At 43.2% G+C, this 144,179-nt stretch overlaps 2 protein-coding genes and 1 long non-coding RNA gene across 4 annotated transcripts; 1 reads left to right on the top strand and 2 right to left on the bottom strand.

The window, feature by feature from the left end:
• Positions 1 to 16,287: 16,287 nt before the first annotated feature.
• Positions 16,288 to 59,642, top strand: ERICH6B (glutamate rich 6B). The gene is made up of 9 exons (XM_007187058.1): positions 16,288 to 16,600; positions 39,370 to 39,437; positions 40,151 to 40,287; positions 42,545 to 42,606; positions 47,157 to 47,323; positions 51,092 to 51,177; positions 51,322 to 51,474; positions 58,461 to 58,686; positions 59,334 to 59,642. The coding sequence occupies exons 1-9, from the start codon at positions 16,288 to 16,290 to the stop codon at positions 59,640 to 59,642; spliced, it is 1,521 nt and encodes a 506-aa protein (XP_007187120.1).
• A 12,950-nt stretch (positions 59,643 to 72,592) lies between these two features.
• Positions 72,593 to 131,965, bottom strand: COG3 (component of oligomeric golgi complex 3). 2 transcript variants are annotated; one of them, XM_007186825.3, is made up of 23 exons: positions 131,288 to 131,965; positions 122,551 to 122,697; positions 120,267 to 120,328; positions 119,047 to 119,212; positions 118,189 to 118,263; positions 116,973 to 117,065; positions 116,183 to 116,308; positions 114,831 to 114,911; positions 113,070 to 113,113; positions 112,477 to 112,603; positions 111,789 to 111,880; positions 110,561 to 110,700; positions 108,968 to 109,128; positions 106,250 to 106,361; positions 101,837 to 101,961; positions 98,789 to 98,878; positions 95,027 to 95,147; positions 92,113 to 92,201; positions 91,869 to 92,003; positions 85,612 to 85,687; positions 80,639 to 80,766; positions 79,723 to 79,821; positions 72,593 to 74,559 (listed from the first exon to the last, which is right to left on the bottom strand). In XM_007186825.3, exons 1-23 carry the CDS (start codon positions 131,459 to 131,461, stop codon positions 74,530 to 74,532), a joined length of 2,493 nt encoding a protein of 830 aa, XP_007186887.2. In that variant the 5' UTR covers positions 131,462 to 131,965; the 3' UTR covers positions 72,593 to 74,529. The 2 variants fall into 2 exon arrangements, with proteins under 2 accessions (XP_007186887.2, XP_057388493.1); XM_057532510.1 differs by lacking the exons at positions 120,267 to 120,328; positions 122,551 to 122,697 and having other exon boundaries at positions 131,288 to 131,427.
• A 3,118-nt stretch (positions 131,966 to 135,083) lies between these two features.
• Positions 135,084 to 141,523, bottom strand: LOC130705583 (uncharacterized). Its single transcript, XR_009005855.1, has 3 exons — positions 141,384 to 141,523; positions 135,701 to 135,993; positions 135,084 to 135,227 (listed from the first exon to the last, which is right to left on the bottom strand). It is a non-coding gene; the product is annotated as an uncharacterized LOC130705583 (long non-coding RNA).
• Positions 141,524 to 144,179: the final 2,656 nt, after the last annotated feature.

The raw sequence follows: 144,179 nt of genomic DNA, 5'->3' as shown, positions 1-144,179 counted from the left end.
AGAAATGACACTTCTCCCAGAGCCCCAGCTAGGGTTTCCAAGCCTGCGCTGGCAGCACCCGAGCTACACCCAAGGGTCCTGTCCTCTTCATCAGCTACATCTTTGCTGTCTGAGCCCTCCCACAACCCACGTCTTGGGTTTTTCCTCCATAACACAAAAGAAAGATAAGTGGATGGGGGCCTGAAAAGTCCAAATCAGAAATTTGATATGCAGTCTCCTGTGCGCCTTTCTTCCTATGGATCATCCACTCGGTCCACAGGCTCCAGCTGAACTCCTGCTACATGCCAGGCACTGTGCTAGACATGCAAACACACACGCACGGTGCGGGAAAAGAAGAATTGAAAGAGCTGTGGGAGAAAGAGGACAGACTCTTTCCAGAAAAGCCTGCACGTCCTCACGGAGGAGGTGACTTGGAGTTAGGTTTTAAAGGATGAATAGACTCGCTTTCAAGTGATAAGAAAATTCAAAAGCAAGGCCGGCATCCCAAAAAGAAATCCCCCTCTGGAAGGGCTGGTGAAAATGTATACAACATTCTCCAGAAAATAAAGCAGGGCTGTGACTAGAAAACCAAGAAGGGGCTCGAAACACGGGCCAGGAGGAAGTCCAGGCAGGAGGGCTGCTCAGTAGACACATCCTTGGCCTTAGCTCTGAGAGAGGCCTGCAGCACCTGAGCTGACCAGCTACTCCATGACTAGCCCAAAGGTCTGGCCTCTTTGTAAACTGACTCCTAATGTTAAGCAATGTAACTGTTAACAGGGCCTCCTCCTGGGCACATGAAGGATTGACAGGAAAGACATGAGTCCTACAGGTAGAGTTTTGAATACACTGGCCTGTTCTAGAATCAAACTTCTCTCCAGTCTCTTATTGGAAGGAAACTATCTCTCTGCTGTCTACCAAATCTCCAGACTTCTCTTGAACCATGACACAGTGGAGCCCTGCCGTCTCATCTTTGCTGATGTGCTTTGGGGCTAATGGATACTGTTAGGTGGGGCTTCAGCAGCAAATTGCTCACCCTTCCCAGCCCTCAGCCAACGACTGCATCCACTGGTCCTCCACCCAGCACCTGCTGGTCTCCTCCTGGATCTTAGGGCTTTACCTGGCCTCTTCACTTTGGGCTCACGTAGCTCACAATCTCTTGGTCTAGAAATATTTGCCTATGCTCTTCCTGTCCCGCCCATAATAGGAGGTGCTAGTTTAATAACACAGTTTATGCGCTTTTCATATTTAATCCCGCCAAACTCCAAATGTGGGGCCAGGCACCTGTGCCATTTTAGACTGATGTCTTAGCCTTTTAGAAGAAAGGGGGGTTTAGGCAGCACGCCCCAAGTCCTGAGCCTGCCTCTCAGCTCCAAATCATTGAAGACCAGTCCTGCTTCCATCAGTGGCTGTGATCAACTCCAGCTTTATGTCGGTTCCCAGCTATGAGCCGTGCTTTTGGAGCTCAGCTGTATGTGTGTGGTTTGCACCCACTCATGGCCACGCACTCAGTGCCCCGGGGGCTACCCCTGACCACGTTCATGGTCACGCTCTGTAAGGAAATAAACACGATCAGCACTCCTCACCCAGATCATGATTTTCTGAACTCGCGGCAACAGGTGGAGCCCAGCAGCCCTAATCAAATCAGTGTGTGCAAGAGGCTTTCTACCGCCTTGCAGGGATTCTAGGAAGCCCGAGGAGAGGTGCAGGGCCAGTTCCCAGGCGGCGGGTAGCACGGGCCCAGAACCCACTCATTCCCAGGACTCTGTCGCCTCTTGGCTATAGAGGTTTCTTCCCTTAGGAGGGGCTCATTGCCTCGAGGTATCCCTCTTTGAACAAGGACGCGGGTGCAACATGGGATGACGGGTCTACCAAGGTCACCTATTCTCTGTCCTACAAAATTCCTAACACCTGGGAACCTGCACGCTCCCAGCACCATCCTGGGGTCTGCAACGTGGGCAGATGAGCCCTTCTGCCTGGACTCCTGAGGATTCCAGTCTTCACATGGAGGTCGGCCTCTAAACGACAGGAGAATTCCTCTTGGAAGAACCCCACAAGTGGTTGTAACAAAAAGTCCCTTTGCTCTTGGTCTTATGAGCCTTCCCAGTGAGTAACTGGGCATTTTCAGATCACAAGTGACCCCCTTCCTCTCTCATTTTGTCCCCGCCTGGTCTCTCATTGAAATCCAAAATGCCCCCTGAGAACTCTGCTCAATATTATGTAACAACCTTAATGGGAAAAGAATTTGCAAAAGAATAGATACATGTATATGTATAACTGAATCACTTTGCTGTACACCTGAAACTATCACAACATTGTTAATCAACTACATACTCCAATATAAAATAAAAAGTTAAGGGGCTTCCCTGGTGGCGCAGTGGTTAAGAATCCGCCTGCCAATGCAGGGGACATGGGTTCGAGCCCCAGTCCGGGAAGATCCCACATGCCATGGAGCAACTAAAGACCATGCGCCACAGCTACTGAGCCTACGCTCTAGAACCCGCGAGCCACAACTACTGAGCCCACATGCTGCAACTACTGAAGCCCACACGCCTAGAGGCCATGCTCCACAACAAGAAGCCACTGCAATGAGAAGCCCACGCACCACAATGAAGAGTAGCCCCAGCTCGCCACAATTAGAGAAAGCCCGCGAGCAGCAACGAAGACCCAACACGGCCAAAAATAAAATAAATAAATAAAAAGGTAAAAATAAATAAATAAAATGCCCCCTGATTCTCTAGCCTGCCATGTGAAAACTTAGCCCCGCTAGCCAAGGCAGCTGAACTTGATTCTTTAGGGAGGCCCGCGGGGGCGGGGGGGAGGAGCCCCACTGGGCAGGCAGGTAGCAGAGAGGAGCAAAGGCTGTAACACCGGGCAGTAATAGCCCAGTCCCCTCTGTAAGTAGGCGTCCCTCACCTCCATCCTCTTTCCATTCCTTTCCATTTCAATTCTCTTTCCAGCTCCTCATGGTGGCTAAAGCCTCCCCCCCTCCCCCAGCCCTGGGACATCCTCTGGCTAGCTTTGAATTACATGGGGACGGTCTCTGTCCCTGATGGGTCCCACACCCCAGAAGCCAGAGGTGGTGCTGGCATCTTCCTAGCTTCCTACTTTCCCCCCTTACCGATGATTACTCTTCCGACTCCTGCTAAAATTCCCTCCCCCTCTTTCATTCATGACATAAGCACACTATACTGTACCGTAATTTATTTTTCTGTCTGCCTGCTTAAGCAAGCAGCTTTCTTGAGGTCTATAGGTGTGCCTTCTGCAAAGTTGCAGCCCCCGTGCCCGACAGTGTCTGGCACATAGAAAGTCCTCAACAAATGTCTGCAGAAAGAAAGAGGAAAAGAAGAAAGGGAAAAGGATAGGAGGGAGCCTTGGAAGCTTATCCTTTCCAGCAGCAAATTTTATAAGGTCTGGCTAATGCACGGAATGACAGAATCAGATTCACAAATATTTGAGCAGCCTGGAAGGGGGAGGCAAAGGCAGCAAGCTGAAATGTAATACTGATCCATATAAATTCCTGCATCGGGTTCCAAAACTAAACCTAAGTTTAGCACTAAAAAAAAAAAAAAAAAAAAGTAAAGAACATAAAAGCTACCTTCAAATATTTGCAGCCGCTGTGGAGCAAATCTGTTGTGTGTAGCTCCAGACAGCAGACCTGGGGGTGCTGGTTAAAATCCCGAAGGAGGAAGATTTAGCAGCAGAAGTCTGTGTAATTTGTTACGTGCTAAATACAGTGCCTGGCATGTAGAAATGGTGGCTGAATAATTCCACACTTATTGTGGTGATCTTTCTTATCATTAATTATTACCAGCATCATCATCATTATTTATTATTTATAAGAGCTGTCCAACCGTCTGCCTCAAGAAGCACTGATCTGTCTTCCATGGAAATCCAAGGTTATCACTGGGTAGCCACCTGTCCGGGGAGCTTGTCGACCTGATTCCTAACCCCTGGCCTCGCCTTCTCCGTAATCCTGTGATTCGAAGAACAGTATGTCCTGGGTAGATACAATTCCTGGCTGAGCAAACTGTCTTTTATACAAAGAAGCTTTTGCAGTGCCTGCATTTGTTGCAGTGTGCCTCCTTCCAGCAATCCCTCGGAGCAGCTCTTTGATGTTGAAAAATAAAATTGCTTTGTGTGAAAGCTCCTTTAATCTTATATAGATACAAATGGCTTGTATCTTTGGGGATATGCCAAATCGCTCATAGTGTTTCAGAATTAATCTTATTAAAGAAAGCTCTGTTTAATCCCTATTGCTGTTTGCCGGAGATGCTGAATAATTCCACACCTATTGCCGCTTTGCCACGCCCCCTTCCAGGATTTAGTGTTGTCCAAGAGAACACATCTGCGAGTTTAGGCTGGACAATGGCATTCCCACTTTGAGTTTAGTGCTGTAGTTGTAGAAATGTTCCTTTATACAACTTTATCTCGATTTCTTAATGAAAGAAAAGGAAGGGGTCAGAGGACTTGCCTGTTGTGAAGAATAACAAATGGAACAATGAGATGCCTCATTGACCAACTCAATATAATTACATATGATAAACCAGTGCTGCTAATATTGCTAAGAAAAATGGAGTTCATATAAGGTTACTATCTGTTGTCTCTTCCCAAAGAATACAGGACACCACTGATTAGACTACCTAGTTTGTACAACGTATATTTCCATATAAATGTATATTTTATATACCTATATATTAGTATGTATATATATATATGTATATATATACACACATACACACACACATATGTATCAGTCAAATGAAATTACAACTTCCTCCCTCCCAACAGACTTCTGGATCTTCTGCATTAGGAGCCATCAGTGAGTGATCCAAACATGTAACCATATGAAATAATTATGCATTTATTAATTTCAACACATATTTATGACCTCCTACTATGTGCCAGGCATTATTCTAGGTGGCAGGAATACAATGGCAAACAAGAGAGCAAAGTTCCTATTCTCAGATACACAGATCAATGAATGTGATACAAATGTTATGAAGAAAATAAAACAACATAATGAAAGATATAGTGCCTGGGGGGTGAGGGGCTATTTTAGATCAATTAGGGCCTCACAGAGGAGGTGACATTTGAACTAACACTTGAGGAAGAGGAGCCAGGCATCTGAAGATCCAGATGAAGAACTTTGCAGACAACGGGAAGGACTAACAGAAGAGCCCTGAGGCGGGAACAGGCTGTAGTTTGGCACTCAAGGGGAGGAGTGGGATTCCAGGAGGGCCAGAAAGGAAACGGGAGCCAACATGGCAGGCCTTGGAGGCCTTTCAAAGTGAAGTGGAAACCACTGGAGGGTTTCATGCAAGGTCATTAAGACACGATCTAATTTATGTGTTAAAAAAGATCACCTCTGAAGAATGATTAGAAAGCAAGAGCCAAAGCAGGGGAGGCTATTGCAGAAGATGGTAGATTAGACAAGAGTGATCACAGTGGTGATAGAAAGAAGAATGGATTCAGGACAATTTTTGGAGGATAGCGTGGAGTGGACTTATTGATTAGCAGGCTTGGGAGGATGAAAGAGAGAGGAATCAAGGATGGCTCCAAGTTTCTACATCTGAGCAACTTCATGAATTATACTAGAGGGTCCCAAACTTTCTAGAGTTCACGGCACTCTCAGTATCTCAGAGAATTTTTCATGGTGCCCCCTAAGCGAAAAGAAATCCGCAATGGTTTTCATTTATTAGTTATATCCAAATAACTTAATAAACACTTGTTGCATCCTTATGTCATATATTTATGTCACAACTTAATACATAAAAATTGAAAGAAAAAAAATAATGCTTTTACTTCATTCTTAAATAGCCACAGTTAGTTACTAATGGAATGTGTGTGTCCATTGGGCATTGCACGACTTCAGTCTTGGAATCAGATTGCACACAGCCACCTTTGTTTCCTGTTCCACACTGATTTTTGCATGGGACTTGCTTTTTATCTCAACAATTGCCAAAAATCCAACTTTGCAAAATATGCCATCTGTTGAAAGGAATGCAGTGTAATCTAAATTAGTAGTTCATACAATATCCAACAGATGTTGAGTATGGCTGTTTTCCTCAAAAATTTTAAGTCCGCTGCGGCATCCCTGTGGGTTCTCTGCAGTACCCGGAGAGCCACAGTGCTCAGATTGGTCAGACCATTTAGTGACAGGACAGGGGTGGGGAATGGCAGGAGAGGTATATAAGCGAGGGCTGCTTGGGTTGGATTTCCATGGTGGATGTTCAGGGAGACCTATTGACCGAGGAAGGTTAAGGAAGAAACATGTACTACAAAAACAAATTCCATTTAATCTTAGCCTAGAAAAAATATCCATTATCCAGTATTCTCAGGAAATGAGTTCTCTGGCTAATTTCCTGGGTCACTAAGAGCTAACCAGGAAACTTTTTTTTTTTCAGCTGTTACTGTTGAAGAATCTCGTGGCTTGGACTCCGTTCACTCCCTGACATTGTAAGTATTGCCCATGAGCGTAACTGGGCGTAACTGCTGCTGCACCTTCCAGGTCTTGAAGGCTGCACAGTCATGACTGCAAATAATCCTTACTGCCCTCCCTGTGAGCCACACTGAGATCCCAGAAACAGCAATGGCAAAATGGATCTCCATGAAATGAACTTTATTTTAAATGCATTGCTGCCCATCAAGAGCATAACATTAGATAAATACTAGATGTGACCACCAAAAGGGCATCCAGAGAAACACAGACATAGGATTACAATCCCTGATGCACAAAATCTGTAATCCACAAAGTCCTAAAAACTGAAAGTCTTCATGAGAAGTTTGTGGCAAACTCATTTGGACACAAAACCTGACCTGCTAGAACTCAGCTGGAAGCAAAATCCGGCCTAAGCGGATGGAGGCTATTTAAAGTTTCTCTTTATCCCACTTATTGCAAACAGTTACGTGTTTTGCTGCAGAAATACTAATAAGATTCACTACAGGGTGCTGCCCCAGACCCCTCTAGGGTTGTTATATATCTATGATATATTCACCATAAGGCCAGTCTAAATCAGGAAAAAATCTGAAATCCGCAACACTGGCCCCAGGCGTTTTGAATAAGTGATAAGTTCATCTTTAGAAACACAGTTCAGGAAGGAATCCGGATCTCTTCTAGGTCAATCCATTAATATTAGAAGTGAGAAAAGAAGCCTAGACACATGTGTGGGAGGAGCTGGGAACGTGTTCCAAATCACATATTCAGTTTGGAGCTCAGCCAAGACCTATTTCTCCTGCCACCTGCTGCTCCGGAAGGCAGCCTGTGCGTGTGCTCATACGTGTTGAGAACACAGGTGCCTCAGCGCACCGTTAGTGTCGACAGGCACACCCAAGATACACGCTTCTATTGAAATGCTCACCTGAGCCATCTGAAAATGAATATGTCATCGGTTGTAACAGTTACCTGCTTTGTTGCAGACAATATTGAAGGTTTGAAGGAGGTTAATTCCAAGCCATTCTATATGACTCTTGAAAATTAGTGCAGTTGGGCTTCCCTGGTGGCACAGTGGTTGAGAATCTGCCTGCCAATGCAGGGGACACGGGTTCGAGGCCTGGTCTGGGAAGATCCCACATGCCGCGGAGCAACTGGGCCCGTGAGCCACAACTACTGAGCCTGCGCGTCTGGAGCCTGTGCTCCGCAACAAGAGAGGCCGCGATAATGAGAGGCCTGCGCACCGCGATGAAGAGTGGCCCCCACTTGCCGCAACTGGAGAAAGCCCTCGCACAGAAACGAAGACCCAACACAGCCATAAATAAATAAAAATTTAAAAAAAAAAAAAAAAAAAAAAAAAAAAGAAAATTAGTGCAGTAAACTTTTAACTAGCGATGTCTTTTCATCTGAACGAATTTCCTTTTAGCAATTAGAAACGCTAAATATTATTTCTTTGTTCTTTTAAATAGTTTCTTTGTTCGTGGAATATTTGAAGGAATCACTAAGAACCTGAGTTGTAAAGGCTGGAAGGATGACATCTCTTGCTCGTCCCTTCTGTTACAGGGTGGTCTAGACTTGGAACTGGAACAGTCCTGGTCTGAATCCCAAATATGGTGCTTAGTAGCCATTGCCTAAGGCCAGTTATCCAATTTCTATGAGCCCTGGTTTTCTTCATTGAAAAAGAGGATAATAATACTTTACCAGACTTTTGTGAATCTTTAAAGTTTAAAAAAAAAAAGTAACATGCTTTGTTCTAGGTACATAGTAAATGCTCAGTAAATGACAGAAGCCCAACTTTCCCCTCCCTCCCTCCCTCTCCTCACCCTCCTTCCTTCATCATGGAGAAGGCATGTTTAACTAGAGTGCAAGGAAGAGGCTAGTGCCCTAAGAGCTCCCCTCCAAACAATGCCAGCCTCAGCCCACCCTCTCAGTAGCCGGTGTTTGAGGACAGCAGACCTGGGTCCAAGTCCTAGCTTGGCCGCTCAGTAACTGTCTGACTTTAACCAAGACATTTGATTTCTCTGAGCCTCAGTGCTGCCATCTGTAAATTGAAGTGAACAGTGTTTGCTGCACAAGACGGCTGTGATGCATACATTCAATAGGGCACGTTTAATTGCTTTACAACTCGAAGTCTTATACAAATCGCTGAAGCCTAGATAAGACTGAGAGTTGGACCCCAAATCTGGAAACAGGAGAACATTTTCCTCATTTAAATAAAAGGAGAAGAGAAGGCAGATGTGGAAACTTATAACCCAGCGAGTTTGATATTGGTGCCGGGCAGAATTCCAGGACATTTCCTGTGATGGTTTGGGAGTACTTGCGAGAGGTGACAGGCTGCGTGGATTCCTGGAAGGGCAGGTCATATAGGGTGGGACTTCTCCATCCACCCCTTAGAGCAGCGGTCCCCAGCCTTTTCGGCACCAGGGACTGCTTTGGCGGAAGACGATTTTTGGGGGGCGGGGAATGGTCGAGGCGGTAATGCGAGCCATGCGGGGGGATGCAGAGCCGCAGATGGAGCTTCGCTGGCTACCCGCTGCCCACCTCCTGCTGTGCGGCCCGGTTCCTAACAGGCATCAAACCGGTGTGGGGTGGGGGAACCCCTGCCTTAGAGAAGGGGGTAAACCTTGAGGGGGGCATAAGTCTCAGGCAGCCAAAGAAGAGGGGCCGCAGAAAAGTGAGGGGGGAGGGGCCTCAGCGAGCAGAGGGGGAGGGGCCTCATGTGTCAAGGGGGCGGGGCTCTGTGAGCCAAGTAGGAGGAGCCTCAGGGAGCTGAGAGGGAGGGTCTCGCCGAGCAGAGGGGAGGGGTCTCAGGGCCATGTCCTCAGGGCTCTCTGGCTTGACATTTATATCTATGATTTGGATGAGGACCCAGTTAATCGGCAATGGCTGGCTGTCCGATCAAAACTTACTGGGAGGAGCTGGAGAAAATGTGAAGTCCCAGTTAGAGGGGAAAGGAACGACGTGGCCCTTTGGACTGGGTGCTCAGAAAGCCTTAACAGAGCCCACAGGGTTGAGTGTTCTCAGACCCGACACACGGTGCCGGGAAGATGGCCGCACGCTCAGGCCGGGCCTCGGGCTCTGGGCTAAGCCATGCGTCTTAGGGGGCTCTTGACACCCTACAGCACTTCAGAGAAGAACCTAGAAACCACACCACCTACTGAGTGGTGGAAGGAACCGCAAAACGGAGGGGCCATGATTCACTCCTTCATTCAATAAATATGTATCATTACCTACTATGGTAATTGTTCTAGGCACTTGGGCTAATCAGTGAATAAAACAAAGATCCCTGCCCTCGGGGAACTTACATTCTAGTGAGAGGAGACAGACAACACATTAACAAATGAACAAAGCATTCAGTATCTTAGTAAAGTGATAAATGCTCTGGATAAAAAGGGAAAGTGGAGAAGCTTAAGGGAGATAGGAAATGCCATGATTGGGCAGGTGACAGTAAACAGCTTAGTGGGGACAGGACTCATTGAGGTGGTGGTGGGAAGGAGGTGAGGGAGTGAGCCAGGCGGATACCTGCGGAGCAGGCCCACGGGACGGGGAGAGCAAAGGCCTCAGGTGGGACATGCCTGGCATGTTAGGAACAGCACTGAGACCAGTGTGGCAGAAGTAGAGGGAGGGAGGGGGAGAGAGCAGTGGGAAGGAGGTGGAAGAGGTGATGGGGGCCGATCAGGAAGGACCTTGTAGGTCTTGGCCTTTAATCTGAGAGATGGGAGCCCTCGTAGGGTTTGCCTGGGGGAGTGAGGTGACTTGTGTTTTGAAAGCTGGCTACCCTGTGAAGAACAGATGTGCTAGGAGGCCTCCGCAGTAACCCAGGCAAGATGTTATGGTGGCTCGGACCAGGAGGGGAAGTGATGGGATGTGGAGAGGGTGAGAAGTGAGGAGGTCCTTTGAACCAGCCAGATTTGCCGGTGGACTGATGTAAGGTGAGAAGGACAGAGGAGTGTCACATGACTTCAAGGGCTTTGTCATCAGCCGAGAGGCCCGGGGAGGAAGAGCAGGATCTCATTTTGGGCACAGTGAGTAGATGTCTGAGCGGAGATGCTGAGAAGGCAGTTGGAGAGCTGAGCCTGTAGTCCTGGGAAAAGGCCTGATCGCTACCTTCAGACAATAAAGCAGCTGTCAAGTGGAAGAGGAGTGAGAGCTCGTCACTGAGGTTCCCCCAGGGCTGAAGAGGGCCGACGAGGGGGTGGGAGTCAAAGTGAGGAAGGCTGTGATTCAGTGCGAGGACTTCTGAACCATTCAGAGACTGAACAAGCAGCGTCACCCAGGCTGTCTCACAAGAACTGACAGCAGCTTCCGGAAATCAGGGCTGAGAGCCAGGAAACAGACTGACCCACTGTGAGAGAGGCTCTGTCCCAGCCAGAAAGCATCACCACAGAATTCCCTTGGGCCAGGCAGCTTCCCAAGGAGGGGTCTGGCATCCTGAGGATACGGGCGCTCACTCACCTTGGGCACTCCCTGTGGGCCATCACCTCCACCGGGGCCCAGCCACCAGGAGCTGGACCGAAGGACACTCAGGCCTGAATATCTAAACCTCGCACCTAGGCTGCCGTTGGTACCAGGGAGCAATCTTTTTCTTTCCCTCATCCAGGCTGTCTTACACTCACTCTTCAGTCTAGTCATCAAATCAGCCCTTTACAGAGGGAGTGCTCTGTCTGTTTGTTTGCTTTAGTTGCTTGTGTCTTCCTCTTTATTTCAAGTAAGAATATTTCAGGGATCCTGGCCTCAGCCCCTCAGAATGACAAGTGGGATCCAAAGAAAACCTCACTGTAGGGAACTCAGTCAGCCTCTCACTCACAGCACCATGCGGAAGGAGTCATGCAGATAGAAATCTACAAGACTAGGGTAGATTTCTGTGTTGACCTCTGGCATAAAGTGTTACCCCTCTTCACTAAATAAGCACATCCTCAGTAAGTATACTTGGCAAAGCACTTAGCACATTATTAAAGCTCTTCTTCGCTCATCCATGTATTCATTCAGCGGGTATTACTGAGTGCCTATCACGTGCCAAACGCCATGCTGGCTGCGGGTGCGCAGTGGTGAACTGGGCAAACGCGGTACCAGCCGCCACCAAACAGCCTCCATCAAAGGCCCCACCCTCCACAGGGGCCAGAAAGATCAAGCCAAGGCACGAGGAGGCCAGGTGGCAAGAGCACACCTCTCGGGGTAGCTTTTGTTTTCCTGCTTTGGGCAGAGACCTGGCTCTGTTTTCTGATAGAGACAGAGAACGGTGGCTTTCCTACAAGAAAACAACAGGACACGTGTGATGATAAGCCAGCCTGGGAATCAAGCAGGTTCCAGCTAGTGGTGCGGAGAGAAGCAGCAATGGAGAGAGCGGTCCCATTCAGAGAGGGCAGCCTGCACTCAGCGTCACTGTTCCCAGGTGCGGAAACCAGCCCAGGGTCCCCGAGACCCCTATTTCCAAGAGAAGCCAGAACTCTTGATTTTTTTGTGTGAATTCTGCCAATTCTAAATATTCACTCTAATTTTTTATTTTTTTAATTTTTTTAATAGAAGTTTTTTTTAATTATTTATTTATTTTGGGCTGCACCACACAGCATGTGGGATCGAACACGCGCCCCCTGCGCTGGAAGCGTGGAGTCTTAACCACTGGACCGCCAGGGAAGTCCCCACGCTAATTTTTCTTTTTAATTATTTAATTTGAATAAAATACATCTGGCAGCCTGCTTTGATTGAGGCAGCCATTTCGTGAAGCTAGTCTAGGGATGAATGAGCTATAATCGGCTGATTATAATCAGCTCTTATAAAGTTGATGTTTCCTGTGTGACCACAGAAATTAACCTGCAATCTCTCAGAAACCAGGGTCAAAATGAGTCAAGATCTGAATCACAAGTCAAAACGGAGACGTTTGCCTCAGGCACTGGGTATCAGGTTGCCATTACCCTTTATTTCTGCCTGACAGCTTTTCTTATAAATTTCTAGGAGAATTAAAGGGACAGTGTCTAGAATGCAGTTTCTTTTCTGACCTTTGGAATGAGAATGCAAGCTGCCTGGAGCCTTTTTACAAGGCCCGATGAGAAAACAGACAGAAAGACTCTTAACCCTGAGTGACAGCATGCCACGGATAAACGCCTTCTGGGCTGTCCAGGGGACCAGCTGATTTTGATCTTTTATCTTGAGCAGCTAAAAACTATGGAAGGCAGGGGGTCTCTGAAGTGCAAGCAGACCTTGGACGGAGTGGCTGGTGTCTGGCTGTGCGCCTTCACCGCTCCCAGGGCACGGCTGGACACACACCCCTCTCCTCGGGCTCTCCCCATCCCCGACCTCTTCCTCTGCCTCAAGCATCAGGAGCAAGCGGGGGCTCGACACGGACAGCTATAGTAGGTAGTGTGTTTAGGTTTTAAATCAAAATAAGGTTGGAGAGGTTACTTTAAAACAGACGAGGCTCCCAAAGACATATATATAAGCCCCAAAGCTTTCCCACAGGCTCACGCTTTGCCGCAAAGGCAATGTCCTCCACGCTCATCTCATGTATGATCTACACTTCACCTCCTCCAAAAAGCACTCGAGGTAGCCTATATGTAAGGACTTGCGTAAACCACAGAGCTGTAGAGTGATGGAGACAGAGCAAGTCAACTGCAGGCCGAGCTCCCAGGCTCTACTTCCTAACTGTTCGTGAGCGGCCACAGGAATCCTCCCGCTCCGGAGTTACTTCAATCATACCGCCTTCCTGGTCACCACCCAACACAAGATGCTCCATATCGGGCCCCTAGCTCTGTCTTTACTTCTACTGCCTTGTCATCCCTCTGCCAGGTCAGTTTTCCCTGCCCCGGCAGGTCTAGTTACTCCTCACCCTCCCACCCTCTAAACCATCAAGCTGCCCACCAGGTCCTTCCCCTTCTCTTTCCCGGATCTCGCAATCTTTTTTTATTTTTAATTTATTTTTGGCTGCGTTGGGTCTTCATTGCTGCATGTGGGCTTTCTCTAGTTGTGTCAGGCGGGGGCTTCTCATTGCGGTGGCTTCTCTTGTTGTGGAGCACGGGCTCTAGGCACGCAGGCTTCAGTAGTTGCGGTGCATGGGCTCAGTAGTTGTGGCTTGCGGGTTCTAGAACGCAAGCTCAGTAGTTGTGGCGCACGGGCTTAAGTTGCTCCGCGGCACGTGGGATCTTCCCGGACCAGGGCTCGAGCCCGTGTCCCCTGCACTGACAGGCGGGTTCTTAACCACTGCGCCACCAGGGAAGCCCTCAATTCTTTTCCAAATTTACATTTTGTGAAGCTGCCTGTCAGGAGCTGGGTTCTCTGCAAATAGACTCTAAGATGCAAACTGTTGAGAGGCAACCTGTTGAGACGTAAAATGTGTATTAGGGACAAACCCCTGAGAAAGGAAGGGCAAGGATGCAGGACAGGCCGAGGGAGACGGTGCAGCGGAGCAGGCTTGGTGAGCCCGGCCCGCCTGGAGGAGGCTCGTGGGTGACTACGACCTCTCAGAGGGGTCCTGCCTGGGCTCGGCTGGACTTTTACACCCCCATCTTGCTTTGCCACCAGATGTGGGTGCCCCAAGGAGGGCGTGGCTTCCAGAAGGCGGCTCCCGGCAGATGAGGCAGACCCTGAGGGCGCTGGGGCCCGGGGCCCGGGCCCGGGACGCCCCACCGCTGGGCAGCTAGCCGTTCTCGGAAAAGAGCTCTGGGCAGCACACCTCTATGTTCACCACACCGACCCAGGCTAATCCTATGGGAATCCGGGAATCCAAGGGCCCTATTAACCCTGCAGGTGCACAAATACAGTCCATTATTGATACCGACCCATGTTCTTGGACTCTTTAATCAGTAGAAATTGAGACGAGGCCAGACGAGAAATTCAGGCAAGACCTTACTGGGACTCGTGCTGCAGCGTGAGGAGCCAAAACAAGTAAGAGGGGCCCCCGCTCGCCCCCCGAGGCAGGGGTGAGCTGGTCCCTTGAATGGAGTGAGGGTCGGGTGGGAGGGGTGGCTTACATCGTCTGTCCACCCCTTGGTGGTGCTGGGTGTAGGGATCATTTGTGGTTCCCTCCTTTCATTCCCGGCACCTCAGCAGTGGCAGCTGGGTTTTGACATTTTTGTAGCTTTACTGTTCATAATTTGCCCCAACTGCACATGCGTGCAATTATTTTTAGTCCCTTATAGTTTCTTTGTATTCTGTTGCTTGAGGAGACGTTTGTCCAGGTGTAAGCACTGCAGTAAAGGGTCCCAGGTCCCAGTCTGTCTCATTATGAATGTCTTTGACCTCACACCCGTCATCTCAGGCATCATGTTGCACATATGCTAGAGAGTGATCCTCATGATCTCATCTGGCTGGTTCCCTAGAACAGAGCTTCCCAATCAGAGATCTGGGAAGAGGCAGGCCAAGAGATTTACCTCTTAAGCCCTCAGAGCAAACAGGAGGACTCTGGGCCAGTTATCTGCAGTTTATCCCATTGTGCAGAATAACTATTATGATTTTTAAAACTTTGGGATGCCCTGCTCTAGAGCCATCTATTCTTGGTCCTTCATTCAGTCGCTGATCGTTTACTTTGGGTGTCTTTATGATGCCTCAGGCACTGTGCCAACCATGGGAGAGCGAGCGGGGAACAGGCCACATAAGGTCACTGTCACTGAGACACGTAGATATAGTGGAAAAGAAATATTGAACAAGTAAACATGGAAACAGAACCATAAATAGAAACAGGGTAAGTGCTCTAGGAGAGAATAACAGAGTGGGAGAATAGAGAAGGAACAATAAGAGAGGAAGTCAGAGAGACTGGCAGGTGCCAGATCTCCAGGGCCCTGGGAGCCCTGGAGTGGGGTTCACATTTTATTCTCCGTGCCAGAGAAAGCCATTGGGGGATTGTTAAGCAATGCATATCCTGATGTGATTTCTATTTTCCCAAGAACGCTCCTCGTGGAGAACGACTACAGGACAGCAGCAGTGGTGACAGGAAGGCCAGTTAAGAGCATGTGGCAATAATCCAGACTAGAGATGGTACAGTTCACTGCGGGCAGTCACAGTAGAGCAGAGAAGAGAGGAAGGATTTGAAACAGATTTGCAAACGAGAAGCAATCCTTCCCGCCCTCGAGACGTTCACACCCTGTTGGAAAGGCAGATGTGCAAACAAACTATGTAATATAGCAAAATCGTTACTTTAACGAAAATATAGAAGGTACAGATGGAGCATAGGGTGGAACATGGAAGACGCCCCGGGGGGGGGGGGATGTAGGTGCTCACAGCTGTGCTAAATCTGGAGAGTAAAAATAGGTGTTTGCTGAGTGAACTAACACTTTGCCGAGTGGGTGGTGCTTCCAGCAGGGGGCGTGGCCAGGAGCACGTGCCTGGCAAACATCCAACCACAGGGACCTTCACTGACCAAGGCCCCACACGCTGTGTCTGTACCACCCTGCCTGGACCTCTTCCATTGTGCTTGCCACTCTGTGTACAGAAATCTGTTCGAATGTCTGTTTCTCTCCCCACTTTGAAGCTCCTGGAAGACAGCCTATGTCCTGATTACTGTAGCGATAAATATTTCTTGATGAGTAAGTAAAAGTCTTCTCTAAGGATTGCACCACTAAACACCGATGGCTCCTTCACTTTCCAGCTCTCCTCGCTGACTTCATATTGTGCAGTCATTTCAAAGGTGCTGCCTTCAGATGTGGTCTCTCCAACCAGCTCCCGGAGGGTAAAACCTCTGCCTTCTCTTTTTGTCCCTTTTCACAGGCCACCGTGTACTGATACGCATACTCAAAGGGCCATCCCAAGACCACAGAATGCAATGAGTGAACAACATGCAGTAGGTAACTCCTGACTAACGGGGTCTTATTCCTTTCTCGGTTACCAGGGTGATGAAGTGGTGACGCTGCCTGCTGCAGAAAGCTCTCCTCTGCTGAGTGCCTCCCAGCATGTCTGCTAGAAAGCTTCAGCCATCGGGGACATCGCCTCCTCACCCTTCCAGAACTTTCCACCACTCCACGCAGACCTTATCTTCAGAGGAAGAAGGTACTGAGGGAGATGAGGAGAGTTCAATGGAAGAATTTTTATTTCCTCAAGAGGAAGAGAGCCTGGAGGAAGACCAGTACCTGGAGGAGGAGGAAAATTATCTGAAAGGAAAGGAGTATCTGTATGAAAAGGAGTATCTGAAGGAGGAAAAGTATCTACAGAAGAAAGAGCTGCTGGAAGGAAAAATGTTTCTGTATGAAAAGTTTCTGGAAGAGGGTGAGTATCTGGGGAGAACGTTCCCATAGATGGTAGTTCTAGTCCATCACGATGTCCGGGAAAAAAGAACAGGCTTGAGATACAGCCAAAGCGCAAATGATCGACCCTACGCACCACGCTGGCAGACTCATGAATCATTTCTGACCAAGTTCTACTCACAACTTCAAGAGCTGTGCCCCTTGGTTACATAGATGTGTCTGCTTTGTTAAAATTCAACAAATTGTACACTTACCACTTAAAGTCCTTTTGTCCTTTTCTATATGAATACTGTACTTCCTGAAAAGGTTTTTTGACTTGCAAAATTAAAAGTAAAAATGAGTAAAAAAAAAAAAAAAAGAGCTGTGCCCCCAAGCACTGAACTTACGAAGCAGACAGGGAGACCTGATGAACGGGAAGCACCTGTTCGTAAAAAACAAAATAAGACAAACAGAAAACACCCCCTAACTTGTATCTTTTCTTTTTCCTTGTTGCACAAGTAATACATGTGCATGGTGGATGTGTGAGAAACTGTATATTCGTAAAAAGAAGAAAGCAAAAATCACTCCCATCCAGAGATGATAATCGCTTTTACACTTTGGTTATGTCCTCCCCAGACACTATATAGTGCTTGCAACCTGCCCTTTCAGGTATATTTATTTCTATATTTCTGTATTATAATTACATATAAATATTACATACTTATAGGAATATCATTTCATGCTTTCAATTTTCTACAAATCGTTTTAATGGCTGCATCACATTGTATTATATTTTCAAACCATAATATTTTAATTGATTTCCTATTATTGATCATTTATTGCTTCTGATTTTTTTTGTTACTTTTTAAAACAGCACTTTGATAAACACCCTTAGAGCTAAATTTTATTAATGAGCTCTAATTATTTCCTAGAATACATTTCCACAATCTGTTACTAAGTCAGCAGAGACTAGTACGCTTCCCAGGGTGCCCGTTCAGCCCCTGGAAGGCATCATCTTACCCTGCTGGAGGGTATTTAACTTTGGAGTGATTTCTCTCATCCTAGAGCTGACATTTTTCCAATACTGTTTCTGCAATTGGCGACTTTTCCTTAAGTTGGGTTTTATTATTTGGCAGTGGTCTCCTTGCGCTGTTGCTGCAAGTGGCTAATATGCACTTATTCACAGGCCCACACAGTGTCTTCCCTCGATGTTATGACTGAATGGACATATCCAACCAGGAACGGAAAGTTAAAAATCCAGGTCATCTGCATCATCTTAATGTTGACCTAGAAACAGAACTAAACTATTTTTTTCTGGATCCCGTTCTGTTACCAACCGCAAGCATCTCAGGGAGCTTGAATTTTTAAATCCCAGTCTGATTGCACACTACCTACATCCTAAAAGCTGGTTGGTTTTGGCAGCTACACAGGTGTTTTACCTTTACCTCCTCTCCACCAAATCAGATGTATCATCCTACGTTCCTACTGCCCTCACAAAAGTTAGTACGTTGGAGAGCTCATTCCTCTGTTGCTGGGAAATTCTCTTTTCTATGTGCCTCTACCACTGAGCTCCCTCTCAGGTTCCTAATAACCCTGCTGTTCAAGTACCCAGTGTAATTCTAATACTGAAAAATAGCATTCAAGCCATTTCTTTTGCACAGTATGAATCAAGCATCCTTAACAGGTCCCTGCTATGTGTCGGACCTTTGTAAATATACTACCCACTAGAATAGGACAAATACAGTGCTGTCAAGTGAATGGAACTGTGTATAAAGCAAAAGCTTTGAAAATAAATGCCCTGCTAGCAAAAATTGGAGAGGCACTGAAAAACCTGTAGGGGAATACTAAAACGCCTTTGAAGGCACATGGAAGCATGTCTTAGTCTACGAAAACCCAGGGTACCAAGCCAGACTGTACAAAACAGATTAAGTTAAGAAGGGGTTTACAAGAGGATCTTAAATCTTCAAAAGAATTTACATCACGATTTCTTTATGTATAATTTCTCCCCAATACCTTTATGATGTAACTTTGTTTATCTCTTGTTTTGAACCTCAGAGCCTGACAAGAGTGCTTTCCTGACTCAGATCCTCAGTTAATGCAAACTCAATCAAATTCAATTTCATTCATTTCACAAAGCCAGGCATATATATAGACACACACATGCACACACACACACACCTTTTTTCTTGTTTTTTGTTTTCGTTTTCTGTTTTTGTTTTTTTTTTTTAATTTTTATTGGAGTATAGTTGATTTACAACATTGTGTTAGTTTCAGGTGTACCACAAAGTGAATCAGTTATACATACACATATGTCCACTCTTTTTTAGATTCTTTTCCCATATAGGCCATTACAGAGTACTGAGTAGAGTTCCCTGTGCTATACAGTAGGTCCTTATTAGTTATCTATTTTATATATAGTAGTGTGCATATGTCAATCCCAATCACCCATACTTATTTTTAAAAACAGCATTATGAGTTAATCGGCGCCTATAAAATGAGCCCAAGAAATGGCAAATGGGCTTCCATCTCGCATGCTGATGGATTAATTATCAGAGGTTAGTGGTGAAGCACTGTAATGAGAAGGGTTCTGAGACCTCGTTTGGGCTCAGCAGGAAGGTGTGCCACGATCCACCAGTGATGTCTGCCACAGGATCAGGAGGGGAGAAAGGAGCATGCACGCTACTTACTTGTCTATTTGGTGGCAGATATGAACCTGTCACAAAGAACACTTTTTTCTTCCTCTCTCAAGACCTTGACTGCATAGGTCTGAACACCAGCTCTCTCCCACTTATAAGCTGCATGAGCTTGGGCAAGTCACTTAACCTCTCTGTGTCTTAGTTTTCTTAGCTGTAAATTAGGAATAACAGTAGGCCTACCTTATAGGATGTTTGTGAGGATGAAAGGGGTTAAATTATGTAAAGCATTTTGAGCTATGCCAGGCATATAGCATTTTAAGACTATGTAAGTGTTAGCTATTATTGTTGTTATTATTATTATTATTATTATATTTTATTATTTCCTTACCATTGACTTGTGAAGGGTAAATTACATCCCCTGGCCACATTTTCCTCTTTTGTGAAATGGACAGAACAAAAACACAAGAGAGGATGCAACGAACTAGGGTGTGGGAGGAATCTATGGCCCCCACCCAGCTACTCTGCAGGAAGGTCAGAGTCTCCCATTGCCCTGGACCAATCAGGGTACGTCAGACTAACAACCCTCACCCCCGCTCTTCTTTAAAAGAAGGGATGGGGCTTCCCTGGTGGCGCAGTGGTTGAGAATCTGCCTGCTAATGCAGGGGACACGGGTTCGAGCCCTGGTCTGGGAAGATCCCACATGCCGCGGAGCAGCTGGGCCCGTGAGCCACAACTACTGAGCCTGCGCGTCTGGAGCCTGTGCCCCGCAACGGGAGGGGCCGCGATAGTGAGAGGCCCGCGCACCGCGATGAAGAGTGGGCCCCGCACCACGATGAAGAGTGGCCCCCGCTTGCCACAACTAGAGAAAGCCCTCGCACGAAACGAAGACCCAACACAGCTAAAAATAAATAAATAAATAAATAAATAAATAGAGTAGCTATTAATTTAAAAAAAAAAAAAACAGGGATGATCTTCTCCATGATTTGTGAGAAAACCCAATAAAATTAGATGAGCAACTTGAATGTAAATACGGCATTGACTGTCACTGAATAATCAATAGCCACATGTGACTGATCTCCCCGGATTTGAACTGGGAGGTTCCAAATCATTTCTGTGAAACATGGGTGTAAACCCTGTGGTGTCAGAGTCAGAAGATCCAGCACAAGGGTGGGCCTTTGGCCTTGGGCATGTCAATTACCTGCTCCAAGTTTCCCTTTCCCCACGTGAAAAAATTCCTTGTGATTGTGGCAATTAAATGAAAGAACATTCTGAAAATGCTTTGAAAGCTCTCCCACCCCATACAACTGTCAGGTGTAAAAATGCTTCTCACAAGGTGCAGGAAGGCTCTAGAAGGAAGAAGTACGATCTACATTTCTGTCATGCTGTCATAGAACAGGAAACCACCCCACAATGAGGCCCCTTTTGTTTATTTAGAACCCAAGACCTTCCTAAAGATGAATTCTGCTCTGTGGCAAATCATGCCGTAGAGGTGTCACAGTATATTCATTTTGATTCGTAATGCTTTTACCTAAGGGTATTTTGATACATATAATCCGCTGGATTTCATTTCCTTTCCCCTTGCTAGCTCCTCTTTGGCGGCTCCGAATGCTGTTTGGCCTAAATGCTATAATTTGGTCGCTATTTCCAGTTGAGAGGTGGTGCCCCGAGGACCATTTCCAAATGGGGAACCTAGCGATTCTGTGTATTTAATAAGAAAGGTTTGAGATACCCCGATAAGGCGGAGATGGGAGAGCCAGACAACCTGTCAAGCAGGAAAGTTCACAGATAGTGGCAGGGCTTCCGCATCAGGGTGCCATGAGTTGGCCACTACTGGGGGGAGAGGCTGAGCCCCGAGACCAGTCGCCCCAGCCTCCACTCTGCTCCTGTACAAACGGTATCATTTTCCGTGTGTGTCTTGCCCTGAAGGTCCGGAGCACAGTCCAGTGGCATAGGGTGTATAGTGTATATTTCGCAATCTGTTTCCTTCAATTTTCCAGCCACTCTTTACCCCCTGCCCCCTTCACAAATGAGGATCCTGGAGTTTGAGAGAGGGTATGTGACTTCTCCAAGGTCATGGAAAATAATCAGAGGAGCCAAGACAGGCTCCCAAGCCTTCTCTTCTTTCTCTTCTAGTCACTTCTCTTTCTTTTTTCCTTTCTTCCCTCCTTTCATCCTTTGTTTCTGCTTTTTAATAAATTACATGCATATTTTAATTTGAGAAGAGTAACAGAAAAAGAAGCAAAATCTACTTTTGTTCATTTTTTTAGTGGAAAATTTGAAAAGTAGAAAAATAACACCCAACCTACCAACATCCAAATATAAGTAAAGCTGATTCACGTTTTATCATTTTTATTCTGTTCCTCCTGCCCTCGTTTTTTGCATGTTTGGCGGTTGTGGTCCTTGTTTTGTCCTGTTTTTACCACTTTAAATATGCTGTGTATAAAATAAGTTTGTATTTTACTTTTGTAACTTAGTATTGTGACTTCCATATTTGCCCATATTGCTTAATTTTTGTAGACCTCATTTTAATAGCCAAGTAATATTCCTCGATAATAGTCTGTCTCATGGGTAAACTATGGATAAGTGTTGAACTTTCAAGTTTCAAGTTCAAATTTTCTGATTGTCATTTCTTTACTACTTCCACTGTGCCATTCTCTAGAATCGATACTCTATTTTATCCCAATTGGACCTGAAATTCTTGATGTCATATCATTCAAAGCCAATGGTCAGGTGATTAAATGACACAAATAGAGTCTTTACAAGCAGCTCGTGCAGCTCAGTATCAAAAAAACAAACAACCCAATCCAAAAATGGGCAGAAGACCTAAACAGACATTTCTCCAAAGAAGATATACAGACTGCCAACAAACACATGAAAAATAATTTTTTAAATATTTATATCCTCTGAACCTCAGCCACGTCTCCTGTATAGATAGATGTCCGTCATCCTGTGACAGAGGGAGGCCTCTGTAATAACTCAAAAGATCAACAAAGCAAACCTAAATGTCCCAAATCCATGATTTCATGAAAATTACCTTCTTGACTTCTCTCTAACTTTATCAAATCTCAACCTCATAATTTCTAAAGGAAACCATTAAGAGAGACAACACTAACGAAAAGCAAAAATAGAAAAATTCTGTAAATCAGGGCCTCTCCACCCCAATCCCAGCATCACATACTTAACAACAGATTTTTTAATAGAAAGAAAAAGATTCTTTTTTTTTTCCAACATTGTCTTTCTGTTGTTTTTTCCAACAGAATTCAAGGCTCGTTCATCGCAAACCCTGCCTAGTCTTAAAGCAAGGTAAAAGTTTTTGATTTTTTTTTTTTCTGATAAGTCAGGTGGAGATTCATGCTTAGGGATGATGCTTCAGGAGCCTCTGCAGTCCCAAAGGAGGGAAGTGGGGGTGAGAGTGGGGTGGGCTGCAGGGAGCAGGACCCCCGAGGAAGGTGCAGTGCAGGCGGGGGTCTCCTAGAAGTCACACACAAAGGACCTCCCGATACTGCTCCCCTCTGCTGTTCAGCCACTCACAAGCTGAGGGACGGGTCCCAGGATCAGCATCCTGGGCGCCCAGAACTACGGAGAGGAAAGGGCAGGGGACAGCTGAGTCTGGAGAGAAGGTTGAGTTGGGGAGAAATGGCCAAGGGCCCTGGGCAGCGCTCGCGGTGAAGAGATGAGTGAACACCCACAAGGAAGTTGCCATCTTCCTCGCTCACGCATATTCCAAGCTCTAAGTAATCACGCAGTGAGTATTCATGAAACTCCCGCCACAGGGCTTGGCCCACGCTAGACGGTCACTGACACAGCCGTGGACAGAAGCTTCCGTGTGCTCAGCTCTGTGGAAACCCATGTGGGGCAGGGGACACAAGACCTCTGATTCACAGTCCTCGTCCCCTACATCTGCCCCAAAGGATGACTGGGGGAAGGCGGTCATTGACCTCCACTGGTGAAGTGGGTTGACACTAGCTACAAAGAAAGCCCAAGGCCAGCTGGGTTACGTTGAGAAGCAGGAACGAGACCCCAGCTCTTCTGTGCAGGAAAGACACAGGCTACAATTTGAGGGCACAGTACTCTGCACGGGGCTCCCCTCCACCTGCTGAGGCCAGCTCCCCACTCCCGCCCTCTACCGGCCCCTCCGTTCCACGCTTCCCACTTCCAGAGGCTCAGCACCATGTATCCGCCAGGTCCACCCCTACTAAGGCAATCCCTAAGAGGGAGTGCTTTCCCGAGGCCCCTCCACCTCAGCTACTGATACTCACAGAGGAGCAAGCAACGTGGCACTGAAGGGGCCTGATGGGGAAGTGACCCTCTGGAAGGCTGTGATGGAGAACAGGGACCCTGGAGCCAGGGATCCACACCTGCCTGGGTGTGTGAATCGCAGCTGCCCCACCCAGCCAGCTGTGTGCCACAGGGCAGCCACTTAATCTTCTGCCTCAGTTTTCCCATCTGTAAAATGGGGACAGGAAGAGTTTCCGACTCCCGGGGCCGTGGTGAGGATTAAACGTACTAACTGACAGGGCGCACGTGCAGCAGAGGTTAGCACACGGGGCACGTGCAGTAAGGGCTGTGGATCACTGTTATCCTTCGTTCTGCTCCCACGAGCCACCACGTGGAAAACTTAGCACATGCAAAACAAGGAGCATGATTCCTGGTCAGCTTTATTCCAAACACAAGCACCTGTCCAATCTATTATTCGTATTGCAGCTGAGTTTGTCTCCTGTTCTTTCCCGGGGCCCTGCGGGGAGCCTGGGGCCTTACCTGGGTCTGTCCCTGTGCAGTTCGGCTTGGCTCCCGCGAGTCCAGGTCTGGGCCTGGGGGTGCTCAGAGAGGCCCTGGGTTTTCCTCACACAAGGCTGCTGAGAGACCAAACCCTCCACAAACCCCTTTGGGCAAGAAGTGTCCCACTCGTGTTTCTTTGCTGAGGCAGGGGGGATGGGAGGGGAGCAGATTCAGGTCAAGTGTTTCACGGGTCCCTTGTAAACGGGAAGGCCCCCTCTTCCACATGCGTGCCCAAGGTCCCCAGGCACACGCCAGGCCCCTTCCCCGCGCTGAAGCGGCTGCAGGAGCAGGCCTGGGATCTCGGGACAGGGGCTCCTCCTTGCAACACCTCCGCATTGCCGACGGGGCAGGGAGGGTGCTGGGCAAGTGTACATGAGCATGGAAATGACCAGAGCGGCCCTCCATGACCTTAAGTATAATCCCCGTGTTTGTCGACAGCTTTGATTTGTCAAAGTCCATCCATGGGGACCTGCGTTACCTCCTTGGGCCCCCGTGGGCACCTGGTGAGTGAGGTAGGACAGGCATTATCCCACCAGAAGGATAAGGAAACTGAGCCCCGGGGGGGTCTCCTGATGTGGCCTTGAGGCCTGGAGCAGGGCAAGGACTGACACTTGCCCAAAAAGCTCACCTTCTCCACTAGTTCTTGAGCCCTGTGGTCACTTGACCTAAGACCAGAGCATCTTGCCACTTGCCCCCCGGGGCCCCTCTCTAGTGGTGCATCCTGAGAACACAGCTGCTCTGCCCCAGCCTGCAGGCTGGCACTGACCCTCCCCCGGGACCCCCAGAAGTGGCACAAATCTGCCTGGAACTCCCACCGACGCTGAAGGGAGAACAGCTTCCCGGCGGTGCCTTCTGGCTGGAACAAGCCGCCTCCTCCTGTCTTCCTCAACTCTTCGCCCCCAGCCTCAGACTGCGGCCCCTCTGCCCCCGATCCCTGCATCAGGGAACGCCGACCCCGACAGGGAACGGGCCCGTCTCATGAAGGGCCACTGAACTTCTCATTTGCCCTCTAAGAATGACGACAGCCAACACTGCCCACTCTCATTTTGTCCTCACCTGTGCGGACCTGGGGGCGGAAGTACAAGTAGCAAAAAGGTGCGGAAAGCGAGGCACAGAGAAGTTAGGTGGCTCACCCAAGGTGACTCCACTCTAGCGCAAGAGCCAAGACTTCAGCTCGGACCACCTGACGCCGAAGTCTAGGTTCTTTCTGCCGCCACAGTCTCTGACCACTGATGGGCCGGGCATTTCCCCTCAGGCCTGTCTCTGCCAATTGGGCCAGTTTCCACGAGCTGGCTTCAGGGCCAGAAGCCCCTCTCATCCCTCTGAATCACAGGTTCTTGCCCCAGTTAAAAGGCAGAGATCCCTAAGGAAGGACACGATGTAGGTCGGGGTGCTGGGTCACCCCTCTTGATCCTGAGCTCCCGGGTAGCAGGGCCTGCGCCTCACACCCAACGCCCTGTCATCAGGCCCCGCAGAAACCTTTCTCGAAGATGGTGGTGTGTGCAGTGGGCAGACTAGCGGGGACAGACCTCAGTGCTTGGTTTTAAGCGGCTGCTGATTTTTTCCGCTCTGCCTGAGGCAGCTCTGAGGCAGGAAGGACGACTGGAATGAGCAGGGTGGTGAGCCAGCAGGGACACAGAATGTTCTGGAAGGTTAGACTGTCCGGCACGGAGGCCTGGCCCGTTGATTGGCCTTTGAAGGCACCCCCAGAGCCTGTCACTCTAAGTGAAGCTGCGGTTGGCACCCAGGGTGGCACACAGGCCTATTTTCCACGGTCCACAAGCTGGTCCCTTCCGACCGGTGACAGCCACCACCAGGGACAGGCCGACGTCTGCGGGGACCGGGAAGCAGCCGCCGCCACCCCAACCTCCCCGCAGGCCACAGCTCTGGGCTCCTAACCCGGCCCCTGTCTGGAGGTGGACCGACCCCTTGCCCCCCTCTGCTGCTGGCGTCCCTCGGGTGACCACCTTCTTTGCTGTCCCTCCTCCCACCCCCTGAACCTGCCAGCAGCAGCCTTCTTCTCGGTGACACGATGCCGTCTACATCCTTGGTGAAGCGCGATGGAGAGCTCCTGGGCTTGCAGGACCAGAGCACGCAGACGGAGTGGATCTGTGAAAGCCAGCAGGGTAAGGGACCCCACATCCGGCATCCACCTCGCGGCCGGGTTCCTGGGGGCTTGGGGAGATGTGGCCTTGCGGGCGTCCCATGGATGTGGAATATGGAGGCTGGAGTGTTCTCCATCAGGCTGATGACGCATACTGCTTCCTGTGCCATCCGAACCCTGGGACCCCCTTCCTCGTCCCAGACCCCCCCTCAGAGAAAGAGCATCAGCGAAGTGCTAAGACAAACACCTTCTTCGATCTTCCCCTTGTCCCTTCATTAGTTTTCCTGTTCTTCTTCTACAGGAACACAGGCCCTATTTCCCTTGGGGACACAGGCCATTTCCTTCCCAGATTACAGGCTGGTTCCCTGCGGAGAGAGGCCATCTCCGAACAATCACGTGGTGAGGGGACTGGGGCCCACCCCAGACTCTCCATCTCAGCGTGCAGTCAAAGCCAGCCCTGGTTCAGAACGAGCCAAGACCATCCACAGGGGGAACTTCTGTGGCCACAACTAGGAGACACTCAAGAGACAGTTGGGCAAGATTGCACTGAGGATCTTAATCCTCTGCCCAATTAAGCCCAAAGGTTCCTCGCCCTAGGATCCTGGGGATGCAACACTGAATGGCATTTCTCGCCGTTATTAATAATTTAAACCCTGCCTTAGTGAGACTGATCCATCACAGATCCACACATGCGTTTCACATCTGTAGTCATGGCAGCGGTAAATTAGATTCCCGACCAGCACCTCACTCCCCTGGCCCCATCCGTGCCTGCTAAATTTTGTAGCTCAAATGTGGTTAAATGAAATTAGGAGTCAGAAACCCTATGAGGGAGAATGGAGCGGCAAGAGGCAGGCCCACACAAGCCAGGCGTTCCACGGTGCCGGCTGCCAGCACGTGATGAGGAGTCTTTTACAGGCTAAATCGGTTCATGTGGGATTTTTATTAGTGTGTGTGCTCCGATGGAGCCCTGAAAACAGGAACCATTTCAGAGTCAGTAAGCATGACAGCTGGAAAAAATCTGAGCATTTATCTAAATATTCATAAGCAGGATTCTGGAAGTCATTTACCGGGTAATCGCCTGTAAAGTGCCAATGCTGAGCTTGAAAGGATGTGGGAGAGGAGAAAGAGATAGGAGAAGCCTGGGGTGTGGGAAGGGCCTGTTCACACCACTGTGTGCCCACCTCCAGAGAGAGACCCTCCGGAAATCACTGCTTCATTTGCCGTGTTCATTCACGATCCTTTTGGTCCCCAAGCTTAATTTACAGAGCCAGTCATGTCTGGATCTAATTTAGGTTTTAAGCGCTCTGCCTATTTGGTCTGTAGGGGCATGTTTTGTAGCTAAGTCTTTTCCAGTACTGAGTTCCTTAAAGCCAACGTGTATTTAGTGTTTAGCAAAAGTCTAGCCACCCGCAGCAATACCTACTGATCAGATCCTGTGATGTTGGTGGCCTGGACCAAAGGTGTGGACAGTGTTGGAGCATCTAAAGCCAGGGTCAATGTCATAACCCCAGGCTCCTGCAGAGACATGAGGGGATAGTGGCTACAGCAGAGATTGGAACACAAGGAAAAGTAAGCAATTCCCTACAATTCGTGAAGGTTTTTCTTTTCCCTTCTGCCTATGGTTTACAACCAATCTTTTGGAGAGTGTTCATAATAATTGGACAGCATTGGCTGGCAACAGGTAACTGATTGTGTCTGGACAGTGGAATGGGGCAGAGAGGCTCATCAAGAGGCTCTTCCTCTGGAAGAGTGAACAGGTGTAAGAGGAGGTAACCGGGGCGGGGGCAGGGGTGCAAGGGGAATCCAGGAAGCATGGAGCCCCAGGAAGGAGCTCAAAATCGAGGTAAGAGGGGGCAGAGGGCCCCTGCCACGAAGAAAAGCCAGTCCTCCTGCAGCTGGAGGACAGAACACTAAGGGTTCCCGAGCATGGTGGATGCAAAGGAGAATCTGCTTTTAGCCCAGGGCAGAAGCCACCCATCCGCTTGTTGGAGAAACACAGTGAATCAAGGCAAAAGCGATTCAAAGCGCTGACTGTGTGGGGCTGAGAGCCCCCAGGAGTGAGCGGAGGGCGAGTGTTGGCCTGCTGCTCCTCGGGGTCCAGGACTGAGCATCCCCGGCACCCGGGGCCCGTAGAGACGCAGATTCCCAGGCTTTCTTACCACGATCCCTGCCTCATCCGTAACAAGATCCCAGAGGATTCCAGGCACAGGAATGGTGGAGAACCAGAGAACCTCTAGGGTAGAACAGATTTCATGGGTGCTAGGTTCCTATTTCTAAAGCGTTTTTTATTACGGGACTATTCAACTCCAGTGCGCCAGAAACGGCATTTTACATGGACTCTACAAACAGCACTTTGAACCAAATATGGAGGTATAACACCCAGATAAATAAATCCTTGAAACCTATTACTGCACAGAGTGGCAGGTCTGACATGGAAGGAAGGCTAAAGGCACCGGGAATGCCTCGTGGCTCGTGTGAGGACGCAGGTGGAAGACCAGAAAGACTATTTATGGCCTCAGGTGTCTACCCAGCCAGGCACAGAGCAGGGTCATAAACAAGGTACACCAGAAATTCTAACACAGAACATTATAACCCTGCTTGTAGAAATCCTCCAGACTTGGTGTCCGGCACACAGTAAGCGCCTATAAATATTTGTTACATCCTTGCGAAACTGCTGCTGAATCTTCATCAGACTCAAGATCAACTATGGTGATGAGAAGGTATATCCTTCTCCCAAGAGACAGTCTTGGTTGGAAAGGAGCTGTGTATAGAAATATGTACACATGGAGACACTATGTATAGAAACATGGGTGAGGATAAACAGAGAGGGGCAAGTGCTATCAGTGGAGTAGTTACTTCAGGTCACCTGGCCAGATGAAGAAGAGGGTTGGAAAGCTCCCCAAAGTGGAAAGTAGTGTTTGCATAGAGTTCCTTTCAGTGGACTCAGATCTTGAAAGATCACATTCAGAGGTTAAAAAAGATACGATAGTTACCTACGATAAAAGTAGGAAAATGTCTCGAAGTTTGAGAAAAGTGTCAGGAGAGCTGAAGTCCAGGGTAAATGTATTCTTACCAAAAAGTAATAATAATAATACTGTAGGCAGCAACAAAAGAAGGGGGGCCCTTTTAAAATATGACTGGGGCAAAAAGTAGATCAAGGCACACAGAGCCACTGTTTAGTGCCTGTTGAGGAGCGATTCAAAGAAAACCATGTTCTTCCATTGCTATTGCATTTTGACTTCTCTATGAAAGAAGATGATCTTCAGATTGAAAAGGGTACAGCAAAATTAGGCAAGAAATAGCAGACACCAAAGATTGGTGAGAAGATCAGAAAATAATGGTAACTGCTGTGTCCTGACCGAGATAAAGTATACCCCAGAATATCTACAGAGAGAGGATAGCTTAATCATGTTTATGGTTTTTGAAGAACTGGGGAAATGAGTCTGACCAATCTGGGGCAAATACTGAGAGCAAAATGACCACAAGGAACCAGCATAGGATCAATAAGAACAGATCAAGTAATACTGGCTTTGAGGTCACTTTTTGACAAGGTTATTAGATCAGGGAACTGTGGAGTTTGGAGGCCCGAATTCCAAAACACATTTCTTTTTCAAAGCCTTCCTCATGTTCCTATGGACAACACAGACAAATACCAGGTAGATGGTAGTGCAAGACAATGGCATGAGCGCTACTGAATAACCATCCAGAGATACTGTTTAAGGATCAGAGTCAACCCAACTTCCGGTCAGGAGCTACAGGGCTCTGTCCAGTCTGTATCCACAGACTCAGATACAGATGTAGGAGGAATATTTGTATCTGTACATGACTGGCAGCTGTTGGGTGATGACAGTAATGTGATCAGATTCTAAAAGATCTTCACAGGCAGAAACACTGGATCGGGACTGGCTAGATAAAACAGAATGGTAATTTAGATTAGACCCTGCTCTTAGGCCCACAAAAACAGGATGGAGAAGGACAAGGGGGGAATGCCCTGTCTGCTGTAGATGATTTACTCAACCACAGGCTCAAGAAGTCAATGGTATGACTGGTGTGACTGCCAGAATAGTTAATATAACCAAGAATAATTGAAAGGTTATATAGAGGGAGACGGGTCCTGCTCTAGCCTGCACGGCAGAAGCAACCCTGGGGCCGCTGTTCACTTTGGGGGATCCCACACTCTATGAGGGTTAGAGGCAGACTGGCCGGGGCTCGAGGAGAGGGTGGTGTTAGGCCAACCTGGAGACCACATCGTACAAAGAACTGCTGAAGCAAATGAGGGCGTTAAGTCTGGAAGACACGTGACTCTGAGACAGGATAACTGCCTTCAAATATCTGATGATCTGACACACAAAACCAAGACCTGATCTCTCCATCTGCATGGAAGGGCTAGAACAGGGCCAGCTTGAGGAAAATTAGTTAAGAAATAGACATGATTCCCAACAGTCGGAGCCACTTATGGTAGGATGCGTGTCCTTAGAAGTTGGAGAGCTCCCTGGCTGTGGAGGGCTCGGGCTCAGCTGATGGGCTGGCAGCAGTGATTCTGCCCAGGTGGGGGGCTTCTCATCGCAGACCAAGCTCAAATCCTGCCGCCCCCGTGAGAGGGGAGGGGAGGCGGCAGCTCGCCTCTGCTTCCTTGCCGTTAGGAATGGGGTGTGTGTGCGTGTGTGTGTGTGTGTGTGTGTGTGTGTGGATTAAGATTGGAAGGTAGGGCTTCCCTGGTGGCGCAGTGGTTGAGAGTCCGCCTGCCAATGCAGGGGACACGTGTTCGAGGCCTGGTCTGGGAAGATCCCACATGCCGCGGAGCAACTGGGCCCGTGAGCCACAACTACTGAGCCTGCGCGTCTGGAGCCTGTGCTCCGCAACAAGAGAGGCCGCGACAGTGAGAGGCCCGCGCACCGCGATGAAGGGTGGCCCCCGCTCGCCGCAACTAGAGAAAGCCCTCGCACAGAAACGAAGACCCAACACAGCCATAAATTAATTAATTAATTAATTTTTTAAAAAAGGAGCAGGGATCACAAAATTCTAGAAAATATACAACATGGGTAACCAAGAATTTTACAAAAGTTCTCAAAAAACCACAGTAGCCTCTCGTGGCATAACCCAGTGCATCTGTACTTGCCAGCCCCTGTGCTTCCCCGCCAGCCCCCGTTATGCACCTCTCCGTGAGCTCTTGACAACAGAACACCAGAGATGCCCACTTCCTACAGCGACAGGCGTACGCCATTATGAGTCTACACGGCCTTGAAGCCACTTGGCTCTATGGTTCCTGCAGCTCTTCCTCCTACCGAAGGACGAATATCCCTAAGGTCTCCCCTCAACCCCAGCCATCCTCTCTGTCCTGGGACCAGAGAAGAAGGCCACAGAGGGCCCACATTTCCCAACCACTGTTCACTGCAGCCCCAAAGTAAGTCAGCAAAGCTAAGAGGAGGAAGCTGGCAGAGGGAGCATCTAATAGACGCCAGCAGTGCCCTCCAACCCGTTTTCTCCTCTGTGGATCAGCCTTGGCTGCCAAGAAAGAACCTCAGACCCTAAACGTCCAACATGAACCCGCTGGAAAGTATAAGGTTAAAATTGTTAATGGCCACCCTCTTCTGTCTTTTAACAGTACCTTTAAAATCAAAATCTCAAACAGAGGAAGAATCAACAACGATACTAACCACCTTCAAGTCTGATTCACAAGGTATCATTTTAATTTTATAGTTTTACGATGATTTTAAATGACTCGCAGAAGCTACGAATCCATCTATGAGACGGTAAGAAGCACAGAATTAGCACGCCCTGAGCGAAAGAGAGTCCTCTTTTGACCATTTTAGATTACGGTAGCCTTTATTAAGGCCAGCGGCCAAGGCATTATTTCTAGAACTTGGTGTCAGGGGTCAAGGCTCAGGGAAGAAACTTGGCCAAAGAGTAAAATGCTTTTAATTTTGAATTAAAATTGAGTTTTGAAAGGGGAGGAAATAATATTTACCACTGGAGTTAGGAGGGAAGATAATGGATTATCCATACTCAGTTCATTCCGTGACATTTACTGTGCATCTACTGATATTTATTGTATACCTACTGTGTACTGGGCAGTAGTTTGTCCACCTTTATATGGACAAAGCCATCCTACCCTCTCAGAACTTAAACTCTAGTGGGAAAGATGAACTATGAACAAACGGAGGGGAATCGATGTGTGCTGAGCATAAGCTTCCAGGCCTCCAACTGCTGACCATCATGGGAGCCTCTTACCCTACAATACGCAGTCTCCACCCTGGTCCCCCCAGACATTTAGGGGTTAACAGTTCACCATACCACATCCTATTCATCATTTTTCCTATTTGTTTTCAGCCTCCGTTCCCACTGAAGAACCGCAAAAGGCAGGAAATGGTGAGAGTCCCACATAACCTATGCAAAGATCCCTGCTCCCCGCAGAGCAGCCGGGCCGGGGATGGCGCCCCGGGCGGGTGGGCGCCTCGCTGGTCCAGCCGGTGCCGAGTCCTGGAGAGGACCGAGGGACATGCTGGGCACACAGTCCCTGAACCTGGATATGTTTCTCTGTCCTTAACTGAAGAAGGGAGCTAGAACAAGAAACAGAGAGAGGGTCTCGGGAGCGAGACAGAATGACTTGGGAACGGCCCAGAAGTCCATCTCTCTACTCAAGCTCTGTACAGGGACGCCCACATTTAAAGAGGGTCCAGTCGGTCATTTGCTAGGTTCCCTGGAGTCTGGGCAGCAGGGCTTGACTGGGATGCATGGGCACCTCCAGACAGACTCACTCGATGGTAACTTGACAGGGAACGAATTAGAGCCCCTCAGATGGTACCCTTAAAGCCTGATTAAGGAGGGGATAGTTGAATTCCATGAGGGGGAAGGACAGGGGAGAAGCCTTTTGGCGGCAGAATCCCAACCTGCACACATCACTCCACAAAAGCCCTGCGATTAACCAGACCCATCCTATTAGAAACAACGTAGGGATGGTGACCTGCTTGCTGTGTCAGCATGGGGGTGGGGGAAGTGGGGAGGATCGGGGTTACCTACACAGGCGGCTTATCAAACTCCTTCCAACTCTAGACTATGAAATCTTCTTCATCTTATTTCATTTCCGGGGGTGGGGGGTGTAGGGGTAGAGCAGTGCTGCTCGGACTTTAATGTGCAGAGCGATCACCCGGGCATCTTGTTAAAATGCAGATTCTGATTCCGTGGATCTGAGATTCTGCATTTCTCACAAGCTCCTGGCAGCAGCTCAGGCTGTCGATCCATGAAGCACACTGAGTGGCTTTAGAACAGATTACAGATTTGTGCCCATAGCAGCTGCCAGCCCAGCCCATCATTTATCCTTGATTCAAGGACAACAAGGGATTCACTACGTGCAGGGCAGAGGAGGAGGTGAAAACAGGACCGAGTTCCACCTGTGTGCTCTTTTCTCAGACCCCGCCCGGGGCCAGTCGCCCACTGCTTGTCCCCTCCCTTTCCTCGTTTATAACGTGGGCATCTGCCCTGCAGGGCAGATACACAGGACTCAAACATCTACCCCAATTCAGGAAGTATGCTTCTGGCAAGAAAAAACGTTACAGGAGAGCCACTGATTGGATGGGGGAGAATTTAGATTTGTTCTTCATCAGCCCGGGACAGGCACACTCCACTTCAGGGAATGCTGTGTGCCCGGCGTTCACTGCATGAGTGCCGGTCCCCTGAGCCACCCTGAAGATAAGCCTTACGGTCCCCATTACACAGATGAGGGGACCAGGGTGCGAGGGGACTGAGTGACAAGCTGGGAGGGGCCTGGGTCCTGGGTAACAGGGCCGCCACTTAGGAATCTGGCCTGACACCTGCCCCCTCCCCCAGTCCCCCCATAAAGCAACTTCAGGGGAAGATAATGATCTCACTAGAACAAAGGTAGAGGTTGACAGGATTCCCCAAAGGGAAAGTTAATTAGGAATAAAGCTCATCCTTCTCCTTCCGCCCCAGTTATGGCTGTATAACTGCGGATTTACTGGGCTCCTCTTGACACGCAGACAGTGCCTGTTGATGTTAATAAGCTTAATGATTATGTGGAACCGAATGCCTCTGAACACTGCTGCTCTGTATTCGTTCAGTCCTGCCAACTCCCCTTCTTCCTTTGACAAACACCTACTTCTTTTTTTCCCTCGAATTAACTAGCTATTATTCAATAAAGCTTACTAAAATACAGCACTCATAAATCATGGGGATTTGCTAAGCTATCAGGACCAGAGCCAGACGCCTCCATGTTGGGCCAGCACATCCTCAGAGACCCTTACAGGGAGGCTCTGCCACCCGGTCTCCCCAGATCCCTGTTCTACCAGTTCCTCCATCTCTCTCCAGTGACAACCAAACGGAGCTTCCTGAGGTTCTTGCCTGAATTCCCAAGGATTCTTGTGGGGTTATCCCAACAAGAAGTTTTATAACTTCTCTAGGCTGCATCCCTGGCAGACAGTCTGGGGACACACAGTGTTTTGGAATGAGCGGAAAGGGCCCGGTGCCTTTGCCAGTTGTGAGCACCCCAGCGGGGTGGTGAGGGCCTAGCGGGTGGAACTGGCGGGAAAGAACAGTGGGGGGGACTCCCACCACACAGGGGCCACCGAAAGGAGGCAGGTTTCCACCAGGAACAAGCCAAGGCTGGCGTAGGAGGTCTGCAGGCAGAGAGGCCCCTGGGCCTGGTGTCAGTACAGGCAGATGCAGCTGAGTGGGGTTCTCCATCCCTCCAGGGGCCCAAAGGAGTCAGCGTTTTCATTATTGAACCAAAGTTGGGAAGAAGTGCAAAAATAACGTGCGTGTATGGAGATCACAAAGAATGCCCCTTCTCTGCCCCCCCCCCGAGGCCCAACAGGGACACACATCAGACAGAATCGGTCGGCCCAGTGCCAACCCGGTGGATTTTCAGGGCTCTCGGGATGGCCCAGCGTGGAGGGGCCGGTGTCATCCTGAAGCTGAGACAAAGGCCACCGTAATTTCCCCGGGGGCCCAATTACTGTGTGGGAGCCCTTCCCCCCAGCTCTGCCTCAGGAGCCACGCCTTCCCGGGAGCAGGGACTCCAGGCCCAACTTGTAATTATCAACTCCTCCATTCGGTCTGCACCCCGTCGACACTGGAGGTTTCCAGCCCTCTCCTGGCCCAGGGTCACCAGGCTGTGGCTCACCTTGAGAACAAAGGCATCTGTTATCTCCGAGAGATTTTCTTTTTTTTTTTTTAGCTCACTGGCTTGGCGATTCATCTCTTAGGCCTTGATTAGCAATTACGAACCATGTGCAATCCTGGAAATGGGCAATTTTTGACAAAACTGACGGGAGCTAGGGATATTTCTCAGGATTTCCAAGAGAAAAATCACACTCAGAATAGATCTCTCTTGGAATAAAATCTAAATTCCTTCCCACGGCCTACAAGGTCCTCGGTGAGCTGGCCCTGCCCCTCCCCATCTCCCTCCTCTCCAGGCATACCGTGCCTCTTCCAGTTTGTCAGATATGTCAACATGCTCCCACTCTCTCTCGCCTCAGGGCCTTTGCACCTCCTTTGCCCCCTGGCAGGGATGCTCTTCCCCAGCCATCTGCCTGCTCACTCCCTTGCTTCATGCAGGACACACTCAAATGTCACTCTGTCAGATGAACCTTCACTGGCCACCAGAAACACACACTCACTTTCTTAAGTCCGCCACTGAAACTGACCCTTTTTTTCCAATTTTATTAATATCCCCAAGTCAAATTTTAAGTGATTTGATGAATTTATTTAAAGTCTTATTGATGACATATGCATTTTTATTTAAAAGCGCAAGTGTAAATGCCATAAATCTATTTCTCTTTTTGTTTCTGTTTGTTTCTTGTTTTGGTTCCGTTTCCAAATGCCTCTCCTTTTGCTGTGCCTTCCAAAATTGAAAGCCGAGGAGTTTGTCTCTAAAGAGAGCTTTTGGGATCGTATGTTAAGTGATCCCATTGGCACGCTGGAAGCCGAAGACTTCGAAGCCAATGTAAGTTGGATAAAAACTGGAGAACACCTGGCTCTGAATGTCAGAGCAGAGTGGCCCAGGGCCAGCAGGACACTGCCTCTTGAGCCCTGGGACTCACCGCTTCACTACACTGATAGCACAGCCGAAGTGAGCTTTTCTTAAAACAGGCCTAAGCGTAAATGACACACATTAAACCAAAGAGGGTCAGAAGAAAGCCAAGTATGGCAGCACAAGGCCCTGCTTTCAGTAATATGAGTAAAAAACCCTCAAGACTGATTCTGAAGGCAGCAAAGCTAAAAACAAATCATGTAAGCTACCTAGATACCTAGGTATCAAGGCAAATCGTCCTTTGCAGAAACCCTATGTAAAAATGAAGTTGGGACTTCCCTGGTGGTGCAGTGGTTGAGAATCCGCCTGCCCATGCAGGGGACACAGATTCGAGCCCTGGTCCGGGAAGATCCCACGTGCCATGGAGCAACTAAGCCCGTGCACCACAACTACTGAGCCCACAAGCCACAACTACTGAGCCCGCATGCCTAGAGCCCGTGCTCCGCAACAAGAGAAGCCACCACAATGAGAAGCCTGCGCACCACAACTACTGAAGCCCACGCGCCTAGAGCCCGTGCTCCGCAACAAGAGAAGCCACCACAATGAGAAGCCCGCGCACCACAACTAGAGAAAGCCCACACGCAGCAGCGAAGACCCAACACAGCCAAAAAACAAAAAAACAAAAAACAAAAATGAAGTTGGATTCTGGAAAGGTAGACTAAATGTAATTTTCCCACTAAGTACAGCTTAAAACCCTATACATTATATATAAAACAAACACAAGAAGCTTCTAAAAGACGGAGAGAAGAAGGCAGACTGGCTAGGGACCTTGGGACCCAAGGAACGACATGGCGGTGAGTTTCCGGAGTTTTCTTTTTGCTTCATTTACCCCTGACTGGGTGCTGGAAAAGACAGCGACCAGAAACCCCAACAAGCACAAACAAAAGCCCCAGGAAAAGCCTGCTGTCTCCAACTAAAGGACCGGGCATGGGGCAGCCCAGCAGGACAAAAACTTTGGACAACAGCGTCTGCAGTGCAAACACCACCACAAAGGGCAGCGGAGCCTCTCCCCCAGATCTGAGTCCTGCTCCCACACTCTTCAGAGGGGCACAGACCAGCCCTGGGGGTTTAATGGCCGTCCTTTCCCAGCTGTATCCAATAACCAGAGGCACCGTGGGAAGTCCCAATTGTTTGAATAAACCTTACATCTACAGAATGTTGCATTGTCTTTACTGCACAATCTTTTTTGCCTGCCTGTACAGGCTTGTGGCTCTAATTTCCTGTGTCAACTTACCTCTAAGACTTCCAATGCATGTTGATCCAGGTTATACAACGTTTCTCCTACAACTAACAAACTTTCTCAGGACTGTTGGTATTAACTACAATCACAAGAGTGACATCTTGTGTCCCTGGAACTCGAGATTAAGCAGATACATTTTTCTAAACTTACAAAAGAAAAGGGGGGAAAAAAACCCCTAGGCATTTATAGTTTTTGCTTTTATTTTAATTGGAAAAAATTCTCTGGTCTCAGTTCCTATTAAGCCCTAAATTCCTTACTTTCCAGACATGCTCCTATACACATTATATTAATAAGAACTGCTTTTCAAATATTGAAATACCATGTCAAAGGGAGGAAAAAAGATTACTTGAACTTTGATTCACCGCACTGGATTTACTAAGACAGGAAAGTAAGCTCAGGCATTTTAGAAAGATTTTTCAGCAAGAGTTGAAATTGAAAGGAATTGTTTTAATTAGAAACTTAAATTATTCGGAAACCTTCGGCGCACCTGTCAGTTGAGGTTCTGCTGTGTCTGGTGGAGCTGCAGCCACAGGCAGAGGGAACATCTCCCACGGAGCTGTGCAGGGTTCTGGATGAGACCAGACGCTGGGAGGGTTCCGTGTGACAGGCAGCCTGTGCGGGTGAGCCCTGGTCACAAGCACCATTCCTTGCCATCTCAGGGGCTTTGCCATCTCGGGGCTTTGCCCAGGTGACAGAGTAAAGGCAAAGAGTTGGGGGATACTTTCCCCCTGGCTGTCTATACCACTCTGCTTCCAAGGATCGGATGTTTAGGAGGATAATGAGGCAGCACCCGTGGCCCAGCTAGTGGCAATCTGCGGACAGGCAGCTGTCCAGCTCGGGAAGCACTGCTTCTCGAAGCAATGCCATAGGCGGCAGGTGTGGACGAGTGGGGCCAGAGAGCAGGACAGAAGGAACAGAGTCAATGCCACGTGGTACCTGCAGCTGGGAGGGGGAACATCACAAGCCACTGGGAGAGGCAGCTGAGGTCCTTGGATTAGGATGGGGCTATCACCCTAGACTTTGGTTACTCTGACAATTCAGCCTCTTGGCTGTTTTGAGTTCACTATACATGTCTGAATTGTTTGTAGGATACACTCATGCATCACACACCTGCTGTGCAAACCCTCTTGGTTGGAAAAACCAGAGGCTCACCCAGGAGCAGTCACAGGGCATGGGAGAGCTCATCACTTGGGGGCCCAGTACCCCTACCAGGACCATGAGGATAGCGGTCCAGAGGCTGGGGAAGCAAACGGGCTGAACCTCCTAGGAGGGCACATGTGCTGGAGCGGGGTAGCACAGCCTGGCTGGGGCGAGACCTTCGACCAGGCCCCGCCAGCGGGTCTGCTGGCTGGTGGACCACAGCAGGAACCGTATCTTCTGGTGAACATATCACGGAATCCAAAGGGGCTGGTGAGAGACCACTGGCCTGGGCAAGCAGGCCATCACTCCACCTCAAGGGAGGGATGGTCAACAATGAAGAACTTAGAAGCAGGGGTAGCTGCACCAGAGCCTTAAAATCAGCCTGCCCTGAAGCACTGACTCATTCCCTATGAAAAGATAAACTGAAGCCTATTAAAAATTTGAAGAGTTTATCTGAGCCGGTGTGGATTCAAATCGGGCAGCACCAAACCGGAAGTGGTTAAGAGCCCTCCACCAACAGGAGCTGGGGAGAGACTTACAGGGAAAATGCAGAAGCAAAGCAAGGAAATTACTGATTGGCCGTAGCTTAAAGCCTAGTTGGCTGCTTGTGATTGGTTGTCCTCGGGTTTTGATTTCCTAACCTTGAGGCATTTATGGCCTTGGGTTTTGGTTTGCTTACCTAGGGCACCACGGCCTTAGAGCCTCCTCAGTCTGATGGCCTCCGTGTTTAATTAACTGAACACCAGCAGTGCGGAAAGGAGCATGCAGAGGCTGGGAATCAGACAAGGCAGACCTGAGACACCCCAGGTTTCCCCAACCTAGAAAAACCAGCCAATCACGAGCTCCATTCTTGTATCTGCCCCAGGTCACATGCAACTTCGGATCTGTGGGTCTTCCACTTACGACAGGAGGCTTGTAAGTGAATGGCAGACTGTACGTTATCAGATGCAGAACAACCACCATAACAACCTCGACCTGTAGGTGAGCAGGGCAACACGACAGACCCGTGGTTCTCCTGGACAGCAAATCAAACTTCACCTTCTACCAAAAAGGATCCAAGAAAAGAAACTCTTGTGAGGACCCACCTATGGGTCAGTCCTGGTCAGCATCATGGACTTGGGATAGAATGATCAAATTTACAAAACAAAAAAGGAGCCTGCAATGTCATTACTTTGGAAGAATCTTTAAAGGCAGACTCATCCTCTAAAAGAACGTGCTAGGCGCTACCCTGCTTTCCTGAAGACTGTTATCCTTCACAATGAATAAATAACCAACCACTGAGAGCTTGGCAATTCCTGGAACTCAAAAAGGCTGTTATGCTCTTAAGGCATGGAAGCCCTTTTACATTCTAGCGCCATCTCTACATTTGGAAGAAGAGGGTAATTTTATGCTCTCAAATGATTTCTTGGTATGCTACTATTTTAAAAAAATTCTTGAGGGAATTGGAGAATGAGAAGAGGGTGTGACCGTAATGGAAATAGTCTTTAGAACAAATCTTGCTAGCCATCCTACTGTTCTTCCCACTGCTTGTCTTTTTCGAAGAACATGTTGCAATCTCCTCTGGCAGCTTAGCGAGTCAGAAAAGTGATAATTAACTACTGTTCATTCCCATTTTCTGGCTATTTCATTCTGTGGTCCTTTTGCAGGTTGTGACCAGTTCCTATCAGTCAGTGTTCAGGACCATGCTCAAAGAAATGGCAGCTCGCAATGAAATGGAGGAGGATATGAACATTCCCCTGACTGGTCATCTGGAGAGTGAGACCAGAAGGAAACTGGGAATTCTGTAAGTGACTGGAGAGATGGAGCTATTGGTCAGTGGGTGCAGGTAGGACAGTGGTAGCAGCAGGGAAAGTGTAAATTGGGTCATCAGAGAACAGAGTAAGGCCAGGGTCGGACAGGTCCCCTGAGTCAAAGAGCAGGGACAAGCCAGGCACAAGGACAAGGGTAAGATTAGGGGTCATGGGGTCAGGATGATCCAGCTGCCTGCCAAAACTCCAGAGCAAAGAAATCGATGAGCAGGGGATGTGCAGGATAGGATCAAAGGTGGGCAGTGACAGAGGTTGGAAATCCAGGGCAGGAAAAGTCTTCAAGGGACCGTGAACTTGGACGAAAGTCTGGGAAGCAAGGCTCAGACCCCTGGGCCTTTGAAGTGAGGGTACAATGGAGGATCAAGATCCTGCTCCCTGAGGGGGAAAAGCCCTGAGCTTCCCTGCCCTGGGATTCATGGCAAGAGCCCCTACTGGGAATGGGGAATGAGAAGTTTATTGCAGACTGCTGCTGGCACCAAATCTTTCTAGTTGGCATGACTCCAGGTCTCAAAATGTTCCAGAACCCCATTTGTACATCCAGACTGGGGTACATGGAAGCCTGGACTTGCGCTTATCCAGCTGTCAGAAACCTTGGTGAACAAGGTACCTGGTCAGACATCCAGTGGGTCTATGGCAGACTCTCCAGCAGTGGCACCAAGGAAGAAGCTGTGGGGATGGGGTGCCCTGCATAACCTCCTTGGTGAATGGAGACTCTCACAAAAATCAGGGAGAGATTGACTGCCAGCAACTTCTGCTCTGGGCTCAGTAGAGTCCTAGGGCCAGAGACCCCTAAGGCTTCTCTAGGTAAAGGGAAGGCAAAATACACAATGCAAAACACAAAGAACATCCAAGCTTTCAGATCCTTATACAGCAGCAAAAAACAAATCCCAAATAACATCCCTGTAAGTTACCCTCTCTCATAGGTTACGTTTTCTCCCCTTCTTTCCCATTTAAGCCTATAACCGAGGCTCATTCTAACCTAATTGCACTCAATGAATATTTCATGAGCACCTCCTGTGTGCCGGTCTGTACAGTAGTGTGTAACCCAGTCTCTACCATTGAGGAGCTAGCTAGTAAGGATTCCACTAGCTTGCAAAGGTGGGCAAAGAGCCAAGGGAGGAAACTTCCCCAAAGGGCCCTGGATGCCTCTGGCTGGATCCCCTCACTGGAATTTAACTCTTGTATACACGTGGCATTCTGCTCTCAGCCTGCGGGACAGGCTTCACCTCACCCCCTCCTCGGTCCTTACTCTTTCACAGGTGATGGTAGGCAAGGTAACTGCTTCAATTCCATTCAAAGTGCTTGCAAATAAATAACACTTGGTACAAATGGGCCATGAAGAGCTCATTCTCCAGTTCTGCAATTGCTCCTAAAGTACAAAGAGCAAACCTCATTTTCCGCCAGGCAAAACAGTCCAGCCCTTTCCAGCAAAGGGTATTTGCTTCCTAAGGTTGCGTGGGGTTAAATTATTATGTTCTCTTCAAGGACTCTGAACTGAGAACTTAAAATCTGTCTTGTCAAAGGCCTTCTTCTCTGATCCAATTAAGCCTGGGAAGCTCACTCCTTCCAGCAGAGTCCCTTCCAAAAGGGCTCTGATCTGAGAACCAGGAAAGGCAGCTGCCTCTGGAGACCATCCTTATTTGGAAGTAAAACAGTCCAAGCCACTTTAATGCCAGGATGACTCCCTTTGTATATTGACATGAGAGGGGGGTTGAGGGCTTGATCATTTTGAAGAGCTGTGCCTTAATGTGGCTTTCATGATAAGTCATTTTTGAGTGAGTTTATTTGAAATTTTCCTACTAAATGCAAAGGGGTTTCAGGTGACTCTCTCCGGTTCACAGACAATGCTGTTTCTCTAAGCTATTTCCAAATAGCCTTCGCTGAAATATGCACAAGCCACAGAAAAAGCAAGCTGCACGAGCTTAACTCACAGAGCCAGCCCTGGCCTCGCTCCCAGGAGGACCCCCATTGAATTCATTTTGAAAGTCTGGGGGTCAGCCCAGGTGCCCAAGTTGAATGCCAGTTAGAGGCCAGGAGGGACGCACAGCACCATGTGCTGGCCCTTTATCCCTGAGTACAGACTGGAAGAAAGCTGGGTCCAAAAGCAGAGCCATCCGGCCAACCCTCCACCTATGAAAAGGTTGAGCAGGCCCTAGCACTGTCTACTGTGTAGCATGACATGGAAACATGAATTTAGTCCCAGCTTCTAAAGATGAGTCACATTCCTTTTAGGCTGAAGAAAAATTTTGGAAAATATAAGGAAACAATCCTCTGGATTATGAAGAAACGTGAAAGTAAGAACCCTCTCCCACCTTCTACCCTGTTGCCCGGCTCTCCTGGGTGCGTCTCGCTGTCTCCCACCTTCTGCCGTGTCCGTAATGGAGGGAGAAATGCTTGTTTCCTCACCTGAGCATCTACTGAGCTAGTACGGTCTCAGCTACTGGGGATAAAATACAGAGCAAGCCAGACGAAGGATAAACCTCGAGGGGTTCATCCTTTGATTGTGCTGGGGGTGAGAGGGAGGGCAGGAGGTGAAGACAGCCAAGAAATCAGGGAATCTGCACATAAAACGATTAATGATATGGTGGGAAGGGGATACTATGAGACCACACAAGAAGGGATCTAACCTAGATTTGCCTCGGCGGGGGGGGGGGGGGGGGGGTGTCCAAGAAGTCATTGACACAAAGTTTAAGAAAGAGCCCCTTTACCAGATACTGAAGGCATTTGAGGTCCAGCTGTTAAGATTTGCCAATCATGGAGGTTGCCAGTTTTTTGGGTCTAATCAAAAAAAGTTTGAGCCAAGAGCCTAAGCCATCAGGCTACTTAATTCAGAAACTCAAAACCACCATATGGAACATCTTTCAGACGACCAGATCCAACTAACGTAGAAATGGCGGCAATACCCACGGCAGACACACCTAATCAATCATGGTGCTTTTTCTTGCTGAGCCAGGACACAGCCCCAGATTCCCGCTCAAGGAAGAGCTCCTATCCCCATACCAGTGTAGGCCCCTGACCTAACTCCTATGGAATAACTGCTGCAGGCCAGTTATCGGATTCAAATTAATCTTCAAAACCATGTGAAGTCGGGTAAAGAAACTTAGGCCAAGAGAATAAGTGACTTCCCTGCGATCACCCAGCCATTGTGTGGGCGTGAACCACACTCAGGCCCAAGACCCCTCAGGTCAGACCCAGGGCTCATCCCCATGACACGTTCAATGAGCAACAAAAGGCAAGGGTGTCTGGGGAAGTAAAGAGCCTTTTAAGCCTGAGTCTCATGTCCCCATTGGAGTTAGAAGGCAGGAAGAAGAAGGAATTACCACCTTCAGTTTCTAGAGAGGGCAGGCCTACCTCCCACCAAGACTCACACTATGGGGTACCCTCCAAACAAGGAGGGCGTTTCAGACGTTCAACAGCCAGAAACACAACAAATGCCTGTTATTATGTTATTTCTGTTCCCTTTGGGCCACACACCTGTGTCTTTCATTCCTTGGCAAGGCACACAGTAGGCACTCAATAAGTATTTTTTAAATGGATACAGGTATGTGTGAGTTTTTGCTCCTTTTGGGAAATGAAGGCCTTTCAGGATACTCTACGTCACATGCCCCGGGTAGGACTTCTAACGGGAGAGTGAAATTTGACATGACCGGATTCCCCATCTGTGCCTCACCACCACCCCTGCCCACTCCCTGCTCCTCTGAACACCTGAGGCCTACAAGGTTTGAGCTTTTTATGCAGAAAAGCAACACATTTCTAATTGATAAGAGGCATCCCCTCCGTGTTCAGGTTGTAGCCAGTCCCAAAGAAATCTCCCAGCCTCCTCTGAGATACGAACTCATTTACTTCCAGGATCCAGACCACTATCTGACACCCCAGGCACACAGCCCCACGTCTCTGAACTCTCCGATTTCCAAGCCAAGGCTGGCGTCGCAGGCACATGACCTGCAGGCACACAGGCCCTCACACTTAGGGCCCTGTGCTTGCTTTTAATGCTCTGCTGTCACTGCCTTGAAATCCTTAACAATTTTAGAACAAGGATCCCTGCATTTTCATTTTGCACGGAGACCCTCAGATGATGTAGCCTCTCCTATTCAGAGACATCTCGCCTGGTGAAAAGAAGTGGGAGATCACTACACAGCTCGTGTCATGAGCCATCAGAACCCAAAGCTCCCCGTGTGGAGGACACAGGTCTGCTGCCCTCCTATGGGGCAGTGGGCTCCGTGCAGCGTCGTTGCAGAGTAACCTGATGGGTCTCTGCAGGCAGCATGATCCCACTTTAAGAAAACTGAGGCTCAGAAAGGCAGCCTAAAGCCTCCCCGCTAATAAAGACAGAGCTGGATATAGAGCACAAACCAGAAAATCCATGATTTTAGCATTCCGACAGGAGAAAAACATGAGCATATCCATGTCCTCTTTTATCACTGCCAGTTCAGAAATGCTTTATACTAATTTCTAATTGATACTCAGGAACAGCAGCTGGGCTCACATCAGCTCTTTCCCCTGGACAAATCATTTCCACTCTGGAAGCAAGCACTGGAGGAGGACTCCTCGGAGGGAGACTGAGGCCCGCTTCCAAATTTTCACAGAGGTCTTTTATTGACTCTGCCCCTGCCCACCTCTCTCTCACTTTCCTGAGGAAAAGCTCCCCCTGTGAGCTCTAATGAGCAGCCCCTTTAGTTCCTCAGGTGCACACAAGCGTGGTTCTCCTTCCCCACCCCCACCTCTCCATCCTCACTGACACCACCTCAGACACCTTCATCTCCCTACTGTCCCTGACTCCCATCCTCTCCTTTCTCAGTCCTTTCTTCATATTGTTTCCAGCAAAATCTTTTTAAAACTCTTCACTGGCCCTCCATTGCCTCCAGGAAAATCCCACATTCCCCATGTGGCTTAGAAGGCCCTCACTTTTTCCTCTCCAGACACACTGGCTTTTTGGTTATTCATCAGGGCCAGGCATCCCTGCCACAGGGCCTTTGGACGTGCTGTCCTCTGCCTAGAGCACTCTTCATTCCAATATCCTTGTGATTTGCTCCCTCAGTTTATTCAGGTCTCTGAATAAATGTCACCTTCTCAGAAACAGTTTCCTTGGCTACCCTTTACAAACCAGTGCACACACTTGCACGCACGCACACACACACACACACACACACACACACACATCATTTTCCGTCCTTCTCACCTGCTTAATGTTTCTTCAGGGCACTCCTAGCCACTGGCATGTGAAGTTTTTGTCTGTTCACTTGTTTAACACCATCTCCCCTACTAGAACAGGCAGCAGGGAATGTGGCATCCCCGATACCTAGGCCAGTTTCTGGCACACGAGTACACAATAGATATTTACTGAGTGAGTGAATAAAGGAATGCTCTAGCCCAGCCTGCCTCTCCTGAGTCGCCTGTCATCACTAAGCCGTTCCCAGACTAGCCTTCAACCATGTCATGCTTACGCTAGGAATTCTGCCTGGCATACTAGAGAAAACTTCCACCAGGAGTGTCCTCAACCGCCAGGCCTGGATATGGTCCCTGTGAGCTCTCGCGGCACCCTCTGTGTTGGTTCGCAACTTCGGGGTTCCCCGGGTGAAATTCGAAATTAGCCCCCGTAAGCAGAGGGCAAGGAGACACTGAAGAAAGAGGCAGCCCGCTGCAGACTGGTAGGTGGCAGGTTTAATAAGCAAGAGAACTTAACATTCGACGCTTGTCTTGGGCGGCGCCAAGACTTGCAGATTTCCACCCCCGCCCACGAGAATCTTAAAGTTTAGACGGAGGCCTTACCTGGCTTCAGGCACGTATCCCTCCAGATGGGCTCAACAGCACACTGCTCGCAAAGCTGCGTCCTTGAAAAGGGCTCGCACTGTGGGAACCACGGGCGGAACGTACATTCCAAGGACGGGGAGGGGGTGGGGAGCCTTCCATTGCCCCGGCCAGCTCGCTGGTCAAGAAGCGGTCACGTTCTCTCCGAGACCTCCTCCAACACTGTGTTGGCCCCAGTGGTGGGACAACCAACCTCTCTTAACTGACCTCCCCCAAACCTAGTTGCCGAGGGAACCGGGCCCTCTTCCGGGGAAGAGCATCCTGGCTGATACCGACCGCGCCGGAAGCTCCTCCTACCGCTGCGCCCCCTGGTGGTCGGACACCCGCCAAGGGTCCCTGGGAGCGGGGATTGTTCCCCGGTGGTCCTTACGGGTTTACTCCCCAAATTCAATTGTTATAAAAATGGACTAAAATGAAGATAAAGAGAAACTTGCTGTTGCTGTGAAAACTAAGTGCAATGCTTTTAAGATGACTCAATAAGAAAATAGCTTTTAAAAAAACTGCTTTGAACAAGATGTGGACCAAACATACACAGAAGATTGGGGCATATACAGAAATTTTTTTTAAGTCTACAATTCTGCACTCAGACTATGTAGAAATTGCCAAAACTGAAAGTTATAGATAATAAATTATGAATGGGGTTTAAGCAAAAATGACCACAGAGCCCTGCACTTAAAAATGGTGTTAGTACACATTTCTGCTTTAAGTTAAAACAAGCATGTTTCCTTTTTTTTTAATGACTCCCCACTTTAGCCTATTTTTTCCCATTAACAGAATCAGCAGCCACACTTGTTACTGGCACGTGGATGGTGTGTCACCCCTCACATCCCCGTCTGGACCGGGTGGTCTTCACCGTGGTGTCTGGCATCTGGCACTGAGCTGGTACATCATAGGCCCCTAATAAATGTCCGTTGAATGAATAAATGAAAAAAAATGAGAGAGCTTGACGGAATATGGCCAATATCCCAAATCCTCAGGCTCTCTTTGGTGCCCTGAGAGAAATAGATCTAAGTTTTCTTTCTCTTTTCTACCAAAGACTTATTTAACCAAAGGGCTACAGAGACCACTTTCACATTCCACTTATGTAATCTACCACCACAAGATGAGGAGTCTGAGAAAGAAGTAGTCGAACAATCTCATCGTCTTGTTCGCCGTAAGAAGACGCTAGAAATACACACAGACTGGATAAAGAGCAAGATTAAGGTAAGTGTGACAGTTGGTGTTTGCACTTTGCACAGGGCTTTTTTTTTTTTTGGCGCAGGTAAGACATATACACACACCATCAGGGAGCTGTCAGGACCAATACACAACATGAGTACAAACAAGAAAAATATGTCCCATGTATAGAGGCACACCTGAGTGTGTGGGTCATCACAGACTGACTAGGACTTGTACTAGGGGTCGTTGAGACTCTTCTATGTAGGGCCTACGTTAAGCAATTGGGTGGGGTTGGGAGTAGAGGAAATATATATTATAATATATAGGTCCCTCCCCTAACAAATTTAAAATCTATATCGAAAAGCAATCACATAGGGACTTCCCTGGTGGCGCAGGGGTTAAGAATCCACCTGCCAATGCAGGGGACACAGGTTCGAGCCCTAGTCCAGGAAGATCCCACATGCCGCGGAGCAATTAAGCCTGTGCGCCTGTGTGCCACAACTACTGAAGCCCACGCGCCTAGAGCCCCATCCCCCACCCTGTCCTGCCCTGGAGCTTTTGTTCCTGGAGCATCTGTCTCCTAACCAATGTTAAATGTCCTTCCTGCAGCCAGAGGGAAGGTTCTCCCCAAGATCTCTAAGCAAAGGATCCTGCCTAACCCACCATTCACGTAGGCTGCCCAAAAGGCCCATGAGGAGTGGGACATTTGGTTGTTTTTTATTTTTACAAATGGGCGATAAATTCCAAGTAGTTTGCTGAGTCAGGTAGCACTGTTTATAAGTGTGTGCTGGTGTTCAGGCAAAATCCAGCCCAGCCAGCATCTCCGCAGCAGTCAGGGAGCGATCACAGACAGACGGGAGCCAGGGAGAGCTCAGGGGCAGACAGAGAGACAGCAGTAGGGAGAACTCACAGACAGAAGGCAGCTGTCTCATAGCCTAGGGTCCTGCCTATAAGGCACTGTTTTCTCTCTAGTAGAACTGAAGGAAGGCCAGAGATTGTAGTCTCTTCTCTCTTAACTTTTAGCTCTTAACCTCATACTTTGTCCCCAAGCCAACAGTGATGAGATTTGGGCTTTTAGATGTGCTATTTGTGATATATTTCCCAGTGAGAGAAAATGTGACAACTCTACCTCTGTGTCAGAGATTTTTCTTTGCCCATGGGGTCCTTATCATTAGGAAAATGTCATTCCATGACAAGGGAATTTGACAAGAAGGAAGCGTCTTGAGAAATTCTGGCTTTCAGGTGGCTTTTGAAAATAAGACCTAAAATACAAAATCCTCTCCCCTGAACAATATCTAGAAGCTTCTTACGAGCTATCGATAAGGAAGAAACCAACCACGGATGTCCTTATAAAGCACTTTTTTTTAGGTTTGAAAAAAAAAGAGAGCGCGAGCAGTGATTTGCAGAGTAAATGTGCCAGGTGGCTGGGAGCTTAACGGCTAGAGGCAGTGTGTTTCCATGGTGGGGGGGGGGGGGATGGGAGGCAGACCGTGGGAGTCTGGCTCCCCTCTCACTGGAGAGCCTTGTGTAGGTCAGGTAGCCTCTCTTAAACAGGGATTAATGACAGTGTCTCCCCCATTGGGTCACTGTGTCATGGAAGTAAGGTGCTGAGCGCAGTGCAGGGTAGGGACACAGCAGCTACCTCACAGCGAGATTCCTGGGCATTTAAAGGCCACACCCTGCAGGGCCCATAGCGGCTCCTCCTCAACCAGCTGCCCCTCTTTCTTTCATTGCCTCAGATTTGGGCATCCTGCTGTGAGCTCTCTTGAACAAAGGATTCTTCAACTGTTAAAAATAAGAGCTCGAAAACCACTGACCTGACATCTAGTTAGAGTAACACGGGACACAAGATGACTTCAAAAGGCGTCCTGCTACAAACACCTGGGAAATTTAGACAAAACGTAAAAAGCATCCTTTTAAACGCAGAGTGTATAAGAAAGTGCGGGAGGTAATACCAGAAATAGAAACTGGAGGGCTTCCCTGGTAGCGCGGTGGTTGAGAATCTGCCTGCCAATGCAGGGGACACGGGTTCGAGCCCTGGTCTGGGAAGATCCCACATGCCGCAGAGCAACTAGGCCCGTGAGCCACAACTACTGAGCCTGCGCATCTGGAGGCTGTGCTCCGCAACAAGAGAGGCCACGATAGTGAGAGGCCCGCGCACCGCGATGAAGAGTGGCCCCCGCTTAACACAACTAGAGAAAGCCCTCGCACAGAAACAAAGACCCAACACAGCCAAAAAAAATAAATTAAAAAAAAAAAAACAGCACTATCTCTCCACACCCAATAAATCTGTTATTAAAGAAGCAGACTTGATAGTAGGAATACAACTTTAATTAAAAAAAAAAAAGAAAGATATAGAAACTGGAAAACGAGAAGAGTGAGAGTGAGAAGAGTGTGGGTGAGGTGGGTGTGTCCTGGTGGAGGGGAGGGGTGGGAAGCAGGAGAAGAACTGTCCTGATACCCAAGGGCTTGGGTTTTATTGCCTGATGGGGACACGAGGGAGTTGGAGGACAGGCATCCTTCTCAAGCACAAGTGAAATAGCTACAATAAGTGACGACACGCTCGGCCACAAAACAAGTCACAGAAAACGCTAAAGAGCTGATACCATATAGACTCTGCTCTCTTAACCCTGTGGATTTTAATTGGTAATAATAATAACATAGCCAAAAGCAACTTGTACATGTGCAAATTTTAAAACACTCTTGTAAATAACCTGTGTGTCAAAGAAGAAATCATATCGAAAATTTGAAAGGAGTCAGAACGAAATGAGAGGTAAGTATCTACACTTGGAAGAAAGAGCCAAAACGGTACTTTGAGAGAAATGTTAGAGCTTTAAATGCTTATATTAAAGAAGAGGAGGAAGAGGATTGTGAAGAAGAAGAAAGATGGAAATCGATGAGCTCAATGGTCAATTCAAGGAATTAGAAGAAAAACAGACTCATATAGAAAACACACAGAAAGAAGACATGGGTAGAAAATAATGATAGGAACAGAAATTGATACACTAGAAAGCAAAGAAATAGAATAAGCAAACCAAAAAGCTGGCTCTTTAAAAAGACTAGTAAAACAGGCAAATCTCCAGGCAAGGTTGATCCAGAAAAACAAAAAAGAAAAGGTATAAATACCATAAAGAATGAAGACAAAGACATGACTAAGAGACAGTAGAGGTTTTTTAAAAACATTATATCGGGACTTCCCTGGTGGCACAGTAGTTAAGAATCCGCCTGCCAACGCAGGGGACACGGGTTCAAGCCCTGGTCCGGGAAGATCCCACATGCCGCGGAGCAACTAAGCCCACGCGCCACAACTACTGAGCCTGCGCTCTAGAGCCCGCGCGACACAACTACTGAGCCCACGTGCCGCAGCTACTGAAGCCCACGCGCCTAGAGCCTGCACTCCGCAATAAGAGAAGCCACCACAATGAGAAGCCCGCGCACCGCAATGAAGAGTAGACCCCGCTCGCCGCAACTAGAGAAAGCCTGCGTGCAGCAACGAAGACCCAATGCAGCCAAAAATAAATAATGAATAAATAAATTTAAAAAAATAAAATAAAATCTGTGCACACACATGCACAGAGAGATCCATTTCAGCCTGCTCGTCACATAGACAGGTAAACCAAGGCCCTGAGAAGATTCCCACCTGGAATCTCCAGCAAGTTGGTGGTGGTTATGGGTGGGGGAGTGATGGGTGAGTGGCATGCGGGAATCAGAGAGTACGTAGACTGATCTCAAGCCTTCTAGTGACAACACCATGCTCTGATTAGGGACAATCAGCCCCTGAGAACTTTTCACAGGCTTGTCTCTTCTTCCTAGGTACATCAAGGTGATGGAAAAATCATTCTCTACCCCAATGAGACTGTCTTCCAAATTCTCTTTCCCGATGGATCAGGCCAGATATAGTATCCACTGGAGCACAGGGACACATATGAAAAGTCTGTGATTCGGGGCCGGGGCATGGGTTTTACTGGGGCCTGCGTCCTCCGCAGGGCTCTGCCCTCTCCAGGGGACCCCAAGGGACTACTTGTGCCTTAACCATCTCCCAGTTATCCATCAGGACACCTGGCTATGCTCATCCTCAGTATAAAAGAGGGAAAGTTCACATACATCATTCTGGAAGACAATGAAAATATGTGTGTCCGGGCCATTATCAACAACTCTGGCCATGCCACCTTCTGTGATGAAAATGGAAACATCTGGTAAGCTTGGGTCATGAGTCTCAAACACCCCTCCCTGAGGAGAAGCAGTGTGATTAAGGTTTTGATTCCCAGTCTGCACAGCTGTCCTCTCTCTGGGTAAGCCTCTCTTTCTCTCTCTCATTCACTTATGAATTCATTCATCCAACTCACACCTGGGGAGATGGGTATCATGATGGGCCAGTAAGACCCTGACCTCTCCTTTTTGCACCATTGCTTCCCTGCCAGGAAATAGCAATCACAGACTCAAAGCTGGAGTAAGGTGGGACCCTTTTGGTTTCAGCTCTCTATATCATTTAAGAATCAAACTTCATGAGAATTACCTTAGAAAGACCCAGTGACCCTCTGTTCCAGGTGCCTCGAAGAGGAGGGTATGGTGAGTGCATTGGAGGGGTGTGTATAGTATTTTAAAAACATAACTTCTAAATATTTCATTGTAACTAACTTAGATGTTATGTTCCCATTTCTGGTAATGGTGGGAAACCTCATCTTACCAATTCGAGGTAATTCAGTCACTTCAGAATTTTCCTCCACCTCCTTGGTGTAAGAACTCTGTCTTTTCAGGATTTCTCCCTTGCCTTCTGTTCTAAATGGTCATGGGGTGGGAAATGCATATTGTCTTGAACCAACTTTATACTTCTTGATAGTTAAAGCCAAATTTTATTTTAATTCCAAAAAAAGATTTTCATTCTCCAGACCTTGGTTTTTAAGAATATTTTCTCTGCTATGAGGTTTTTCAACACCATTTCCTAGTTGACTACTTTGTTCTCAAGGGTATCTGCCCTTCCTGGAGGGCACTTTGTATAGAAATTGATGTCTGAAATACTACAAAGCTACAGTAATCAAAACAGTGTGGTACTGGCACAAAAACAGACATATGGATCAATGGAACAGAATAGAAAGCCCAGAAATAAACCCACACACCTATGGTCAATTAATCTTCAACAAAGGAGGCAAGAATATACAATGGAGAAAAGACAGTCTCTTCAGCAAGTGGTGCTGGGAAAGCTGGACAGCCTCATGTAAATCAATGAAGTTAGAACACACCTTCACACCATACACAAAAATAAATTCAAAATGGCTTAAAGACCTATATATAAGACATGACACCACAAAACTCCTAGAAGAGAACATAGGCAAAACATTCTCTGACATAAATCATAGCAATATTTTCTTAGATCAGTCTCCCAAGGCAAAAGAAATAAAAGCCAAAATAAACAAATGGGAACTAATCAAACTTATAAGCCTTTGCACAGCAAAGGAAACCATAAACAAAATGAAATGACAGCCTACAGACTGGAAGAAAATACTTGCAAATGATGCAACCGACAAGGGCTTAATATCTAAAATATACAAACAGCTCATACAACTCAATATCAAAAAAATAAACAACCCAATCAAAAGAAGAAGACTTAAATAGACATTTCTCTAAAGAAGACATGCAGATGGCCAATAGGCACATGAAAAGATGCTCGATATCACTAATTATTAGAGAAATGCAAATCAAAACTACAATGAGGTATCACCTCACACCAATCAGAATGGCCATCATTAAAAAACCTACAAACAGTAAATGCTGGAGAGGGTGTGGAGAAACAGTGCAGTCCCTCCTGCACTGTTGGTGGGAACGTACACTGGTGCAGCCACTATGGAGAACAGTATGGAGGTTCCCTAAAAAACTAAAAATAGAGCTACTGTATGACTCAGCAATCCCGCTCCTGGGCATGTATATGGAAAAGATGAAAACACTAATTCAAAAAGATACATGCACCCCAATGTTCATAGCAGCATTGTTTACAATAGCCAAGACATGGAAGCAAACCAAGTGCCCATCAACAGATGAATGGATAAAGAAGATGTGGCACATATATACAATGGAATATTACTCAGACATAGAAAAGAATGAAATAATTCCATCTGCAGCAACATGGATGGACCTAGAGATTATCATACCAAGTGAAGTAAGTCAGAGAAAGACAAATATTATATGATATCACTTATATATGGAATCTAAAAAATAATACAAATGAATTTATTTACAAGACAGAAACAGACAAAAAAAATCAAACTTATGGTTACCAAAGGGGAAAGGGTGGGGGGAGGGACAAATTAGGAGTACTGTATTAACAGATACACACTACTATATATAAAATAGATAAACAACAAGAATTTACTGTATAGCCCAAGGAACTATATTCAGTATCTTGTAATAACCTATAATGGAAAAGAATCTGAAAATATATATATAAAACAGAATCACTTTGCTATACAACTGAAACTAACACAGTATTGTAGATCAACTCTACGTCAATAAAAAAAAATTTTTTTTAAAGAAGGAAATTGATGTCTAAAAGGGGGAAGAAAGTACTGGATACAAGAAGCATCTGGAAGCGGGGACCAGAAACTCAGTCAATTATCTCCAATAGCATCTGCTACATACAGTAGGGCCTCTTCTCCCTAATGACACTTAAATTTTATGGCCACAAGAGACCTACGGGAAAATCTACTTTCACATTCTTGTTGAGGAAACTTAGGTGCAGAGAAAATGATGAGTCATTCGCCCCAAGCCATATGTAAAATCACAGGCGAGCAGTTTTATGGAATTTTGCCTCAGCCTGAAGTAAAGCATTCTTTTAAATTATCAAATAAAGTTTGCGAGATAAACAACATCTTATTCCAGCGCATCAAAACCCAAGGGGAAGGATGGTGCTCAGAGCTGGGGAATGGCTGCCCACCACCTCGAGATTCTGATCCTGTAGGTCTGGGGCGGGGCCTGGAGATCTGCATTCTTTAAAACCTTCCCAGGGGATTGTAGGGGTTGCCTGGTGCTGGAGCCCAGGCCGGCGTGCCCACCCGTCTCCCAGGGCTGTGGCAGCCACTCGGGGCTGTAAGATAAAAACAGGGGACTCCGAGGGAGTACAACCCGTCCCCTCCAGGGGCGGCTGTCGTGTGACACCACAGACCGTTCCTGGGACTCCAGGAAAGCCTCAACTCCATGAGGAAATGGGCCCAGAGGTCCTGTCCTGGGGGAGAGCAGTGACCAGTGGTTCAACCTCTCTTCCTCTGGGCAGCCCAGCTTCCAGGCCCAGGCACTCGCCTCGTGGTCCCCTCCTGGCCCGGGAGCCCCTAACTTCTCATCTCCCGTCTCTTTCCTTGGGACCTGCAGACCTCTTGCCTTGGAAGTTTTTCGGAGACTGTGTTGACCCCTTCACAGCTCCTGATTCTCCAGAGTGGGAGACATACCTCCCTTTCTAACCCTGGGCTCCTCCTTCACGGGGAAACCGGGCAGCTTACAACCAAGAGGCTGTGGGATGTTGAAAGAGGATCGGTTCTGCTCAGAGTGGGCCCCGAAAATCTTAGCAAGGGGCCCGGGGAAGCATCCTGCCCCCAGGGCCACAGGCCAGGGCCCGGGCCCCCGAGGGCCTCCGCTCTCACCCGCCGCCCGTCAGGGGCCCCCACGGCAGGAGGGCCTCCACAGACGTGTCACTGTTGCTTTTTCTTGCCCTTCCTTCCTGCTGCTGGCCGGGCAGACTGAGTGGGAGAAGAGAAGCGCTCCCACCCCCGGCTTCCCCGGCAGGGCCCGGGCGCTCTGCACACAGGCCGGGAGGCCCCAGGCGGCCCCTCCGCGCTCAGCTGTAAGCAGTTCATTGCCAAGGCGTTCTTACTGCCTCTCCCAAGGGCAGCTGCATCTTCTCTCTCTGGGTCAAGCTCTCATCTCATTTGCCTTCAACCAAAGCGGCGCCACGGATGGCATTTCAGGCATCAGAGACCTGGACGGGAGCGGGACTGTCCCTGTGTAAAGCCTCACACCCATCACACCTGAAAGTTCACGCCACGGGGCAGAGCGGGCTCTCCAGGCCCAAGCTGCTTCCGCCCTCGGGGGTGGCGGCACCCGAGAAGACTGCTGCCACCGCAGAAGGACTGGGCCCCTGACCGACCTCACGGTCAGAACTGCAGGCCCCTCGTCACTGGGAGAGACATCCTGTGGCAAAGGCCCTCCAAGCCGTTTGGGAACATTTCGGCTGCTGCACCAGGGCCCCGCCGACCCTCGTCACTGCCGGGAACCCCGCGGCTCCCCTGGTCCAGCCCCGCCTCCCTCCTCCTCCGCATCACAGGCCCTGGGAAGGATGGAGCACCAAGCTGATTGGAGGACTGACTATTTCTTGGGTCGTTTTCTGATCCCATCTCCTCAGGGAAGGTAGAAGGCACGGCTTAAGTTTGCCGGCTGTGCGGAAACTAAGCATCACCTCCACCCTCCAGGCCCACGCTTGAGGAACCGCAGATCAGGCCTCCCTCCAGAGCTCAGGGTCCCACACAGCAAGGGCCCCAGACCTGCCTAAACTCGGGGTCCCTGGTGGTGGGTCCCGCCAGCTCCACTGTTTGGGTCTTTACACCCCATGAGAAGAAGCCTTCAATTTCACACCATTTCTGGGTGTTCTAGACCCCAATTTCTTGAGGGAGCCTTAGCCCAGAACTGGATACCTCCAGGCTGAGACAGATCCTAACCCTAGAAAATGGGGAGAGCCTCGTGCAAAAATTCTGATGGGAGCCATTTCAAGGGTTAGAAGCTAGCGGGGATCCTTTCCCCTGCAGAGTGAAAGAAGATTCCTCTTTGCCCTCCTCTCCATCAGTGATAATAAGGAGATCCTAATGTTCACCGACTTATTGCTTTGTACAGGCACTTAATCCTCACAAATACCCTATGAGTAAAGCACTGTTATTATCTGCATTTTACTGAGGCACAGAGAGGTTAAGTAACTGGCCCAAGGTCACACAGCTTGCAAGTGGCAGAGCCAGGCTATGAACCTAGAAAGTCTGGCTCCAGAGCCCAGGTTTTTAATTCATTACATGCGTCACAGCTGCTTGTCTAGGTAAAGAGAGATGTGGTTGGACAGGCTGGGGGGCCCCATGGTGAAGGGACTTAATAGTTTGCACTTGGCTCAATAGGCAGTGGGAAGCAACAGGAGGACCCAGCGTTGGGGAGTGACCAGAAGAAGTTCTCCTTATTGGAAGTGAGCAAGGCAGCCGTTAGTAGGCCTGAGCCGGCCTCTCCCTCCCAGCGTCCGACAAGGCCCCTGAACACCCCAGACGAGGCCTGGCAGGTGGTCTGAGTAATCCGGGCTCCCCCAAACCCTACCTTCTCCTGACTAACCCAGGTCCCAGATTCTCTTCCCTTCTGCATTTGATTCCCGAGAGAAGTTGCTGCCCGTCAGCACCAATTCTCAAGACAGCCCTGGCGGGACTCAAAAAGCAGAAGCCAGGGCAGAGGGGTATGGTGGGCTTGAAATGCCAGGAAAGGGCGGCTCGAAGGAGAGCAGGGCCTGGGCTGGAAGAGGGAGGAACCCACCACCCCTCACTCACCCACAGCTGTTTACGCAGGCGCCGGGCACAGTGCGGGGCAGGGTCCACCCGGGAGCCAGACAGAGGTGGACCCTTCCCTCCTGACCACAAGTTACATTTCCATTTTAGTGGGACGGACGGATGATAAGCAAGGCCAGTCGATTCTCATTATTCAAGATAGTTCTGTTCTATAAGGTCTCCGGAACATGAACTAGCAAACCCTGAACCATTGCTCCCAGGGGAAAGATGCAAATGCACACATTTCACATAGAGTCACAAACACGCACAGAGCACTGAAGGATTTGAGTTGCCTGATGTGCACATTCCCAGCTGCTTTGCCTTCTTAATTCAGCTCTTGACGAAGGAACCAGAGGATGGAGCCAGGAGGAGCAGGGCACGTGGTGACAGGAGCTTCAGTTCTGGGGCCGCCGGTTGGAATCTACCAGGACGGGTTGTTTCTAGTGTGTACGGTTATCTATGTGTGATATATACACACACCTATTTTCCCCGGGAGCAATGGTTCAGTATTCGCTAACTCTGTGTTTGAGGCAGCTTTATAGAACCCAACTACACCAAATAATGAGAATCAATGTGCATTAGTAAATTATAGGAAGGAAATTAACAAAGAGATGGAGATAGTCATATAGGGACTCTGGGGCCTTCAGGAAGGGCTTCTCTGAGGAGGTGACATTTAAGCTGGGACTTAAAGCATAAGCAGGAGTCAACCACGCCAAGCAGGGTGGGGAGACGTCTCCAGGCAGAGGGAACAGCACGGCAAAGCCATGAGGAGTTCAAAAGCATGCGTGACCCGGGAACTGAAAGGAGCAATCGGGCGTGAGGGGCCAGGGGCACCAGAGGAGACTGAACGTGGACAGGCCAGGGCTGAAGGGCTGCGCCTAGATGCGTTCACCTCCTTGTTGGCATTTCTCCCACCTGCCAAGGCACCATGTTGGGGGGAAAGAGCAGGGGTGGGAAGGGAGGAAGGAGGGGCGGGCTTGCATCCCTGGGAGAGGCTGTGCCCTCGCCCCCATGTTGGAGGAGAAGAGCAGGGGTGGGAGGGGAGGAAGGAGGGGCGGGCTTGCATCCCTGGGAGAGGCTGTGCCCTCGCCCCCATGTTGGAGGAAAAGAGCAAGGATGGGAGGGGAGGAAGGAGGGGCGGGCTTGCATCCCTGGGAGAGGCTGTGCCCTCGCCCCCATGTTGGGGGGAAAGAGCAGGGGTGGGAGGGGAGGAAGGAGGGGCGGGCTTGCATCCCTGGGAGAGGCTGTGCCCTCGCCCCCATGTTGGAGGAGAAGAGCAGGGGTGGGAGGGGAGGAAGGAGGGGCGGGCTTGCATCCCTGGGAGAGGCTGTGCCCTCGCCCCCATGTTGGAGAAAGAGCAGGGGTGGGAGGGGAGGAAGGAGGGGCGGGCTTGCATCCCTGGGAGAGGCTGTGCCCTCGCCCCCATGTTGGAGGAAAAGAGCAGGGGTGGGAGGGGAGGAAGGAGGGGCGGGCTTGCATCCCTGGGAGAGGCTGCGCCCTCGCCCCCATGTTGGAGGAGAAGAGCAGGGGTGGGAGGGGAGGAAGGAGGGGCGGGCTTGCATCCCTGGGAGAGGCTGTGCCCTCGCCCCCGGGGCCCCGTGCTGTGGCTGCCTGATGCCCTCTTGGTCTAGGTTGAACCTGAGCCAAAACCTGGGCTTCTACTTCGCCAGAGACAAGTACCAGAAGGCCTGGAACTGGTGGGATCTGAACCTGCACATCCACGCGCCCCCCGTCCAGCCCATCTCCTTGAAAATCAACCAGTACATCAAGGTACAAATAAGGAGCCAGGATAAGATCATCTTCCGCTTCAACCACAAAAAGAAGCACATCTGCTTAAACCTAGGCACCAAGTACAAGGTAAGGTCTCAACTCCCCACATCTTCTGCCAGGTGGGGAACTACGTGCACGCAGGCCACTGCTGGCTTGAACTGGTCCATGCCCAGGCCTCCAGGCCATGTTCTTCAACACTCCAACCCCTAGGGAAACGAGGCCCCCTTCCCTGACCCGATGCTTGACCATATACAAAGCAATCATTTAACTTCCGAGCACTTATCATTTAACATAAGATTCGGAGCTGAGGAAACTGACGTTCTCATCCCAGCAAGACCCAGACATGCTCCAAGGGAGCCCCAGATGGATGTGGGGCTCATAGGCAGACACCGTGAGGGCCTCACTCTCCTGCTGTGCTAGGGAATCCAAGGGGAGAAGCTGGACGCCCCCAGGAGGGCACAGCCTTTGGAAGGCAGGTCACACCAGGGCCCAGCAGCTGGCCACCCTTTGGTTTGGGGTCAGGTTGGGATGCGGCCACGGGCACAGGCCAAGTGAGTGTCTTGGGGAAGCAGCAGAAAGGTTGCTGGTGGTAGGGCTGGGTTCACAGATTCGCCCTGGAGAGTGACGTTTCCAGGGAAGACTCGGTCATGGCCACAGGGTCCTAATCCTGACGCGGGGGGAGCTTGGTGCCCAGGTAGCATTAACCCTCACGAGCCACCTGTGAATTCCCACAGTACATTACCCCGGCGGTGCTGAGCAAAATGAAGAAGAAAGCAGTCCTGGAGATGGAATTCAGTTCAACGGCTCGGAAGATCCAGATCCTTCTGGGAAAAATGAGTAAGATCCTGAATATACTGACCATCTCTGACTTGGAATGCTTCATACAGGGCATCAAGATCTTTCCAACAAGACAATATGAGTTGGAGGAGGAACTCTCATCTTCCAAGCTGGGGCAGTCACCAAATTGTGCTGCTTCGGCACGTGCTGAATGTTTCGGGGAGGTGGAGGTGTCCAAAGCCCCGAGAAAACCCCCAAAGCCCTAGTTCATATCTTGTGAGAGCTGGTTTGTAATTTGGGACCTATCACAGCTCCTTGATTTGGAGAAAAAAAAAAAAAAAAAGTTGTTCAGGGGCAGAGAGGGGCTGACAGAGCCTGTGGCTGGGCACAGAAAAGACTTAATCATGCGCCCTGCCAGCATTAGAAGCAAATTGTTTCAGTAGACAATACATGTCAACACCTGTCCCACTTGCTTCTACTTATCACTTGAATGCAGATGTTCTTTTGTGACTTTCCCATGCTTGGGTTGACTCAGGACACAGACTCTCTCAAAGCCTAGCTCTGCCCACTGTTGGCTGTGTGACCTTGGGCAAGTAGCTCTCTGCCTCAGTTTCCTCATCTGTAAAATGGGTCTAGAAATAGTAGCTTCACAAACACCCCCTCTTCCACCCCTGCCAAGACAGAGGGACGCCCAGTCAGCAAAGCAGCACCAGCCTGCAGCCAGTCCCCCAAACCAGGAGCCCAAAAGGACCCACACTTAAACTCTCTTCAGTAGCTGGGCCCCTTTTGGTCACTGGTTACAGTCACCAACTCAAACAGGTAAAGCAAAATGGGAAACGTGTAATCTGGATGGAAGATGCAATGGGTCTCAGAAAGGACTGGCACGTGGCAGGCCTCCGGGAGCCAGGAGGACTTTCGTTCTCAGCTCTGCGACACTGGTCTTGTTCCAAAGACGTGTTTTCTATGCATCTCAGTTCACATGGCTTTGTCTCCTGGTCTTTCTCAAAAGATCCCAGGGGTCTCTATTGGCCTGGCTTGATCAGGAGGCCACCCTTGGTGTGATCCAGTGTGGTAAGGGAGAGTGGGGTTATGTCTTGGCTCCTAGTTGATGTCAAGCATGGAGAGGGGCAGTAGTTTCTAGAAAAGGGGGACTCAGGAGCTGGGCAATCCCCGATAGCGTGCCTTTCATATGTCCCTGGGACACTGCAAACTTCCCAGGATGGCCTCAACTGCAGCCTGAACCAAAAGAGTATAGGAAACGCCTTCTTCCCGGCTCAGCCTAGCAATTAGCCAGCTGATCGCGGCTCTGAACAGACAGCGCAGCCCCACCTTCGCGGCCCTGCTCTCCTGCCGATCCCACACTGCCTGCCGCCAGCCCTCACCAAAGTCCCGTCCTCACCCAAATCCCGACAACTGCGCACGTGGGGTGGGACCAGGGTGGTCAGGCTGGCAGTAGCGGGGTGTTGCACGGTCACTTCCCCGGTGTGACTATCACACCTTGTTGGCAAGTAGCATCATCAGCTAAAACAAGTTACTTTGTTGCCAGGTAGTGACCGCTGGGGAGCAGACCGTCACAGGCCACACAGTGCTTGGGTTGACTGAGGACACAGCCATTCTAGGGACCTTGTTAGTTTACACCTCCGCTCACGTGGGCAGAGGTCCCTTCTCTTACCAGGCCCTGGAGACAAGAAGCTCCGGAGTCGCGTCTCGCAGCAAACAAATCCTCCCGAGGCTGCGTGCATCTCAGAGCCCCGACGTTTCTCCCACGTGTGCCCTGGAAGCAGACAGTCCTGGTGGGGGTCTTGGTACCACCACCCGCTAGCTGTGTGACCTTGGCCAAGACAGTGAGCCCCTCTGGGACTCTGTTTCCTCCTCTGGAACAGGAGGGCAATCACCAACACACCTCGCAGAGTTAGAGTGAGGATGAAAGCAGGTGGCGTCAGTGAAGCGCTCAGTGTGGTGCTTCACAGATGTGGGCACTTTATTATCATCCGCCAGTGCCTCTCCCTGGTCTTTCTCCTTCCACAAAACCTGAAGACATGACTCACCCCATTAACGCAGAGATTGTCAGCAGGTGGCCTCGCAGAGGCATTGTGTTTGGTCAGCTCCCTGTTTTAAACATTCTATTGCCAACGTCTATATAGACACAGTATTTCACGTAGATTTTAGGCATTTCCAGCCTCTCTTGTAGCTGCTGCTCTGTTCGAGTGTTATCACCGGCCGGACAGAATTACCCAGCACCCGGGGACTGTTTCATAAGGCAAAGGGAGTCACCTCACAGATTGTGAAGGAAGTAATGAAAGTAGCCAGATGATCAGGAACTATAAAAATCCAGCCCCCACCCTCTGTATTAGTTTGCTAGAGCTGCTGTAACAAAAAGGACCACACACTGGGTGGCTTACACAACAAAAATTTATCATCTCACAGTTCTGGAAGCCCTAAGTCCAAGATCAAGAGCGTGGGAAGGATGTGGCCCAGGCCTGTCTCCCAGCTTCCAGTAGTTCCTTTGTCTTTGGCAGTTTTCACATGGTGCTCTCCCTGTGTGTGTGTGTGTCTCTGTATCAAATTTCCCCTTTTTATATGGACACCAGTCATACTGGATGAGGGGCCCACCCAACTCCAGTATCTTAACCAACTGCACCTGCAACAACAAGCTGGTTCACAAGACACTTCCTGCTTGGATACCAGGAAAACTCACTAGAGAGCAAGTGCCACCAGACACCCCCCGACACACATATGGCTGCCAGCGCAGTGTAGAAAGCAAAACCCACACCAGAAACAGAAAGAGACACCCTTCCTCTGTGCCTTGCAGTGTAGCACCAGCACCCTACAGAGCCTAACTTTGCATCAGCTGGCAATGGAGAAATGCTCTCAGGGTCCAGCTCCAGAATCTCAAAGCAGGGCCCAAAAGGGTGGATTTGGAGCTGAGAGGCACTGTATCGATAACTGGCACAGAGAATCTTCTTCCTCCCTGCCCCAGCACTCCGTGAAGCATGGAAAAATCACACACACACACACAGGAAGTCAGCTTGGCCAAGATGAGAGCAGTTGCAGTGATGCCAAGTCTAGGACACTGCCACAGCAGTGGACCGACACTTTCTGCTTTGAAAAAATAAAAACCTGCATCTGTAAAGCTTCCTGTTCTCCTTCCTCTGGTCCTCCTGCTTCTGGTCTGTCCCCTGCACTCCCATTTCCTTCCAATAAAGCCCTTTCCCGCTCAAGTTAGACATGATGCCTTCTGTTGCTTACACTCAAGGACCCTGAGAGATACAGAGGATGAGTAGTAAGGAGACAAGTGTAGGCAGATAGATATGCAGGGGCCTGAACAGCCTATGTGCTTCAGGAGTTGAAAGTTTTAGCAAAGGGCAAGGAGAGTGTTAGTAAGACTAGGTTCCTGGGGTCTTCCCTGGTGGTCCAGAGTCCATGCTCCCAATGCAGGGGGCCTTGGTTCGATCCCTAGTCAGGGCACTAGATCCCATATACTGCAACTAAGATTTCGCATGCTGCAACTAAAGATCCCGCGTGCCACAACTAAGACCTGATGCAGCCAAATAAATAAATAAATACATAAATAAATATTTAAAAAAAAAAAAAGACTAGGTTCTTGTAGTAAAGATACTTCAATATTCCCAGCAAGGAATATTGAAAACAAGGGTTTTGACCCAGGGCAATGGCATTGGAAATAGCGGAGGGGAGGAAATAAAGGAGGGCAGGAGGGGGTAGAGAACAGGCAGGACTTGGTAGGAATGGGATGGGGAAGGGAAGGCTATGTGACTTGGGCCCAAGTGGATTCTTTCAGCAGATACTTACTGAGCATCTACCTCAGGCACCGTTCTAGGCACTAGGTATACAGCTGTAAACACGGCAAAGCTCCTCCCCCGGGCAGCTTACAATCCAGACTGGGGGAGGCAGAAAAAAAAACAAGTAGGGACTTCCCTGGTGGCCAAATGGCTAAGACTCTTCACTCCCAATGCACGGGGCCCGGGTTCGATCCCTGGTCAGGGAACCAAGAGTTTGCATGCCGCAACTAACACCTGGCGCAGCCAAAAATAAAAAACCAAGTAAGTAAAAGACATCATTTGTTGGTATGAACACAACTAAGCCAGGTGAGGGGATAGTAAGTGCTAGGAATTGGGGGTTGCTCTATATATCACAGGGTTCTGCAACCTTGCCACCATCCACATTTTGGACTGGGTAATTACGTGTAGTGGGAGGCTGGCCTGTGCATAAGATATTTGGCAGTTCTAGTTGCTTCTACCAACTCGAAGCCAGTAATACCACACACACACCTGTCATAACAACCAAAAATGTCTACAGACATTGCCAAAAGCGCCCTTGGTGGCAGAGGGCAGGGGTCATCCTTGTTGAGAACTACTGTTGTAGATCACGTTTGGGTTGTTTTGTTGTTTTATGGCCCAGCATATATCTGTCTTGGCAAATGTTCCACGTAGTTGAAAAGAATGCAATCTGCAGACTGGTCCATTCTATAAGGAGTCCACACATTATTTAAAAAGAAAAAATAAGTCATTGCCATGAAAACAAGCAAACAAAAACTTTACGAATTGTCTAAATTAAAAGAGATTAAAGTCAGGCTTCCCTGGTGGCGCAGTGGTTGAGAGTCTGCCTGCTAATGCAGGGGACACGGGTTCGAGCCCTGGTCTGGGAAGATCCCACATGCCGTGGAGCAACTAAGCCCGTGAGCCACAATTACTGAGCCTATGCGTCTGGAGCCTGTGCTCCACAACAAGAGAGGCCGCGATAGTGAGAGGCCCGCGCACCACGATGAAGAGTGGCCCCCGCTTGCTGCAACTAGAGAAAGCCCTCGCACAGAAACGAAGACCCAACACAACCAAAAATAAAATAAATAAATAAAATTTTAAAAATTAAAAAAAAAAAAAAAGAAGAGACTAAAGACATGTAACAACCAAGTTAACATGTATGAACCTGGAAAAGAAAAAGCTATGAAACATTTTGGGGAACAATCAAGGAAAGTGGAATATGGGCTACATAGTAGATATTACTGATTTTTTTTTTTCTTTTCGGTGTGATAATGGTATTAGGGTTATGTAGGAAAATGTCCTGTTTGGAGATGGATGCTGAAGTATTTAGGGGTAAAATGTCATGATGCCTGCAACTTACTTCAAATAGTTCAGCAAATGAGTGTGTGTCTTAAGCAATGATAATTAAAACTCACCTGACTGGGAATTCCCTGCTGGTCCAGTGGTTAGGACTCGGTTTTTACTGCCGGGGCCCAGGTTCAATTGCTGGTAGGGGAACTAAGATCCTGCAAGCCGTGTGGCACAGCCAATCAATCAATCAATCAATCAATAAAACAATAAAACAATAAAACAATAAATAAATAAACAATAAAACAATAAATAAATAAAACAATAAAACAATAAAACAATAAATAAATAAAACAATAAAACAATAAATAAATAAACAATAAATAAATAAAACAATAAAACAATAAAACAAAACAATAAATAAAACACTAAAACAATAAATAAATAAATAAAACAATAAAACAATAAATAAAAAAACAATAAAATAAATAAATAAACAATAAATAAAACAATGAAACAATAAACAATAAAACAATAAATAAATACAACAATAAATAAAACAATAAAAAATAAAACAATAAATAAATAAATAAAACAATAAATAAATAAATAAATAAATAAAACAATAAATAAAACAATAAAACAATAAATAAACAATAAAACAGTGAAACAATAAACAATAAAACAATAAATAATTAAACAATAAATAAAACAATAAAACAATAAATCAATCAATAAATAAAACAATAAACAATGAACAATGAAACAATAAACAATACAACAAATAAATAAAACAATAAATAATTAAAACAATGAAACAATAAATACATAAATAAAGAATAAAACAATGAAACAATGAACAATAAAACAATAAATAAACAATAAAACAATGAAACAATGAACAATAAAACAATAAATAAACAATAAAACAATAAATAAATAAGTAAAACAATAAATAAATAAAACAGAAAACAGTAAAACAATAAATAAACGATAAAACAGTAAAACAATCAATAAATAAACAATAAAACAATAAAACAAACAATAAAACAATAAAAAATAAAGCAATAAATAAACAATAAAACAATGAAACAATGAAACAATAAAACAATAAATAAATAAATAAACAATAAATAAATAAACAATAAAACAATAAACAATAAACAAATAAACAATGAAACAATGAAACAATGAACAATAAAACAAATAAATAAACAATAAATAAATAAACAATAAAACAATAAACAATAAACAAATAAACAATGAAACAATGAAACAATGAACAATAAAACAAATAAATAAAACAATAAATAAAACAATAAAATAAATAAATAATAAAATAAATAAATAATAAATAAAACAATAAACAATAAAACAATAAATAAATAATTTATTGTGTTTATTTACTGTTTTGTTTTATTGTTTTATTTATTTATAGTTTTATTCATTTATTGTTTTATTGTTTCACTGTTTCATTGTTTTATTGTTTATTTATTAATTGTTTCATTGTTTATTTATTGTTTTGTTTTCTGTTTTATTTATTGTGTATTTATTGTTTTATTGTTTATTGTTTCATTGTTTTCTTTATTTATTTAGTTTTATTGTTTTATTGTTTTATTTATTTATTATTTTTATTGTTTTATTGTTTATTGTTTTGTTTTATTTATTTACTGTTTATTTTTGTTTTATTGTTTTGTTTATTGTTTTATTTATTTTTTATTGTTTTATTGTTTTATTGTTTTATTGTTTGTTTTATTGTTTTATTGTTTATTTATTGTTTTATTGTTTACTTTTTATTTATTGTTTATTTATTGTTTTATTGTTTATTGTTTCATTGTTTTATTTATTTATTTATTGTTTTACTGTTTTATTGTTTATTTATTTATTTATTGTTTTACTGTTTATTTATTATTTATTGTTTATTGTTTTATTGTTTTATTTGTTGTTTATTTATTTATTTAGTTTTATTTTTTTTTATTTATTTTATTTGTTTATTGTTTCATTGTTTTATTTATTGTTCCATTGTTTATTGTTTCATTGTTTTATTGCTTATTTGTTTATTTATTTTATTGTTTTATTTATTTATTGTTTTATTTATTTGTTTTGTTTATTGTTTCATTGTTTTATTTATTGTTCATTTATTTGTTGTTTTATTGTTTATGTATTTATTGTTTCATTGTTTTATTTATTTATTGTTTTATTTATTTGTTTTATTGTTTATTTCATTGTTTTATTGTTTATTTGTTGTTTTATTGTTTTATTTATTTACTGTTTATTTTTGTTTTGTTTATTGTTTCATTGTTTTATTGTTTATTTATGTATTTATTGTTTCATTGTTTCGTTTTATTGTTTATTGCTTTATTGTTTATTGTTTCATTGTTTTATTGTTTATTGCTTTATTGTTTGTTTCATTGTTTTATTGTTTATTGTTTTATTTATTTTTTTATTGTTTTATTTTATTGTTTATTGTTTTATTGTTTGTTTTATTGTTTATTGTTTTATTGTTTATTGTTTCATTGTTTTATTGTTTTATTGTTTATTTACTGTTTTATTTTTCTATTGTTTTATTTATTGTTTTATTTATTTGTTTTCTTGTTTATTTCATTGTTTTATTGTTTATTGTTTCATTGTTTTATTATTTCATTGTTTTATTGTTTATTTATTGTTCCATTGTTTATTGTTTCATTGTTTTATTGTTTATTTATTGCTTTATTGTTTATAGTTTGTTTTATTTATTTTTTATTGTTTTATTGTTTTATTGTTTATTGTTTCATTGTTTTATTGTTTATTTATTGTTTTATTTATTTTTTATTGTTTTATTGTTTTATTGTTTATTGTTTCATTGTTTTATTGTTTATTTATTGTTTTATTGTTTTATTGTTTATTTATTGTTTTATTGTTTTATTTATTGTTTATTTATTTATTGTTTTATTGTTTATTGTTTATTGTTTTATTTATTATTTATTTATTTTATTGTTTTATTTATTTATTGTTCATTTATTCATTGTTTTATTGTTTATGTATTTATTGTTTCATTGTTTTATTTATTTATTGTTTTATTTGTTTTATTATTTCATTGTTTTATTGTTTATTTGTTGTTTGTTTTATTTATTTACTGTTTATTTTTGTTTTGTTTGTTTCATTCTTTTATTGTTTATTTATGTATTTATTGTTTCATTGTTTTGTTTTGTTTATTGCTTTGTTTATTGTTTCATTGTTTTATTGTTTATGTATTTATTGTTTATTGTTTTATTGTTTTATTGTTTATTGCTTTATTGTTTCATTGTTTTATTTATTGTTTTATTTATTTTTTATTGTTTTATTTTGTTTATTGTTTTATTGTTTGTTTTATTATTTATTGTTTTATTGTGTATTGTTTTATTGTTTTATTGTTTTATTGTTTTCTGTTTTATTGTTTATTTATTGTTTTATTGTTTATTGTTTCATTGTTTTATTGTTTATTTATTTACTGTCTTATTGTTTATTTATTGTTTATTCATTTATCATTTCATTGTTTTATTTATTGTTTATTGTTTTATTTTATTTATTTATTGGTTTATTGTTTTATTGTTTATTGTTTCATTGCTTTATTGTTTTGTTTTATTTATTGTTTAGTTATTGTTTATTTATGTATTTATTGTTTGTTTTATTTCATTGTTTTATTGTTTTATTATTGTTTCATTATTTTATTGTTTTATTTATTGTTTATTTATTTACTGTTTTGTTTTATTGTTTTATTTATTTATAGTTTTATTTATTGTTTTATTGTTTCACTGTTTCATTGTTTTATTGTTTATGTATTTACTGTTTTATTGTTTACTGTTTGTTTTATTTATTATTTATTTGTATATTTTATTGTTTTATTTATTTACTGTTTTATTTATTGTTTCGTTGTTTTATTTATTGTTCATTTATTTATCGTTTCATTGTTTTATTTATTGTTTATTTACTGTTTTATTGTTTATTGTTTTATTGTTTTATTTATTATTATTTATAAATAAATAAAACAATGAAACTATAAACAATAAAGCAATAGGGCTTCCCTGGTGGCGCAGTGGTTGGGAGTCTGCCTGCTAATGCAGGGGACACGGGTTCGAGCCCTGGTCTGGGAGGATCCCACGTGCCGCGGAGCGGCTGGGCCCGTGAGCCACAGTTGCTGAGCCTGCGCGTCTGGAGCCTGTGCCCCGCGACGGGAGGGGCCGCGATGGAGAGAGGCCCGCGCACCGCGATGAAGAGCAGTCCCCGCACCGCGATGAGGGGTGGCCCCCGCTTGCCGCAACTGGAGAAAGCCCTCGCACGAACCGGGGACCCAACACAGCCAAAAATAAAATATATAAATAAATAAAATCAAGTAAAACTTTAAAAAAAAAAAAAAAAAAAAAAAGGGAAGAATAGTTTTTAAAAAAAAAAAATAAATAAAATAAAGCAATAAATAAACAATAAAACAATGAAACAATGAAACAGTAAAACAAATAAATAAATAAACAATAAATGAATAATAAAATAAACAAATAAACAAATAAACAATGAAACAAAACAATGAAACAATAAACAATAAAACAATGAAATAAAACAATGAAACAATAAACAAAACAATGAAATAAACAAGAAAACAAATAAATAAAACAATAAAACAATAAAGTAAATAAATAATAAATAAAACAATAAACAAACAATAAACCAGTAAATAAACAATAGAGCAGTAAATAAATAAAACAATAAATAAATAAAACAATAAAAATAAAACAGTAAATAAACAATAAAACAATAAAACAATGAAACAAAAAACAAAACAAACAATAAAACAATAAATAAACAATAAAACAATGAAACAGTGAAACAATAAAACAATAAATAAATAAATAAAACAATGAAACAATACATACATAAACAATAACTAAACAATAAAACAAAACAATAAATAAACAATAAATAAAGCAATGAAACAATAAACAATAAAACAATAAATCAATAAATAAACAATAAATAAAATAAAACAATAAACAATAAATAAACAATAAGACAGTAAATAAACAATAAATAAAACAATGAAACAATAAACAATAAAACAATAAATAAACAATAAAACAGAAAACAATAAACCAATAAACAATAAAACAAACAATAAAACAATAAACAATAAAATAAAATAAAAAAATAAAACAATAAAACAATGAAACAAACAATAAAGCAATAAATAAACAATAAAACAATGAAACAATAAACAATAAAGCAATAAACAATAAAACAAAACAATGAAACAATAAATACATAAATAATAAAAGAATGAAACAATAAACAAAAATAAACAGTAAATAAATAAAACAATAAAACAACAAATAAACAATAAAACAATGAAATAAACAATAAAATAAATAAAACAATAAATAAATAAAACAATGAAACAATAAATACATAAATAAACAATAAAACAATAAATAAATGAACAATAAATAAAACAATGAAACAATAAACAAAACAAATAAAACAATAAAATAAACAAATAAACAATAAAACAATGAAACAATAAACAATGGAACAATAAACAATAAACAATAAAACAGTAAATAAATAAAATAAATTTAAAAATAATAAAACAATAAATAAATAAATAAACAACAAATAAAATAAAACAATAAACCGTAAAACAATAAATAAACAATAAATAAACAATAAAACAATAAAACAATAAATAATAAATAAAACAATGAAACAATAAACAATAAAACAATAAATAAAACAGTAAACAATAAAACAATAAATAAACAATAAAACAATGAAACAATAAACAATAAAACAGTAAATAAACAAAACAATGAAACGATAAATAAATAAAACAATAAAACAATAAATTAATAAACAATAAATAAAACAAAACAATAAACAATAAATAAAACAAAACAATAAAACAATAAATAAATAAAACAATAAAATAAAACAATAAAAGAATAAAACAAAAAATAAACAATAAAACAATAAAACAATAAAACAGTAAATAAACAATAAAGCAATAAAACAATAACAGTAAATAAACAATAAATAAAACAATAAAACAAAACAATAAACAATAAAACAATGAAACAATAAACAATAAAACAAATAAACAATAAATAAATAAAACAATAAAACAATAAACAGTAAATAAAACAATAAAACATGAAATAAGTAAAACAATACAATAAACAATGAAACAATAAATAAAACAAATAATAAATAAAACAATAAAACAATAAACAATAAAACAATAAATATAAATAAAACAATGAAACAATAAACAATAAAATAATAAATAAACAATAAAAATAAAACAATAAAACAATAAACAATAAAACAATGAAACAATAAAACAATAAATAAATAAACAATAAATAAATAAATAAAACAATGAAACAATAAAACAATAAATAAAATAAAACAATAAAACAATAAATAATGAAACAATGAAACAATAAAATAAAATAAATAAAACAAAACAATAAATAAAACAATGAAACAATAAACAATAAAACAGTAAAAACAGTAAAACAATGAAACAATAAAACAATGAAACAATAAATAAACAATAAAAACAATGAAACAATAAACAATAAAATTAACAATAAATAAATAAAATAAAGCAATAAAACAATAAAACAATAAACAATAAATAAATAAAATAAAACAATAAATAAAACAATAAAGCAATAAAACAATAAATAAACAATAAATAAACAAAACAATAAAACAATAAATAAATAAGTAAAACAATAAATAAAACAATAAATCAATAAACAATAAACAATAAATAAAATAAATAAAACAATAAAACAATAAATCAATAAATAAAACAATAAAACAAAACAAATAAACAATAAATATATAAAACAATGAAATAAAATAAATAAATAAATAAAACAATAAAACAATAAATAAATAAATAAATAAACGATAAAACAATAAAACAATAAATAAAACAATAAAAATAAATCAATAAAATAAATAAATAAGTTAAACAATAAATAAATAAAACAATAAATAAATAAAACAATAAATAAAAAATAAATAAAACAAAATAAATAAATAAACAATAAAACAAACAATAAAACAATAAATAAAACAAAACAATAAATAAAACAATAAAACAATAAATAAAACAATAAAAACAATAAATAAAACAATAAATAAATAAATAAATAAATAAATCTCATCGGATTAAGAAAAGTGTAAAAGAGCCCAATCTTGTAAGAAAAGTTATTTTAGAATATACATATAAAAAAATCTGGAAGCTCTACGCCAAACATTTAACAGCTGTTTACCTTTCAAGGTTCATTTATGAAAGACTTTCACATTTTATGTTGAAATTCAAACACTACAGAAATGTCTAACAGTGAACATATTTTGATAACCAGGAAAAATGTTTTTAAAAACCCCCCAGTATGTATTTATTGGATGACTATTTAATGGATGCCATTATACCAAGTTTCCGGCAGCTGTCTCCTTTCTCTGGGGGTTGGGTGCTGAGGAAGAGCAGACAGACAAGGTAGTGGAGGAACCAGCACCGGAAGAAAAGCATGCCAGAAAGGAATCGATGAAGTTCCTCTTTTCTGAAAAGTAACCTTCTCTCCACCAACACACCCCCAGTTCCTTTAATAAATGGACCCCTTTTAAAAACTAAGGTTGACTATTCTTTCTTCCCTGTAAGGTAACAGCAGAAGAGAATTTAAAGATATGGGGTTCTGAAAATACAAATTTGTTTTTATTGTGACTTCAGTAACACTAAATTTCAGCACAACTATTTGTGCTGACAGTACTCAGGAAACTGGCAGTTTTGCAAATAAAGAAAAATTATCTGTCACCTAATGAAGCATTAAGATGCTTCAAAATGTCTTTCCACAATAATCATCTTGCCAAAAGAATCCACACAATACAAGTAAAACCGGGAAAATCGGAATAACGTTGGTGGAGGGTAACACCGTCAATATCCTGCTTGTGACACATGTTATTGTTCTGCAAGATGACACCACTGGGAGAAATCGGGTAAAGGTACACAGGATCGCTCTGTATTATTTCTCACAACTGCATGTGAATCTACAAGCTATCTTAATAAAAATTTCAATTAAAAAAAAATTTTAAAGAATCCACACACATAACAGACCCATGAGGACAAAAAGTAGGAAGCAAAAATCTTTATTTTTAAAAAAATTCACATTTATTAAAAACAGCAAATTCTAGCCAAATAATATAAAGCATTTTAAATTAATTATTTGAAAGTATGTACACTCTTTGTATAAGTAAACACTTGAAACTGTACAGATTTAAACAGTCATTTAGCAAACAAGTTGGATCACTATCACCTACTCAGCACTTTTGTAAGGTGTTTGGTTCAGAAATAAAAGACTCAAAACACAAGAACGAGTGCCATCAAATATTTTTATCCTTAAGAACACACTCTGCTCTGTACATCAAATTAAATCAGTCAAGTATTGTACAATAATCATGCCCTCATTTCTTTGGAAAGGCTATTTAAAAATCAAATGTACATATAATATACAAAACTGGATTGTACAGTTTATTTCATTAAACACATGTTTAAAATAGTAAGTGGAAGTAAATATAATCTTCCTAATTCATTCATTTCCTGCTGAAGAATGAATATGGACCCTCTTTACCTTCTACCTTCCCAAAATATAGAGTATTAAGCTCTATCAAGCAACATCCATCACCAAGTTAAACTGAGCTGAAAAACAAGTGACCTGTTTAAAATGACAGACATCAGGATATGTAACCTATCTACACATGGCGGGAGTCTGCTTGAAGTGGATGAGAAATGCTACAGTCTCACAGAATGAGGTCTGCTGGTTACATTCCAGAACCTCTGTCAGCATTCTATCTCTAAATTAGTGTCTGAATAACTCAAACTTCATTGTGAACCAAAGAGCAGGTTACATTTACTATAACATCAGAGGCAAAACCAATCCAATCAGGAAACAGATATTTGTAGGAAAACTCAGAGATGCGCATAATTTTTTTGATGATCCCTGCTATCGTGTGGCTCATTTTAAGGGATGGGTGGCCTTCGTCATCCTCGTCTCTGTGAGTGAAACGTATCCTGCTGTCGCAGGGTACAGATCCACAAGGCAGGCAGGCGGCACAGACACCACGAATGTACAGGACATGAAAGTGTTCACTTCTCAAAGAACTACGGAAACGGAAGGCAGTGTGCAGAAAGCTGGTAACCCTAACCTTCGTGCACGAGACACACTATTCATCAGGCTTCCTCTCCTCCTTTATGTGCCAGATTGAAGACGCCCTAATTGGCACCTCCCCCTCACGGACACTGCCTATTGTATCATGAAGATTCTCATTAAAGATACGGCACGTATCTACCATGAGGACGCTGCAGCTACCTGCCTACTTTTGAACGCTCTGCACCTAAGCAATTCATGGAGTACAGATCCTGGGACCTTACACGAGGTCCTTGCATCTTGAAACTACCTCACATCAAACACACAGAAAGATAACACACTGAATTCCCAGGAAAGCAGAACACGTTCTCAGAAGCACCCAATCTATCCCAAACTAAACTTCAAAGTGATAGGAGAAACATTACATTAAATAGGGTGTAGAAATAACATTTCTGGAAGTAAAAAAATAGTCACTGTGGAATGCTCAGTGGTTAAAAGGATTGCAGTGTTTCACGCTTTAACAAACCTTTCTCTTAGAAGCTTTCTAATTAGCTGTATTACTGTAAAGTTCTTTGCACTATTTATTGTAACCTATTTTCATTGCACATTTTTCTTAAGAACCATTTCACTGCGTGCCCACCATAGCTTCCTCTTAAAACCTTACACTGCTTGTGACCATTTAAATGAGGCAGTAATCAGCGCTCATAGATTATAGCTTATCTTTGGCATTTTGATGTTTTCAAAACAGAAACACAAATCATGTCACACTTTGCTTCCACTTCATTCTGCGGTCAGCCCTGAGCAGCAGCCCTGTGGTTCTCGGGAAGCCCCTTGTACAATTCCCCTGTGTCCTGCAGGCCGTGGGACCTGGCAGCCGGCTCCTGCCGGACCGGCCATTTACACATACAGCCCGACGGGCCTGGTTATTTAGAAACTGACAGTAGGAGGTTCAGCTGAAAAGCAAAGAGAAAGGCCTTGTTAGTTCTGCTGTGGAATACCATACTCAAGATAAGTTGTTTAGATCCTCAAAAAAGAATGAGAGGAAATGTCTGATTTTTAAGAGACCAGTAAACACGGCTGTAAGGTACAAACTGGACCTGCGGTGCTGATTCCAGAAGCAGCCCCGGGCGCTGCACATCGGCGGGGCCTGTGGGGAGGTATCGCCGAACCTGGGCCCTCAATTCATTAAGAATCCAATCAGGAAGACAGAAAAGAACTACATACCAACACTAACGAGAGACAGAAATGGCTCTAAATAACCGACTTCACCTGCCTCTATGCAGAGTGCATTTCTCCGAGAGTTGTAAGTAAGCTGAATTCTTTAAATGACTGTTAACTGCACAAGAAAAGGCACGGCAGGTGAGCTTCACCTCATATGCTAACTCGAACCAGGAGCCCCCTGTCCCCTCTGTAAAGGAGCGCGAGACCCGGAGCCAGCCGCCAGCCCGGGGAAAACCAGAGAAATCGCCACTGCGACAGGAGAGGATGGCAGCCTGCGCTCTGCAAATCTGTCACCCTGGCCTGAAGAGACTTGCGGCTAGATGAGCCTGGCAGTGTGCCCTTCTATATGGTAGGGTTTTGGTAATCAAAATAATCACCCCCTAATCTCGTCTATAAATGTGTACTTTCAGTGAGAGGTACACAAAATCACCTCTGTGTTTTTCCTGCCCAAAATACAAAACCTGAATCTAATCATGAGGAAACAGACAACACCAAACATTCTACAAAATAACTGGCCCGACAAGGTCAAGGAAGCCCAAAAAGGCTGTGCAACTGCTCCAGGTTTAAAGAAACTAAAGGGATGTGACACCTGAAAGCAACACTTGGACTGGATCCTGGACTGGGGAAAACAATTTGAATACGGATGGGGGATTAGGTAATAGTATCAATGTTACATTTCCTGTTTTGATCATCGTGCAGCGTGTAGGGTAAGAGAATTCCTTGTTCTGGTTCCTACTCTATGAGCCTGTGGCCAAGTGACTCAGTCAGCAGTCAGTAAGATCAGCTGTTGTTATTAACTAGAAAATGTTAAGAGTTCTGAAAGAGGAACAAGGAACAGTGAGCATGATGGTCTCTATTAGTGTTTTTCTTTTCTTTTTTTTTTTTTAATTTTATTTCTGGCTGCCCTGGGTCTTCGTTGCTGCACATGGGCTTTCTCTAGTTGCGGTGAGTGGGGGCTACTTTTCATTGCGGTGCACGGGCTTCTCATTGTGGTGGCTTCTCTTGTTGTGGAACACAGGCTCTAGGCGTGTGGGCTTCAGTAGTTGTGGCACGCGGGCTCAGCAGTTGTGGCTTGTGGGCTCTAGAGCGCAGGCACAGTAGTTGTGGCGCACGGGCTTAGTTGCTCCGTGGCATGTGGGATCTTCCCGGACCAGGGCTTGAACCCGTGTGCCCTGCGTTGGCAGGCGGATTCTTAACCACTGCACCACCAGGGAAGTCCCTCTATTAGTGATTTTCAAACTGTCGGCTGCAAGCCATTGGTAGGTCATGAAAATAATTTAGTGGTTCATCAACAGGAGAAAGAAGAAAAGCAAAGCAACTGAGTTGCACATAGTGTGTGTGATTACTATAAAGCTTTTAAGTTACAGACACACGTACACACACTAAACCACATATCTCACTGGCAGGAGTCAAGTGGGAGCCCAGTAACTCTGCATGTTCTCAGCCAGACCCCTGCCTCTCGTCCATCAGAGCTGCTCTCCTCACACCTTTATCCATGTTTACGTCACCCACCACAGGAAGCCCAGGCCTCCCAAGTCATTCCTCTACTACCTCAAGGCTCTTTTCCCACCTCAAGGCCCACCCCGCTGGAGTCCTGAAGCCCTGCCCCCCACCCCTTTGCCAGGACAAGCTTCCCCTGCAGCCTTCTCAAGTGGTGCGTGTTTCTCATCCACATGCCTGGAACCACTGGGCCTGGAGGCGGGGTCAGAGTCCCCTCTGTTCCTCACTGTCATTTCCAGACCATTCTCCTTCCCTCTCCCAGCACCTTCCCCCAGCTTTGGTTTTCATCATAGCAGACCATGCCCCACTTCACTCCTCCATCTACGACCCCTCTGCCATCACCCAGCCCTGCACCTCCTGCAGGTCTCAGAGCACTGTCACTCTTTCCTAAAACTACTCCTGCAGGACTTCTTGGTGGTTTCAACATCCAGATAGCTAACCTTCCAGGGTCCGCCTCGGCTCCTCTCCTCCAATGACCTCATCTTCCACCAACCACGTCAGCTGCTCAGGCCACAGGCACATCCCAGCCCCGTCATCACCTCTAACTGCAACCCCTCCACAATCCCATCGTCAAGCAGCTCACTCTTTGATCGCCGCAACCCATCTTCCCAGCTCATTTCCCTCTCACATTCCAACGCCAATGACCGTTCGACTCCACCAGGATCTGGAACCCACGGTTCCTCCTGCCTTCTCACTCCCTTCCCTCAGCCCCCTCCTGCTCCTCGTCTGCTTGAGTTCCACGGCAATCACGACAGTCACTCCCCTCTTTTAACTCTCCTGCCCTCACCCGCCCCTGCCTTGTCCCTCCTGGCAAAAGCACAGCCCTGACACAACCCTCCAGCAACTCCACGTCTACACTCATGCAACTGACGATGACTGGAGAAAAAAAACATGAGACAACTATGCTGAATGCTTTTTCTTGGACTCATAACCAACCACCGAACTCAACAGAACCTTCCTCCGGAATCTTTAGCACCTCCTCACTCTCAGTGGTGACCCTGCTTCCTGTTCCCCTCACAAAGGTAAAGCAGTCAGAGGAGAGCTTCCGTGAGCTCCCATCACGCGTGCCAGCTCCCTGCACGTGCGCCCACACGCTCGGCCTTCTCTCCTCTCTCCACGCTGAACCCTGCCGGCCCCTGACAAAGGCCCCACTCTCCAGCTGCCCCTGAGATCACATCCCCCCTTCTCTTCTCAAGGACATTTTCCCAGCAGCAATTTTTCCCTCTCTTTAGATCTTCCCCACAAATATACAAACATACATTTCCCCTATCTTTAAAAAAAAAAGAAGGAAGGATAATCCAATAACAAATAAAAATAGCTACCTAAAAGGGGAGAGAGGGAAAAGGCTGGAGGGACTGGAAAGGGAAGCAAGACTTCTCCAAATGTACCTTGTTCCATAAATCTGACTTGGGAATCATGTAAACATTTTACATAATTAAAAACAAAATTAAATCAAAATGAGGGGAAAATCTCTAAATATTGAAAATAAACTAACTACATGCCAAGTTAGTGGTATAATCACATAGAATATAATTGCTTCAAATGACTTATAAAAAAGTATCCTCGGGCTTCCCTGGTGGCGCAGTGGTTGAGAGTCTGCCTGCCAATGCAGGGGACACGGGTTCGAGCCCTGGTCTGGGAAGATCCCACATGCCGTGGAGCAACTAGGCCCGTGAGCCACAATTACTGGGCCTGCGCATCTGGAACCTGTGCTCCGCAACAAGAGAGGCCGCGATGGTGAGAGGCCCGCGCACCGCGATGAGGAGTGGCCCCCACTTGCCACAACTAGAGAAAGCCCTCGCACAGAAACGAAGACCCAACACAGCCATAAATAAATAAATAAATAAATATTTAAAAAAAAAAAAAAAAAAAAGTATCCTCACTGGGGCTTCCCTGGTGGCGCAGTGGTTGAGAATCCACCTGCCAATGCGGGAGACACAGGTTCGAGCCCTCGTCCGGGAATATCCCACATGCCGCGGAGCACCTAAGCCTGTGCGCTACAACTACTGAGACTGTGCTCTAGAGCCCGCAAGCCACAACTACTGAGCTCACGCACCACAACTACTGAAGCCCATGCTCCTAGAGCCCGTGCTCCGCAACAAGAGAAGCCACCGCAATGAGAAGCCTGCGCACCGCAATGAAGAGTAGCCCCCGCTCGCCACAACTAGAGAAAGCCCACGCGCAGCAATGAAGACGCAACGCAGCCAAAAATAAATTAATTAATTAATTATTTTTTTAAGAAAAGTATCCTGACTGTCCACAACCCTAGTACTACAGAGAAATCATTTTAAAATATGACCCATAGAGCCATACAAAGAAATTCATACAGCCGTAAGAAAGAATGAAGTTCTGATACAAGCCACAACATGAATGAACCTTAAAAACATTATGCTGAGAGGAAGAAGCCAGTCATGAAAGGCCATGTATTGTACGATTCCATTTAATGCACTGTCCAGAATAGGCAAATCCACAGAGACAAAGGTAGATTAGTAGAAGAGGGGGGAATGAAGAATCTGCTAACAGGTAGGGGTTTCTTTGTTGGGGGGATGAAAGTGTTCTGAAATTAGATAGTGGTGACGGTTCCAGGACTTACTGAATATACTAAAAACCACTGAACTGCCTACTTTAAAAGGGTGAATTTTATGGTATCTGAATTATATCTCAATTTAAAAATGACCCCATTTCTTCTCCAGCTACCACCCCATCTTTTCTCTCCCCGTGAAGTAAAACTCCTCAAAAGACTTACCACACGCACTGCCTCCAGTCTCTCTCCCCGCGGGCTCCACCCACAGCAATCGGGCTCTCACTAACCTTACCACTCTCCCCCAGTCTCTCTCTCTAGTCCTTACCCTACTAAACTCCTCAACTAAACTTAAAACCAGAAATAAAATACCCTCCATAGCACCAACCTACTTCTACTCAATAAAAGCCTGCTGACTGAACTGAATAAATGAATGATAATAAACACAGACTGAGCTCTCTATTTAGTTTTTTTAATTTAGGAAGAAGAGAGAAAACAGAAACACTTCTAACATCTATTCTAATTCCTAAAACACTTTTTTTTCATCTAAAACATGGGCCTCCTATCATACATACTGCAAACAAAATTATTCAGCAATCTCAATACCACTATTTGAGTCTTCCACAAACAGTTCATTCATCTTAAACAGAGCAACCTTCAATACCAGAAAGCACTGAAAAGCAACTGAAAATTCTAATGCCATCACTAAATATGTGAGAGAGCAATTCAAAGCTTGAACTCTTGCTCATCAGAATAAAACAACGTACAATTTTTAAAATTACAACTAAAACACAGTTACTCAAAGACATTATCTACTCAAGTAAAAGAACTAAAAGGTTATGAAAGTAACAAGGATCTTCAGACTCTTGATTACCTGTTCCATAGAAGGACAAGCAATGATCTGGATATCTTCAGGGCTGAACTCTTCCTTTAACAAGACATGGAACTTCTGGAAGACTTGCTGAATATTATTCTTAGAAAGAAGAAGAGGCAATCATATTACATGAGTCACTGAAAACATATTCAGTCTTCTTAAACATGAAGAACTAAGAAAGTTAAATCTTACTATTTGCCAAAACAAGTGGAGGAAATGTATCTTCTAGGGCATTACCAAAGACGTTCAATTTGCATTAATATTTCACATGCAAGCACTACCTGTCTAAGACTTATCAGATAATACTTACTGGAAAAACTAAACTCTAGCAAGCCTTGTCCCCCGCAGAAAATAGTAACAGTCTTCTGCGGCAATTTCTTCCACAGAAGATAATAAAGTTCCCAAACACATAAAATGCACTTTAAAAATCAACCAACGCCTTGGGTAAAGATGTGAGCTCAACACAGAGCTGGAAGCTATGAGTACTAAATTTGCTCTGACATTTAATCCCTCCATGGCCGCTGCAAGCCATTTATTTCCGCTACTCACCAGTAAAATGGGACATAATTCCTGAAATGCTGTTCTTTCACAAGTGCTGGGCCCCACCTCATGTGAGGGTCTGATTACTTATTTATTCATTTACTAATTTCTACTTTTAGGTAGAAATTACCCTTGTGCCACAGGTAACCATAAGGAAATTAAGACAAAATGAGGGCTGGGGGTGAGGTCGGGGAGATATAATCAGACAGATGCACGCTTTGTTAAGTCTTTCAAGAATCACAGTGCTTTTTAAGTCAACTGTACTAGAATAGTAGACCAACATTTCAAAACGTTTACAGGAAGAGGAAAATGGTACACAAGGCAAGAATACTCCAAGAGACCGGCCAACATTCAAAGAGATGATCATGATACTCACCCTAACTGGTTTAAACAGGATGAACTCAGTATCTTTATTGGATAGGTACAATGACATACTTCTCAATGTCAGCGGCAGCTTTGCTTTTATTGTCTTGTAGGCACTTGTCACAAGGTCACTGACTTTTGCTGGAAAGAAATTAACCTCCTTAGTATCAAAACTAAAAATAGAAGAAACATTTCTATTTTAATTCAGAGGGGAATAAAAGGAGAGAAAAATAGCAAAAGAAGACTCTTTACTTCCCCAAAGAATTTCTTTCACTTTTCTTATTTATTTATCAAGTTTAATCACAAGCCCTATAAACAGTCATTAAGTATCTACTGTATACAAAATTCTAACCGAACGGGCTAAACAGCAAAAGAACCCCCCAACCCCCCACCCCACCCCACCCCCACCCGCCACCCCAGCATGGCTCAGGACATTCATAGGGATAGTAGTATGGTGCCTTCGGAATTTGCAGATAAGACGTAAGGTAAAATAAAAGGTCATTTGCAGAGAAGCGCTAGTAAGAGTTACTTCATAATGAATGAGCTTATTCATTTGTAGAACTGACTCACAGTAAGAGATGCTCTCTGTCTTATGAGATCATTCAGAAAATACCCACACATATTTAATGGGAACTAAAAATCCATTTGTTACGTTCTTATAGTGTATTATCAGAAAAGGAAAAGAATTCCAGAAAATTGTAACTGAAATAATTAGTAGCCCAGGTGTAGTGTCTGAAAAGAAGTACAAATGGAAAAGAAGAGTCATCATCTTTATGAAGTATTTAAAAGAGGAAATTACCTAGAAAGCTATAAAAGAAAAGACTGATTAATAATTTCAAAGATGCTTGACCTCACTCATAATTAAAGAAACGAATATTAAAACAACTGAAATATTTCATATTGGTAAAAATTACCAAGGTTGTGAATATCCACATTTGGCAGGGCTGTGGGGAAACAGGCACCCTCATCCACTCTTGACGGGAGTATAAACTGTTCAACCTCTTGGAAGGGATATTAGGCAATGTCTAGCAAAACTGAAAATACACAAACTCTTTCACTTAACATTTCTACTGCTAGAAATCTGCCTTATGGACATATTTACAAAATACCAAGATATGTGTGTTTATTAAAGAGTGTAAGGAAAAACAAACTAAAAATAATTCAAATATCTATTAATAGAATTATTAAGGAAATTATGCTTTAGTGATATATTCTACACATCCATTAAATAGAATGGGTAGAGCTGGATATGCTGGTATAGAAAGGGCTCCAAGATATAGAATATGTGGTTAAAAAACAAAAATAAAAGTAAGGGATATTTTGTAAGCAGATAGGGGTAAGAGGCCCCCGAAGAAGGAGAACCAGGACTGGCTTTCTTAACGTAAGAGAAGCCATTTTGGCCTAAACCATTTTGTGATCTCAGCCTGGCCACAATGCTTGTCCTTGAACAGGTCTCAGTAATTGATGACCTTAAGGGAAGTGAGGGAATGCAGGAACACAGGAAAAGCAATAAGAAACAATAGGTCGGTAATGAAGCAGCCCTAGTTCCTCCTCAAGGGATACAGAGAACAATCTGATACACGGCTTTGAGTTCTGCAGGAACTAAGGCCCCCATTCGGGTGGAGGATGGAATGATGCTGTTGACCCCCGTGACTTCAATCAACTAAAGCTTGGATTCTGTCAACCACTGTCCCAGTTCAGTGCTGAATTCTCCTCTCTTCAAGCCCCTTCACGAATACATGTACCCTTAGCTTAAATTTCCCCAATTTTGCCATTTGGAGAGACAATGCTTTGGGAAAGACCCCCAGTGTTCTCCTTCCTTGCTGCAAGTAATAAATCCTTCCTTCTCCCACTCTTTGCCTTGGTTGTGTCTTTTGGCTCAATACCCACCAAGAGGCAAACCTGTTTTTTCAGGTAACAATAGTATAATCTTATTTGTATAACACGTCTCAAGTCCATATATGCTAGAATACACATAATTTTGGGAAAGCAGCCATTAATAGTGGTTACCTTTGAGAGAACTAGTTTAGAGGTGGAGAATAGAATTCTCATTTTATACCTTTCCACAGTTCAAATTTTATACCATGTTAAAAAAAATTTTTTAATTGAGGAGGGTTGTATAAGAGCAGGGTGAGAAAGTGCCAATGCTCTCAAGAAGAAAGAACAAACAATCCAAGAATTCCTTATTTTTCATAAACAGATGAAAGCTCCTTTAAGACAATTAATTCCATAGGCTCTGGTCCTATGGTCACTAACACACTTCAGGGATCACTGGTCAGTCTTCAGAGCCCAGTTTTATGTGGAGCCTTGTAAATAAAGTATCCTAATTCTTAAAAAGGTATATTTTCCAGAGTAATTAACAAATTGGCATCCTAACTATAACTCAATCTCGTGAGTTTAGCATGGAATGACCCCAAGAAGGTGATCAAGTCTGCATGAACCACTAACCCTGGGTTCTAGGGGCCCAAGATAAGTTTCTAGACTGTCCCTGGTACTCCCACCCCAAAGACTTAAAAATCTTTGACATTTAAGTGTGGGCTTCTCATATTACAGATCAAGAAAAAGCAACTCCATAGCTCCTTGAGGCTAAATGAGACGGAAGATACAACAACTAGGTAAACTGAAGTGTCACTGCTCCATTTGCCAGGATCTCCTCACTTAGAAAGAAACAAAATGTTTTAAATGACAAAACAGCAAGCCCTATTTCATCTAGTCCTTCTGTCGGTTTCCTTTCATCTACTCCTGCTTTACTAATGACAATTCTAGTAATACTTAAGAGCACAATACACCTAACACTGGGAGATCTATTAGGACTCCACTTGAGAAAATGACAGCGCCTATTTTGAGCAAAAGAGAATCTTCCCAAAGGGGAAAGAAAATACATTAATTATGCATCAAGCCCCTAGGCTTAGCTGTACTAACTATACTTATGACAATTTGGTGGTTTCTACCTATTTTAAGAAAGATTTATTGCACCCAAGAGTTTCATTTACATTAACGTTCAAAATAAAATCAGGTCCTATTTCTAAATAAGCTCTGTAAATGACAAACCTTGAGCCAATAGCCCAATTAATCCAAAGATGATCAGAATTCCTTCTAGAATCAGTGCTGAGTTACAGCCTGACAAGCCTGCTCCTGACCCTGAGGGGTCAGAACAAGTGGTTACCACCAGGCTCACTATGGTTAGAGTTTCCAGTATTGTCAGTAAAAGACTCTGGTTTTCTGTCTCTTGACAGAATACACTACTGCATGAAGGATGCTCTCGGTCCTTTAGTAAGATGGCGAAGATTTCAATCTCATATACAAAACAAAGGTTTAAAATAATAAAGCCAGTATAACATTCACTGTCTCCATCACAGTAAACAAAATAAAGCAAATCAATGCAAACCTATATTGACATCATCGAAGTTCACATGACAAATTTTTGAAATAAAATCCTGCCTTCCATTCAAATACCAGTGATAATTCTCTACGCTTACAAATCTTCCTAGGAGATACATAGCTACTCTTACAACTTCTCTGTTCTACTTCAACTTCAAATTAACCTGAGGCACTAATAAAAATAACTGAAAATTTTAGAATGGCCTCAATTCTTTTTCCCAAAAGAAATAAATACCTGACAGATGCACTCTTTCATTATGGGAAACCAATCATGTTAAAAACATAATTCCAGGCTTCCCTGGTGGCGCAGTGGTTGAGAATCTGCCTGCTAATGCAGGGGACACGGGTTCGAGCCCTGGTCTGGGAAGATCCCACATGCCACGGAGCACCTGGGCCCGTGAGCCACAACTACTGAGCCTGCGCATCTGGAGCCTGTGCCCCGCAACGGGAGGGGCCGCGATAGTGAAAGGCCCGCGCACCGCGATGAAGAGCGGTCCCCGCACCGCGATGAAGAGTGGCCCCCACTTGCCGCAACTAGAGAAAGCCCTCGCACGAACCGAAGACCCAACACAGCCAAAAATAAATAAATAAATAAATAAAGTAGCTATAAAATTTAAAAAAAGAAAAAAAAATATAGTAGAAAAATATTTAAAAAAAAAAAAAACATAATTCCAGTTTTGGGTGCCTGTAGACAGTCAATTTTTTATGGATGCTAAACCAGAATCATTCTTTGGATCTCTCTCATTATGAGCAAAAAGCTTCCTACCAACTTGGACACAGCTCACCCATAATTAAAACACTTGATTCTTTCGGCATCTTGCCCTTCTTAGTTTCAAAGGATCTCTATCACAATATGGGCCAGGGAATGGCCAGAAGTATCAATCTAACAAAATGATTTATTCTGGTTTAATGACAACCTAAAATGTCACAACATGGACCAAAAATAACCCACAAAACTAGTCATGATTTTCAATGTCTAATGTTAAAGAGGGAAAAAAACACCTTCTAGCACAAAAAAATTTACATTTAGGAAAGAGTTTAAGACTGGAAACATCTCCAGCACTTCTGCCAATCAGTGATGGAGCCTGCCAACTCCTAAATGACACCACATTCTTATAATTTTTTTCAAACACTCTAAAACATTAAAGAGGATGCAACTTGCTTAAAATGTAATAATGTCCCACATTTCTTCATATAATACTTGGAAACAGTAGCATTCTCTCCATTAATTTCATACTATCAAACACAGTATTTTCACTCTAAGACAATGAAAATCAAGTGTACAGAAACCACCGCACTCAAAGCATTTCCATCTAAGCCATGTTTTATTTTTAACTGGGTGTGTGTGTATGTATATGTATGTATTTATGTATGTATGTGTGTGTGTGTATATATATATTTTTAATTCTTCCTTTCTTGTGATGCTTGTTGAAATGCAAGTCGTGTTGGCTCAATTAAGACCTGTCAGCTCCAAAATGAATCTTGCATTAACCTAAACCACAGCAGGAGTAGGAAACCAACTTCAAGCTGTCGGAGCAGGACTATATAAATGCAAATTAACTGACATCCTAAAAAAGGAAATCCCAAACAGTAAAATGTGGGTACCTGGTTGAGCCCAAGGCTGCTGAGAGAGAGTATACTTGGGTCCTCCCTGACTGGCCATTGTGTTTAGTGCTGAAACCTAGTAGCGGAGACAAAAAGAAAAAAGTTTCATTTCACTGATGACAAATTAAACTAGTACTGCTCTCAAAAGATACACCATTTGAACGTATGAAAGCATAATGATAATCAAATGTGCAGCCCTAAAAGAAAATGCATCATACCTCATAGTCCTTTACAAGCAATAAAATATTTTAGCAAAACTTCTTCTGTGATTTCAAGGCATACACTGTTTTGCAAAAAGAAAACCATACCAATGTCCTGAGGCATTCAGCCTGAAACATTTCAGGGTAGGAAGACAAAAATGAAGACCGAGAGAAACGTCAACACAAAACAGGCCTCTCTTTCAGTGGACTGTTAGGTTAACATTAAATTACTATCGTATGTTATTAGAAAAATGTCACAGCAGTTGGACAAAATCTCCTTTATATACCTAGAGGGTCCTTTTCTTTGTTACAGACAGAGAGAATGCTATTAAAAAAAAAAAAAAAAGATTTTCAGATAGCATCAAAAAGCACATTTGACTAGCCAGTGTTCTAGGTACAAGAATTGGATGCCCACCCTCTATTCACCTCTCTTTTCATTTCTCAGCATCAGTACAGAGAAGCAAAACCATACATTTAGCTTTCAGACAATAATGTTCTTAAGATGGCAAATTACGGTACGGCTAGGCTGTAGCTAGGGAGGGTGAAGGACAGAAATGCACAAAACATCTGTAAAAAATGGACTGCTACGTGCCAACGGTCCGGACCATAACCTTGGCCTCAGCAGATAGTCTCATTAGAAAAACCTGAACACCAACTTTTTAGATTTCTCATAAAGAAGGCCACACAAATATTTAGGCAGAGGTTGGGCACAGATAGGATATAATGTTAACTCAGGCCTCTCCGGCCCTCTCTCTATTTCTACCAAGTTCATATTCCTGGACCACTCTAGGTCTTTGCTCATGTTGCCATGTATATAAAATCACCCCTTTCCACTGTCACTCAATTCCTCTCTATGTCTTTATTTTTTATTGTGAGATGCAGCTTTTAAAAGTGAGTCATACATACAATTATAGGTTAGACAATGCTAAAGAAAAACATGTTCATGTTTAGTATATATTATCCCAAATATTTCCCAACGTAAATATATAAACATACTAATGTGTCTACATTTACAAAAGTAGGAACACAGTGCCCGGAAAACTTTTTTCTCCACTTAAATCTAAATCCTAGACATTTTTCTATATCTAACTGGTATGCTTTAATAGTAATGGCTACCTGTTATGCCACTGATTGTTCCAGAATTTAACCAATTTCATAACGACATATATTGTATATAACTATTTTTATACTAAAAGCAAATACAAACTTGTATACTCATCTCTATTTACTACCTAGATAATATACTTATCTTTAAGTTAAACCTCAAGAAGCATTTTCTTCAAAAGTCTTCCCCGGGCTTCCCTGGTGGCGCAGTGGTTGAGAATCTGCCTGCTAATGCAGGGGACACGGGTTCGAGCCCCGGTCTGGGAAGATCCCACATGCCACGGAGCAGCTGGGCCCGTGAGCCACAACTACTGAGCCTGCGCGTCTGGAGCCTGTGCCCCGCAACGGGAGGGGCCGCGATAGTGAAAGGCCCGCGCACCGCGATGAAGAGTGGCCCCCACTTGCCGCAACTAGAGAAAGCCCTCGCACGAACCGAAGACCCAACACAGCCATAAATAAATAAATAAAGTAGCTATTAAAAAAAAAAAAGTGTCTTATTTAAAAAAAAAAAAAAAAAAAAGTCTTCCCCAATTAGCCCTATCTTTTTTAAACCCTACAGGATGAAGACAGACCCATTGTCTCATAATGACATTGCTGTATATACACCTTAATGTTTACATATTTTCCATCTTGATTTCCCATTAGGTTATAACTCCTTGTGAACAGAAATTAAATTTACAGGTCAAATTCTATTACACACTCTATGCCGAGGAAAAAAAATTAATTTATAGTGTTGCTGAGGAAATTATGTTCCCTTCAGAGGGAACATTAAGAATAAACTTGCAATGCTTTAGCAAACTGCTTGAGAGGAATACAAGTCTGAGTTTTTAGCATAAACTGGTCCCACCAGGGGAAACACTTTTAGCTTCGCTATAAACATGAAATTATACTTCCTTTAAAATGCTTTCATTCAGATTTTTTGCAAAAGCAAAATCTTCACTTCAAATTTGTCACATTTTACTATAAAATAACACTTCTTCAAGCACTGACAAAGTATGTTTATATATATAATCATCTTTTGGTCCTCATAATAACCTTAAGTAGGGAGGAGGGATGCAATAGCTATCTCCACTGTAGAGATTAGAAACTGAGGCTTGGAGAAGCTAAGTGACCACTACCACCCCAGTCAGGAGGTGCAGAAGGAGGTCCAGAGCTCAGCTCTCCTGCCTCGAAATGCTATGCTCTTTCTACTACACCCATGACTATTCCAAGCCCTACTTAAGAGTTTGTTTCAAGCAATATTCAGTACAATAAAATTCTAGGACATAAAAAAAAGTATCGACAGTTTTTTAGTTTTAGAAAATAACTGACCCAAATGTTTTGATATGAACCGCCACCCCCAACACTTAGAGAACAGTATTACACTCCCTAGGGCCATTCAAATACTGAGAGGAAAGGTTATTTCTCAAGGAGCAAGAAACAAGGCCATAGTTCTTCTAGAAGCAGTTTCTTGTTCTCAAGAAATTTCATTATTTTATAAAATAAAATTTTATAATTTTATTGTTCTCAAGAAATTTCATTAACTGTACCAAAAAATCAGGAAGGATGTTTACACCAGACAGATTAAAATGCTGTAGAAATGTTTATCTCATGTATACAGGTCACACTGCAAAACTTTAGTTTCTTAGTCTGTGAAATGGAGATGTTTACTTACTCCAGGTACCAGGCATGTAATGAGAATTAATGAAAACAAAGCATCTCAAAAAAGAGAGCCCAAGGAAGGAGCTACATAAACAAAAAAGCCAATTTACAACAGGTGAAAGGGGACCAGAATCACACCTGGAGTCTTCAGGCTCAAAAAACAAGTCTTCTGACAACCTAAGAACGTTCTCTATACACTCTCACAGCTTGTTTTATTAGGCAAACCTATATATATTTTAAAAATCAGTCCAAACTTAGAAACAAGCTGAGGACATTTTGTTGATGAAGCTTACATCCAAATAGTAAATACTGAGACCTACAAGCATACATCCAAATGAAAGATGAAATACTGTTTCCTTTCTGCATCTATGGATACTGCTTTTCTTGTGATCATTTATCAAGGTACAAGAACTGGCTGCCTTACAATGCCAATTATAATAAAAGGGGTATAAGATTCTGCACTTGCACAAATACCTTTAAAGAAAATTATTTTAAGGTTTTAAAATCATTTACTCTGTCTCTGCTATTCAGAATACTAGTAACATTGACCCGGTGAAACGTGAAAAACGTTTGGTCCACAAACTCTAAGAAACAATGTCTTAAATGATCATGTATATCTGTACGAACTCTAGTGCTTACAATGCATGTGTGCGTGCTTGTGCGTGTGTGTGCATATGTATCTTTACCTCTGACCCACTCTATGCCAACAGGACAGGGGAAGAAACCTAAATTTGGAATAAGATAACATAAGAGGGATGCCGGGTCCTCTAAGCCGTAGTATCTACTAAAGAGTCTCACTGAACAGTGAGGAGCAGTGAGGGACCAGGGTTGTAAAGGGAAAAATGAGGCAACTGTGAATGATCCGAGTAAGGGCAACACAGAGTGAGCAGATAGAGGCGGGTGAGGGAGAACGGCTTCTCAGTGATGATCAGGGGCAGGGCCTTTCCCTCCCCAGTCCCATACTGAGAGGAGTATAAAAAAAGGTGCATGAACAGCTATACAGGGGTCCCTGCTATAGATGTGTAGTATGTCCATGGAGGGCCATTACGTAATTCAGACTTGGAATACATATTTTCTACATAAATCTCTAATTTTTAAAGAATGTTTGTAGTGCCCAGAATCTTCCAAATGCCCAGAGTTATACCAGATTTACCAAATTTATACTAAGGTCAACTAGGACAACTACCATCAGTGAACTTTCATTCTCTTGACTTCTAGGAAAACTGTGCTTTTCTAGAAAAAACCCTTTAATGGCAGATTTCATTATAACCAACTTGCTTATATCAGAAGAGTCGTTCTGCTGCTCTGTTATTGCAAAATATTCACTACAGTATTTCCCACCAGTATTAATGTGGGTGCTCTCCCAAAAATACTACAATCTACAAACTAGTTTTCCATGAGGACAATTTCAGTAAAAACTATGATGACTGGTTTGTAACTTACAAAATATCCATACTTGCACCATTATTTTTTTTAATCAAAAGCTTGGAGAAAACATTTACACCACCCTCCTTTTATATTTCTGTGGTGGGGAAAACACACACACACACATTCCAAATACTTGATGAACGGGCTAAAAGCCACTAAACAAGTAATATACCTCAATGATAAATAATAGTTTAACATTTCTATATTTGCTTTTTTGGTATCATTTCTTATTTTCAAAAACTATTATCTTCTGTCTTTATCACAGGATCCAGCAACAAGTTACCAATGTCTCCCCAGTTAAGACTTAGATAAGTAAATCTGAGAGAGAGGGCTGTCATATTTTTATTCTTTTTTAATGTCCTCTAACACAAGTCTGGACAGACAGTAGAGGCTTAATAAATGAAAGTTCACTTCAAGACTTCTTAAAGATCTTTATGAGGTAAGTCCTTAGTAACAACACTTAGGCTTTTTTAAAAAATTATTATGTTGGAACAGGAAAGTCAAAACTGCCATGATCTGATTTTTCCTTTGCTGGCATTTGCCAGTTGATGGATTCTAGCTAGGAGACAGAGAAATAGACAGATTATTATAAATCCATATATCTGGTAATTAACAATGCAACGATATAAAATCTTCAATTCTCAATTACCTACACAAAATGAAAGGGAAAAATAGCATGTAAACCAAAGAGGAAAATAAATCACCCATTTAAGTAACAGGAAACCCTGATAGACAGGACTGTGATTACTGCCATGCAGGTCCTCATCCAGGAAAAGTGAGAGTCCCGGACCACATGCAGATCCCTACCACGTGGATAAAGAGAACAGAGCTAAGCAGAGGTCTGCTATAACTAACTTTGCAATATTTGCACACTTTCTCTTAAAACTGCAAAACTCTGCAAGCATACCTAAAAGTCCAAACCAAAAAGCTTCCATAATAGGAAACACGGTGATTTCTTAGACAGAATCATTAAGACATGGGTTTACTGTCTCCTTCTTTTTTTTTTTTTAAATAAATTTATTTATTTTATTTATTTATTTTTGGCTGTGTTGGGTCTTTGCTGCTGTGCACAGGCTTTCTCTAGTTGCGGCGAGCGGGGGCTACTCTTCGTTGCAGTGCGTGGGCTTCTCATTGTGGTGGCTTCTCAGTGCGGAGCACGGGCTCTAGGCATGCGGGCTTCAGTAGTTATGGCTCGCGGGCTCTAGAGCACAGGCTCAGTAGTTGTGGCTCACAGGCTCTAGAGCGCAAGTTCAGTAGTTGTGGCGCACGGGATTAGTTGCTCCGCGGCATGTGGGATCTTTCCGGACCAGGGATCGAACTCATGTCCCCTGCATTGGCAGGCAGATTCTTAACCACTGCGCCACCAGGGAAGCCCCTACTGTCTCCTTCTGCCAAGGTTTTCATAAGAGAGTAATTCAAAATGCAATCTAGGGGCTTCCCTGGTGGCGCAGTGGTTAAGAATCCGCCTGCCAATGCAGGGGACACAGGTTCGATCCCTGGTCCGGGAAGATCCCACATGCCGCAGAGCAACCAAGCCCGTGCGCCACAAATACTGAGTTTGTGCTCTAGAGCCCACGAGCCACAACTACTGAAGCCCGCGTGCCGCAACTACTGAAGCCTGCGCGCCTAGAGCCCGTGCTCCACAAGAGAAAACCCGGCAATGAGAAGCCCACGCACCTCAACGAAGAGTAGCCCCCGCTCGCCACAACTAGAGAAAGCCCACGCGCAGCACTGAAGACCCAACGCAGCCAAAAATAAAAAAATAAATAAAATAAATAAATTAAAAATGGATTTCTATTAAAAAAACAAAAACAAAAAAGAACAAAAACAAAATGCAATCTAGGGAAGAATTCACAATTACCAAATATGCACCAAGGTCTATACCTTTGTCAGGAACTCCTCCAGCTGCTCTACGAACAGCTTGGTCTGTTGCTGAATAAACTGCTCACAGGCCGATTTCAGATGACGGTCTACGTCTTTTTTAGAGTCAAGATAATGTTCTCTTATCTCAGGAGTACCCTTAAAGAGAAGATGACAATTTCCTCCTGTTTTTATGTGCCTAGAAATTACCAGACATGTAAAGAATATCGTTTATCTCCCACCACCAAGGAAACAGACTCCTTCTCACCTCCAACAAGAACTCTATCAAGGCATTGTTGCTATTCAGCCTAAAAAATCTTGGAACAGTCATAGGATTCAGGATTTTAAATGCTGCATCTGTGAAACAAAATTACTCATCCAGTGAACATGTACAGTTTCAACAAGAAGCCAAGTTACTATTTCAGTGTGTAAACATACACTAGTTCTCTACTACCACAGAGCAAGAGGGGTTTCATTTCCACCAAGTCACCTCCATGAGTGGATAAGGTTAGTGCCAACAATGGCTACAGCACTCACACATAATTATCTTCTAGAACTCAGAATTGCAAAATGACTATTAATCACAATTATTCATTTATAGAAAAAAAGAAAAAGGATAAATGGTAATCAATACCTTAAAATTTCACTGCTTTACTTTTATGATGCTAAATAGGTTTTTTAAGAAAGATTCATATACTTACCCAGCTTCTTTTGTTTAAGATCTGGCTGGCACAGAAATTTATTCATTTGAAGCAGAGAGAATAAACTAATGTGTCAGCCAGAAAAAAAACACCAAAAGGACATATTTACCCCTTAACCTCCAGACTAATTAGAATCTATGCAAAGTACTAACAGGTCTCATTGATGTTCAAATGCAATAAGGTATAATGTTAGTCATGAGAGGTTAGAGGCTTAAAAGTAAAGATAGCAAGTATTATTAAGTGATAGTAAGAAAAGACCATTTCTTTGCTTTGCCTTGGCAGGCTGGAGAAAGCAAAGCATGAAATGCTTCCAACCCTGGTTTTACAAGTACACACCAGACTGTACTCCCTGCCTTGACCCTGATCTTACTGGGAAAACAAAAACAAAAAACACACCTCTCTATCAGATTCAGAGTAAAGCTTTAGTAAATGACTCTTTGTTTCTGCTGTCTTTTCTATAAGAAACCTGAACAATTGTAGGTGATCATACGGCAGGATTACATAACCTTCATGAGGTTTTAGGGAAAACATACTTTATACCAAAATTTGCCAAAATTTTAGAGAATTTCATTTTCTCACACCTCAGTGGATCTGTAGTAGAACGAAGCAGCAACAAATTATGAATTAGAAAAAATACGAAAGAAAATAGATCAGCCCTGCTTCATCCCATTACTTAAATAAAGTAAGGACTATCAGCGCCTGGCATTCCTCAAGGTTAAGGCACTATTTCCACACCTCACACTGAAAGGAAAGCAGGAAATCAACCAGAATGGTTGGGTGACGGAAGCCTCTGATGAGAATAAACTAAAAAAATTATGCATTCTATAAAGGCAAAAGCCAGGAAATCTGGCTGCTGTTTAAAAAAAAAATTACAAAGTATATGAATAACATACAGGCTTACTATATAAATACCACCAGAGGGCTTCCCTGGTGGCGCAGTGGTTGGGAATCCGCCTGCCAACGCAGGGGACACGGGTTCGAGCCCTGGTCCGGGAAGATCCCACATGCCGCGGAGCACCTAAGCCCGTGCGCCACAACTACTGAACCTGCGCTCAAGAGCCTGCCAGCCACAACTACTGAAGCCCGCGTGCCTAGAGCCCATGCTCCGCAACAAGAGAGGCCACTGCAATGAGAGGCCTGCGCACCGCAGCGAGGAGGAGCCCCCGCTCGCCACAACTGGAGGAAGCCCGTGCGCAGCAACGAAGACCCAATGCAGCCAAAAATAAATAAATAAAATAAACAAATTTTTAAATAAATAAATAAATAAATAAATACCACCAGAACCAAAAGGTACTCTCTGTGGTGAAAAGGAGAGTGCATTAGGAAAAGAAAAAGAACAAGCTGTTTTAATATGACTCACGATGAGACGACTTGGATCTCAGGTGAGTTAAATCAAGTCCGCTATTTTATAAGCACAGTCATTAGGAAAGTAACAACCCGCTCCTCTTGGAAATCCTATTATGTGGAGTTCCTCTAAACCACAGAATACAGAAAGTAATTTGAATGGCTATGAATTTTCTCAATCCCCCAATACATAAGCGAGAAATTCATTTATTCCATAAACAGATGGCTTAAGGTGTTAGAGCTTAATTCTCTTGGAAATGGTTAAGAAAAGACAAAGTTTAGATAAATTTGTAAGTAATTAAAAGAGATGGATATTTATGGTATATCCTTAACTGTTTAAGATCAACATCTTAGAAAATAACTACTTTGACCTTTTAGAAATCATCACTTGTTAATTCAGTCAGAAACAAACCATCAGGACGGATGAAGCACCTTTCCCAAGATGATTCCATGTCTATTACCAACTCAAAGACCCTATCTACATGATTACTTAACAACCAGCTCATTTAATAATAATACAACTTGAGTTTATTTAAGCACCTTAAGCTTACAAAAGCACTTTAATATGTATTTTCATTTATTTTCACTCTTGATGATCTGGATACTCTGGTGAAAGCATCATGACAAGTGGATTCTGCTCGTTTTACACAGGGTAGGGAAGCTAAAACACACATTTAAGATCACAAGAGCCAGGAAATGATGGGCCAGGAACAGAACCTGACTCAGACTCTTAGATAAGTACTCGTCCTACTTTACCCAGCTGGCTGTCTCAGTTTCTATGAAATAACAAACCCGACTCAATGTTTAAAATCACTCCAATGAGCTGACACTCTTAAGTAGTTATTATAGTGATTTTTCATTTTTTAACTGGTTATGGTAATATGTGGCAGAGTCTAAAAGAGATAATACTCTTTTGCAAGTTGAAATGCTCAGATATAGTTCTCTTCATAAAGAAAATACAGCAAGTTAGATGTAATTAGGATGCTGACAGCTCAGCTTAGTACGGACAAGTAACATGCTCAGCAAGCACAGCATGCAAACAAATTGCAGATGAACATAAAATAAACCTGTAACCTGTGCTGACACATTTGGACAGGTCAAACACACCCAACTGGGCCAGCCAGGACAATGAAGTACCTCTAGTTTTCTTGAGGTCCAGGGAAATTTCCTTAATGGTGAATTCAGTGTGAAATGGAGCAATTTGTTCACGAAGAATCAAAAGGTGCTTTATTAAGAAAAGTTGTCCATCAATCTGAGTCTAAATTGAAAGACAGAAAAATGGATATTATCACAGATTAAATAAAAATAGGAGCACATAAAACGCGTGTTATTAATCAACATTAATCTATCTAGGTCTATGGCCCTCAGCCTAACTATATGGTACCAATACTCCTTTGTTGTGCAATGAACTCTTCCCATATTTCCATGTTAGAATTATCTGGAAAAATCTTGCTTCAAACTCTTACTAACTCTATCACCTGTTCTATTTAGTAAACCCAAGAAAGTAAATCAGACAAAAGGTTGTAAAGCAACACATTTAGAAAGAGAAGTCAAATCTATTCTAACCTGGTGCAGAAATAGAAGAAACCATGTGGTCCAATATCAGCACAGAGCAGGAATTAAAAGTTCCAAGTATGAGCACGACTCTGATCTCTCAGGGCTTCCTAGTTTCTCTCAGGAACCTGGTTTCACTACTTGGTCAAAGTGGTTTCAATATACAGAGTATCAGAAATACTCATATTTATATAAAAGTACAAAAGGAGCCTCCAAATGTAAAATGATTTGGCGTTACCATTTTGAATTATCCTGCCAGCAACAGAGCACTGACTACCTACACCCCTGAGAGTCCCTGCATTTCCTTTTACCGTCTCAGGACTCATCCACAAGAGTCTTGTGATTCAAGCTTAGTTCTCAAGCTCTGACCCAGTCCCAAAATAGTGAATAACCATAGCCCTCATTTCAGAAAAGAGTCTGTATATTGAGAAGAGCTAGGCTATGTTTGCTCCTTCTTGCTGCTACTCAAGACGGAATCTTACTTTGAAAATATTTTTAATGAAATTATACCGCATTAGGAAAAGAATAAAGTTGTCCTTCAGTAAGCAATACAGGCATACCTCAGAGACATTACGGGGTTGCTTCCAGACTACCGCAATAAAGTAATTATCACAACAAAGCTAGTCACAGGAATTTTTTTGGTTTCCCAGTGCATATAAAAGTTACATTTAGGGCTTCCCTGTTGGCGCAGTGGTTAAGAATCTGCCTGCCCATGCAGGGGACACGGGTTCGATCCCTGGTCCGGGAAGATCCCACATGCTGCGGAGCAACTAAGCCTGTGAGCCACAACTACTGAGCCTGCGCTCTAGAGCCCGCGAGCCACAACTACCGAAGCCCGCACGCCTAGAGCCCATGCTCTGCAACAAGAGAAGCCACCGCAATGAGAAGCCCGCACACCACAACTAACAGTAGCCCCTGCTCACCGCAACTAGAGAAAGCCCACGTGCAGCAACAAAGACCCAATGCAGCCAAAAATAAATAAATAAATTTATTTTAAAAAAAGTTACATTTACACCATACTGTAGTCTATTATGTGTGCAATAGCATTATGTCTAAAGAACAATGTACATACCTTAATTTTAAAATACTTTATTGCTAAAAATGCTAGCCATCTTTAGCAATAAAGTATTTTTAAATAACCATTGTCTGAGCCTTCAACAAGTCGTAATCTTTTTGCAATAGTAACATCAAAGATCACAGATCACCATAATATAATAATGAAAGTCTGAAATATTGAGAGAATTAACTAAGTGTGATACAGACACACTAAATAAGCAGATGCTGTTGGAAAAATGGTGCCAATAGATTTGTGCAATGCAGGGTTGCCACAAATCTTCAATTTGTAAAGAGCAAAACCAAAACCCCGCAGTATCTGTGAAGTGCAATAAAGCGAAGCACAATAGGATGAGGTGTGCCGGTATAAACTTTAAAGAGGTTATTAAAGTGACTCCTCTCTGTTCTCTCTCTCTGCCTCCCTCCCTCCTAAATAAACACATAATCAACATATAAGTACGATTTATTTGATGGAAACTCACTTTGTACTCTGGAACACAGAACATTAGGTAAGTAGGAAATGCTACACATTTTGAATGCTTGCTCTATTTTCAAAAGAACTAACAGCTCCGATGGAGAAAATGGTATAATATAGATTGAATTTACTGAAGCTGTTGTGATCCAGCTTTGTGTTAGTTTACTGATATACTAGGTACTCAATTTAAGTATGTAAGAAGAATTTCTTACCTTAAGAAATTCTCTAAGACATTAAGCCATTTTCATTGATCACTTTTTTAAAAGTTGAAAGGCAAAAAGCATATAAACTCAGTCATGAAAATAAATTAGCTAATTCTTACCAAATTGAGGGCTTCCTCATACATACTTAAGCACCTTATAATATGAAGGAAACCGAGTTAATAAAAGAGAATAGCCTTACAGGCAATGAGGGCAAAAGACTGAATAATCAAAAGGCTTTTCACTCCCCCCTTTAAAAAGAGGACAGTGGTACAAGAGGACATAAGCATATGAACTTTTCTTTTTCAATTAGGTCATTTTTTTCCTCTGATAATCTAAGAAATACATACTCACTGTAAAATATGTGGAAAGTAAAGAAAGTGTAAGGAAAAGAAAGAAAAAATCATCTATAAGTCACCCAAAAGCTTTCACCACTACTTTTTTTTAACACATATGTTCATTATATAAAGTCATAGTGTATATCTGATTTGTATCCTGTGCTTTTTTTTTGCCTTAACATATTTAAGTTAAATTTTATTATTTCATTTCTTTAAATTTAATGTCTGTGTAATATTCCACTATATGGAATATACCACAATTTACTTAACCATTTCCCTAACATTAGACAAGTGTTTCCTAATTCTACCTACCATACCATAAAAAAATGTGAGAGCTCAGACTTGGAAATACGTTTTAAAGTTCAACCTGCCTGTCTATAACTTAACTTTCCATTCTCTTCTAGTCTCCCCATCAAAATTTCATTTCAACTCTTGATTTCATGAATGGGAGCATATGGTGGTCACAAACAAAGACAGAGCTTTTCTAGGGTCCCAGATTCTTTTGTGAGGAGATTTCTGTTTTTTTGGTTTTAAATTATCTAAAGTCTTGAAGTTAGAAACCAAGTTTATAAACCTGGAAGTCCAGAAAGGTTCACAGGTTTGAAAACTCCCAGCAGCTGTGAAATTCTGGCTGGACCCACCCTGGACAGCTTCCTCCCTGCAGGTGGCAACAGGTATTCTAAGTGGAGAGCGAGGCAGAGCAGCACACTGAACCACACTTTCTGAGAAAAGTCTCAGGGGGCGTGGGAGAAGCACATGTCGACAGCCTTCAGCCCCAGATCCCTTCTTCCTGATTAAAAACTCTAAGTTACAAAATCATGGCAACTACTTCTAGTGGCATAACCCACGGGCCACAACTGCTTGTCTTCCAAACTGACTGGCTGATTTCCTCCAAGTGAGGCCATTCAACTATTTAAAATGTCATTGCAGGGATGATTATAAATTGCTACATTTCCTTGAAAACACTGTTTTGGTATTCGGAGGAAACAGCAGTCCAGTACCTCCCAGTTGCTAAGGCTAGAACAAGAAACCTTCATCCTATAGAATTTATAACCTAAGTATCACTTCTGGTACTTTAGCAAAGCTGGCACTCTCATATAGAGCAGTCCTTATTGAGCACTAAAATGAAGTACTAGCTTCTCTCAAAGGGCCTCAACATTAAATCATATTAAACAAATCCTACTGCCAAAATGGCTTTAAATTTCTGTGCCTGTAAATTAATGCTGCATCCCACAATATTACTATAGGTGATAAGATTTCATCTAACACTCCATCAAACCTTCTTTTTGCTGATAGACTCTGATGCTCCAAGTAACGACTGAATGCAGGCCGACAAGGCTTCCTGTGATAATCCTTGGAATACTGCCCTCTGGTGAAATAAAAGAGAAACATCACCTTGCAGCACTTCAAAAACAGAAAAAAGGAAAATCGTAGGCTGTGAGTACAGCTTGCTTGCCCTCATCTGATGGATTAATTTATTACTACCAATATTCTTCCTGGAGTTTCCTATTCCCATGCAACCTTTCTAGACCAGCACATAGTTTCCTAATTTGCATCTCCCAAAACACTCATGTGACCCACCCTTCAACAATATTTCCTGAGCACCTATTTCATGCAGCTCTGTGCTAGATGCTGGAAGTACAGTGGTAGGTTCACAAGGCAGATGTGATTCTGACCTCATGGAGGCCTCACTCCAGCATGATCTCATGTTACAGGCTGTTTTTTAAATACATAAAACCAACTTTATAACAAGGCCTCGGTAGGAATTCCCTGGCAGTCCGGTGGTTAGGACTCTGAGCTTCCACTGTAGGGGGCATGGGTTCGATCCCTGGTCAGGGAACTAAGATCCCGCATGCCGCACAGCACGGCCAAAAAAAAAAAGCCTCAGTAAATCCACTTCTAAAAATGTACCCCAAGTAAAATCAGTACTGTATTCTAAGATTCATGCACATGGCTCTTCATCACAATATTATTTAAAACAGCAAAAAAACCCTGGAAATAAATGTTCAATGATAGGGGGCTGACAAATAAAATACCAGTAAATCTAAATTATACAACACTGTGCATGAAATCAAAGAATGCTAAATAGGAGGTGGTGAAATTCTTATAAAACATAATTAAGTAAAAACAAAATCAGGTTACAAAATAGAATCTGAAGCATGATTAATTTAATTCTGCCATTTCTGTATCTTCCTAGAGGTGTGGGATGTTGGTCTGAGCAGGGACCCCTGCCAGTTCCCTTGGAACTGATGGATGGGTAGGAGCAAAATTTTTATTATTAGGCCCTGTTCTGGGCTCTGGGCTCATACCTGATGCTTTATTCTCTTTTTGTACTGCTTCCCTATCTTCTGTTTCTCATGAGGCTACTGTATAGTAAGAAGAGATGAGGGCTGCCTCTTGCTAGGAAGACCGAATATGCGCAGCTTAGATTGAGGCCCTCTCTTTCTCCTGCTCAGCCTTAACGGGGTTTTCATTGGATTTGTCTCTCCTCACCTTTGACTGGTAAGATAGAGAGGGAGAAGATTTGGATGTAAGCTAGGTGAAAATGTAATGGGCAGGCCTAGGGCAGAAAGTAAAAACAGGCAGAGTAACGTCCTTGGGCCTACCTACTGTTTGGCTAAAATTCCTGTTAAGCACCTAAGAGACTTCACCAGGGTCTGTGATGACAATGGGTTCCATGTGGAATGTGGCTCTGCATGATTTCCCTTGGGATCCTGGCTCCACTGTAGGAAGTTTCTGAATCCCAACCTAACACCGTCATTCAATACACCTCCTGGGGGGACCTGGGGAAGAGAAACTGCCAATGTCCAAACCCCCTCTGGAAGAGATCTCAGCAGCTGGGCAGAAGGCTGAGACATCTAACTCCGCAGAGGTGATCTGGCCTCACCCCTAAAAGTCCCAGAACTGAGCAAAAGGCACTTTCTGGTTGAATTTCAAAATCTCCAAGCACAAACTCCAGTAACGATGCAGTTTAAAATAGACACCAAGTCGTGAGCACTCTAATGAACCAATGAGTCAACTGTGCAACTTTGCTCGGGCCCGAGGACTCTCAGGTACAGGGCATCTCAGAGTGTAGGAGATATACATGTACCCTTCTGAACCATATTCTTAAGAAACAGTGGCATCTGGACAATTAATTACATGACCATTATATTTAACCACTTCTCTCTTTATATGCTGTTTCAGTTGTAACAATCAAATTAATTTTTAAAAAGTGAATTAGGGAATTTCCTGGCAGTCCAGTGGTTAGGACTCCACGCTCTCACTGCTGTGGCCTGGGTTCTATCCCCGGTCGGGGAACTAGGATCCCACAAGCCGTGTGGCATGGCCAAAACAAACAAACAAACAAACAAACAAAGTGAATTAAAATCACTGATTTTTATAAACTATTTTGGTTTTAACACTGACAATAAATAAATGTAGACAAATCTGATCATTCAGGGATTGATACTCATATCATTAAACTGGAATGCTTAAAATAAATGTTACCTAAAATAAATGCACAGTATAAGTTGGGGCTAAAAAAACCCCATTTCAGCAAATAATTAAAATTAGTCCATGGTTAGAAACATGTAATCTGACAACTACTTGTTAAGGAAGCTGATTTAAATTGAGTGCAAAACTAAATTAAAGTAGTTGCATTTAGTACTAAATGTATATTATACCTATGTGACATTGGACATAACCTTTCTGCATCTCTTTTTCTTCATCTATAAACTAAGACAGATGAATTAATCAGTAGTTTTAAATGTATTTGTAGCCATAGACGCCTATAAGAAACAATAAAAGCTACAGGTCTTTTCCTCAGAAAGACACAGATACAAACATACAGACAAAATTTTACACACAACTTCAAGGTGTTCACAGACTACCCAAAGCCCATTAGAGCAGCGGTCCCCAACCTTTTTGGCACCAGGGACCAGTTTCGTGGAAGACAGTTTTTCCACGGACGGGATCGGGGGGGTTGGTGGTTCAGGCAGTAACGTGAGCAGTGGGGAGCGGCAGGTGAAGCCTCACTCGCTGGCCCGCTCACCTCCTGCTGTGCAGCCCGGCTTCTAACAGGCCACAGACCGGTACCAGTCCCAGTCCATGGCCCGGGGGTTGGGGACCCCTGCATCAGAGGATTCTGAGGGTCTACAGAATGCTCGGGTTAAGAATCTCTAAATTAGATTGATCTTAAAGTTATCTCTGTATCTAAAAATCTTATTATTCTCATCTAATACCAAACAAAATATATTATATCAAGATCTTAAAATTTAAATTAAAAAAAATTTTAAGTGAAAGAGCAAGCAATTTACAGTAAAGATACAAGAATTTACACACGTACATCTATACATCTGTACAATTTGGAGAGACAGACGAGAGTTCGTCGAACTGTAGGATACCACATTCCATGAAGATCTGCTGGAGAAACTGTGGTCTGTGCTCTAGGACTGAGAGATTCGACTGAACCTAAAATCCCAAATGGAGAAGAAGACATTTCACACACGGAGGTCTGTCTTATTTGCATAGCAATTATAAACTGTTAGTTCTCACTAGCTATCAATGGCTGGAGGTATCCACTTTCTCTAGCCTCGCCTTTAATCGAGAATGCCAAAGGAAACCTAAATCAGTGACAGGTGAGATTTAACACACTGAGAACACACGTGACTACACACATATGTACACTCCAGCCTCACACACTCAGCCCAAGTTGCTTTCTCCAAACTGTGATCAATAATCTTTACGGACTACACGAGCAGTATACTCATACTGCAGAATACTATGCAGCCGATAAAAAGGAGACAGATCTAGAGGTAGTCACGTGGAAACAAGCGGGAGGTGGGGGAGTGACAAGAAAACAAAGCATGTTAAGCAGGAAGATTAATCAAAGCTGGTCTGCCTGACAGCCTGCCTTCCATGTGCTGAACTCCATCACTTATAGGCCTACTTAGTATATCTAATTCCCAAGTGACCAGAGCTGAGTGTCCATCCCCCCCCCCGCCCCACCCAAAAGGCAGCCCCAGAAAGTGTGAGAAGGAGCACGTGGGGAATGTGCCTGAGCAGAGACACCTCTGTAACGGACGCACCATCACTCTGGTGGAGGGACCAGAGTTCACATGAGCCATGAAAGTGCAGCTGGGACCATACTTTGGGACAAGAGGGGATACTGAAATATGGACTGGGTATTACAGCACATCAGGAAACATTACTAAATTTTTTAGTGCAATAATGGTTTATGGTTATGTGAAAGATGCCCTTTTTTTTCTTTGGAGAGGTGCTGAAATACTCAAAGGTAGAGTGGCAATGATGTCAATAACTTACTTTAAAATGATTAGCAAAAATATATACATAATACGATAAAATGTTAAGTGTTGAATCCAGGTGGTGGGCACAGGTGTTCACTGCATCATTCTGTTTATTTGAAGTTTTTTTAATAACAAAAAAAGAAAAGTAAAGCCAAGCAAAACAGAATTTTTTTTTTAAAAAAAGAGCTAGAGGGAATTCCCCTGGCAGTCCGGTGGTTAGGACTCCGTGCTTCCACTGCAGGAGGCCCAGGTCTGATTCCTGGTGGGGGGAACCAAGACCCCACAAGCCATGTGGCGTGGCCAAAAATTTTAAAAGAGCTAGATCTGCATATGCTCAGAAGGAGAACTGGGGCTTGCGGAGTGGATTTATGCAGGAAAAGGCAGAGGGCAATGTTGCGGGCTGGTGCTTTCACTTCACAGTTCTGTAAGCGTAGTTGTTTTTCAAAAGCATGTAATACTTGTGGAATTTTAAAAAGCTCTTCCATAAGGCCTTACTTTAAACTAAGATACCTACGTTATAAAAAATTTCTTAAGGAAAAAGAATAAACTGGACAAATTATATCACGGAATACTCAGGAGGTTAAGTATCCTTCGTTTTGCTAAGAATTAGGATATCTGCGGGATTCCTCCTTCAAAAGAAAGAGCCAAAAAGGTACTCCGAAATTAAAGTTCAGTGAAATAAATGTATTTATGTAGTTCAAAGCCAGAAGTCAACTTATTTGTTCATTTTTTCACTTCCCTGAGAAGAGTTATGGTTAAAATAGCTGACTGGGGAGAGTTTACTTACACAGCAAGTCGCCAAGTAAGGTGCCTTCTGGCCGCCTCTTCTGAAGAGCCGAGCAAACCCGGTGGCAGGGCTTCTGCATCGGCTCCCGCCGTGGGCCCCCGCCACCCTCCCTCCGTGAGCCTGCCGCTGCCCTCGCTTCTCCACGCCCTGGGCCCCCGCCACCCTCCCTCCCCACCCTCCCTCCGTGGGCCTGCCGCCGCCCTCGCTTCTCCACGCAGAGAACAAGGCCCATGCGTTCTGAAGACACTCACCCTCGGCCTCCTCACGCAGTGGGCCCTCCACCAACTTGCCCTGACACCACTCCCACATGAACATCACCACTTAAAGGCCTCACTCCAGAGCAGTCTCATTTTCTCACTTCCGACACACCCTGGGACCAGGACAAGTGATGACACTCTTTCTTTTCTTTTTTGCTCCCCTTGCCACCAGACTCAAAGCCTTGCTTCCCATCCCAAGTTCCATCTCGATTCTGAACAGCGTCGATAACCACAGGGATGACCCATATGTTATCCTTGCCCTTCTCAACTCCAAAGACCTTCACTTCCATCCCTGCACCCCCTACTCCAGACACAGTTTCTTATGACTTTCTTTCAGAATTACTTTCTTATTACTTTCTAAAGACCTTCTTATGACTCCAAACTATTCCACCTCTTAATCATGAAAACTCAGCATCCCACCCTCTAACCACGATATCCTCACATTTCCCATTTCTCACCTCTTTACTCAAATTACTCTGCCAACTCCTCCTCCTTTGGCTTAGTCACACCCTCTCCTCTGGCGTGCTTCTGACCCCTCTGGCTGTTCTTTCCCTGTCGGCCCAGTACACCCCTCTCCCTCCAGCTGCTCCTTAATGTCAGCACCTGCTAAGATTCTCTCCCCAGGCTTCTGTTACCGTCACTCTACTTCTACTCTCTCTGTCCTGGGTGATCTCATACAAGCCCGAAGCATCAACGACTCAATCTTTACCTCTGAATCAGCTGCCTCTTTATAGCTCTAGAGCAGTGCTGTCCAAGAGGACTCCTATGTGAATCACAAATGTGACACATTAAAACGCCACATTAAAAAAGGTAAAACTAGTGGGACTACTTTGAATATATTTTATTTAATCTAATAGATCAAAAATCTCATTATTTTAACATATAATCAATATAAAAATTACTAATAAGATACTTTTTATTCTTTATTTCATACTAAGTCTTTGAAATTTATTGTGTATCTACACACAGCACATTCGGACTAGCCACATTGCACATGCTCTATGGCTAGCATATTGGACAGCGTAACTCTAGATCCATTTAATACAGATCTCTCAGTTGTTCCACATGGACCTTACTCAATCTTCCTTAGCTCCCATATCTAGTGTGTCACCAAATTCTATTGATTCAAACTTCTAACTATATCCCTCATCTATACATTTCTCTCCACCACCCCCCACCTCCATCAACGCCCTGGTTCAAACCACCCTTACCTTTCAGATGGAAAAACACAGCAACATCTTAACCAGTCTCCACAGTTCTACCAACAACACCTTAATGTAATGCCAGGTATGAGTTAAAGAATAAGCTTTACTGGGGAAAGGTACAAGGCCAGGGTTGGTAAGACAGATTTGTACTCTAGTCTCTCCAGTAACTCTTCAAGAGGCTAACTAGGACCAAGATGTATATTAGGACATGGCATGGGTTCTATTTCAGAGGAGGAAATTTCAGCTCCCTATGGGTCTCTCTTCCTGTTGGGCAGGCATGATAAAATGGCTTTGTCAGATGGGAAATACTGAGGCTGTTTGGCAGTCTGGATTTGGGGTGTCAACTGTTACAGAGCTGATGCAGAATAAACTGATGATGCACTAAGCTTGGGGATTTGGGGGCAGCTGGGGCTGTTTAAAGCCCATGGAGTTACAGTACCCCCGACTCCCAGTCAGTCCCACATGGAGCTGAGTTTGAGTGTCACTCTTACAGCTGAGGGGTGAGGAGAAGGGGTGCCCTACTTCTCATCTAGCCTGTTGTCTAGATAACTCATCAGTTATCCAGGGTGACTCTTGGATAATTTTGTTCCTTGCATAACAGGTACCCTAGTCCAAGCTATCCCATACGTTTCTGTCAATTTTTTACCTGAGTCCTAGGCACTCAATCAATACATTTTAAAAAATGCAAATCTAACGGTAAAATTAGGTAGAATTTCAAAGTCCATGAGATTATCACCTGACACCTATCACAATCTGGCCTGTTTTGCCTGCTCCTTCCTACAGGAACCTGTACCCAAACACAGCAAACCACCTGACATCCCCAAAGCAACTATGGTCTTCCATTCCTGTATGCCGTCCTCCATGCGATTCTATCTTAAAACAACCTTATTTCACCTGGCTCTCTCATACTCATCAACACTACAGCTTTCAGATTCCACACCTCTCACTGAATCAGCCTTCCTGCACTCAAAGTTCATCCCCCTTCACAATTCTGATGCCCTTTTCCCATGGTCCAAGAGTGCCCTGTGCCTACCTTTATCCTGTCACCCCTGAATTACGCCCGTGCCTTGCCAATCTCCCCCTGCTAAAGTGTGGGCTCCTCAAAGGCACAAGATGTTTTTCTTGCCTGAGACATGACAAGTCCTCAATAAAAGTTTATTAAATGAATGAATAAAAGCTGGAAGTTAAAACATCGTAACATACCAGATTTTGTTAGATTATTAGGAGGCTCTGCTTCTTCTAACTGAACATCTGAAAACAAAGCTTCTGAAGGTGGTACCTTCTTCTGCTCATCTTTTAAACTCTGTGCAATTTGCTGTATAAAGAAATCAGAAGGAACATTAAAGTGTAGTTTTCAGCTGTGTTTAGCAATATGAACACATTCTTTCTATAAGGTAAAAAAATATATACTAATTAATGGATAAACGAACTAATTAAGAGAACTATGCCAAAACAACACATGGAGATGAAAAAGTTAAATTGGTGTAGAGTGTCTCTATTCTCATAAAGGCATACATAGCCTTCTCTGAACCACTAATTTCAGAACCATTACAAGGTATCTGCTGAAGAGAGTCAAATATACAAGGCTCAGTTTAGAAGCTTAATTTTCAATTTTACATTTAGAAACAAAGTATTCATATTTAAGATTGGGTACATTCTAGATGTCAGAAATGCTTTTATCAAGGAGTTGGCAAACTCAAACTACACGTTTTCTCTTTATGTGAGAACAGCTACAGTTTGTTATTTTTTAAGCAGATTTTTAAAAATTATCTTATGGACGGAGACTATTTAACTCTTCTTCACTACCTAAAGAATACCATCAAATATACACAGGTCACTAACTACTAAGTTGGCAATGAAAATCCTACTAATTTACATTGGTTTTAAAGGTGGAAATATACAGAAATGAAGGCCTAACACGGCGGTCCCCAACCTTTTGGCACCAGGGACGAGTTTCGTGGAAGACAATTTTTCTTGAGCCACCACGGAGGGTGGCTCAGGCGGTAACGCGAGCGATGCGGAGCGGCAGATGAGGCTTCGCTCGCTCACCCGCCGCTCACCTCCTGCTGTGCAGCCTGGCTCCTAACAGGCCATGGATGGGTTGGGGACCCCTGGCTTAACAAGACACCCACCTACTGCCAAAAAGAATAGCCAGAGAACTGTTTAGGAGACAGGCTCTGTATCAGCCAGGCCCGTCCTTTCATTCTGCAAACAGAAACCAGCAAGTATAGCTAATCCTTAAATGTCACACAGATGTCACAGCCAGATCACCTTAAATCCCTGACCTTCACCAAAAGAAAAACAAAGCAAATAGATTTACTGGAAGCAGTACACTTAAGACAAGAGGTCTACACAAGAAAACACTCAGGGGACTTCCCTCGTGGCGCAGCGGTTAAGAATCCGCCTGCCAATGCAGGGGGCAGGGGTTCGAGCCCCGGTCCAGGGAGATCCCACATGCCGCGGAGCAACTAAGCCCGTGCGCCACAACTACTGAGCCTGCATGCCGCAACTACTGAAGCACGCGTGCCTAGAGCCCACACTCTGCAACAAGAGAAGCCACCGCAATGAGAAGCCTGCGCACAGCAACGAAGAGTAGCCCCTGCTCACCTCAACTAGAGAAAGCCTGCGCGCGGCAACGAAGACCCAAGGCAGCCAATAAATAAATAAATAAATTTTTAAAAATAATAAAAAGAAAACACTCAGGATACTGGCCATGTGTTGACTAAATAAACATACCAAATGTATCACTAAATTAAACTGGGAGGGGGTATATAGCAAACTCAATCACCTAACATCCTATCAGACAGCACTATTAAAACAGGTACTCTATCTAGAACGTAAAAACTGATACTCACAAAGGAGACAAGGAGAGGAGGGGAGGAAGGGGGGAGCACAACTCCCTAGATCGGGCTGAGAAACAGACCTGTTTATAGCAGCCTCCCAAGAAGCTGGAGCTGCTGAAGCCCCCACCAAGAAGAAGGGGGCAGCCTCCTCCTCCACCAAGATACCTTCCTAGGGGTGCAGCCCCGGCAGAGGCCATCTCCGCAGACCCCTCCTCTGTGCTCAGACCTGTGCAGGTGACCCCACAGGGAGGAGGGACATGCTCCCCAGAGCCTTGGCTTGTGCCTCAAACTTTACTGTGGGCCTGGTCCACGAGCAGGTGATCAGCAGGTCTGAAATGCACTGACTGGCTGGCTTCCCAGGGTGCCGAGAACTCAGCACAGGCCAAGGCCAGGAGGATGCCTTCACCAAGTTCCTGCGTTCCCCCCTCACCCTTCCCATATCCAGTCTCCACTGGTTTAACCTGGAGCAATAAACCTGATTTTGTCATTCAAAAAAATTAATAAACAAATAAAAAGAATTTCCAGGTTCTAATTCTGTTTAAGCACTAATACCCTACGCATTATTTTAACTCTGTACAGCACTCAAAGAAAATGAAGATACATATGTAACTGAAAGATGAGTGAGATATACCTAAGTCTTCAAACCATAAATTGGACACTAGCACTGTGTAATTTTGAGGAAACAACCACCAGAGTTTTTAATGGGAGAAGACGACACATGGTTATGTGACCATCAACTCTGGTGGCTTATATGTTATTAATCCTCTTCTATGCCACTTACCAAAAAAAAGAGAAATCATAGAAAGCACTAATTCTATTTAAAAATTGAGAAAACACACTTCCTGGAAAAGGACAGAAAACCGAATAGAATGTTTATAAAATACAACTTGAAGGAAGGACAATCTAACAAATTATTTCTGTTCAGCTTTTTAAAATTTTTATTTCCTACGATTTCATGGCAAGTTTATCTTGATTTTTGCATCTTGAATGAGAATTAAAAAGAAAAATCTTATTTTCACCCGTATAAAATATCCAAAAGTTGTGTGGGGTGGGGGAAGATCAAATAAGAAGACCCTACCTCCATCATTACTAACTTATCGGGATACGCTAGATCTCCAGGAGCTGGTTTATAGCCCGCGATGTCTGTCTGAATGTAGATGTGGGTTCGGTAGACAAGTCGCTCTTGTACATCTTCCAACATCTGCTTTACTCCAGCTGCAAATGCCCCCAACTGCTCAGCTGATAAAAAAAAAAAAGGTCAATCACCTATTCCTTCAGATTTAAAAAATACTTTCTTTAAACAAGCAAAAATATTACAAAATTGTCTAATAATAGTATAAACCACTCTTGCTTCAGGGACTGGTTGTATTCTATTTTGGTATGACTTGATGACCTTAGAAAAATTTAATAAATGTCTTCCAATTCCCTCAAATTTAAAATTGGAAAATAAACTTGCCCTTACATCTTCTTCCTGGGACTCTGTGAAATAATTTCCATTATTAATATGAATAATAATCTTAGTTTTAAAGTGCTTTGTGTTTTTTAAAAGGTATCTCACATAGCTTCATACCAATCCTGAGAGATAGCTAAAGCAGCTTATTAATTAGGTTATCACCCCCATTTTACATATAGAGTCCCACAGATATTAAATGACTTGTTAACGTTCTCACAAAGAAAAATGAATAAAAAAATAAAATGAGGGAATTCCTCAGCGGTCCAGTGGTTAGGACTCTGCGCTTTCACTGCCGAGGGCCCGAGTTCAATCCCTGGTCGGGGAACTAAGATCCCACAAGCTGCGCAGTGCGGCCAAATAAATAAATAAATAAAATGAGATATGAGTTTGTATAGAATTTCTTCATTTCTAAGATGCCATCAATGTTAAGACACACCAGTGATTCAGTATCAGCTTTCCAAGGGCTGGGGAGTTGGAGGCATTACACACTCATATAAATATTTACATTAATTTTAAAAATCATCTTTAATTCACAAGCATTAAAATGGGAGAAATGTACATCTTAGAATGAACTAAATGCAATAGAATAAGAAGCTCCGGAAGAGTAACAAACCTATAGGGTCTCTTAAGGAAAGTCAAAGTAAGGACAATAATTTCTGCCAGTAAAATGATTACCTGAAGGGTATTTTTTAAAGGTACCTAAGTATCACTAGGAAAATCATGTTTTTTATGACACAAACCAATTGTTAAAGCATGTATTAGATGAATAAAGTAGAGCTACTCCAGAGAATTGCTTTTCTTTATTTGTAATTTCAAAAAAGATGAATTATTACTATGTATGTATGCTAAAACAATTTCTGTTTTTTAAATTAAGACTATGCAATGCAGTCAATTACTTTATGTACTCTGGTAACAGTGTACTAGAAATACCCAACCCAAAACTGATAGACAGTTCTCTATGGATTTCAGATGCCAGAAAGAATAGTAACTATAATTATTTTATTAATAATTTTGCCCAGATTTAAAAATTCTTTCCCCATTATTATTTAGTCACAGAATAAGGTGCATCTTGATCCAAAAAGAGACAAGGCATCAACCCAAGTTTTAAAACTATTGTTTATATAGGGATGGGGGGGGGAGGTACTAATCTTTTTCAAATTCATTGAGCCACAGATATAATTTAAAAAACCTCTGAAATGATCATTTCTACTTATTTACCATTATTCTGTACATGATCTTCAAGCACCTCATTTTTAAGAATCCCACAAAGTTCCGATAAAGTCTCTAAGTGAATAACATGAATGATCAATGGCCTGAAGACATCATACAATGACACACACAGTTTCTCCAAAAGTTCACTAAAATGAAAGAATAAAACATGGTTATCAGTAGTAATCCTTTCAGTATTTCCTAATAGTTTAAAAGTCACCCTTGATTACTTCCAGCCAAAAAAAATAATACAAATCTACTGGAAAATAGTATGTGGGAACATTATATAATGAGAAGTGAAAGGCTGAAAGTAATTCTGTGAACTGTTTTTGCTAGAATCAATATATCAAGCTCAGAATTAATAAGCAATCCTCAACAATTAGCTGGCCCCAGCCGAATGTCAATTTATTACAACTTCTACTTATGTTAGCAATAATTTTGTATATGTCCTTTCAAAAACACTAAAAAATATTTCAGTAGACTTAATTTTCCTTTTATAACCTACACCACCACTATGAATCAAATGGTGACATTTTCCCCAGGAAAGATAGGTTCAAAACTCTTGAATACTTACAGACTTAGATAAACAAAACTCAAAATATTCTGGACATACACCAAGTATTTTGACAATTTTAAACATTTGAAAAGAAAAACATTAGGTTGTCTATACTCTTTATATTGTCAACAGTACTCTTCTATATATAGTATTTCATCAAAACCGTAAGATACATTTGCCTCTTCCCCTTTACAAGAGTCATAATCTTGGAATTTTTTAAGAGTCAAAATCACCAATATGAAGAACCCAAAAGTGACTGACAGTGGGTTTGAAAGACACTTTGAGAAAAATAAGGAAAAGGATTTTAAATAGTATCTACGTTTTTAAGTGTCCTTCATTAGTTAGAATCATAGAATTCTTTAAATAGAAGGAATTATTATCCTTAGTGTAGATAAAGGGATCTAGATACCAAGACAGTTCCCTATACAGGATTCTTACTATCATAACTTATTGTCTCCATAATTATATTATAAACAATATGAAAGCATGTTGGCCTTTAAGCTGCACATTTATTTCAAAATAAATAACCACTGTCCCATCCAACAATATTCTGTTCACATACCCACAAAAGTTAAAACACTCCACAGTTAACTTTAGAATACTCCTATAATATAATAAGCCATTACAGCCATTAGCGAATTAAATCTTAAAAACAAGAGTTAGATTCCGTGTACCACCTACTCTAATTTTGATGTTGGTTTTGTAAAAAATTCGTTATAAAGTTGGTGCTCATCCTGGCATACATGAACCATAAAGGCACAGCCACTGCGAATCTGCGGGAAACAAACACACACCATCTACAGTTAGAGACACACAACAACCCCAGCGTTTATGAAATAAAGTCAACATTTTATTGGCAAAGAGACTATGCATACATAATTCATAAAACAACTCCCTGAAGAAAAGAAAATGGTTTTCTGCACAATGGAACTATCGATGATTTTTATTTTCTTCTTTATGCTTTCTAAGCTTTTGACAATGAAAATTACTCTTCTAGTTGAAAAGCATTTAAAAAAAGAATCTTTATGTATTTTTCTATAATCTGAATTAAAATCACACTAAACAAAAAAGCACTTCTGCAGCAAAAGCTAAGATTAATTTGTCTACATAAATCCAGAAACTCTGAAACTTCATCTTTCAAAAAACAATACTGATTTGTGAATCTTCATACCTCAAAAAATCAATCAAAATGAGAATATTTTGCCAAACTGAATGCTAATTACTAAACTATATTTGTCATGACAGAAAGAAACATTCTGTAAGTTTGTTGATATGGGGACCAAAACTTATTTACCCAAGTATAGTTTCTAGGGTATCATAACAGCTCAAAAGAAGGTTTAACGTTAAACCACGACAAGCAGAAACTCACCAAGGCACAGTGGTCTCTGTTGTTCTGGCTGGTTAACTCTGTTACAGTACAAGTAATACTAGGGCCCAAAAGGAGTTCCCGCTGATCAAGGTAACACTGGTGGATGTCACTTAGCAGTTGTTGGTATCTGACGAAAAGCAAATGAGATTGGAGTACTGTATAAACTTCTGATTTCAGATATGTAAATTAAATCCCATCTTAAATCCCAAAATAGGTTGCCAACCTCCAAAGCTATATGGTTACTGCTCATTTGCCCACATTAAATACTAGAAATATTTATGTATATAAAGAAAAAACAAACCGTAACGAACTACCATAACCTTTATCTTTTAAAGACAGATTTATCGTCCACGAGTAGTGATGTTGCATCTACCTAAATGAGAAGGAAATCCTGCTATATGGGAAAAATATGCCTTACAAACTCACCAAGTCAGGTCTGTGACCTTGCTCCCCAAACTGAGCTGTGTGCTACAAGAAAAAGCTTGTATAGCATGCAAGGTAATTGCTCAGAAAATATCAGGGACATAACAGACTTGGCAAAATAGCACTTCAAGGAAGGTAATTTGGAAACTGAAGAACCGGTGGGTACTCACTCAGGTATTTTTTCAGATCGTTGTTCTATTTGTTCAATGAGAGTCTGTGGAATAAAGAAAAGTCCGTTAACTCCATCTGTTTTAGTTATATTTTCAATTGCTTTCTGATTATAATAGTAACACAAGCTCATGTTAGAAAATCTGTGAATACAAAAAAGTTGAAACATGAAAATCACCTAAAACACAAAAAAATTAATCACAGCATTTCAGAATATTTTCTTTCAGTTTTTGTATGCACACAGTTACTACATTTTTCTTTTTAAACAAAACTGGAATTATACTACATATTCAGCTTTCCAATCTGCTTTTTTTTTTAAGTTTTTTTTTAAATTTATTTATTTACTTTCTTTTTGGCTGAGCTGGGTCTCGTTGCTGCGCATGGGCTTTCTTCTAGTTGCAGCATGTGGGGGCTACTCTTCGTTGAGGTGCACGGGCTTCTCACTGCGGTGGCTTCTCTTGTTGCGGAGCATGGGCTCTAGGGGCACAGGCTTCAGTAGTTGTGGCACACGGGCTCTAGAACACAGGCTCAGTAGTTGTGGCGCATGGGCTTAGTTGCTCCGCGGCATGGGGATCTTCCCAGGCCACGGATCGAACCTGTGTCCCCTGCATTGGCAGGTGGATTCTTAACCACTGCGCCACCAGGGAAGCCCTAGATGTACTCTTAAGTCGACCATTCTTCTACTGTTAGACATCTAGGTTGTTTCCTAAGAATATCAGTCCAGTGGTTAAGAGCCCTGAGCCTGGAGTGAAACTAGAGTGAATGCCGACCCCCAGTAGTTGTTTGCGCCAAGGAGAGCTGGTTCACATCACTGAGATTCCACTTCTTACCTCGTAAAGCTGGTATAATAATAATAATACCTACTTCCCAGCCAGGGGCCCCCAACACTGGGTCAGAAGAGATAAATATTTTTCGAGACTTTTGTTCCATTCTGCTAAAATGTCTTTGAGAAAGAAATTAATTGCATTCCTATCAGCACTATCACCTGTCTCACCAAATCCTCAAAACCACTGACATGGGCTTCCCTGGTGTCGCAGTGGTTGAGAATCTGCCTGCCAATGCAGGGCACACGGGTTCGAGCCCTGGTCTGGGAAGATCCCACATGCTGCGGAGCAACTGGGCCCGTGAGACACAATTACTGAGCCTGCGCGTCTGGAGCCTGTGCTCCGCAACAAGAGAGGCCGCGATAGTGAGAGGCCCGCGCACCGCGATGAAGAGTGGCCCCCACTTGCCGCAACTAGAAAAAGCCCTCGCACAGAAACGAAGACCCGACACAGCCATAAATAAAAATAAATAAATAAAATTTTAAAATCCTCACATCCTCTGTGAGATGGTCTTTGCCATCTTTCCTTTCTTCTTTCCTATCACACCCTACTGAAAGTCTTGTGTTCCAGTCTTAAATGAGGTCCTCCCAAAATACAAGTCTTTTATGTCTCTACAACTTTCCCTATACATGCTGCTCTCTCTGTATCAAATATCCTTCTCAATCCCCTCAAGTCTGCTATAAATCTACACTTTTTTAAGCTCAAATATCACCTTCAACTGGAAACCTTCCCTGAGCATCACAGGAAAAGCTAGGTGTTTCCTGCTCTGTGGGCTTAAAGCACCTCAACATACACTGCTATAATGTGGAAGGACAAAGCCTACCTTTCATTCAGGTTCATTTTCCTGGTATAAACAAAGGACCTAACATACATTAGCATTTCAAAAGGGCTGGCTAAATAAATTTCATAGCATTATCTTATTTATGTCAATAGACTTACTCTGACTTTGGGGGCAGCAGCTCGAAATTTCACATAAAATAATGTGAAGGCATTGTCTGCATTAGGTACAGATGAAGGATCCTAAGAAACATGGGGGAGGATAGGGAAGGAAGATAATTAGCGAACAAATAATTATTCAGAAAATATAACACAAACCATTTCATATGGCTACTGCTTGGCCTATATACCAACCAAAAGCTTACAGAGAGAAAGATTAAATACTATTATTGCTACAAATGAGAAATAATTATGTGGAGCTGTCATCTCTCTCTACTTTATAATTAAAATTTATGCTATGTTACATGAATTTTGGTGGTAAAAAGACTGAACTCAGATTCATACTCAGCCACTTTCTGAGTGTAGGACTTTGGTCAAATTACTTAACCTCTCTGAGATTCAGTGCATCCATTAAATGGTGATAACACATACGCACAAAGGTTTTACACAGCTCAATTATAAAGCACTAACACATAGTAGGTACTAGTACTTAATTAGGTATTAGTTTCCTAAAATAAAATTTTGCAAAATAGAAAAATTATATAGTCTGTTATGTCAGCTAAGAGCAATGTGAATGGTAAAATGCAATACAAAAATCAGTAGCTTTGAACTAAAAGCTCAAAATATTCCATATTCTTTAGAAAGTAAGCTGAAAAACTAAATTATCTTTAAGGTTTTATTTTCTTAGGAAAGAAATGTGATCAATGACAATCTGATCTAGCTCCACTCTTATTTTCTAACCTAACACACTGCTAATTTTCCACCTAGCATCTACTAAAATCTGTAATTGATTAATTTGTCTTTTTCCTTCTTTACTGATTATTTCTCTTGAACATAAGCTCCATGAGGGCAGGGACCTTGTTAGCTCCTTTCACTATTGTACAGTTCTTAGTACAATGCCAAGCATTTAGAAGGCATTCAATAAAAATACATTTGCTAAATACAGAAAATTAAATTATCCATCATTTGCAAAGAAAGAAATTCAAATTATCTATCATATGTAATTCTACCACTCAGACAGAACCACTTTTATTATTTTGGTGTATTTCCTCCTAATATTTTCTTTAAAAAGATAGGAAAAGAAAAAGTTTAAGCGAGAAATAGTTTGAATCTTATTTTATTATTTATCATATAGTACTGAATATTTTTCACAGTTATATATTCTTTGAAAATAAGACTGTGACAGACATATTTAATATGTCCTATTATAAATAAAATTGCAACGCATATTTATTTAACAAAAGGTAAAAAAAAAAAAAAAATTGGAGTTACTAGGTACTAATCTCAGACTAACATTATGGAAAATAAATGAATTAAAAAAACAAAAACAAAAAACACCTCACCAGTTAACTCACCCTTTTTAATAACTGACTTGTGAGGTTCTGTAGTGTGTTCACAGTATATGTCTTCATGAGGTGCAAAGCTTTAGAAAGACACTGCTTAAACTTCAGTAAATATACAGGATAATCTTTAAAATTTGGCTGTAAAGGAAAGGGAAAGATTTACAAAAGTGAAGCAAACTTTTAATGAAAACCAACCTGTCCTTTATGTAAAGCTATACAGAAAGTTCAAAAGAAGATCATATGTAGACTGTAAGCTCCTTGAAGACAAATACTATGACTGTCTTGGTCATAGCCAAATTCCCTGTGCCTGGCACAAAGCAAGGGCTCAAAAAATATTTGCAGTTTTTAGCAAAATATATTTTCAGTACCCCACAGACTTCAAGGCTAATATGTGAGGCCCAACTAAGAAAAGAATAGGAGTTGGGTGAAATAAATACAGTCATAAATCCTTGGAGGGCAGAAAGAGATGGTGATTAAACCAAAGGACTTGTCCTTTTATTTCCCGCCCTAAGTAATACTTTTTGTTTCCAAGGAAGTATCTAGCAAAACAGTAAGTCAACAGTCTAAAAATCACTAGTCCTTTTAGATGGGATAAAGTTGTGTCAGCCAGCCCCTTTTTCTATTCCAGGGGTTGCTGCAGCAGCTGAAAGCACTTTTTACATCACTACTGACAATGACTAAGAATTTACTATAGTTTTTCTTCAAGTATATTACAGAAAGAAATAATTACTTTACTGCATAAGAAGTGATATAATAGGGATGTTAAGATTTCTTTAAAACATACAGAAATACCATGACTTACATGAGATGATATGTATGTAATACAATCATCTAACTTGGCCAGCATTGGTATAAATCCTTCACTATTCACAGACAGCGTGGGAGAATTCAATTTCTTTAAGGGAAAAAAAAATTTTTACATTTTAAGGGTTACCAAATATACTCAAATGCAGCCCATGTGTAACAACACAATAAAGAAAGGACAAATTAAAAAGAATATGGATTGAATTCAGTTTACTCCTAATGACCTTTAATGGGGCTCTTCACGAATTAGCAAACACTTTATACTCCACTGCACAATGTTATATTAAAATAATACATCATGTACCTAGATTTCCCACTTTCTAGTACTTTACAACATAAATTTTCCACTTTCAAACACTGGCGATCTTCTCAAGGTTAAAAGATTAACTAGCAATTATCATGTTCAGCAGTCATACTGAAAGTAAAATATAAGTAAACATATACAAGTAGTACTAATATAAGGTAATATATTAATATAAACATGATATTTAATATTTAATATAACAGATAAAATGATAAATATTAAAATATATAAAACTATATAATATATATAAAATAAATAAAATGACCCAATTATTTCTTGTCTTGATATACAAGTAGTTTGGCAATGATTTATATTTCCCATTGCATTCCACTGTTAACTGGCTACTGGTTTTATTTCGAACTCTTTAGTAAACTATAATAATTTAGATTAATTTAATAATTTTAATAACATGATTTATATGCAGTTATTACGATTAATTTATGAGCCAGAACACAGAGAAATATAATTTACACAGAAGTCTTTATTGTGACTACCTCTTTGGGATCCAAGAATCCGTTTTGAGGACTATACTTTTCCTCAAACTAAACATGAGATTAGTTTAAGAAATATTTTTTTTACTAGTATAGAGGCACAACCACAGCAAGATTTAAAATGGAATATTTCTTCTTATAACCTTCACAGCTTACAAATATGATACTATAAGAGTTAACCAACAAAGAGATTTTAATAGCAAAAATACAATTTAAGAAGAACTATTATTTAAATCATATTTGGAAATCTGAACTGGTAATGGTATGTCCATCACTCACAAATAGGAATATCTTAACAACAAGCAAACTATTAAGCTAAAATATCACTCAAGCCAATTTATAAGGTTAAAGATTATACTCAGAATGGGAAATATAAAATAAAGCCACTAATTCTAGAAAAAATAAAAAACAATGCTTACTGTGTTAATAGTTTCCAATTCATTAAAATAGGAAAGCTTTTGTTGAATGTTTTCAGCCAGATCAACAAGCTCCGACTTGAATTTTTTTAAAGAGAAAAATCGATTATTATGAGAACATAAGAATCAACACTCCAGTCTCAAAATTACATCAAAGAGATTTATACTAGACATACAGGTTTATATTAGATATATGATTTCAGAATAATGCCCAAAGATTTCTACAATCATGGGCTAAAATAAGCAATGATTATTACAGTAAATTACATATGATCTTTTTATAAAATAACAAATGATTACCTTTTTAAAAACATACAAAATATACACAGATAAAATTCTGAGATAAGTATAGTAACTTAAATATTGTATCTTTAAATCACAAGTTTAAGTGCAACCTAGATCTGTTCATCTTTTCATAAACCCCACCATTAGTATAATCACTATGCCTTGTTTGAAAAGTGTCAATAGGGAATTCCCTAATGGTCCAGTGGTTAGGGCTCGGCGCTTTCAGTGCCAGGGACTGGCTTCAATCCCTGGTCGGGAGCTAAGATCCCGCAAGCCGCGCAGCGCAGCCAAAAAAAAAAGAAAAGTGTCACAAATGTGAATATACCCTCTTCACTCTGAAACTGTACTGAGACCTAACAGCTCAAAACATACGAAAGCTTGCCCGTGCCCCTGCTGACATAAGCTTAAAAGCAGGCTGTCAAAGTAATAATTTGCATGCTTAGCACAGGGCCTCATACAGAGAAGTGTTCAAAATATACTTGGAGAAATAAAGGAAATTAGAATTAAATTGTATTCACCTATTTAAAAATAAAATATTAAACACAGTCACTGACACTCTCTCCTACTCCAAATTACCTGTTCCTTCAGGAGCTGTTCACAGGCTTCATGCAGGGTTCCTGTCTTATTGGACACAAAAAGATACTGTTTCTGCAATGATTCCAGATGCTGAAGAGCACTGTTGACATCATTCAATATAGCATCACACTGCTCCTGAAACCCAGACAAGTAATCCCTCATCTGTCTAGAAAACAGAACCAAAAGGGGATTGGCAATAATATTTTCCCCCAATAAGCATAGACAATAAACAACAAAGTCTCGTTTTCCCCCAAATGCTTGCATTTCAGAAGGAAAGTCTGACCTATTCACAAAAGTTTATTATATTCAGAAATATAGCAAAAACTATGTCACAAACTGTTTCAATACTTAAAAAGGAAAATGACTGAAACTATGAGCAATAAAAGGAATCAGCCTTAAAGCCATAAACTGGCTTTTCACATATAGGGCAATAAATCATGGGCTCAACTTTCAAAGACTGGGAGACCAGGCCCATCCCAAGGTAACAAGTAGGTCCATCCTTCAGGTCATGTCTGCCTTTGAGAGATGGTGTGATGTCATGGAAAGAATTTTGGACTTGGAATTGGAAGACCTGAGTCCAAGTCCCAGCTCTGCCCAAGTCTCCATGACATTAGGCAAGTATTTAATAGTTCCAGGCCTCAGTTTACTCATTTGTAAAATGGGAACAATAACACCTTTCCTTATAGAGCTGCTATGAAGATTAAATGGAATCATACATCAAAGAGCCTAACACAATGCCTAGCAATAGTAGTCACTTAATTAATGTTAAATGAATACAAATGTTCAACCCACAGTCCCCAAATCAGCTAGAAACAGTACAGTCACTTCCCCCATGCCGTCAATATACACAAACAAAACAACATAGTTCACACCCAGCCTAGCTGGCCATCGCTAAAGTCTCTTGGGTCTCTTCCTCTAAAGAAAGGCAGCAAACACCTCTTAGAGTTCCTGACAAAACTCCCACTTGATTCCAAGCCTTTCTAGAGTTATCTAAAATCAACCTCTGCCCCTCCTAACCTATTAATTACAATGTGAGTTTTTTTTAAATCACACAACTTCCCATACCAGTTGGAATGACCCACATCCTTTCTAGCTATTCTTAAAGAAAATGTTGCTGTTCAAGTTTTCTTTGTACCTTAATTTTGTTTAAAGGCACAGATAACGAAATGCTTAAGATGATCTAAGAATTAGGACAGCCAACAAATATAAGAGCCACATACCTATATTTAGTTCCTTCATCCTGATCCATCTGAGTTTGTAGCTTTGCAAACCATGAGAAAAACTGGAAAAATAGGGTATTATGTTGTCAACAAAACTAAAACAGACAAAATGAAAAGTGGCTACAGGCTAAACAGCAAGTCAAAAGGGTAGACACTAAGTCTTACTGTTTGGGGCTCAGACATTAACAGCTTTAAGCCAGGAGATGATAATTTAATTGCATGGTCAGTGTCTACATTCCAGGAAAAGCAAAGTATCTTAAAAACACGGGCCATTTTCAGAGTTAAATAAGAAAGAGTATTAACACGATAATATGTAGAAATAAACATTTCTTCCTAAGAAGCTAATGCCTACCTGCTAGTTTGCCATATTTGAGTAGGTAACATAGGGCTTTGGGTAAATATTAATGTTATCTAATAATAATTGTGAGAATATAAGCTCAGAAATAATATAAAGGAGTGGTTTAAAAACATAGCTTTTGCATCAGCTAAACCTGGGTTTGAATTCTGGTCTTAGCATCAAGTTGTATACTTAAAATGAGTACATTTTATTGTATGTAAATTATAACAATGTATTAGATCTTTTTTTTAATTTAAAGAGAGATATGCAAGTGCAAATTTAATCCAGAAGATCTTTTTTTTTCAAATAGTCCAAGTAAATTCACAGACATGGTGCAAGATTACCTTCTATAATTCTCAAGTGGGATTCAAAGTCAAAGGTATGCTTTATTCTCTCAAGATACTACTCTTGCCAAGTAGCTTGGCTTTCGTTTCCTGAACACTGATTGTGTGCTTGGCACACACTGCATTTACATGCATTATCTAATTTAATTCTCATAAAAGTCCTATGAGATAAGTATATAATTATCTTTGTTTTACACATTAGGAAACAAGAGACCTGAGAAGGTAAGTAATTTGCCTAAGCTCACAAGGATGGTAAGTGATAGAGGTGACCTTCAGATCCAGGTTAGTCTAACTCAAGAGCTAGGGCTCTTCATCACTTTGCAGCACTGCCTCTCTTGACTTAGTGCAGAGGTCCCCCAATCTTTTTGGCACCAGGGCCCGGTTTCATGGAAGACAATTTTTCCATGGACCCGGTGGGGGGCAGGGGGGGATGGTTTCGGGATGATTCAAGTGCATTACATTTACTGTGCATTTTATTTCTATTACTATTACATTGTAACATATAATGCAATAATTATACAACTCACCATAATGCTGACAGGAGGCGGAGCTCAGGCGGTAACGCGAGCAATGGGGAGCAGCTGTAAATACAGACGAAGCTTCGCTCGCCCGCCGCTCACTTCCTGCTGTGCAGCCTGGTTCCTAACAGGTCACGGACCACTACCGGTCCGTGGCCCGGGGGTTGGGGACCCCTGACTTAGTGTATATGCAATTCAGCACATTTGCTTTATGTTTCACTTGGTAAATGCCTTAGCTTTGATTCTTCTTTTTCTTTAATTGAAGTATGGTTGATTTACAGTGTTGTGTTAGTTTCAGGTGCATGGCAAAGTGATTCAGTTTTATGTATGTGTGTGTGTATCTGTTCTTTTTCAGATTCTTTTCCCTTATAGGTCATTACAAAATATTGAGTATAGTTCTCTGTGCTGTACGGGAGGTCCTTCCTCAGTTTTGATTCTTAAGAGGACAGAAAGATGAGACAGAGGAAGCAGCAGAAGAAACTACTGTACATTTACGTTTATAGTTGGGAATAAGCAAAAACCAAGAGATTTCACATGCTAAATATCAGAAAAATAACTATAAGCGTTCGTCTAAAGAGCATATTGGGGTTTTTAAGAAAGAAATTACCTAGCAACAAGCAGTGAGGGGTGCCGCTGGGGGGTCTGCATGTGTGCATGTGTCCACGCACACGCATGTTGGGGGACACATTAACACACATACTGGGAGGAGGTCTAAAGGGCATAAAATATCAAAACCTTAATAAATATAATAGTCTATCCAAACTTGGAATAGCATATTTTTATCTGTACTGCAAATAAAACTGGGCAACAGGTTCATTTAAAACACTTAAGAAATAACCACAACTAACACAAAATCAAAATGTTCTAGAAAGAGACACAGCTTTGGGAAAGATCACTGGTGTCCTCCTTACTTGGTGCAAGTAATATATCCTTCTTTCTCCAGCCCCCCCCCCCAAAAAAAAAAAGATGTTCCAGAAAGACTTTATTTTAACTACAGTTTCAAATGTTCAGAACTTTTAATTAGGACCTCTGTCTTGAGACATTTAAAACAATCAAATATCCTTAGAAATAATGCTGCCATTCACCTGCTGTGCAGTTTCAATTCTTTCTTCTTCCATTTCTAAGGAGGTGAATCCCTTCAAGAGAATGTCTTCTGTCGATTCAGGCACTATTGAAGCCTGTGCAATGGGCAGCGACTGGGATGTTAAATTGCACAAGTCTTCAATTGGGAGCTTGAAAAAAAAAGAGCCACAAAGACATTCAAATAACTTGAAAATTCTCTAAACTTAACTCAACATTGGTATTCCATCTCAGGTGTTTTGAAACAGAAAGAAATGTTTTCTGTTAAATCATCTGATGTTAACAAGTGCCATATAATACTAACACTTATAACTAGGTTCTCTCTATATTAAATGCTGGTCTCAAAATATAAACATGACACCAATATCCAACCATTTGCAAAGTATGGTTTTTGAGTTACCTTGTGAAAACTGGTGGTGAATCTGTACTAAGCCACACACCTTTTCCTACTGGAACCTCTCGTGACCTAGCACCAGTCAAAGGCAAAACCTGCGCGCTGATGAAAGTAGCCGGCCCTCTCCATTATCAACACACAAGCCTCACCTCATTCATACGAACCAACAGAAAACAAATTGTACCCAAGAATCAACTACCAACAACTATATCCCCTTCTACTATTTCTACACTGCTGCCACACTTCACCCACATCTTCTTGCTGACAAATTCTGAAATTACAACTGAAAAGAAAGAATTTCAGAATTTCCCATCAGCTTCAGAAAAGCCTCACCTTGACGCCATCAGACCTACAATACTGTCTAGTTTGCCACTACTAAAGATATTACAGGTGTTGATTTACCTAGGGTCATACAGACAAGCTGTTTTTGGACCTAAAAGAAAGGGAGTGTGAATGCTGGGGAAGGTAAAAGGGTGGAATTATTTCGTTTCAATCCCAGTTTCTGCCCTTAAGGCACGACATCTAAGGTCCAGCAATAAAGGGCCTTAATCCAAGGCCTTAGGAAACTGCCTCCTGTCTATTTTTCTAGACAGAAATTTCAGCTGAAGACAGTATTTTCTCTTCAAAGCTAAAATAAAATAAGCTAGATGCAAAATGCACCATCATTAATTTAGAAATACAACCCTTTAAATATGGGGGGAGGGAATTCCCTGGCAGTCCAGTGGTTAGGAGTCAGCGCTTTCACTGCTGTGGGCCCAGGTTCGATCCCTGGTCTGGGAACTAAGATCCTGAGAGCAGCGCGGCATCAAAAAGAAAGAGAGAGACAGAAAAAGAGAGAGAGAGAAAGAGAGAGAAAAAGGAAGGAAGGAAGGAAGGAAGGGGGAGAGAGGGAGGGGGGAGAGAGAGAAAGAGGAAGGGAGGGAGGGAGGGAGGGAGGAAGGAAGGAAGGAAGGAGGGAAGAAAGGAGGGAAGGAAGGGAGTTTTGTACCTGGGTTCAAGCGGGGTTGCACCTCCGGGCACGGGAAAGCACATTACAGTACGGCCTGGTGTGAAACCTACTCCTGCTCACGTAATAAGCTGTGTTACAACGGGCAAATTACTTAATGCTTCTAAATCTCTATTTCTTCTCTGTAAAATAGGAATTACGTTATCTGTATCATGAGGCCATTGTGAAATGAAGAAAACACAGGTGTAAGAAAACAGGCCCCTTGGACCACTGGGAAGCTGCAGACAGAAAAAAAGTGTTCAGAAAGGTCCTCAATCTGCTTTCTCCCCACAGATGAGCCTGACTCAAGAGGAGCCAGGAGGGTCCTGGATGTACGGAGCTATGTCTTACTAAGGGCATCACTTGTTCAACATAAACTCTTCCTGAATGGTGACACAATCCCTGAACAGAAAAGGACTGTTGGGCAGGAAGAATTAAATTTCTGAAATCTGGCGAGAATCCGTCTTGACTCTAACGTGTCACCAGCAACTGTGTGCTGCCACCAGAGGTTCTGAGGACAGAGGAAGCCGAGCTGAGCTAAGTCTACCGGCTCATGCTCTGTGCAACCATTCCAGTTACCAACAACAGGCTGTCTCCTCGGAGACAATGCTACATGTATTTAGCATAATGCCTGCCATATAATAAACACAATCAACCGGAGCCGCTTCTATTTATCATATTATTATTATTCTTCCTACTTATTAGTAGTAACAAAGTAAATTTATTTCTTTTAATTTATTTATTTTTATTGAAGTATAGTTGATTTACAATGTTGTGTTAGTTTCTTGTGTACAGCAAAGTGATTCAGAAATATGTGTGTGTGTGTATATATATATATTCTTTTTCAGATTCTTTTCCATTATAGGTTATTACAAGATATGAATATAGTTCCCTGTGCTATACAGTAAATCCTTGTTGTTTATCTATTTTATATATAGTAGTTTGTACCTATTAATCCCAAACTCCTTATTTATCCCTCCCCCACTTTCCCCTTTGGTAACCATAAGTTTGTTTTCTATGTCTGTGACTCTGTTTCTGTTTTATAAATAAGTATTTGTACCACTTTTTAGATTCCACATATAAGTGATATCATATGATATTTCTCTTTCTCTGTCTGACTGACTTAGTATGATAATCTCTAGGTCCATCCATGTTGCTGCAAATGGCATTATTTTATTCTTTTCATGGCTGAGTAATATTCCATTGTATATATGTGCCACATCTTCTTTATCTATTCATCTGTCAATGGACACTTAGGTTGCTTCCATGTCTTGGCTATTGTAAATAGTGCTGCTCTGAACGCTGGGATGCATGTATCTTTTCAAAGTAGAGTTTTCTCCTGATACATGCCCAGGAGTGGGATTGTTGGATCAAATGGTAACTCTATTTTTAGTCTTTTAAGGAACCCCCATACTGTTTTGCATAGTGTCTGCACCAATTTACATTCCCATCAACAGTGTAGGAGGGTTCCCTTTTTACAGTAAGTAAATTTACAAATCAGAATCTATACTGCTTCTTGGGAACAGAATCGTCTAAGTTACCTTTACAAAATTATAGTTTATTAGTAGTAAAATTTAGTTATATATGAACAGATCATGACAAAATTCAAACACATAATTCTATCAGCACTGTTTACACAATACTTAAGGAGGAAAAGGGATACCTAAGGAGGAAAAGGGATACCTAGGGAGGAAAAGGGAGAGAGACATGGATCAGGTGCAGATTTGAAAAATATACCAGAAAGCACATGGAGGCTAAGCTAAAAGAATGCTAGACAGAGTGTTGCTTGCACCCAAATAAGAAAAAGACAAATAATCTACAAAATCAGGTTCTTGAAGCCATCAGAGAGTTGAGGTTCCAGAGTAACCAAGTAGCTTAAAATCTAGAAAAAGATGGGTATCTCCAGGCAGAGACAGAGTGAGAGCACGGGCTTACCGTGGCAGATTATGGAAAAATAGATGACAAATGCCACACAAGTAGGTAAGAATTAGGCTAAAATTTCTTTCAAATTACTAAATGCTAGAGGATGGGTGAGTACAGAATGCTTGGAAGTCACAGACACAAGGGGAGTTTGCACCCACTCACATGGTCTTCACAGACCTCCACCAGGTGCTCACGAGAAAGAATGAGGACTGGTGGTGCAGGCTTAGAAGAGGAGGGGCCTGGGGAAAGTGGGGCACAAAGCCCCATCCACACCCTTCTACCAGTGGAACAAAATCTTAAGACACTGAAAAAAGGGCAGCAAGCCCTATCAACCCTAGGGCACAGAGGAGAACACACTACAGCCGGGGAAAGGGAAAAGAAAACAACCACTACCCCTGGAGGAGAGGCAGGAAAGAACCCAAGACCCAGAATATCAGAGATCTCCTACTGCCGGAGGAGGGCAGAGTCAGTAAGAAACTCCACCCCTGAGTCCCAGGGGCAAAAGGCCTGCCTAAGACTGAGACTGGACACTGATGACAGAAAACGCCCACCTACCACCACCAGGCTATAGAGCGCCAGCAATGCTCTCCTGTGGGAGGGGCAAGAGCACAGACACCCCCTGAGACACAGGCGCACAGCACACCAAAAGCTGAGGGTTGAGAAGGAAGGTTAAGAAGACCCTGCAGCAGCCCAGCCCCAATGCTAGGCAAAAAGTAATGAAAGAGAAGTTTGAAGCCAGTGGTAAACTAAAGGCAACCAGAACAAAAACAAAACCCAAACCTAGCCCACTAACCCAAACCTCCGCACTAACGACCTAACAGAGTAAGTGTATTCATTTCCAGGCATTCACGCTATTTCCCTCATTCTCAAATGTCCTGAATACAATGTACAGTATTCGACCAAAAGTTACATTAAACAGCAAGGAAAAAAACCCAGCTCATTGTCAAGAAACGAAGCACTCAACAGAGCCAGACTCAAGAGATGATCTGGATATTGGAACTATAAAATAAGGAATTTAAAATAACTGCAACTAATATGTCAAAGGCTCTGGTATGAAATATAAATAAAATGAATGAACAGACGCAGAAGTTCAGCAGAAAAATAAAAACTATACATGTCCAACAGAAATGCTGGAAATAACCGTTACTGTAACAGATGAAAAATACCTGCAATAGACTCATCAGGACACTCAACACAGCTAAGGAACTTGAAGATAGGTCAATAAAAATCAGCCAAAATTAAACATAAAGAAGAAACAGAGTGGACAAATAAAAACTGAACACAACATCCAAGAACTGTGGGATGGTATCAAATGATCTAATATATGTGTAATCTGAATCTCAAAATAAGGAGAGAAAGAGAGAACAGGGTAGAAGAAATATTTAAAGAGATAACAGTTGAGAATTTTCCAAAAATAATGGAAGACACAAAGCTACAGTGCTGAACTCAGAAAATCCCAAGCAGAATGCACATGCATGTGTGCGTGAGCACACACACACACACACACACACACACCACCCCTAGACACATCACATTCAAACTCAGAAAGAAAATCAAAAGTCATAGAGAAAACCTTAAGGCAGTCAGAGAGAAAAAGATACATTATATACAGGGGAACAAAAATAAGAATTAAAGCAGACTTATCAGAAATCATGCAAATCAGGGGACTTCCCTGGTGGTCCAGTGGGTAAGACTCCGAGCTCCCAATGCAGGGGGCCTGGGTTTGATCCCTGGTCGGGGAACTAAATCCCACATGCATGCCGCAACTAAGAGTTCACATACCACAACCAAGAAGCCCGCATACCACAACTAAGACCTGGCACAGCCAAAATAAATAATTTTTTTTTTTTTAAAGCTGCTTTTTAAAAGCTTATGAGGGAGTTCCCTGGTGGTCTAGTGGTTAGGACTCGGCGCTTTCACTGCCATGGCCTGGGTTTAATTCCTGGTCAGAGAAATGAGATCCCGCAAGCCACGCAGCGTAGCCAGAATAAAAAAAAAAAAAAAATTTTAAATAAAAGCTTATGAGAAGATGCCCCCATTAGGTACATTTGCCCAGCTGTCTTCTTTTCTCAAAGCACCTGGAATAGAATGGCAAATCAAGAAGGGTGTGTTGCAGGGAGATCAGATTGGTCCTTTGTGACCACCTAGAGGGGTGGGATAGGGAGGGTGGGAGGGAGACGCAAGAGGGAGGGGATATGGGGATATATGTATACATATAGCTGATTCACTTTGTTCTACAGCAGAAACTAACACACCATTGTAAAGCAATTATACTCCAATGAAGATGTTTAAAAAATAAAATAAAATAAAATAAAATAAATGGTAGAACTGTTAAAAAAAAAAAAAAAGGGTGTGCTGGTGTCACAAACTTTCCTGTTCTGACTACTCTTTCACTCCTGAAGAGGAGATGCTGACCGAATGCCTCTGGCTTACTCGCACTGTCCTGGCTTCCAGATGGAGCAGACATTTACCACCAGAGAGAAGAGCACAGACCTAGGCTCCTGGTTGGTCCTGGATAGCTACTGTACAGCTTACACAAATGGGGACACTGACATATTAAATACTAATTACAATAAACTATCGAGCCTTGCCTGACCAGCTGAGCAGCTCCAGGAAAAAACAAGCAAATATACCTTTCTCTCCCAAACTTTACTTCTTGCACAGTTCTGGGTTGGAGAAAATCACTTTTGTAATCAACCTAATAAATTCATTCCCTAAATGAAACCTGATGTTACCTACTCTGGAGCAAATCATTGAAGAGGTATAGATGGAGTTTCAAAACCTTCCTCCAGGCACCTAACCTCTTCTTTTCTTACCTTTGGTCTGAGTGACACCTACAGAGTACCAGCTCAGGATCATAACATTCTAATCTATTCTTTTAAGGTAATAATCATTTGGGGAGAAAAGCACATCAATAATATAATACTGGCAGGTAGCTTGCTGTGTGCACTTTATATACTTGATTTAGTTCTCATAACTCCCTGTGAGGCAAGTACTATTATAATCCCCATTTTATAAAGAAGAAAACAGGCTCAGAGAAGTTAAGTATCATGTCTAAGGCCACACAAACTTCAGGAAAACAACAACTGTAACAGTAAATTACAGGTAAATTTCAGGATAAATTATCTCAGCATTTTATCGGGAATTACTAAACTCAGCAGAAAGAAAAAGGCCCTCACTACTAAAAAATTTGCCCTGGCCACAAGAAACCAGTCTACCTAATATTCTACTGCAAATTTTCTTATCTTAACACCAAATAAAAGGGTATATAAGACTAGTTCTCCTAAATAAAAAGGAAAGCTATAAACAGCTTCATGATATTTGCTGAGACTTAGCTGGCCTCTTGCTATTCAACTAACTTGCCCAGTTCCAGTTGTTCAGGATGTAATTTATCTCCTGAAAATTGTGAAACACTACAGAAAATCCTCTACAGGTTTTTATTTTGGTTGGACAAAATAAAAATTGAGGCATTCTTTCTCAGCGCCAGTGTTAAAAGAGTGGTAACAGGGATAAAAAATTCAATTCCCAAGTCTTCCCACCAGACATATAAAGGAAAAAGAGGGCTGTCAAAAGCTGAAGAGCAATGAGAAATTCCCCCTCAAAGATTCCAGGATGGGTAAATAACAGGCTGGTATTTCATTCTCACAGCAATCCAATGCCAAGGTTGCATGTACCAGAAGACCCTCACTGAACCCTTGAACTTGTCAAGCTCATCCCCTACCCAGGGCTTTGCAATGCTTTTTCCTCCAGCTGGAAGGTTATTTCTCTAGTCTTTGCAAGACCGGCTTCTTGTTTTCCATCATGAGTTCTCTCCTTAGGCGGTTACTTTCTTAGAAAGGCCTTCCCTCTTTATCTAAAAGGCCACACCTCATTCCTTGGTGTCATACCATCCTGTTTGATTTTCCTTATATCATGGACGACTGTCTGAATTTACCTTCTTTGTTCTTTTTCACATGCTCATAATCACCGTAATTATGTCAGCTCCATGAGGCTAGGGATCTTGTTTTTCTAATCTTTCCACCCCCCCATTCCTAGCCCCAGGTAGGCACGTAATATATGTTAAATGACTGCATGGGGCTAATGGTAGGTATTATGTTGCATAAATATCAAATAACGGGGTGAAAATGAAGAGATTCCATTTACTTCACTCCAAACCCTTTCCTTCATGCTCAGTGGGAATAATAATATTTTATGACCCAAGACATTGAAAACAAAATGGGTCACTTTTCTTACGGAATACATTCACCACAGGTACTGTGATGTCGAAGCATCCTGCTTTGGTGAGAGGCCAAATCAATTATAAACAGACTGAAATATTTATAGAGCAAACAACTTCGATTGCCCAGAGCATAAAAGACTCTGATAGCCATGCCAAAACAAATTTCCAACTGCTTCCTCATTTATTTCAAACACACTTCCTGCATAGAATCCTAGAGGTGGACAGAGAAACCCAAGAAAGAACACCTGTACTTTACGGCAGAGTGTGCAACGGCGCAAAGTGGCGAGAACTTTCAAACCAAAGTTCTTAACCGCTGAAGTGTGAGGGCAGAAAAAGTTTAAGTCTCTAAACTCAGTCTGCCTTTGGACACAACCGCGTAAAAAGAATGCTTCCAACATCAAAAGTAACCATCAGCGCTAATAAAATAATAACCGCCTAAACCTAGCCCTCAAAACTAGAAAAAGTTTGTCAAACATCTGACTACTCATAAAATGTACTTCTTGCTATTATAACTAATCGAATTGAATCACACAAGCAGTAATAGGGATAATATTCCAATGGCAATTAGGATTAAAAACGCTGACACTAAAACCGACAACCAGCATTATCTAATAATGTACTGATCCAGCTTTCAAATAAAAATTTTTATTGCTTTGCTATAAGTCAAATATAAATCGGATCTCCCACAACCCGCACTTGATCGAGAGCTCATTGCTCAATGTGCGATGAATGAAGCTGTCACCCGGGATCAACTTTGGTCTCCCCAAGTGCCCCTATGGAAAAAGGAAGCTGGGCTATTCATTAAGATGGTAAACAAATACCAACAGGAGGCTGTCCTGAAGCAAAGCACTTCGGGTTCAGTGCCTTCTCCTTCCGGGAGAGGGTGGGCAGCAGGATTATGCCTCGCTGACACCAGGGACACCGGGGCAAGATGCCCAGGGCAAGGCTCCTGGACAACCGCCCCACGCCGCAGGGGGCGGGCTTGGTGCCGGCGGCCAGCAGCCGCTGGACGCCCCCGCAGCCGTCCCCACGCCGGAGGGGAGAGTCGGCGGTCCGGGACAGCGTGAGGCCTGACAGCCCGGGAAGGTGAGGGGCCTCTCCCACCGGAGCCGACACTGTGATCGGGGAGGAGAGGAGAGACCCTGGACAGGGGTCTGCAAGGTCGGGGTCCGCCGGCGCGCCCGCGGAATAGCCCAGCCCAGCTCCCGCCCGTCACCTCACCTCGGCGGGCACGGGCAGGTCCTCGGCCGCCGCCTTCAACTCCAGCACCGAGTCCGTCTGCCGGTCGGTCAGCGGCGCCGTCGTGTCCAGTCTCCCATCCCAAAGAGCCAGCTTCTCCCGAGCGTCCCGCTCCGCCGCCGCCTCCGGCTGCAGTAGCAGCGCCGCCTCCGCCATCGCCGCCGCCCCAGCGGCCCGCAGCAGCAGCGGGGAGGTGGGAACCCCGACAGAGAGATGTCCGGGCCACTTCCGGGAGAGCCGGGGCTTCCAGCACGGCACCGGCGGCGGGGCGGGGCGGGGCGAGCCGGAATACCCTGACCCCGGAAACGCTTCCCCCCGCGTGGGCGGGCCTTAGGCCAGGACCGACGTGGCTTTAAACGGGGTACAAGTATTTCCGGTTGGGATGTAGACGGAGAGGGCGAAGGATATAGGCCTTAACGGAAATAGACATGCCCCTACCAGAAGTCCCTTCCTCAACATCAATAACTTTATTGTTAATGTTGTTACTGACAACTGTGCTCAGTGACCCTGCCGGTAGGGGCCTTCGTGAGCCCCGGCATCTACTGCTTCTTTCTGCTCACAGCCTGGTAGTCTGGGTTAGGTGTGTGGACTGATTTCCGTGTTGACATGTTGCCAGTTTTCACAACTTTTCCAACATCCAAAAATTCCGCTGTTAGAAACCTAATTTATGAAAACACATAAAAACTCAAAGATTTATGTATATCAGACATCATAAATAGTATCAAATAGCCACCTGAACGTCCAACATTGAAGAACTGGATCAATAATTCATGGCACAGACGTGTAATTGGAATACCGTTCTGCCATTTAAATCATGTCGTAGGGCTTCCCTGGTGGCGCAGTGGTTGAGAATCTGCCTGCCAATGCAGGGGACGCGGGTTCGAGCCCTGGTCTGGGAAGATCCCACACGCCGCGGAGCAACTCGGCCCGTGAGCCACAATTACTGAGCCTGCGCGTCTGGAGCCTGTGCTCGGCAACGAGAGGCCGCGATGGTGAGAGGCCCGCGCACCGCGATAAAGAGTGGACCCCGCACCGCTATGAAGAGTGGCCCCCGCTTGCCACAACTAGAGAAAGCCCTCGCACAGAAACGAAGACCCAACACAGCCATACATACATACATACATACATACATAAATAAAAAGAATGTAAGCAGACAAGAATAGCATTAAAAAAAAAAAAGGCCTTGAACGCCATGATGGGCACCAAGGACTTTTAAAAATAAATAAATAAATAAATAAATAAATCATGTTGTAGCTTTCAGCAACAAAATAAATAATGATTGTATTGGGTCATAACCTGTAGAATAGAATAAATACCCATGAGTCCATACTGATATAAATAAATGACTGAATAAATAAATAGGGGAGAAGAGACAACTCCACCTTACTGAAGAATTCCAATCAATAAATGTAGAAAGAATGAGGGGAAAGAAATCATTAAGGATACTACAGTAATGATTATAGCAGGCAAAATCTAAGGATGGATGCTAAAATTAGTGGGTGAAAGTCTGAGGAGAAACAGAAATTTGCATGGTATCTCTCCAAGATATTTATTAATGGGGGGGGGAGGGGAGGGTGGCTGTTAACTTTACAGTGGAGAAACCTGGAAGACATCCCCCCTTAACCAAATGATCAAGGTCAACATCATCACCATGAAACTCCTCATATGATACATCAAGAACACAATATTTCTTTTGTGATATTCTTGCCAGAAATGCAAAACCACATTCTAATTATGAGAAAACATCAAACAAATTCAAATTGATGGACATCCTACAAAACAATTCACCAGTACTCTTCAAAAGTGTCAAAGTCAAAAAAAAAAAAAAGTGTCGAAGTCATAAAAGATGAGGAAAGACCGAGAAAATGTTACATTTTGGGGATGAGGGAGACATGACAAGTAGATGCAATGTGGGAGCCTGGATTGGATCTTGGGACAGAAAAGGGAGTACCATAGAATAAAATATAGATATCCAAATAAGGTCTACAGTTTAGACGATAGTAGTGTACCAAAGTTAATTTCCCAGTTTTGATTGTTGTACATGATATAGTTATGTAAGATGATAACATAAGGGGAAGCTGGATGAAGGGCACATCTGAATTCTGTAATACTTTTACAGCTTTTCTAAAGTCTAAAATTATCTCAAAGTCAAGAGTTAAAATCCTCATGTTGTAGAAATTATTTATCTCCTTGGAGAAATGATATAATTAAGAAGAATGAAACAGTGTATCATCTACTGACCAAAGGAAACAATTCCAAAATATTCACAGATTGTTAGAATTACTACTAATTCTTTTCATTTTTTTTCAATGAGTTTTGCATCTAAGCATAAGGGTGTTTGTTTGTTTGTTTGAATCAGTATACCTAAAACACTTTCTCCTTTTCAGGCCAGGCTGATTCCAAAAATCTCAGAAATAAAGTTTATCCTGTTGAGTTTTGTGATAATTCTTCACCAAACATCATACTTCAATGGCCAAATATAAGCATCTTCTCTCACAAATGTGCTTCTACTGCAGATTTTCCTAAACCTATAATCATGCTACTTTCTAATAAACATTATGTTTAATTCCTTAAAATATTTTTACCAACTGGTGATTCATGATGCTAAAGGGATGCAGTGCAGGTCATGGTACTCACAGAAAAGATTTGGGACAAGGCTGAATGTCTAATCAGCTGCTGTGAGGACAAATGAGGGGAGAGAAGGGTAGATATTCAACACAATGATGCCTGGACTACTCCTGAATTGAAGAACTGGAGCTAAGAGAGGACAGCAAAGGTCCAGCAGTCGCCAGCTGGCCCTGCAGGGTGAGGGAGAGACAAGAGCAATGAAACAGTAACTGCAGTGTTCGTGGGGTGTTTTCATTGCAGAACGCTAGCATAGAAGTATATACATTTAAACAATGTACTGGTTGCTCAAAATACAGTGGAAAGTGTAGTATACAATATGCTGAACTCTGCTTCTGACTCTAGGGCCCTTTTCTGTATGGACAAATATTATCTAGTGTGCCCCATCCCCAGAAGAAGTACAAATTTCCTACAATGGATCCACTTTTATACTCTGTATTACAAGTCAAATTTCTTCCAGCTGGTGATTAGCTTATTCCCAGAAGCACTAGATGTCATGACAAATACAACTGCAGCTTTAATTTTCTACTGTCATTTTTTTTTTGACCGCACCTCACGGCTTGCAGGATTCTCAGTTCCCCGACCAGGGATTGAACCCAGGTCACGGTGGTGAAAGCGCCAAAGTCTAACCACTAGACTACCAGAGAACTAATTTCCTCTACTGTAATTTTTAACAATATTATTTATTTGATTCAAGTATTGATAAGTGTTCCCATAAAAATGTTCAAGTTGATATAGTAAACACTCATATAGCATCTATCTGTACATATGCATGTACATATAAAGCACACATGTATTCATATCATGTGTGCATGAAAGAGAGAGAGAGGGAAATGAGAAGACAGGATTGCATAGGCTATCTCGGGAAAAGGACAAAGATGAGGTCAGAGGAGTCTCATCCCCAAGTGATCAAGGTCCCATATCACAGTAGATGACATTTTGTTTGTAAGGTGTTATTCAGATTTCCCTTTTGATCTCTTTTTTTTTTTAATTTATTTTATTTATTTATTTTGGCTGTGTTGGGTCTTCGTTTCTGTGCGAGGGCTTTCTCTAGTTGCGGCAAGTGGGGACCACTCTTCATCGCGATGCGCGGGCCTCTCACTATCGCGGCCTCTCTTGTTGCGGAGCACAGGCTCTAGAGCGCAGGCTCAGTAGTTGTGGCTCACGGGCCTAGTTGCTCCGCGGCATGTGGGATCTTCGTGGACCAGGGCTCGAACCCGTGTGCCCTGCATTGGCAGGCAGATTCTCAACCACTGCGCCACCAGGGAAGCCCCCTTTTGATCTCTTGATTGAAACCCTGTGAGTAAGAAGGTTATTCTCCCATTTAGATTTAAGCAAATAAAACACAGGATGATGAAATGAGACATCAGACATTTGGGAAGGTGAAGGACAAGACCACTTTTCTACACTCTTTCTAGAGGGAAACTTGCCAACACCTATCAAAACACAGGCTAGAGAAGTGGAGTGAGAGAGGATAGCTCTTTGATCCAGCAATTCTATATCTGAGAATCTATCCTAGAGAAATTCTTACATATTAAAAAAAAAAAAAAAAGTAGTACATGCACAGGATAGCTTGCAACGGAGAAAAAGTGGACACAACCTAAGTGTTTTTCAATGGGGAAATGGTTTAGTTCCTATTATTTATTGCTACCTAGCAAACTAACCCCAAAATCATGCCCTAAACGAGCCACCACTCTGTTCTTATCTTTCATAATCTTGCGGGACAGGAATTTCTAGAGGGCACACCAGAAACGACTCCTCCCTGCTCACCATGTCTGCAGCCGCAGCTGGGGAAACACAAATGGCTGCAGGCTGGACAGCTGGGGTCTGGCTGTGCATCTCTGCATCCTCGTGAAGTCTCAGAGCTGGTCCACCGGCTCTCTCCATGCGGTCTCTCAAGTGTGAAGACCTCAGAGTATTTGGCTGTGGCTCAGGGCTGGAAGAGATTGTTCCCACTTCTTCTGCCCTTGCATCAGAAGTCACAGAAGGTCATTTCTGCTGCACTCCACCAAGCGAGTCACTATAGTCAGGCCAGATTCACGGGGAAGGATTGACTCCACTTCCTAATGGGGGGGAGTAGTTAAGAATGGGCAGCATTTTTTTTTTTTTTTTTTTTTTAGGCTGCGCTGCCTGGATTGCAGGATCTTAGTTCCCCGACGAGGGACTGAACCTGCGCCCTCGGCAGTGAAAGTACGGAGTCCCCATCACTGGACCACCAGGGAATTCCCTAATTTGTGTTTTAATGTTCCATTAAGAATGCATAATGTTCTACAACATATGTGCAACTATTATTGCAGACCTGTCATAAAGAAACAGAGAAAAGTTTGTTTGTGGGATATATTAAAAAATATATCTTGTGAGGATAGATAATCTTGCAATGGTTTGAGGAGCCTTTCAGAAAAGGGTAGAGGAAAGGAGCTTTCCTGACAGGGATTTGTGACTGTCTGCTGACATTAAGAACATGAGCGTAAACATCACAGGAGCCTGGAAACTGAGCAACAGCTTGGGCCAACTGTAGAGGAAAGAAAGGAAAGCTAGAGGCAGGGAGGACTTCAGGGGATTGACCAAGTGTTGGAATCCACTCCACTGGCCTCTGCTGGTATTAATTCCCCACGTGTTGCTCATTCAGCTTGCGACCCCCCGCCAGGAACCAGAAGGTTACACTTGCAGAACATGTAAGTGAATATGTACTAGCAGTAAATCTAAGATAAACAAACCCTGACACAAGGTCTGAAGTGGTTCTCTCCTCCTTCCAAAGTAGGTCCCTTCCTTCTCCTCTTGGCTGGGATGAAGGGAGGGGAGTATTTGTCACCTTTGGAGGTCTCCTCTGGGTGAAGACAGGGTTTCCAGCCTTCTGTTTTAAAACTAACAGCCTGGTATGTGAGGGGTGTTTTGTTTTTGATGAATAAAAACAAAACAACCAAAAAGCAAAAACACCTCTCTTCTTTTTCAAATTAAATAGCTTTCATGATTATGTCATGGCATAACGGGCATTCACCCGGAATAACCTAGATCCTGCATTTTAAAATTTTCATTTGCAGATTTTTATCAGGTGTGGCTGGCATTTTGTTGAATCCAACCGACAGCTTTAAACAGGGGAAGAAGGAAAAAAAAATGTTTTGAACTTTCTCCTTCCTTTTTTCTCACCTCCTTACTGGGATGTGAGCTTGCTAAAGAACAACTGTGGGTGAGCCTCAGGGCCAGGGTTGCCATAGTTTCTATAGTGCTAGGTCCTGGCCTCCCTCCCCTCAACCTTCCCCAAGTGTGAGCATTTGTGGTTGGCGGCTCCGGGCGGGCGCCAGGTGCTAGTGGGCTTGTGGCCAGCTCACCCCAACACCGCGACAGCCCCGCAGAGCCCCGGTCCTTTCCGGGCCGGAGCTGCGACTCGGCCCCCGCCTACCTGGTAACAGGCTGCTTGGGGTCACTCCCGTCCCTGCCGCAGAAGGCAGACCCCAGGCAGCCATGACCCAGCTCCCCGCTGGAGAACGCAGACAGCAGTCAGCACCCTGGCCTAGGGCCTCTTTGGTTTATTCGTTCCACAAGTGATGGCTGGGCTGAATCGTTCATATCCATGAAGCCGGCCACAGGGTCAGTGGTCCAGGGTGCTCACCAGCCTTCGCCTGTCCTCGTGTTGGTGCTGACAAGCGTTTAACAACCCGGCCCCCGAGCCCAACCACCCAAGGGTGTACCCTGATTACCTTCCCCAGGTGAACACGGGCAACTAGAAACTCTGTGCCTCAGTGTCCTGATGTAAAAATGTGTACTGAATAAAATAACAAAAGTACTTGCCCTTAGGATGTGTGGTGAGGATAGAATAAGATGATCTGTGTGAAAGCCCTAGAATGACACAGGGTGGGTGCTCAGTAAGGTATTGGAGAGGAAGAGAGTGGGGAGGAGGAGGAGGAAGTGGAGGAGAGAGGAGTTAGGAGGAGAAACTTTCAAGTCGTTTAGATTTTAATCCCTCTGGAATTCTGCAGGCTGATCTTCCAAAGTCTCTAGGACTTGAGTGCAGCTGTACCTCTGGCCTGTGGGGATCTTTAAGAAACATCAAGCACGTTCCAAGGACAACTTCCTCAGCTGCTTTCCAACCATTTTTCTGTGCCACATCCCAGGCGATTGGAGCTACAGGGGTCTATTTCCACCTGGTTCTCAAGTGGGGTGGGGCTCCAGATGGAAGTTCGCTGGATTGAGAAGCCCTGATTCTGATGACAACCCCACCTTCCCCAGACCCCATAAGGAATCGTTGTCATACACCAGGGACATCCAAAGCATGTGCCTTGTGTCTGAGCCAACATTTGTTAAGGAGGCCCCTTCCTACTCCTCCATGGGGTCAGAGCAGCTAGAAGCAGCTTCGTGGTGATCTCGACAGTCTCTAGCTAAGGTCACAGTGACTTCAGGCTTTATACCCAGAGAACAAATAGCACAGACCAGTGCCTGGCTGTGTTCCCAAATAAGGGCTCTTTGACCTTTTAAGAAGAGGATTCAGAACTGGCAGAGAATCTAAAGATCATATAATCAAACCTTTCATTCTACAGATGAGCAAACTGAGGCATACAGAGAGGAGATGACGAGATGACCAGTCCAAAGTCCTACAGGTGGTTAAAGTTAGGACTAGAACTTAGATAACCTGACTTCTGGGGCTGGTGCTCTTTGTACTACCCCAGAGTTTTCCCAAGTTGAGTAATGCACAAAGCCCTTTGAAAAAATTGCAGATCCCCAATGTTGATGTAAATAACTATATTATGCTGCTCAAGTATAAAAAGAAAACTTGACCTAAGCTTTGTATGTTTACATTAAAATGGATTTATAAGTTACATACCACTAAAAGTATAAAACCAATATTCAAATTAACGAGATGGATGATATTGTCTTGCTGGAAAACGAAATTGCTGTTGGCAGCACGAAGATGGTGCTGACTGTTGCCACACAGCTGCTTTGGGGTTCACGCACTTACGTTACACCAGCAACACGCTCGATCCCCTGACATTCGAATCACCAGCAAGCCTTCACTCAGGCTGTGTCCCTAACGCCATCTTGCCTTTAATGGGCTTGTACATACCATTTGCATATAAATCAATCCCTGTTCTTCTTTAATAGCTTAATTAAAATAGTCTAAATACACAAATAAGGAGGGTGGTGGGGTGGAAGGTGAAATCACGTGGCAATCCTAAGACAATCATGTTGATGATTCAGAAAAAAAAGAAAAAATATATATATATATGTTTAAGTATATGAAATGAAAATACATACTTAAAAAATTGTCCACAGGCTCTGGTTTTAGAAATGCCGCACACTGTATCCTGCTGCCCTAAAGGCATAGATAGATAGTGGTGAAACTTCCCTATTACCTTCTGTAAATGTCCCCAGAGCCATAACTGGGGTTATGAAGTCTTAAGACTTCATCTATTAACGTCTTAGCATAGGCCTGTGGGGGACTTCTCTGGTGGTCCAGTGGGTAAGACTCCGCGCTCCCAATGCAGGGGGCCTGGGTTCGATCCCTGGTCGGGGAACTAGATCCCGCATGCATGCCAGATCCCGCATGCCACAATGAAGATCCCACGTGCCGCAACTAAGACCTGGCACAGCCTAAATAAATAAATAAATATTTAAAAAAACAATAGGCCTGTGGAAAAAATGCCCTAAGGGACAAGAGGCAAGGGTGTTCCAGGTCAGGGATGGGAGGAGAAAGCGGAGGAGATGGAGATAGGGATCCCAAGGCCTCCTTACAGTGGGTACTTCAAGTCTCACCTCGGTCAGCCCCACTCAATGACTAAAATCTGACCACTGCAAAAGACCCCTGCTAATAATGTAACATTGCGAGAATAGCTGATGTTGTAGTATAAAGTACCTCTCACCTGCTCCTTACTTTAACCCAAGAGGAAGTTGGTCAATATTATTACTATTATCTTTATTTAATGAGTGAAGAACTGAATCCCAGGAAGGTTTGCGACCTGTTCAGGATAATGGTTAGTAAAGGGCAGACGTGTCATCGGAACCAGGATTCCTGACAAGACTTTCTCTTTCTCCTTTACACTAGTATTATGAAAGGGAGTGACATGAAGACGGACATTTAAACCCATTAGTGCTTTTCTGTAATAGGGCACTTTAGCAAGCATGAGTCCTAAGGGTGAGCATTACAGGCTTGAAGGAATGCCTCTAAGAGGAAAAGGCTTGAAGCTTTGGTACGTTCTGTTCTACTATAAGGCAGGAGTAGTTCAAGCGCCAAAACACTAAATCATAGCATCGATGAGGAGGAAAGATAATACATCAGGCTTCCATGCTCCATTTCACTCCATTGCTTACAATGAAGTCACAAAATGAAATGATTTTTAAGAAAAAATTCTTATGCCACCTGCATGTCTGCAACTCCCTCCTGAATTTTCAGAGCATGTTAATTTGAAATTGCTGAATTTCTTCATGTCCGATCCTCCAACCTATTATCAGAATCACTTCTCCTGGTGTTGGTTTTTATAGCTTCATCAAGTATTTGAAGATGTTTCCCTTTTCAAATTATTTCCTTGCTTACTTCCTGTATCAATTTCTCATTCACACATCAGTGAACTGTATAAGTCACTTTAAATCTTGACAATTTATTAAAATAGCAGCTTGGGCTCTATTTCATAACAGAAGAATTGCTTCCTTAGATCAGACAAATGGTCCCTCAGCTTAGAATTTAGAATATTTTGAATCAAGGCATATTCTGAAGAAAGGCATAATTACCTGTCAAGATTTCAACCTCAAAAAGCTATGAACTGCATCTTTGCTAGTAAGAAAATTAAAAGAAATGGAATAAAAAGCATTATTACATTACGGTGATAAAAATAAACACTGGCAACATTGGTAAAACATCTTTGGAAACATCTATCATTAGCTTTATAATATTCATTTTTTTACTTCTTCTTTGGGATTCTTTCAAAAATGATAATCTTAAGTATTTTTTTAAAAAAGCTTCAGACTCTGCAGATCAGTTTACCCTCCAGATCAGGCTGAAAGCAGAACTTAACACCACATTCCCGTGCAGCAATTTCTCCATCCTTATCTTGCTTCCTTCCCTCCCTTCCTTCCTTCCTTCCCACCCTCAATAAATCAGGAGTACACACACAAAAAATAAAGTTAAAAAAAATAAAAAAGCTTTATGCAGAAAGCTGTTCATTATAGGCTACTAACAAACATTTGTAAACAATTTACATATAGAACTATGGTAAATGTTTGATGGTCTACTGAGACAGTGATATTAAATTGTTTAAATTTTACTGGTATTTTCTGCTTTTATATATTTTTAAATGAGTATGTGTTACTTATAATGACAGCATATATATTAATTATTCCTATATATTTTTGTTATGTTGTTGGCATGTGTATATTGTATAGCATTAGGGATCTCAAAACATAACCAATGACCCATTTATTCATTAGCTCATCCACTTACTAAAAATCTTTGGTGTGTACTTACTAGGTGCCATGCTGTGTGCTGGTCTGAGTCTTCAAAACTAAATAAGAGGCAGTTGGACGCACGAGACAGGAAGCGCGATAGCTCGTGTCGGGGCGCGCGACCGGTAACAGGAGTCGGTTGGCGCTCCTCACAGCACGCGGAGGCGAACGAGGAATCAGGTGAGCGGCGGGCTCACGCGCGGGGCCGCGGTGTGGAGACGTCGGACCTGCGGGCGAGCGGGCGATGGGAGACGCCAGGGGTTGAGGGAAGGACGAAGACTGGGTGCGAGACGAGAGGAGGCGGGGTGGTTGTGGTGTCCAGCGCGCGCGTTGGCGGCCGTTGGGCGCTGGGACGCACGCGCAAGGGGTGGGCCGGCCTTTGGCGCGCGGTGTGCGGAGACCGCTTCTGGCAGGGCCTGTCATGGCCGCCCGCGGGCTGAACCCGGTTCTGGCGGAGGCCTGCGTGTTCGAGGAGGCCCGAGGCGATTCGGGGAGGGCGTCAGGGGGCGACGCCGGGGTGTGGCGCCGCGGTGGGAGAAGCCGGAGCTTGTAGACCTGACGGTCTTCTCCGAGTTCGAGAGACTCTCCCCTCCCCCACTCTTGCGTTTAGGATTCGTGGATTCGTGGTTCCAGAGATTTCGGGTAATAAAGATATTCAATAAGGAACAAACTGTTAGGTAGAAATTCTCTCTGGAGACACTTCAGGGTGAAAGGGTACGCGTGCGAGTCAGAGTTGTTACTTATTCTGGTGTCAGCTTTCAAGTTCATCAGCTCTTGGGGCCTCAGCTGTCTCGGCCACCCTCTCTGGGTGGAACAAACACCGCCAAATCCTTTACTGATCTAATTTGTTTTGCGCTTTAGATCCTGTCTAGTCACTTAGTCTAGAAAATTTTGTATATCAAACTTAGTCTGTCCCCAAATTTGTTTCCCCATCAAAACAAAAAGACTTTCAATTCCTAATTTTTTTTTTTAATACACTATCTACTCCCAGATTTGAAGCCCAGAGTAGATGACTCTGGCTCTTTTCTGTCCGAGGTTCTCCCAGGGGGTGGTCCCACCCTGTAGGGTGTTCCACCATCTTTTTCCTTACTTAACAATGCCCCCACTGTAGTTAATTTGGCGTCTGGTTTTCCTTGCTGCTGGTCTCTTACCCCATTCCATCTTCTCTGGAGTAACTTGCTCTTGGGCAAATCCTGATTGAGTCACAACTCAAAAACTTAATCAGCGATTCTTTATTGCTTAGTAAATTAAGTATGAATGCCCTGGGCTTGACCAGCTCTTCCAGCTCTGTCTTCTGCCTCTACTTCAAGCAGCCAGTTCTTTCCATTCCCTGAAAGGGTCTGGTGGTTTCTGGACTGGCCTTTGCTGGCTCCTGTTATTCTCTCTGATGCCTGGGGACTGACTCCTTCGTGTCTTTGCCAGTGTTGGTATCAGAGTGCTTCTTTCAAGAATAAGACAAGGATACATGCTTAACTTTAGCCCCTAAATTCTGTTTTGAGGCCCTGATTCTAATTCCATTCATTCAGCCATTGCTGTTGAGTGCTTACGCATGTATGTCAGGCCCTGTACTAGATGCTGGGCTGGCATGACTGGAGGGGGTTCATTTTCAGTTGGGCCAACGGGAAATGCCTTTTTGGAGAAACAGAGGTCTGAAAGAAGTGGGAACAGCAAGTGCAAAGGCGCTGAGGCATGTTTGAGGCGCAGCAGCAAGGCCAGTGAGTGAGGGTGATGGGGGAGATAAGGTCTGAGTGTAAAGGGAGTCAGGTTGTGTGGGGCTTGATAGGCCGTGGTGAGCACTGTTTTATTCTGAACACAGGGTGAACCTGTAGAGGGTTTTGAGCAGAGGAATGACATTCTCTGACTTAGCTTTTATAGGCTCCCTCCAGCTGCTGAGGGGCATGGAAGGGGGAGTCGGGGGTGGAAAGCAGGGAGACCAACAAGGAGGCTATTGGCATAATCCAGGCAAGAGACGATGGTGCCCAAATGTCCGTCAGCTGACAGTGGATAAAATAACTGTGGTATCGCAGTACAAAGGAATATTATTCAATCACGAAAAGGAATTATGTACTGATACATGGCTACAATGTAGATGAACCTTGAAAGCATGTGAGTGAAAGAAGTCAAGGGCTTCCCTGGTGGCGCAGTGGTTGAGAATCTGCCTGCTAATGCAGGGGACACGGGTTCGAGCCCTGGTCTGGGAAGATCCCACATGCCACGGAGCAGCTGGGCCCGTGAGCCACAATTGCTGAGCCTGCGCGTCTGGAGCCTGTGCCCCGCGATGGGAGGGGCCGCGATAGAGAAAGGCCCGCGCACCGCGATGAAGAGCGGTCCCCGCACCGCGATGAAGAGTGGCCCCCGCTTGCCGCAACTGGAGAAAGCCCTCGCACGAACCGAAGACCCAACACAGCCAAAAATAAATAAATAAATAAATAAATAAATAAATAAATAAGAAAATCCTTAAAAAAAAAAAAAAAAAAAAGAAGTCAAACTATCACGTGTTGTATAATTCCATTATATGAAATGTCCAAAATAGGCAAATTCATAAAAAGACGATAGATTAGTGGTTGCCAAAGGGAGTTGGTGGCATAGGATGGTAGCTAAAGGATGTAGTCTTTTTGAGGAAATGTGTGCTAAAGCTGATAGTGGCAGTGATTGCGCATATATATGACTGTACAAGAAACCACTGAATTGTACCTTTTAATTGGTGCCTTGTATGGCATGTGAATATCTCCATAAAGCTATTCTAATCTAAAAAGAAAGATGGCAGCCTGAGACTGGCAAGGTAGCAGGGGTGAGAAGTGGCCTGATTGACCTGGCG

Source organism: Balaenoptera acutorostrata, chromosome 18, assembly GCF_949987535.1.
Source record: "Balaenoptera acutorostrata chromosome 18, mBalAcu1.1, whole genome shotgun sequence".
NCBI classification, from domain to species: Eukaryota; Metazoa; Chordata; class Mammalia; order Artiodactyla; family Balaenopteridae; genus Balaenoptera; species Balaenoptera acutorostrata.
This window is presented reverse-complemented; position numbering and strand designations above follow the sequence as displayed.

What these genes read in the sequence shown, in the direction of transcription:
- ERICH6B (XM_007187058.1), top strand. Translation starts at nt 16,288, where the DNA reads ATGTCTGCTAGAAAGCTTCAGCCATCGGGGACATCGCCTCCTCACCCT. An exon ending in TGAAAAGTTTCTGGAAGAGG is followed by an intron (nt 16,601 to 39,369) that starts GTGAGTATCTGG and finishes TATCTGCCCCAG; the next exon opens with GTCACATGCAACTTCGGATC. An exon ending in AGAAGGAAACTGGGAATTCT is followed by an intron (nt 40,288 to 42,544) that starts GTAAGTGACTGG and finishes CATTCCTTTTAG; the next exon opens with GCTGAAGAAAAATTTTGGAA.
- COG3 (XM_007186825.3), bottom strand. Translation starts at nt 131,461, where the DNA reads ATGGCGGAGGCGGCGCTGCTACTGCAGCCGGAGGCGGCGGCGGAGCGG. An exon ending in AAACCAACATCAAAATTAGA is followed by an intron (nt 110,701 to 111,788) that starts GTAGGTGGTACA and finishes CTTTCATTTTAG; the next exon opens with TGAACTTTTGGAGAAACTGT. An exon ending in TGGAGGAGTTCCTGACAAAG is followed by an intron (nt 85,688 to 91,868) that starts GTATAGACCTTG and finishes CTCCGCTACTAG; the next exon opens with GTTTCAGCACTAAACACAAT.